This window comes from Rhipicephalus microplus, chromosome 3 (genome assembly GCF_043290135.1).
Source record: "Rhipicephalus microplus isolate Deutch F79 chromosome 3, USDA_Rmic, whole genome shotgun sequence".
NCBI lineage: Eukaryota > Metazoa > Arthropoda > Arachnida > Ixodida > Ixodidae > Rhipicephalus > Rhipicephalus microplus.
Genome location: NC_134702.1, coordinates 114,217,409 through 114,361,587, shown reverse-complemented (window position 1 = coordinate 114,361,587; position 144,179 = coordinate 114,217,409). Strand labels below are relative to the sequence as shown.

Below are 144,179 nucleotides of genomic sequence, written 5' to 3'. Positions count from 1 at the left end.
ATGTCGTGAAGAACCGTGACCCCCTCCATCTCGTATAATGAACTGACAAAATATTTTTACCTGGCGCGGAGCCAATAAGCACCCGCCCCCCCTCACACAGAAAATTAGGCAGAGCTCAGGCTCTGACACCCAGGATTTTTCATGTCGGGGCATACCCTAATCTCGCGCTACTGAACAAAATACATCCCGAAATACGGCCAATTAGTACTTGTTCCTTCTGCCGTGATGGAGCTACCTTGGAACATATGCTCTGGCGGTGCCCCGCGTTACGCTTTGGGGAAGTCATCACGCTGTCCAATCGCGAGGGTGCTATTGCCAGCTTCGGTCTCGAACAACAGCTATGGGCAATCTACCTGGCCCGCGACGCCACAGAGAGGCTTGGACTTTTTATTCCGACATGGGAGTGGCGCGAAACCTGCTTAAGAAAGGTCATTCATCCACCCACCTGTCCAGTGTGAGTGGTGTTACAAAGATTTGTCGCATGCTGCAATGCATTCTCTCTTCTCTAGTCTTGTCGCATGCTGCAATTGCATTTTTTTCTTCTCTAGTCCCGACGAAAGCACTGGAGGTTAAGAAGAGAGAGAAGGAGAGTAATGATAAATGTCACGCGCGGCTCGTGACCTTGAACACTTTTCTTGTTTTTTTTTCTTTGAATACGTCGCTTTTTCAGTGTGATCGCACGTTCACGCGTGGACAAGTCGTGGCCTCTTCCTGTGTTCTCTGTAGTTACAAAGCACGCCATGTTCAAATCAGCTAATGGCTGATAGATGCGCTTTATACCAGTGATTTTCGAGTGTCTTCCGTGATTTGTTGAGAGAAGAGAAAGCATATATTAGCTGACTTTAATGGTTGATTGTGAATTCGAGGCCACGTCCTATGCTAATATATTTCGCTGCAGTGTTGTTGGGAGCCTCTACATGCATCAGCAGCGTTTTCTGACCATGCTCAAGAAGTAATTAAGGGCTCATTTAAAGAAGCCCCGTTGGTCGAAATTTCCTGAGCCCTTCACCAAGGCTCTCCACTTATCTATGGTGATTTTGGGGCGCTAAATTCCACAAATCAATCAATGAAATCTAGGCTTGAGCGATTTCGTTATTGCTTACTTTATTATGATAAGGCTTATTTGGAACTGGTTCTTTTAATAGTAAAAAAAGGTTTCTGATCCCTCTTTCTAAGAATCAATAAAACACGATGGTGAAACAATGTCTCTTCACTGAGGTATACCTCAGTGAATAGACATTACTTATTGATGCACAATATTTATTAATAAACAATAAACGCTCAACTATAGTTGAGTGTTTATTGTGCATCTTTTCGCCACAAGGTGGAAGAAATGAATGCTGAAGAAGCAAGTTTCAGTCATCTGAAGAACGGCGTGCAAGAGAAGCGTGAGACTTGCAGCGCCCACCTCAAGCAGAAAGCATGCACGAAATCCGCCTACACAGGAGCGCCAACTATCAGCTGTCGCACCTCGACACGTAAAGCGGACTGTATGAACAGAAAGAAAGGCGCACGGAACGAACGCACAAGTATACACATGCAGGGCAAGCGTAAACAGCTCTCACAATTCTTACTCCTTAGTGTGTGGCCAGCGCGTTTCTTCTGTAAGTGCGGCCGCGGCAGCGAGCGAAGAGACCTTCGTGCTATCTCGAAACACGAGTCTGACAACCACGCACCGAGGACAGGCGACGCTACGTGGAGGCGGTGCTCTTCGAAATGCGAGAGACTATGACCTTTAGAACGGGCCCAACGAGAAATTGTAGCGCCAGCTCGCTACTGATGACGAAGCCGCGCGGAATCTGCAGAACTCTGTGAATCATTAAATGGTACATGGTGTATATGGTGGCTTGCCTGTAGCGCCACTGTCTACATCCCCAATGTGGCTTAGTGGTGAGCGCCGCGCGCGGCTTCTCGAAAGGTCGCTTGTTCGACACCCCGTGGCAAAGCCATTGCATACAGTTTTTAAGGAGCAAAGCTCTTTATTCCGTGGGTCATGCCTACGCGTTGTATGTGGTAGTAGTCGTCGTAGTAGTGTGTAGCCACCTCCAGGGCCGCACTAGAGGAGCGGCACCCGTGACTCTTTTGAATTGAGGAAGAAACGCACGCACGTTAATCATAAACCAAAAAAGTTTTTTCTGGTAAATAACCTACAAAGACGAGTATCGGTGACTTAATTTCCACTAAAATTTGCCTCGAATTTCATGCTTACTAAATAAACAACTGGGAACACAAGGATGCACTGTAAGCACAATCTGTCCAGAGCAGGTTTCCGCGTTAAACCCATTGGGCGTAACCTCCTTCGTTCTAGCAACGTTTAGCGATGCTCCATGTATAGTTATCACGTCCATATTGCCACGGACGACTTTAAGTTCTCCCATAGTATAGTGACAAGTACTATAAATTGTTACGCCCCTTTTGTAAACACACGTTCAGCGAGGATCGAGCCGCAGTGTCAAGAACTAGCGGCAGTGAAATGTGAAAACTAGACCCGAAGCGTAGGCCGCGAGAGTGCGCGCATGCCGCTCCTCCAGTCCAGCTCTGCCACCTCTTGTTTAGTTATTGGAATGTCCGTTGGTCGGTGGTACTCAAGTTTGATGAATATATCAATCAATCAATAAATCGATCAATCAATCAATTTATTTCCTTTTGGCTAGGCAAAGTACAGGACTATACAGGAATATATGATGGACACATTCGAGATTGCAGCAATTGGAGTGCTCATTAGACGCACAGACGCATGGGTAGACGAACGGACGGAGATGCAGACGGATGCTCGGACGGATGGACAGGTGGACGGGTGCTCGGACAGATGAATGGACGCAGGAATGCACAGACGGACGGATGGATGGATGCACGGACAGTCGCACAAATGGACGTGCGGACAGACTGATGGGCGTTTTGCCCCACCCATAACCATGCACTGCACAGACAGGCTGTGGTTTTCTTCTTTGCAATCTGTTGTACAAATATTTTAAAACGTCATATTTGTGAAGTGGTGGCCCCCGGCATATAAGTCTCTTGTGTTAAAAACATGGTTGATACCTCCGTCTTATGAAATCAGTATAATACAAATCTAAGACGTGTCCTTACGCAATTGCTTATTGCACAATAATATAACAAATTTACAAATTATCAAATGGAATTCATGAAATTCGGCAGCTATGGCACCGTTTTACGTCGATATATCATGTGGACGCTTCGTGGTACATCTGTATGCCTACGATTCACGTTCATGATGAATGATTAAACAAGCCGTTATTGTCATAGGTGCTAGTAGCGTAGCTGTAGCGGTTAACGTTGAGCGTGTAATTACAAAAGAGTGTGACAAACAGATCATAGTGCTGAGTTGACGCTGAACTTAGGGTAAGGTAGCTCACTTCTGGCATGTAACGGTTGTTGAACAACACTGTCTGACCAGAGGGAAACGCAAAGCGTGAAGCGTGTTCCCCGTTAAAAGGTTGCCGTTTGTCGTGGTCGAGCGAAAGTTGAACATCGAGTTAAGGCTGTGCGAACCAATCCTGCGTCGCAGAGTTGTTTGGAAGGAAAATAATTTTTACATATGCCCATCCGCTCCTCTCTGCATACGTCTGTATCCCTGCATGGTGCCAGGCGGCTGCCAGGGCGCACCAACGTACGTCGGTCGTACCTTTCATCACACTTTACAGCGCCTTCGCTTTGTTTCTGTCACATCTTCGTTCCCAGCGTGCTCATTCATGCAAAAAGGGAGAGGCGTATATCGTGTTCCACTATGACTGGCCGCGTCTGCATGAGAACAGGCGTTAGCCGAGCACACTTTGCAGTTTACTGTTGTCGGCCGACGAAAAAATGGACGGTAAGACGGACAGATGCAAATACATGAACAAAGTACAGTTTTTTTCAAACCATATGCATGATATCACAATACGGTATATGAAACACCTGTGTCGGTCCAACGGGAAGCTATGACGATGCAGCGCGATGGACAATATTTTCGCTCATAAACGCTATGCGAGTACCATTTTATTTGTGTTCGTGTTGAATTCAACATCATGGCTATTCAATTGGCAGCCCCTTCGATTCTGAAACTCGCTAATCACACATCACTCATTCTGGACTGTCATGGCCTATCTCATGATAAAACAAGTGCAAAAAACTTCATGAACCTTTACCAACACGCCCAACTGACAGTCATCCTACTTGGCATATGTGTTGTGCAAAGCCAAAATCAGTCGTTAGTCGACTTTCTTGTGCTGCAAGCACGAAGCAACTAGACCTAACTTTAACCTTAACCATCTTTACGTTCCCGCCTTGTAGTATAATTGTCCACAGTACTCAGCTGCATGCGCCTGAACCTTCTTCCGGTTTCAGACAGTTTGACTCGGAACATTGCACCGATAACGCATTGTGTACGATTGATTGCAACTCGAATCGCGGGAGAGTCGTCTTTGCCTGCGTCGTAAAAATTAATTCTCGTGCTTGAAGGTCTGCTTTTATGATTCTTTTTTAGCAATTCTCGTCTGTCTAGCGATTTATTTTGTAGTGAGCCCGAGTATTGTAACGTCATGTAGCGGGATGGAGCCCTAAAAATTAACGGGTGACGTTTTTTAGTGCCAAAAGAAAGATGAAGAAAGTCACCGCACAGATCAATCACTAACTAGCACTCGTCCCTTTGTCTCTTCTTTTTTTCTCTGGATTCTTTTACTGTCCACTTTGGCGCGAAAAAGGTTTTTTGTAGTACAACAATAACTTGCCTAATAGAAAGCATTAGGGAAGCAGGCGGAAGTGAATACACATCTCAACCACAAACTATCGTGTCTTTAATGGGCTCTGGTGAAATTCACGTGAAGCGATTCATGCAGTATCTCTATAATGCGCTGACTTCGAAGCCCTTTGCGGAAGTTTGATGATTAAAACTGTTTTTCGTTTGCATTTAGTCGTTGAATTTCTTGCGTCACATAGTCAAGATATTGATTTTATGGTCTAACGTCTAATGGTCTAATGTGGTATGGTCCGGTGTATGGCAGCTTTTCTCAAAGCCCAAGACGGCGTGCTCGAGAACTCAGAGTCACAAGAGATCCAGAATAATAATGGGTGTCTGGGTGACGACTGTCGAAACAAAATTGTTGGCCCACTTGTACACACAAGACTAAGACGCCTTGTGTGTACAGAACGTATGGCTCCATCGAGGTTTGCGCATGGCATGAGAGTTCTTTCTGGGCAGCTCGTTAACGTGTGGTTGCCTTTCGGAAGAAGGCTCTAGTTTTTTTTTGTTAACGTGCAGCCCAAATAGTCAGCTTCTCCTTATGCTTGTCGAAACACACACTGGCCGTACCCCTGACGTAGTAGCTGACGTTTGCGAGCATCAAAGTGGCATCCTACTGATTGGCCTTGCTGGCGCCCTCGTAGGCCACCAGCCACTTTTCCACGCGCACGGTATCAGTCCCGCAGAAGAGGCCAAGGAACTGCCTGTTGACATGTACGGAGTTCCTAAGAAGAGACTTGCTGCAAAGTTTTCTGATAAACTTCGGATATACTCCAGCGCCTCAACGAAAGGTGTCACGGCGAGATGACAAAAGAAGAGGGCGTTTACAATATTTACTTACCCATATTGATTGGGGTGAAAACAACAAATATGGTGGAAACGGGAACATTCAGCCCTTCACTTCTTTGTACCCCAGGTAAGCGTATCATAATAATAATAGCAATATTGAAAATAGGGAGCTCCTGGAGCCAATGTGTCGACTGGTGGATCAGTCCTCGTCAAGGTCCTTGCCCGCTTCTGGTAACATTGACTCCAAGAACCCAGTGGTCGCGTTGTTCTCTATGAACACTGTTTTATTATGCACAAGATATAGATGCTACTCTCAAGGAAGTATGCTTATTACGATACTATAGTGACAGAGGGGTGATTTCTATTCTATTCTCTTGCGGTACTCACCGTGACATCCTTTTTGACGGGTGATTGCTTGGTGACCAGATATCCGACTAGAAGTATGCAGCACAGGAGTGCTAACAGCAGACAAATCATACAGGTGAAAAAACCGGTGATCAGACGGCGCTTAGAGCCATCCGCACTGTCAACCTGCGGCAAACGGTAATAGTAAAGAGACGTACTTCATACTCCGCAGTCGTCGGCTTAAATCTCTAAAACACGTGCCTACAATGCTGTGAACAATACGTTTACCAATTTACAATTATCTTCAACTTCAAGATGAAGACGGATAGAAAACTGAACAATTTCATTGAGTTACGTGCTGTGGAAATCGCTAAGATTTTAATTCTCAACTGTTACTTAAGTTATTGCAGGTCAAAATTATTGAAATAAGTAATGGTGAAATTCTTAGGTAGAAAAGTTCATTACAACGCCACTAAATCTTTATGGTATAATTAAGCGCACGTAATTGAGCAGGTAACATACGGATGCAAATATACAGTATAAACGCGTTTATTTGACAGCACTCGGGGCCGATGCGCAAATGGCGGCAGCTATGGCAGAGCAGAGACTGCCACCACGAGTGGCGTCCTTTCAGAAAAGGAGCCGATGATGAGGAGCCAAGAGAACGTTCTTGAGAAGGAGAGCCATTACAAAGTTCCGATGCTTTGTGACAATCACTACAGGCATGAAAAGCGAGCCGCTTGGTGATCTATGTATTGGCTGCTATGAGCTCTTCAAGGTGGGACTTGCGGCTTTCGAAGATAACAATGCCGCACCCTCGACGGCACATATCCGAAGATGGTTCATTGTTTATGATCAGGTAGATTTAGTGGGGAATGTACGTCGTACGACAGAATAGGGGTCCAAGTACTTCGGCAGTAGTGTTGAAGTCCACAAACAACTGTGCGAGGTGAACTAGCGCGAGGAAAACACGCATATTTGCAGAATTCCGATAAATTTATTTTGTGCGAGTTGGTAGTCAATGACTACAAAAAACAGGGTTGTGCTTTCTTGTTTATGCCTTCCGTGTGCTAGTTCATTCTGTGCACTCGTTTGTAGTCATGAATAATTACCTCGCACAGCATTTATTAATTCTAAATTACTGCGCTTCCACTTTCGCCTTCCTTGTGTCAAGTTTGTTTGACGCAGTTTTTCGTTATTTTAGCATTGAGTATAAATCGAGCACCAGACGTTAGTTGGACTGCCTAAACGTGTATTTTGCACATTTTTTTTGCACCAAAATCAAGCCACAAAACTGGGATCGGGCACACCAACTACAATAGTCAGATTACCTGCCTCGTAATTCTGCGCAAACTAAAATCATCAGAGAGAGTACGCACAAACGCAACCTGCCTCTGTTTCTACAATTGCAGAATGTTCTGCATCACGTTGCGTCAAAAGTGACCCTGCAGGTCATTGGGCACGCCCCCATCGGCTAATAAAGAAGAAACTCCTACCAGATATCCCTCAGAGTGAATCGGGCAGACGACGTTAGTTGGGTTGTCAGACCTTGTATTCTACCCATTGCAGACAAAAAAAAACAGCGCCAGGCCTGCCCCGAAGGCGCAGCACAGCTACAGCGATAGTTAAAAGAGCGGTCTTACAAAGCCTTTTCTAAACACTCATTGGATAACTGCTGCAAGCACACTTGTTGCGTACCCACTACGGCATTGATAAAAGTAATATTGCCTGGGTAGTAGACCAGCATCCGCTATGCTATATTTCTTCAATCTTCTGAGAAGTGTTGTATCCGCTAAACACTTGCAAGCAATTTTGAGCCATTTGTTCATGCAGCAGACGACGATGGGGAATTATACCTGAAGTGAGTATGCACCACAGTTAATGGGTGAACAAAAACAAGCTTTTGTAATGGGTAGGAGCATTGGACAACCAACTGGTAACACTATTCACATTGTGTGACATCTCCTCTTTATTTAGCTGTTCTAAAACACTTTATTACTCATATTACGCGATTCCTTTCCCGAAATAAAGCCTGCCTAAGGCAAGTTTATGAAAAAAATCTAAAGCATTAGCGTGGCTGAGTGTTAGAAACTGGCTTGGCTCGTAGAGAACCGGGCTTCAAGCCCCACTGTGTCCTTGGCACTAGTTTTTTTTTCTTATTTCACGATAGCTGGTACACACAGTGGCCGCGGTGGGCAACTACGGCGCCACGGGTGACCGGAGTTTTGTTCTCATAACAGCTTTCGCTGCGAAAAAAATTACAGACGCCGGATTACCTGGCTTGTCGATCTCCGGCAACACAGACTCGTCAGGTGGACTACGCGCAGGTGGACTACGCGCCGAGCAGCCGACGTTGGTTGGACTGCCTAACCATGTATTCTGCCCACTATTCAGGTAGTAATCTGTTCATTTGCGTGAACTTGCGTAACATTTAACGCTCACAGCTACCGGTCCATACTGACACTGCGCTCTTTTCATGACACTGTCATTGTTATTACCATTCATAAACGAAGTTTCAGCCGAAAAAAAACTTCAAAGAAATATCTAGATGCCCTGGTTGATTCCGCCATCTCTTTCGGTAGAACACTTTGTAATACTGTAAAACAAATAGGGAAGGCAATACTGGAAATGAACAAGAAGCTTCTCGACTTTCTCTAACACGAATCTCCTCGATGTGTGATATATGGACGTTTTGGCTCTGCGCTACCTACTGCGCAAAAGAGACCTCTCTTGCCATGCTTTCTTTATTTTTTCCTGTCTTCTCCTGTGTCTATCACCTATACATCCATCCTTCAAATGCCTAATGCACCAGGCGCTGAACCATGTGCACACGATGAAATGCAGAAAATAGCGTACTTCTTATTTATTCTTTCTCCATTCACCTCTCACTCTCTGCCATAGCTCGTCTGTGCTCACCAATTATGCCTATTTCAATGAGTAATGTTTGAGCAGTGAGCAACACAGCGCACTTTTTTGTTGCAGTCAATACGTGTACATATGCCCTTATTACCCGCATGTGCTCTGCAACACTCCCTGCCATGCCTCACAAACATCTTTGTAATTAATAAATGCCGTTTAGGGTACTACAAAATAAATAAATTTTAAAAATGAAAAGTTTAACTAAAATTTTTAATTCACTGTAATATTTTGACGAAAATATCCGGCGCCTAATCAACGCCATTTTGAAGTACGAACATCCCAGAATAAGCTATTCCAGTATCCGTGTCGCTGTATCTGCATTCCGGAAAACTTACAATCATGCGCACGTTTAACAAGACAGTTCGTACGCGTGGCTTCTCCTCGGTTCGACTGACGTCAGCGCCTCCAATTGTTGAACGTGGTATGCTTGTCGCAACTAACGATAAATGGAGTGTGCGTCAATTTTCCTAGTAAACTTGTGCTTCACTTCTGGTTGGTTGATTGATTGATATGTGGGGTTTACGTCCCAAAACCACAACATAATTCTGAGAGACACTGTAGTGGAGGGCTGCGGAAATTTCGACCCCCTGGTGTTCGTCAATGTGCACCCTCACTTCTGCAGGTTGACAGGTGGGTCCAGTACACTCACTTTTTTTCCTATTTTTCCCTGTTTCTGTCGAGACTCCTCTCGCGCGTTCTTGTTAAAACTATTGCCGTATATGCTCATCTCAGCAATGGAAAATCGCGCGTGAAAGAACCCGCGCCTTTTCAGTGGGAACGCGCACGGAAACGTTTATTGCCGAAATAAGCGAATGACAATAAATTTATTCGGCACGCGCTACAGTGCCACCAAAACAAAAACACGTTGAAAATGAACCACCAGCTTAGTGTATTCGACCAGCTGGTCAGGCAGAAGCGAATTAGACATTAACTAGCGCAACGAAGTGCACTTCATATATTTTCGTTGAAACGAAAATACCAATGATTGGCCGCACTCACGTCATCGAAACGAGGACAAGCCTTGCGTCGGACCATTCATGTCAACAATGCTGAGGGCTGTAATTCTTTTTGTGCAAGAGCATCACCGAAATATCGCGTTATGTGAAGGTGAATGTATCTGAGCCATGTGTATTGTTAAATGTATTCCAGAACACATTTCCCAATATTAGTGCACAATCTCGTCTCAAAGTGTGTGGCACAGATATCTTGCATTTTCTTGTACAAGTTCATTATCCTCTAATTGTACTTGGTGTTACAGGCAAAATAATTACCAGGACAATATGACGAGAGCACCTGGCGTATTTTAAGCCTAATATGTCGTCATCTCTTGTTGCGTGTGAGTCATCTTTGGCCATCCCACTAGGTGATTACGACAGGAAAGTGGTCACATTACCATGTTCCAGCAAACTGGGCGTGGATCTTCCAGTACTAGAGCCGTCGACCCGGTGGGCAGAAAAGCGAGGTACTGTCGCAGTGTCGAAAAAAGGAGCGTTTCTAGCAAGAGCAATTTGCTTGCTTGCTCGTGCCTCCATTTGTGGCTCTTACCCATTACGGGGGATTGCCCATGAAAGTGCAAGTTAATTAAAGAGACATTTTTTATGAGAAGAAATGAAGAAGATTTCAATAGCCACTGGAATCAATGACAGTTGAAAAAATTGGAGATCCCACGTAAAGTGGGAATCAATGAAATGCGAAGCACTAATTGATTGATCTGTGGGATGTAACGTCCCAAAACCACGATATGATTATGCGAGACGCTGTAGTGGAAGGCTGCGGAAATTTGCACCACCTGAGGTTCTTTAATGTGCACCCAAATCTCAGCGCACGGGCTTACAACACTTCGGAAATGCAGCCGCCGAAGCCGGGATTCAATCCCATGACCTGCGGGTCAGCAGCCAAGTACCTTAGCGACTAGACCACCGTGGTGGGGCTGCGAAGAACAAATGAGGAAGGTTCATATGTCACTTTGAAATCACTGCAACGTTCCGAGGTGCGGGAAAATATGCCGTACATGACTTCCGTGTCATGATTATCATGTTTGTGTGTGTCCTTTACCTTCGTCATCTATTCACGTCACGTGATGCCAAATTTAGTATATGTAAAGCTAACGAAACTGCCGCGAGCATGCTATAAATGTGGTATGTTGTCATGCTTTTGCATGACACGCGTATCATGATTATCAAGTTTGCACCAGTCATATACCTTCGTCATCCATTGACGACACGTAAAACTAAGTTTGGTATATATGAAGCTAGCGAAACGATCCCGAGTGAATCACGAAGGGCGCAATATACTCCAACTTAACGTTGACGCACGCGCACGCGGGGCACAGTGACGCAGTTTGTTAGCCAAACGAGAGAACTCTATATTATAACGCCAGGCGCGACCAGCGTCCATCTGTGCTGCCCGATGGCAACCGGCGCGAAGTGCGACATGCAGCATTTCACACCAATACATTACCCAGACAGTGCGTCTGCCTCTTTTCGTGACTGGCGGACGCTGGACACGCTGAAATGCGCATGCGTCGAAGCAACGAAGCGCGGCGCGCGCCTGCGAGTATATGGCAGGACAGGCGCCTTGCGTGGAAACGCAGGCGTGACACCAAAAAAACGAACGCCGACGCGAACGCGCGCCCTGTCAAGTCAAATTATAATGGCGTCTTGACTGTGGCATGTGGTAATTTTGTCACATGACACGCATCTCATGACTTTCATGTTTGCACCAGTCACATACCCTCGTCATTTACTGGCGTCACGTAATACCGAATTTGGTACGTGTGAATCTATCGAAACGGCCACGAGCACATCATGAGCGTTGCGTGTAGTCTTGTTTTTACATGACACGCATTTTGTGTTTATCATGTTTGGATGTGTCATTTACCCATATCGTCCATTCGCGTCACGTAATACTGAATTTGGTACATCTGAAGCTATCAAAACGGGCACGAGCGCATCATGAGCGTTGCATGTAGTCATGTTGTTAATTGACATGCACCTCATGCTTATCATGTTTGCACCACTTTCATACCTTCTTCATCCATCCACGTCCCATAATACCCAGTATGGTATAGGTGAAGCTATCGAAACGGTCGCCAGCGCATCATGAGCGTGGCATGTAGAGATGTTACAAGACACGCATCTAATGACAATTATGTTTGCACCAGTCACATGCATTCGTCATCCATTCATGTACCACACTACTAAATTTTGTACATGTGACGCTAGCGAAATGGCTCTGAGCGCATCATAAGCGTTGCATGTAGTCATGTTGTTACGTGACACGCATCTCATGTTTATCATGCTTGCACCAGTCACATACATTCGTCATCCATTCAGGTATCGTAATACCAAATTTGGTATATGTGACGATAGCGAAACAGCCGCGAGCTCATCATGACCTTGGCATGTAGTCATGTTCTTACATGACACGCATGTCATAATTTCATGTTAGGGTCTGTCGCTTGTGTTCGCCGTGCAATCATGTCTTATCATACCAGTTTTGCAACATGTCATGTGAACGAAGTCACCGCAAGAGCAGCAAGACCGTGACATGTAAATCATGACCTTCATGACACACACATCATGATCTTCATGGTATGACTCGTAATATATGCTCGCCATAGAGTAATGTTATGTCATACCAAGTTTTGTATTGATGCCATAATCCAAACGGCAAGGACAGCTAAAAGTTGTAGGCGGCTAGATAAGTAGATAGATACGATCAAGGTCACCGAAGTTCGCTAAAAAATGCTTCGCATTTAAAATAACGTATATATATATAGAATATTACAATGATATGTTCAAGAATCAATTAATGAAAAGAATTTTGAAGTACAAGAAATACATAAAGAACAATGTTAACAAAGACTGAATCTTGTGTCAACGAAAAATTTTCATGTGCCTGAGCAGACGCTCCTGTTGAATTCCAGAGAAGACGCTCCAACGAAAAGAACATTTCAAGAATCCAGAGTGACTTTGAAGTAGTGGAGTAAGTTTTCGAAATGTTCTCTTCCTAGGTGAATGAAACGATGGCACCTAAGCGAAAAAATCAACAATGTTTGCCGGCTCTCGCAATAAAACCACGAAGAAAATAGCACCAGACCTGACCTCTATAAACGTAGAGTAAGAGGGGGTAGACAACATCCAAATTTTGTTATAGCTACTTCCTTCCGAATTGGAGTAGCCGAAACTCCATTTCAGGTTAAAAAATGATCATATTTTAAAACGAACAATATTATACTGCTGGATCACTGAAGTACATAATTCTTTTGGTATCGTGATCCCGTATTAAAAGCTCTGTGAGGCAAAATTGACATCACTGCACCGCCCAAAAACCACCAGCGAGAGTACCAACCATCTCGTATTCGATTATTCCACGATGGGATCACACGCATAGCAAGCACGAGTGAGAAAATATACGTAGATTTAATATCTGAAACCCATCAGTTCATAAGGTTCGGAAGAAGATAACAGAGATGTACATGCTGTAAGTGAACCACTTCACCTATGGAGTTTCTTAAAAGTACACTAGAGGGAAATCTGGCGCTAGTGTCTATGGGAGCTGCAATAAATGACGTTTCAACAAGCATGTGAATTATAGGATTGGCATGAAATTGCCTAGTCTTCGTAGTTTACGTTCGTCCTGGCTTCACGTGGCTTGAAGCTGTTTCGTCACAAACCAACAATCAGGAAATGTTCAGAAGTTCATCTTCACCAGCCTATTATTTTAGGCTTACCACTCCAAATCGGCTCATGAAGCGAAGAATGTCTTGTCCTTTCATTCGAAACAAAACCAAACCACGAAAACAAACGAAGCCATGCGTTCGAACGTGCTTTCACCGCCCGCAAGCACGAAGACTAGGACAATTCATGTCATACCCACAATTAGCATGGTCACTGAACAAACACAGCACTACAGTCCCTTCTAGATAAATTTAAGAAACTCTGCGAGTTCACCTACGACTCGGCCAGTCTTCTGCATTGGGTATGAATCATGAGACAAGGAGAAGTAAAAAAAAACAGTCACTATATAAGCTTACAAGTCATTGATTGAAATTTATCTCGGTCACTGAATAATCACTGCACTAGAGTCCCTTCTAGCTAACTTTAAGAAACTCTGCGAGTTCACCTACGACTCGGCCAGTCTTCTGCATTGTGTATTAATCATGAGAAGAGAAGAAGTAAAAAATCAGTCACTATATAAGCTTACAAATCATTGATTAAAATTTATCTCGGACTGCAATAATTGCTATAAGTTCGGCTTCGAATATGGAAATGGATTACGAAAGACGAAAGGAGTACGTTTGTGATATAGCCTTTCAAAAAATACCCACTTCCGCCTTCTGTTCGCACATGGATGCGTCAGTTGCAATTACCTCATCTATGTTTAGTTGAAGTAAACGACCTTCTAACGGGTATAATGATTATCTAGAAGGTTAAAATATGTCATCAGTTGAGAATATATCTTCAAAATTGATTTTCGCTTCGGCCAATAGTGTTTTCCTTGGCATGATGTCGCATAAGTTAAATCGTAATTGTAGTTGTTCTTACACAAAGACCACTGGTAGCTTACATATGCGCGACTAAGGCTAAATAAAAAATGTTGGTGATTCCGATATGAATACCAACTACGAATCTTTATGTGGATGCCTAAATTTTGAAGTGTGTTTTGATGATGCGAATACGGAGTCTGCAAAGTGATGTGGGTATCGGGGTGTGTTCATGTAAAATACCATTCTCAATGAAATTTCGTATCCCTTGACAACTTCGAAAGGGCTGTGGTTTGAAAAGAACCATAGGGATTAATCACGTAAGCTAGTTCCCCAAAGTGTTATTCTTATCAAAATTATAAAATTAGACGCGCACACATCTGGTAAATCATAAGAACAATGTGTATGCGCACCCCAGATAAACGTTTACCTAGTTTACCAAATTTTTGAGCAGCGCGTGTTGCCTTCCTTTCAGCATGCGCAATGCGTGCGTGAACTGAGTTTTTCAATAAAAATACACTGAAATCTCCAACATTTTATTCGACGAAACTGAAAATAAGTGTCAATGGGAATTTCAAAAAGGAAAGCAATCACAGAACTTATGCTAACGCTCAAAGTCATTCGATTTTGTTGAAACTATAATACTAAAGTAACTAACTACATTGGTGTGAATGAGTGAAATAGGTCATTGGGGAGTTCTCGAACCACATACGCTACTTTTGGTCGCCCGTTAGTTTTGTCACTTACCGGAGCGCGAAAGCGGTTGGCGGACGGTAGGAGCGCAGGGTCACGAAACGCTAGTGTAAAGTTTGCGTACGCTTTCAAAAACTATTCACTGCTTGAAAAATGCAATATTGTCAGCATACAGTTAAATATAACGTTATTCTACCATGAAATTGCGCGTGATTTGTTTAAAAAAGTTGTGAATGATCTAGAGTAGTTCTACTTCACTATGGAACAGCATAATTGCCGTCCTGACGAACAACACTAAATAAAAAATTTACACTTACACACGAATTCAATGTAAATGGAATGAAGCACTGTATTATATCATAAATTGTGCCCTACTATTTCGCTCTGGTTAACAGTTTTTGTTTTACTTTGTTCTTGTCAACCATTTGATCTGTCACGTGCTTTGCTTGATGGGTTCTTTGATGTTGGTGTTTTTTTGCTGCCGCGGCCTTTTATTTTGTTCGTTCTGATTATGAGCATTTTGATAACCTCTTCGCTATTCACTCATGTCTCAGTTTCTACGTCTGCGATATACGCCAGGCAGTGAATTCCGGTCGAAAAAACACTGTGCAGTGATGTTCCGTACTTCGTCGAAAAGTTCCCTTCTAGAGACGTGAAAATTCCCTATTTCAAAAATTTTCCCCTGCAAACGTCGACAAAATTGCCAGCATATTTCCCTGCACACCAGTTCTTACGTCTACTCCATTCTACGCACACAAATTGAGTAGACCCTCCACTGCCGCACAACAAAAGCATGACTTTAGTAATTCATATACTGTTAACACACTCGACGTTGTGGGCTTCAAGTCGAATACGAATATTGATCTATAAGTCGATCTGCGTAAGTATCAGAAACAAATGTCAAGGGCTATTCTTGCGTGGTGCATGTGCCGAAACCAATTACTAATGATGAAGGCGCCCTCTGACCGCTAACTGTGACCATTTATTGTTTATTGTTTTGGTTTCCATATTTACTGTCGTAATAATTGTTTCTGTGCACCTGCAGATGCCATATTCTACAGTAAAGGGAACGGCGCATCTGGCACGCATGTGCGTTCTTCTTGTAACTTTTAAATAATGTGGGACACATTTCTCGAAACACCCTGTATATTTGCAGTTATATTGCAAGTTTCAGTTTTAAGTTCTGCAAATTTGAGGGTCACTGTCCCGCATGTCTTCATCACAGTTGACTTTCTAAAACAAGAGCGTCTGAAACTTGGCTCATCTTTTCATATTTCCAAGAGGTGTTTCACACCAACAAACCGCGGCCACTTGAAGTATGCAAAGAAAACAAACACAAGGATTCAAATCCTATCCCAGAGCGTTTGTTCGAGTCTGGCATTCATGTCTTGCTTTTGTGTTGTTTTTGACCGGGTGCAGTAGCTGTGTAATGAATTCGCCTCCCTACTGCATGAAAGTAAGACGTTTCTTGCTATTGCGTTCATGGCACGGGTACAGTCACAAAACGCCTTTTCATTCACTCAAAGAAACTTGTCTGACATCAATTCTGATGCGCTAATTTCCTATCAGAACTGCTCTCAAGTTATAACAAAATAAGAATTTTCTCTTTGGTGAGTCCCCTTAGTGTAGGTTTTCATACAAAAGGAGTTGCACCACAACGTGGACCTCATATTCGTAGACGACACCAGCCCTGCTGTCATAGTATGTTTAAAGTATTTATGAGTAGTCTGTCCTAAATACACGCACTCTTCGTTCAGAGGTGGTTGGCAGACAACGAGTCAACCCCACGTGCATCTGACTGTTTCACATTTGATCCACGCCTGACAAGCCCATGCCTACGTCTGCGCCTGATCGGGCATACAGACTATGTGCAAGAGTGAGGAGGCACCAAATATTTGAAAAAAATGTCCTTTTCACTACAACAACATAAAATTACGCAAGAAACAGACTACTTACAAGAAATCTCGCTGCTTCCACTGTTTACGCAATGCGTACCACGTGTTACAAAATACCCTAAAATAATCAGGGCTACCCAACCAGCTTGAACATATACATGCGTGATTATACGAGCACACATGTACAGAACAAAAACAACACGGGATCAATAAACAAAAATTACATTTAATTCTATTTCAAAAGTCCAGACGAGAGTAGAGAGCTGCTGAACGCTCAGCTTTTCTGCGGTTAGTGCCTTGCCGACATTACGAGCTTGTGTGCTCCGGGATGTTGCTGCGTTGACTAAGGGTGCCTGGTTGAGGCGGAGATGATACACGGGCTACACGCCGCTGCCGAGCGTTCCTTTCCCAGCATCGAGTTGAAATAATAAGACAGGCGGCTGGCCACCACACGGCCTGACATCTTATGCTCTATCCGCACACTTCTTCGGCTCACTGAACAATATACTGATTGATAGGCGGGTTTAACGCCCCAAAACCACCAAATAATTATGAGAGACGCTGTAGTGAAAATCTCTGAAAATTTCGACCACCAGGGGTTCTTTGAAGTGCACTTATATCTGAGCACATGAGCCTACAACATTTCCGCCTCCATTGGAAATGCAGCCGCCGAAGCTGGGATTCGAACCCGAGACCTGCGGGTCAGCACCGAGTGCCTAAGCCACTAGGCCACCGCGTCGGGGACATGAACAGTCTGTCACCGAGGATCCTCCACTTCTCTTTTTCACCCTCTATTTGTCATCTATCACGAAACTGGTCTTCTGGTACACGGAAAAGCAGTGGTTTACCGCTTCGTACCTCCGCCACCGGTTGCATAGAGGTGGGGTTCCGTCGACTGCGCGATTGATTGCCCTGAACGCATTTTGTGATGGCATGGCCTAATTAAAGTACTTTCATTCATTACAGAATCATCACACAACTCACCACACACTGAGCCGAAATTGCGGGATGTACAATATTATTTGCGCCTAATAGGTGAAAAAATAGGTGCTTACCATTTTAAGACCCCTATTGTGATAGGCACCTGGTCCGTAGTCATAAAAAAATAGACGAGTTACTACGCCTGTTGTAATTATCATGATATTCGGCCACATGTAAAATGCATTGGCCGCCTCCTCATCATGCAGCTTAGTACTGTAGTCTTTTAACCTGTACTGAGTGTTCAGACGACTATCCATGAGGGAAAGAGTTGGTCGACTGGTATGTCAGGAAAAGGTTCTGCATGATATAAAAGACAAGACAAGGGGGTAGAGGCTAGGTTGCTCACTGAACAGATGCTTCACTTACAGAACCTTGCGAGTATTCTTTAATAAAAAAACATCGTAGCAAGAGAACCCACATAAGAAAGTCTCGTGAGAGTTTAAAGAATTGTGGTTGCGTCCTGGTTGGAAATGTAGACGTGAAAGAGCAGACTGGGTAAGACGAGTGAAGAAATAGACAGATATGAAAGGGATGCTGAGGCCTAGTATTTAAATATAATAAACTTTTACTGCTTCTCTTTCTTTTTCAAATGAAATACCATGTCGCAACCCATATCAGCTTGATTGGGGCCCCTTAAAAATATTCAACCAACATTGAATGCCCCGTGTGCAGAAGGAGCGAACACTGAACGAGTACTGAACTATCCGGCATGTCATGTTAAAAGTAAGCAGTTGCTTTAGCCTCAGTTGCAGAGCGAATTTCTCGTACCCATGGAGAACATCATTATGGGCATTCAGTGTCCTGATATGTTGGATATGTTTCAAGAAAATTAATCCACATATATGCTACTATTTATATTGTTCCACAAGTTTTCGAACAGAGAGTGCAGTGAAGTTTAAAATCATCTTTTGTGGAATCACTGCATTGTGACGTTTTCATTCTGAGGTGGTATTATCAATTGCAAACAAAATAATTTGGAATAAATTGTGAACAGCAACCAAGTCATGTATTTTTAGCTAAATATTTTTAAGTTGTTTGCATTTTATTTGAGATAGTCGAGAATAGCAGCTTTAGCGCTTGCATGCAAGCGCACTTTAGTCGTGTAAAGTTAGGTGATAAGGTAATATCTGGCCTGAATGTGGCTTCTGTTTATACACAGAAGCATTGAAAACCACGAACCCCTAAACTCGGGGAAAAATTTCTGTGGCCACCCCGGCCTTTGTTTGTAAATAATTGTCAGTGTATAAATAAACTGAAGTTTGCCAGGAAAAACGCAAGCAGTCCAGTCCTTCAGCGTGTCTTCCTGAACATCTGAACCATCCGGATTACATCCATCATACCAATCTTAACTACTTTCTTGCATATATTCCGGTTTGTGTGTAATAAAATTTGCCTTGTTTGCTAACAGTCCGAACACAGTTTTTAGAGCATGCAATTACCATTATTATTTGTGCTATTGTTATATTACTGTTTACATATGACCAACTTCTCAACACTTTTATTTAAAAATGGTTTTAGGGACGTACTATCTTGTTTACACTCATTGTATTTGTATTACCATTCCTTAATTGGCACCCAGACACCTGCATAAATACGCCAATGAGAACAGTGTAAACCAAATTTTCCTCTGAAAGATTGAAATTGGGGTGACTATAACGTTGAACTATCCCTTGTTGCTTTCTTTCGAAATGGTCGTTAGCTGTATATGATTGGTGTAAACAGTCTTTGTCATGGACACAGCGCCAACTTGTCACACGAGGCAACAAATGACGTTGAAATGATCCATCGCGTAATGACCACTTATGCACGACCAACTAAAAAACAAGATAATGAGCTATCTTGAATACGGCATATTGTTTTCCATTGGCTCTTTGGCATTTAAAGTTTTCTGTGTGCCACATAATGGCCTGCTTGTTACATGACGTCACAAATCCGGAGAGCATCTCCTTCTAAATGTAATTCAAGTAGGCTATAGCTACCAATCCCATAGGTAGCGGCTACTTATAGCTCAGGCGAGATGAATTATAGGTATAAAAACATTACACTCGCTGCGCAACGGTGCCTAGTAGTTTTTGCGCGTATACATTTCTGTGAGTCCATACTTGCTGAAAAAAAGAAGAATAGAGAGAAGTAAGCTGCGCTGCACGCATGTCCTTCTTTACTGTCCGAGATGTATTTTGAGCTGTAAAAGGCAATTCAGGTTGAGCGAAAACCAACTATAGCCCGACTCTTTACTAAGCCTTCAGAGTGCTAGAAACCACGGTCTGTCACATTCTACCTGATCCGGTGGGGTGAAGTTGTGAGGCAAGCTTAGAAGCTGAACTTCCTACTGAGCTCGAGTTCAACGCTTTATTCGTAGCCACTTTAAAATCTGCCGCTATGGCTCCAAGTTACCATAAACAAAGCTGATCAGGTTTATCAAAAACTAAAGCGGAAAAAAGTTTTGGCATTTCAGTACGAAAAAATAAACATCAAAAACAATTTGTCACACTCATCGGCTCGCAACTGATTCGACAAAGCAGCGATGTCGACATATAAATTCCGAAGAAAATTATTTCCAGAAGAAGCAAAGTTTTTGACTGGTCTTTCAAAACTGTGCTTGTTTCCATGCGCAGCTGCATCAGCAAGTCACAGCAGAATAAAAGCATGAAAAAGTAATTTAATATTATAGGCGGGTCCTTGTTCAGCGCTTGCCTCATGTGTATTACGGCAAAGCACAAGACGTGAAAGCATCGCAATGGCGATCCGCCACGCACAGAGCCTACTAGAAAAACTACCACAGCGGTAATGTTGGCAAAGTTTCACTGTGTTGTAACATAACCGCGTAACGTTTTCATTCTCCCGTAAGAATATAATGGAGTGAATAATGTTGGGACAAAAAACTTCGCCTTACTTGCTGGTTTTCCCATCGTGCAGCTACAAGTGACCACTGTAGAAATTGTGGGGGGGGGGGGGGGGGGCTCAGCCCACTCAACTTTTCTCAGTAGGGGGGGGGGCACGAGCGCTCCTTGCCACCCCCTCCCGGCTCTTACGCCTATGCCCTCACCAGTTAGTCCGACTAGGGAGAGGCACTAAGGAGCCCCAATCTTGAAAGCCAACTAGAGGCATTCCAGAGGGCCTAAAAACTAGCGGAATGGCCCACATTACGCCCAGACTTGGCCGTCGTTTACAGTAGCGGCTGCAAGGATCTCCATCGTGGACCACCTGGTGACTTACACTCCTCAGGACCATTAATTGAAGTTTTTCGACTGTCTAAGGCGTCAGCTATTGAGTGTAACTTTTCTGTGGAAGAAAAAAACATACAGAATGCGACAAGACACCTTAATGAGAAACTAAGAGGACATCACCACATCATAAACAGAGAAATTAGTGTACATTTAGGCCTCTGCATCAAGGCTGTAACTGATATCATCTGAAAGACACGCTGTAGAGAAAAATTAGGGTTATATTACCACAGAAACAATCGGATCAGCACAAATAGTGGCAACTACGAATAATTGTGTCAAACTGCCAGCTTTAATCATTCTACTATGAGGCGCATATTGTTTTACTCAATTCACTGATTACAACACGTGCTTTAGGTGCTTAGCGCAGCTACATGTTGACGAGGGATTTTTTTTTCACCAAAGCAATTATATGAGCAATCTCCTCAGGATTTTGACGTCACTGCTCCTCCCACCACCCGCCATTTCCCGTATTAGGTCTAAATTGATAAGACCTTTCAGCGCATCTGTCACAAACAAGCGCTCAAAAAGAAGTGCACCGCCGAATTCTGGCGACCAAGCGCCAGAGAGACGCCTTAAAGTCAACACTAAAGAAGAAAACAAGCATCCAAAGACCCCCGGGCACGCCCTTTCTGCTTCTCGGAAGCGTACTTTCGCCGACCAATCTACTCATAACGGCGGCCGAGGAAGCTCTAGAAAGGTCTCGAAGAAAAAGCGCGTGGTGATGCAGAGTTGCGTAACGTGTCGCAGACGACACTCGGAACTTCTCACCCTTTCCCCAGCCTTGGCTGTGAAACGCACCGACGAAACGATTCGAACTTTCTGGAATCTGGCGGGAAAAGTATTTAAGCGAGCAGCGGAGAAGGGAGATCAGGAGAAGAAGAAATTTGCGCCAGGGTGCGTTGGGTGTTGCGCCTTGTCAGCGAAGGTTCCGTTCTGAGTGACAAAGCAGGAGAAGAAGAAAGGTGGCGCTCGTGTGCGTAGACAGGAGATGAAAGTTTTGCGCAAGTGTGCGTAGGGTCATTCTGCCGTGTCGGCGAAGGTTTTTGTCTTCAGTGACAAAGCAGGTAATGAAGAGAATTTCCACCTGAGAGGTGAAGACTCGTGCTAAGAGCAGAAGCGTGTGTCTACCGCCAGCAAGCGAAGACGCGTGTCAACAACTGCGCGTGGGAAGCCGACGTGTTACCGGCGAAGAAGTTTGGTGCTTGAAGAGCGGCCAATTGAATACGCGAATATTCCTGGAAGAGAAACATCGGCGGCAGCAGAACGAAACAGTACTGGTCTTCAAGTGCTGTTTCTTGCTGTTGTTTCTTCAAGTGTGATTCTTGGAAGAGTATCATTCAGACTTTCTTCCAAGGACTTTGGACTAAATAAGTGTTCGAACTCTTTAGTCTTTAAGCGTCTTGGTTGTTCGTTGCATACGCTTGCAGTGTAGCGCGTATTATTGTTTGTGTCCATTGTTTTAAGTGTGGGTGATTGTACTGTAAAGTACGGTGTTTGATTGGTGGCATATCGTATTCAACTTTTGTCGAGTGTGCATATTTGTGTATCGTTTGATCGGCCATATTTGAGAATATAGTTTTGTTTTGTTTATCAAATCTCGGCTCTTACTCATTTTTCAAACCATAGCTGACGTCCGCTGGCGCGACAATTAGGACCACTTCTAAATTGTGCACGCTTTCCTGGTGCAGTTCGGGGGGGCCGATACGTCGGCCCTTTGAATTAGCCCTATTATCGCCTTCCAAATTAACAGGACCTGTGACAGTATGTCGTATTCCCCAGAAACAGCGCACGAGCGGGAGCAACAAACGCGGCTCATGCGCAGACAATATGAGGCGGCTAATATCCGTCGCTCGATGAGCGCATACTATAAAATTTCCTTTAAAGTTAGAATGATCATTGCATGCTCGACCAGAGAGGAAGTGGTCCGCCCGGCTTTAACGATCCCGGAAAGACGCTAGGGGGTGGCGTGTGGGAGTCGAGCAGCAACTTTGATTTTACTGGTGCTGTGTAGTTACCATCGTTAGTGAGCACACTATTTCGCTAGCTCGGCAGCTATGAGCACGCGGCTCGTACACCTTTCTAGTGCGGCGTTTTGCAAAGAGTGCTAGACTATCGTATATATATATATATATATATATATATATATATATATATATATATATATATATATATATATATATATATATATATATATATATATATATATATATATATATATATATATATATATATATATATATATATATATATACGTGACGCCAAACAGGCTCATAAAGAGTGTGCCACACTCGCCGCCATGGCTACTATTGGCGCTGACTGACATTCCCACGTTTATATTGACATAGATACCCAATAAAATGGCTGGGGGGGATAGCTGTCGTGGTAGCTCAGTAATAGAGCATCGAACGCGTTATTCGAAGGTCGCAGGTTCGAATCCTGCCCACGGCAAGTTATCTTTTCACCCACTTTTTTTTCTTCTCATTTACATCACAATATGCCTAATAACTTCCCCTATACCTTCCTTGGTATTATTGTCTGTTAGATCACATTATTATTGTGTAAAACACGAAAAAACGAGCCCTTAAGTATACACTGGTTTCTCCTATATATATATATATATATATATATATATATATATATATATATATATATATATATATATATATATACGACCTTCGAATTACGCGTTCGATGCATCGAACGCGTAATTCGAAGGTCGGAGGTTCGATTCCTGCTCACAGTTGGTAATTTTTTCACCCACTTTTCTTTCTTCTTATTTTACATTCTATGGGTTTTAATAATTTCCCCTGTACATTCCTTGGCATTACTGTCTGTTAGATCCCATTAATGTTGTGTTAAAACACGGAAAAAACGAGCCCTTAGGTATACACTTCTTTCTATTATATATATATATATATATATATATATATATATATATATATATATATATATATATATATATATATATATATATATATATATATGTGTGTGTGTGTGTGTGCAGGCATGGTGGTTGAGTGGCCGTAGCGTTGCATATAGTCAAGTAGATCCTCCGTGAGCGGTCACAACGTGGTTTATTTCGACGTTTCGGCCTAGAGTCGTGCCTTCATCAGCATTGAAGGTGCACTTTGTTGGTGCTCAGCTTTATACAATCTCAAATCAGAGGGAAAGAGGGAAAAAAGCCAAAAAAAGAGAAAAAAAGAAGAAATGGAAACGTAAAGAAAAAAAGAAAAGGAATGTAAGGTGGACTCCCAACCCGGGCGCCCCCCTTCCACTCTTCTTTCCACTTCTTCCTCCATCTCTCTCCCTTTTCTCCCCTTCACCTTTTTGATGTCAGCGGTCTCTGTTTTCACTAACGCATTCTTCCCGACCAGACGGCGCCTCCTGGCTCTGGCGGTTCGGTGTGGGGCAAAAAGAGCTTTTTTAAAAAGTTTAAGCTTTTAACTACTCAGCGCCTCATCGACATTTCGTCGTAGAAAGAGGGGTGCCGCGTATTGCGAGAGAGGCTGGTAAGCGGGCGCAATGCGAATTCCTTGTTCGCTTCGAGATTACGCGTGCAGTGGGGGCCTCCCGACTGTGCAAAGGGTTGCTGTTGGGCATGTCATGCTTGGCACAATTGATTGGGTAGTAAAGTAAAAACAGAAAACAGACGACAGCTGTACTGAGGAAGAGTAGTTACACTTAAAGTTGTTTTGAGTTGTCCAGTGCCCTTCGCAGCTGCATTGCCGTGAGCTCAGTTACTATTTTCATTATTGCCGTTATTGTTTTCTAATGCTTTAATTGCTGCAAGTGTACCAAGATTGTGAATTATTTCTCTATCGAGGGTGTTAAATCGGTGGATAAGGTATGGCTCTGGTTGTTCACGCTCTCGGTTTGATTTAAATGGCGTTTCTAAGAGCGTTACTGATAGTTTGTCGAATGCATGGTCGGGAAGATTAAGATGCTTTGATAGGGGTAGATTTGGGGCTGATTTTGCATGGGCTCTGTGATTATTGAAGCGAATCCTAAATGGTGTTTCTGTTTGTCCGACGTACTGCATACTACACACGTTGCATTCGAGTAGGTATACCACAGTAGAGGAATCGCATGTTAGGTTTCCTCTACTTGGATTGTGTGCTGTTTGCTTTGTGTCTTTCCCGCATCGCCTTACATACAAGACATCGTGACTTTAAACAAGGTCGGTATGAATTATTGGGGGGTGAGGTATTGATTTGAGAGTGGACAAGTGTGTCTTTGAGGTTGCGTAGTCGTCTGTAAACGATGCCTGGAGCGGATGGGAATACGCGTTTCAGATGTTCACTTTGTTGCAGAATGTTTTAATGTCGTTTAAGGATTTTGTTTACATTGGGGAAGTTTGTGCTGTAAGTCAGCGGAGGTTTGTTCGTTGTGGGTCTTCTTGCGGTGGTCGCTTCATAAGTAAGTCTTCTTGCGCTTCATCAGTCTTCTTGCGGTGGTCGCTTCATTACGTTTCAGTTTTCTCGCTTTTTGAACAGCGTCAATATTTACATGTGGGGGGTATTTTTGTTTATCGAGCATAAGTTTTAGCCTGTGTGAGCTCGTGTCAAAATCAGCGTCTCTTGAGCAGATTCACTTAAACCGGTGAGCCTGGCTGTATGGGATACTGTTTTACAGTGGCGCGGGTGATCGCTTTGGTAATGAAGGTATTGTTGTCGATCCGTTGGTTTGCAATATAGAGTTGCAGAGAGCTTGTCCTCTTCTATCGTTATGGTGACATCAAGAAAACTTACGGTCACTTGCGAGTATGTGTAGCTCGAATATTGCTCTTCTGAAGCCCTCTTTGCTTTATTTTTTTTATTTTCCTGGTCCTTGCGACACAATTGCTGAATGTTGATTTTAAGTTTCATTTTTACTCGTTATTTCCTACTACTGGTTGCAGCGTCAGTTAGAAGCTAACAGTAGTGTACAAATAAATAATTTCACAGAAACAGCCGGCTTCAAAGCTGTGAATAGCATTTTTGCTGTCATTTGATTCATCGCTAACTTTTTGATAACGACAGCAACAGCGGGCGCCAAAGCTATGAATAGTATTTATTAATTTTTTGGCAGTTGACGTCTCAGAACGACGGTATGGCAATGAGGGATGTCGTATGAGCGAACTCTGGTAAAATCAATCAATAGGTGTTTTTCGACGTGCCCTGACATGGCACAAAACGCGTTTTTGATTCATTAATTTTCTGCTGCCACAGCTCTGATCGAACTCATGACCTTCGGGTTGGCAGCCAAGCTCCTCAACTGCTACACTATTGCTCAATAGTATCTTAGATCCAATAGCACTTTCTGCGCGGGGTATTGTCCTTTCTGCAGCGTATGCACCCATAATGCGTATGTCCAGCTCCCGCTCATTCTCTCCTACACTGGAGTGCACTCTCCACCTCTTTTCTTGCCCCCTCCGCTACAGGGTCGGCACAGCAAATTGTTGCATATAACTTTCTGTATCATAAGGGTACGCCGTAGGCGGTGTGTGTGTGAGGGCGTCATATAAAGCGCGCGTTCGCTGTGCTTCTGTCATTCTCTCTCTGTGCGAGGGTTTGCGAAACGCGATGAACAACGTCAATGTTGGCTCTAGTTGTAGCGGCAGCGCTGCCGCCACGAAGCAGAGTCAGCAAGCCAAAAGTAAACGTGAGCGTCGGCAAGCGGACGCCGAACTACAGGCCAGGGAAGCCGAACATAATCTCCCACATTGGTAGAACACTTCTACGAAAGCAACACGAGCCCGGCAAGCCGAAGTGGTAAGTAAGCGTTGACAAGCCGGTGACGAGCTACAGGCGCAGTAAGTTGACGCGGCGACGCAATAGCCCTGTATAAACGTCTCTGCTCTTCTCAATACATCCCTCACTGTAACTTCCATTGGGTTGTGTTCCCAAGTGAAACGAATGGAAACTCGATGCGCAGCCCCCCGCGATGCTCCCACCATGGTTGCCCATAGGAAGAAATGATGTGTATGGTTGTTGACTTTTGGTTCATCAGTCACGACTGAACCTAAAATACTGAATTATAGGCTCCCGCAGCTCTGCAAGGTATCTCTGTGGACATTTTAGTAATCACTAAATTTAATGTAGCTACATTAGCAACACATTTCGAAGCTAGGAACGGTAGTTCTGCGAAATTCGGAGTAGTCACATACCATAATAATAACACAGAAACAGATGTTCAGTGGCCGTGAATAATATTCTTGCGGTAGTTTGAGCCATCAATAAAATGTAATACCTATAAAAACTGCGAGTCCCGAAGCTGCGAATAGTATTGATGCGCACTTTTGAGTCATTACCAAACTGAAAATAACGCAAAAATATGCGCCGAACAATATGGTTAGTTGCTGTGAAAACCGCTGCGCTCTTTCATTCTCCACCGTTTGCGTAAGCTGCAGTAGGGCAGACATTTGAAACAAACAATCAAGCGATTCCAAGGCCACGCCATTGATCTCTCCATAAGTGGACATGTTCGCATATGAACCCTTGTAATTGAGCTGTGAAGAAGCTATTGTAGATCATTACCGGTAGCGGCTTCGCAGTCTGGTAAACAAACACTATCTATAAATCTGTTTATATATCGAAAGAAGAGGGCCGTTCTTTGAGGTATTGCGAGGAACCTTTTTGTTCCTATATATGAGATGTGTGTGGTCAGCGTTCACTACGCATTATCTTCTACATTTGTTCCTGGAACAAGAATTATTCGGGAATACGTCAGGCGTAAACTATAAATCAATAGTAGCAATTAATAAACATATGCGAAGTAACTAGTAACAACTCTCCAGTCTACTCCAATTTCCACCCTGCAGGGGCGCCTGCGCAAGTAGGCGTTTGGTGTGTAGCGACACAACGGACCCGAGCGAACGGGGGAGTTTTGACTCCCTCACATGCCTAGCCGTGTGTGGCTTTGCCGTGTCCGGGAAAAGGGGATTCTGGGGGTTGAGCTGATGTTGGGTGATTGAACCTTTAAGGCCCCCCGGCAGAGCCAGCACACCCCTTTGGCCCCGGCCTCACGTAGATGGCACCCCTGGGCTGACCCACCCAGGGGAAATCGGCAGTCACCTTTTCCTATCTCTCTCTTCCTACATCTTCGTCTTTATCTCTCACTTTTTATCTGTCCTGTCATTATCTTTTTTCCGTTTACTTCCGAATTTCCTAGCGGCGAGGGTTAACCCTGTGTAGTTACCCAACCTTGGGTAGTTATATTCGGTTATAGCGGCGATGCATAGGTGGCGTCTCAAAGTGTTCACAATTCAACCTTGTAGCATCCCCTTGTTGGGCTCGGTGGTGGGTGGCCACCATCGCCGCCGAACTTTATAGTATTTTTATGGCAAAAGCTTTTCCCCCCCTTCTGATCGCTTCCTAAAAAGGTGGCGAACCGAAGACACTTTCTTACCTAACACACCAAAGGCGACATTCCCAAAGTGCCATGTAATCCACAGTAAAACGAAAAGAAGACAGTCCGAGCCATTTCACCTTTCCTCGTTTCCAAAACTCTCACAGAAGCATTAGGCCCAGGTTATAAAGTGACAAAGATGGGAAGTGGCGATCTTTTTCTGGAGGTTCATGACGAAGCTCAGTATGAAAAGCTGTCCAAGCTTGTAGCCTTTGGGGAAACCCCTTTTCGGTGGGCCCACACAGGTCCATGAACACTGTCCGTGGCGTAATTTCCGAAGAGGATCTTACTGAGCTTTCTGAAAGTGAGCTGCTCGAAGGTTGGCAGGACCAGAACGTGGTCAAAGTCCAACGAACAACAATAAGGCGCAACAACAAACTGACCGCTACAAAACACGTAATAATTACCTTCGGAACAAGTGACCTACCAGAATCAATCGAAACCGCCTACTGTAAGCTCCATGTAAGACCATACATTCGCAACCCTCGTCGATGTTTCAACTGCCAACGTTTCGGTCATGGTTCGCAGAGTTGCAGAGGGCGTGCCACATGCGCAAAGTGCGCATCCATTCAACACATATCGGACAACTGCACCTCAGAAACAACTCGTTGTTCGAACTATGAAGGAGATCACGCTGTCTACTCACGATCATGCCCCGCATGGAAAAAAGAAACAAATAGTAGAACTTAAAGTTAAATTCAATCTCTCATTCCAAGGAGTACGCCAACGTTTCGCATACACAACCCATCTTATCCCTCGTTTGTAGATGTGACGCGCCGGGGCGCCGCGCCACATGTCCCGGCACCCGCGAATGTCACAGAGTGTGGCTGCGGTCGTTCCGCCAGCGCCCCCGGCTGGAGCAGCCTGCATTGCTCCGCCACCTGACAAACAGGGCTGGTAGACCCCCGTGTATGCTGAACCTTGGACCACTGCAAGCGCAGTTAGGTCCGAAAGTTCAGTGAATGTGCCTGCGCAGCAGGCACCATCCACCACCTCACAAGAGTTGATGAATACAAGTCCCACTCCTCCGGTGCCTCAGACGCCGAAGGATAGACACAACTCCTTAGAGCGCGCCAAAAAAGAAAAACCTTGAATCACAGGGTCCCCAAAAGGCCCTGTAACCTAACGCAACACCTTTGTACACACAACACCACACTACATTAAAATGACACAAATAGTACAGTGGAACGTCAGAGGACTGTTGAGAAACCTCGACGATATCCAGGAACTTTTACACAAACATACACCTAAGGTGCTGTGCGTACAAGAGACACACCTGAAACCTAAACACACCAACATTTTACGTCACTACGTTATTTTTCTGAAGGACCGGAATGATTATATTGTGCCATCAGGTGGTGTTGCCATTATAGTCAATCAAGGGATTGCATGCGCACACCTACCACTACAAACATCCTTTGGGGCGGTGGCTGTTCGAGCAGTTCTTTTGAAAAAGCTCGTCCCCATCTGCTCTCTCTACATACCTCCATAACACCGTCTTGAAATGCATGAATTCGAGTCCCTCATAGACGAACTTCTAGAACCTTATATTCTCCTTGGAGATTTCAATGCACATAGCAATCTATGGGGTGACTCTCGCTGCGATGCTCGAGGTCACCTGATTGAACAGCTCCTTTTTTCTTCCGGTGCGTGCCTACTGAATGGGAAAGAGCCAACATCTTACAGCATCGCTAACAATACGTACTCAGCAATAGACCTCAGTATAATATGCCCATCACTTTTACGTTTACTTAAATAGGAAGTCATTCATGATCCATATGGTAGCGACCATTTTGCTATCGTTATCAGCACATCAATAACAAATACATGTCTTGTACAAGTTCCCAAATGGCTCACCGACAAAGCCGATTGGGAAAAGTTTCAAAAAATGACTATATTATCTTGGACTGACATGGCGGCGTTGAGCATAGAGGATACTGTATGCTACTTTACAGCTTTTTTGGTTGATGCAGCAACAAAATGTATTCCCCAAACATGTGAACTGTCAAGCAAACGACGAGTCCCATGGTGGAATAACGAGTGCTGTGATGCTCGAAAAAAAAAAACAAAATAAGTCATGGAAGATGCTTTGAGACTCGCCCACAACCGACAATCTTGTAAACTTTAAGAACGTCAAGTCGCAAGCAAGGCGGACGCACCGATAGGCGATAAGGGAAAGTTGGCACAAATTTTAACAGGCATTAATTCGTACACAGATGAGTCGAGAGTCTGGAGCATGGTTAGTAAGGTGGCAGGACAAAAATCACATTCACTTCCTCTAGTGAACACACGAGGGCAGAGTTTGGAAGACCATGCAAACACTCTCGGAGCACACTTCGAACAGGTCTCCAGCTCAACACACTATAGTGAAGCGTTCCGACAATACAAAACCGCAATAGAAAAACAGAGATTAGAGCGCAAGCCCACAACACATGAGGCATACAACGAACTTTTTTGTTTGGCTGAACTACAAGCCTCACTTACCTGCTGCAATAAATCTACCCCAGGCCCGGACCATGTGGCATATGAAATGGTAAAACACCTGCCCACTGAAACCCAGAAAACTCTCCTCTCTCTGTATAATGCGATATGGTCTTCCGGCGAGCTACCCTCAGGCTGGAAGGAAGCTATCCTTATCCCAATTCTAAAACAAAGCAAGGACCTGGCCTCATTTTCTAGCTACAGGCCAATAGCATTAACCAGTTGTATTTGCAAGGTCTTTGAAAAAATTATTAACAGGCGCCTGATGCACTTCCTTGAAATTATAGGCCTACTTGACCTATACCAGTGAGGGTTTCGCGAGGCTCGGTCCACCACTGACCACCTTGTCCATATCGAGGCACAAATTGGCGACGATTTTGTTCATAAGCAATTTTTCCTTTCTGTATTCTTCGATATGAAAAAGGCATATGACACTACATGGCACTTCGGCTTATTGCGAGACCTGTCACATTTAGGTGTGCGGGGTAGAATGCTGACAATTATCGAAAGCTACCTGTACAACCTCCTTCATATACATTCCGTGTCTGAGTTGGCACTGTCTTATCTCGAGTATTTGTCCAAAAAACAGGAGTGCCACAAGGAGGTGTATTGAGCTGCACACTTTTCATAGTTAAAATGAATTCTTTGCACCTGTCTCTTCCACGAAATATTTTTACTGCATATATGTCGATGATGTACAGATTGGTTACAAATCGTGCAACATCTCAATGTGCAAACGTCAAGTTCATCTAGGGTTGAACAAAGTATCTCAAAGGGCAAACGAGAACGCTTTTATACTCAACGCGCAAAAGAGCACTTGTGTCTTGTGCAGCCGAAAGAGGGGCCTCTGTCCTGACCCCAACATGGACCTGCATGGTCAACCTCTGTCAGCGAAGACCGAGCACAAGTTTCTTGGTCTCATAGTAGACCCTAAACTAACCTAAACTAACACATCAAAACAGCATGTCGTTGTCTGCTGGGTTCCAGGGCACCATGAGACACAAGGGAACGTTTTGGGCGACAATTTGGCTGCTTGCGCTAATGACACTACTGCCAATGCATCAACATCAGTCCCTGCACTTGACCTGAAACCTTTTCTAAAACGAAAGCTCAGGGAATATTGGCAGAGCTTGTGGGATAAACACACAGATAATAAACTCCATGCTATTAAGCCGCAACTAGTTTATTGGCCGCCACTATCCAAATCACGACACACAGAAGTAATACTAACAAGGCTTATAACAAGACATACACATTTACACATTCATTTCTTCTGTGTACCGGCGATCCGCCATATTGTGAAAGATGTGGAGAGCCCCTTACGGTTCTTCACATCCTCGTTCAGTGCAATGAGTTAGATGCTCTAAGAAAAACGCACTTTTTATTGCCCTACCGACAGCAGCACCCTCTACACCCCGGCATTCTCATCGGTAGGGATCCACGTTTTAAATTGCAAACACTTTTCACATTTTCAAGTATGTGCATAGCTTTCACCCGATATTTCGAGGTCATCCGTAGCACGACCTCTGTAGAGTGGTCGTGGCTGCGGTGACTACATATTCATCCCGGTTTTATTATTGTGACATATTGCCATCCACTATCACTACACAGATGTCACGCCACTGTCATGACTTTATTACTTTCATGTTTTAACTCACGTTAGAGTGAGGAATTTTAAGGCCCTTTTACAGCCACGCATCATATCATTGTTAATATCTGTAGTCAATTGAGATGGCGCTCTTTCGCCATCAATTGGCCAAGCGCCAATAAAAACTACTCACCATCATCATTACTCCACTTTTCACCTAACTGATGCAACACACCTGAAGGCTTACAATGGGAGGATATTGGCAAGGTTCTTAAAGGGACCGTGAATCAGTTCAAGTGATTTTGCGCAAACACATTGCACCAGTATACCTTGTGCTGGCGACATTCTTCGAAAAATTTTGCCGCGCGAACAGTGGATGGGTCAACGGAAGGCAAGAAGACAAACAGGCGTAAACTCACAACTCAGTTTATTGAAAGAAATATGCGAAACATATATCCCAGGGTAGCTGAAGAGCGCATGTGTGCAAAAAAGAAGTATAAAAAGAGAACTAAAAAATTGGCAGATCTGAGAGAGGGAGAGACAACTTAATTCAAATGAAAAAAATTCACAGAAGAATGGCGATCAGGCCCTGCCTTGCCGCCACCTCCTCAGCTTGCAGTTTGGCCCGGAGCTGTACTTCTAGGCTCGTTTCTCGGAGAACTCTTTCCCATGTTTCGGACGATAGAGTGGACAAGAGATCAGGCGGCAGTGGATCCTCACTGCAGTCTCATAGTATATGAGAGAGGGAGGCGACGCATTCACATTTTGAGCAATGCGGACTGAACAGATCGAGGTAAATGTGTGCGTATACCCGTGGGCACACGAACGAATTCGTTTGGAGGCGGTGCCGTGTGATTTCTTGTGGTTTCGTGAGTTTGTAATGCGGCGGTGGTTTTGTTTGACGTGCGAGGCGATAGTGCTGAGCAGTTTCATGATAAGATATGAGGGGCTCGCCGTAGTTCTCTGGGTTCGTGGTGGGGCCCACCACTCGGTTGACGAATTCTTGAGCTTGTCAGTGGGCGGCCTCGTTCCCTGGGTTTCCTGCGTGCGCCGGGACCCAGATAAGTGATATGGGAGGCTGATCCTCGTATTCGAGGTAGGCGAGAGACTCAAGGAGCCGTAAGGTATACTGGTAGCAACGGTACCGCGAGGAAAATGGGAGATAGCGGTTTTCGAGTCGCTTAAGATCGTAGTGAACCCGGAAGACACCGCAAAAGCTATGGCCGCTTTCTCGGCTTCGGTGGGGTGGAGGGCATGGACAGAGCCTGCTACTCGCAAGATTGAGTCGGTGTTGAGGGGGGTGCGAGTAGTTATTACGTTAACTTCGTACGCGCTTGGTTGAAAGGGGTACCGGACCGCGCCCACGTAGGCCACATTGCGCCGCGAGGCGTAGTCGTCGTATAAGGCTTGAGCTCGTGCTCGCCGTATACCGTCTTGGTGTCCAGCAAGCATGTTTTTTGGCAGTGGTTTATGAGAAAACGTCGACGTGAAGTCGGAGGTATAGAGACCGGGCCTGCGCCCGATGGCGAGGCGGTGGGTCCTATGCCAGCGAGTATCCAGCGGCCGGTCTTGCTACCGCGAAGTCTCTGGGTCTGTGCTTCGCGATGCGCTTCGTTCAGTTTGTCTATAGTGTTGTGGATGCCGAGGCTGAGGAGATGTGACGTAGAGGTCGTGCAAATGAGTCCAAGAGCCGTCTTGTACACTTTGCGTATAAGTTGGTCCAGTTCGTCCCTCTCGCATCCCAGTAGGCGCAGGTATGGTAGCGCTTACGCAGGCGAGATATGACGAAGGCAAGGATAAGCAGTAGTAGCTCTTTTACTTCCATGCCTTGCTTTCAAGCAGACATGCGAGCAATGAGGCGGGTTGTTTGAATAATGGCAACGGTGAAGCATTCCAGTGTGATGGTGTTCTGTTGATTTCATTGCATGAATAAGCCTAAAATGCGCATGTGGTCACCTTGTGGTACGGCTACACCGTTGACATAGATTCGGATGGCCGGTAGGGGAGGGTACTTGTCCCGACGGCGGTCGGGAGGACAAAACAGCAAGAGCTCCGACTTGCTCTCCGAGCGCGTGAGGCCTGCCTGCGTCGCGTGGCTAACAACGGCGTCGGCCGCACGTTGGAGGGTCTCTTCTATCTCGCCATCTGAACCCGTAGTCGTCCACAGCGTGACGTGGTCTGCATAGATGGTATAAAGGCCCGGTATGCCATCGAGTGAAGAAGGCAGCGTGCGCATAGCAAGGTAAAGTAAAAATGGAGTCAAAACCGCTCTTTGAGGTGTGCCTCTGTCTCTGAGTGTGAGGTGTTTAGAGGCGGAGCCACCGGTTTGAAAGGAAGTCACATACGTAGTTATACGCACGTTCACCCGCGTCAATAGCGGCACGGTTTGAGGCGATGGCTTCGTGCCGCACCGACTCGAATGGCTTATGAAGATCTAGACCAAGCATGGCACGAGTGCCGGCCTTAGGCGGGGTACGAAGGAGGTCGTGGTGTGCTTGCACTCGCACGTCTTGCGTCGATAGGCGGGTGCGAAAGCCTAGCATCCTGGAAGAGAGAAGGTCATTTTTTTCAGCGTAGGTCTGTAATCGGGCAAGGACAACGTGTTCTATTAGCTTGCCAATGCAAGATGGGAGTGAAATGGGGCGTACGTTGCCGATGTCCATTTTCTTGCCTGGTTTGGGGATTAATACGAGCCTCGAGTGTCTTCCCACTTGTGGTATGGGTCCCGAGCGCCAGCACTCGTTAGCCTACCACTGAGCGCAGCCACTGATTTCACGTCGAGATTTCGGAAAGACTTGTTGCTTACGCCATCAAGACCAGGCGCCGACGTTGTGCGAAGTTTGAGCATTGCGGCGTATATTTCCGCCTCCGTAATCTCTTCGTTCAGTTGGGGGTTAGGTTTGCCACAGTATGGGGAAGGCGCTCCGGCGGTGCGTTTGGCAGGGCGAGGTTCCCGTAACGACGAGCCAACTCTTCGAGCAGCTCGGCATCTGTGGCAGGGTAACGATGTAGCAGCCCGTGAAGCTGTCTTTGCGCAGACGAGTTGGACGCACAGGGATCGTGCAAGTGTCATGGAAGGCGTCACGTTCTCTTAGAGCTTATCTGCCCGTTGAGACTGTCACACAGCTGACCCCACTGCTGTCTCGTGCGGGCGAGGCTGTGGTTCTCGATTTCGTGCGCTGGCGCTTCGATGCGGCGGTGTAATTTCTTGTTGTGACGCTGCCGGCTCCACTTGCGCATGAGGCCAGCGTGTGCGTCCCACATGTGAAGGAGGTGAGAGTCGGTTGTGGGCAAGTCGGTGGTAGCCTCCACTTCACAGGTTGTGACTTGCCCGTGCTCTTGCAAGGAGGCGATTCATTGATTTCGCTCCGTAATGATATCGGAGGCTTCTTTTTCACACAAGTGGCGGAATTTCGGCCATTCGGTAATGCGGGCTGTGGGTTTCGACCTCTTGCTGAGGCGCATTTTAATTGTTATTGCGAGGATGCTGTGTTCACTGCCCACTCAAAGGCCCGTGTTGTCCCAAGTAGCATGCGTAACGTTCTTGCACACTGTTAGGTCCGACGATGTGTCACGGCACACACTGTTGCCTATGCGTGTGGTTGGCTGCTGTGGATCGTTAAGTAGAATAAGGCGAAAGTCTTGTACTAACGACTATAGCTTTCTTCCTTTCAGATCCATGTGCATGTAGCCCCGATCGGGATGTTCTGCGTTAAAGTCACCAAGCAAGAGCCGCTGCGCGTCTCCGACGAAAGCGATTGTCTCAGTGAAGATGCGACAGAAGTCTTCCGCTTTCTCACGAGGTTAACTGTAGACATTCAGGACTAAGAGCGACTTGCCTGTGTGTTTGCGTGGTATAATCTCTTCGATCGTATGCTGAATGCCTGTTGCTTCCAATTCGTGCTGTACAGATGTGAGGTTGTTGTGAACGAGCGTGGATGTGCAGGGGGTAGCATGCGTATCAAGCTGATGGTAGGCCACGTCACCGGGGAGGGTGGAGAGAGTAGACGTCTCTTGGAAGGCGATAACATCCGGGGCCGGTTGCGTGGCCTGCGGATCAGATTGCAGTTTCTGTACGAGCTCCTGCAGGTGGCTCCGTTTCTTACGGTTCCCCTTGGAGTTCCACTGCCTTATGATCAGTGTGAGACACGCCATGATTAAGCCATTGCAGGCTCGTGAAAGTGAGATCGGTGGCACGTTAGTAATGGGTTACCGTAACTGACTTCCTCTCTTCCCAACGCAGCTCGCTTTGCTTCCCTGGCGATCATTACATATTCTGTTCAAGGAGTGGTCCGTCCGGTTTCGATGATACGCGGCGTTGAGAATATAGCGTCTCCTTCGGCCGTGTACACCTTCTTTCGTTAAAGCGTGCCTGAAGATAGCTTAAAACACAGTCGAGCGCAGTGAAACTTGAATATATGACATATGCGTGGTTACTAAGTGACGATCATGACGTCGAACTTGTTTTGCTAGCCACGACACTGCTATCCAGAGGCCATTTGCTGTGAAGCCTGTTTCACAGGCGAGTGATGGAGCGGCAGCGATGAGCGGTGGAAGGCCATGCGGACGCCCGGTTGTTTCGCATGCGCCGCTTTTCTTGCGTGACTCCCGCTGCTCTTGCGGGCAGTGTTGTCCGCGGAAGGCGCTGGTTAACCACTGTTTTCAGTGGTATCTGAAAGCCACGCTCTTCTCCAAGTGTCCTTCCTTTGGCAACCCTGTGTTGTAAGGTTCATCACAAATAGCCACTCGACTTTCACGCGTCTGTAAACTGATTGAACTGAGTGTAACATGAATCTTATAACAAATAAGCAACGTTTGCAGTTGCTTTTTGTTTTGTCCTGGCTTTTTAACATATGGTTTTTGTTGCGCACTCATATAACTGACCATGAAGAAGCAAAAGAAAGAGTTTTCTTGTATGGTTTTATTAGACAGCTGTTCCAGCTAGGTGAATGTTTAAAAACTGCGAGCGTGTTTTGCACAACACTTCCCATGTTTCTCCGATTCAATGATTTTGCTTTCAGCGATTTACTTTTACGACGCCGAACGAGGTGTCTGTCAGCCCAGTACCTGTTCGCTCGAGTCAAATTGAAAGTATATATAGATTCTCGTTGCTAAGCTTCGGCGGTGTTTGTCGACACCCTGTGGCATATGCACACACACTCTTCATAAGGATTTTGCGAATGTTCTACATCTCTTCTGGCGCACGAGCTTGTATGCTTCCACCCTAAATTTTAGGACTCCCAGGTTTTTCAATGATTCAGTAAAGCACCCCAGGAAGAGTTTCACCAACGGCAGGTGGCATGGTATATGTGACACACTTGGTGTCCCGGTTTTTTGGCTGCTGTATATACACTTGTCCAAGTCAGGGACTACGCAACAATTCTTCCTTTAGCGGGAATTTGCGTCCATAAATGCTGTAGTGGTAAGCAAGAAAGCCGAAGTATCACATAATTTCGGATAACACTTCTCTGCCATCGGCGCAAAGTGACATTCAATCGGTAGTCTTCGGCCGTGTAATTTAGGTGCGTACCCCTAGGCAAGTGTTGTTGCACTAGTGCCTGAAATCAAGAGCTGCTCTTCGTTATCTACGCAGTGTATGTTGTGCTCACGACCGAACATTCATTTTCGCCCAGCCAACCACGCATTCCAGCACTGAGTGTCACCAATAACGGCTGGCCACTGTGGCAAGACCAGTCGACAGCCTCCTAACATGAGCGCTGTGTCGTGCGAATGCCCCTTGTGCGAAAAGCAGCACAGACGACGCGGGCTAGTGAGCCGGGGTTTCAGTGAGAAATAGAGGTGTTGTTAAAAGGGAGAAGAAAAAAATGGCGCCTGGTGAATCCCTTATTTACCTTAACTATGACAGCAAGCTTTGCGCCCCCTCCTTGCTAAGTCACATCACGAAATTCTTTTTCAGTGACCTGTGTGGAATGTTACATCTCAAGTCAACTGGTTTAGCACCCGTCCTTGCTATCTCGTTTGTGTGAACCCTTTCATTTACGTACCGTGTCATCAAATTTCATCGTTTGTTAAACCAGCAACGTTTGCTGCGACATAGAACAAAGGCTTCTTTACGTGGGAGTAACTTTCGTTGAAAATGCAAAAAAAAGAAAGTAGTAATAACATTACTGAAATAACAATGGCGCCACACACGATTGTCACTCTGGTGGAAGCATCGCTGAGAGCAACAAAAGGAAAACAGTCGCACTTTGACATCAGTGATCATCGCCAGTTCAAGCAACGACTTTTCCTTGACGAAAGTATGCGACTTCTTAAGGAGCTCGGCAATTTCTTCCCAAAGAATGCTCTTCTTATGCCTCTTGCGGAAACCCTGCATCTTGACGTTTCAAAGGAGAGGTTGTTTCACAACTTCTGCAATCAGCAACTCATTCAAAGCAGTGCGAGACAATCGTGAGCCGCAAGAGGACGAATGTCGTCTGCTACTCAGTCGGAGCGAGTTGTACTGTGGAGCGAAGTCCCCGCAGCAGCGGACCGTGAAGGGGCCCAAAGCATGCAGGCCAGGTCACATCTGGTTCTATTTATCTGTCCTCAAGAGCCATGATTTTATGACCATCGGCACAAGATCGCACAAGAATCGCAACAGGCAAGTCACCATCTTTCATTTAGCATCAATATTTTTGAGCTGGACTCTTTTTTCAACGAGAAACGCACGTTTGAAAACCGTAAGCGGTGGCCACAACATTAAGCCCAGACACACCCCCGCTGGAACGGCTCGGCGGACGCACCAGCCACGTTGTGCAGCGTTCTGCGACGCACTTTGCAACGCGCCTCGCAACGCAGCGAACTGGGCAGGGGCCTAATTTGCGGAGATTACCACCATCGATTCTGACTCACCAGACCGAATGGACTGCATGGATGCTGGCGACTTCGAGCCCATGGACAATTTCGGGCCCAGCGGCTCCACCCCCGGTCCATGCGGTGTCGCCGAAGCGTCCAACAATACATACCTGCGGCCATCCGTACCTCATAGTCCATTGTTTCAGGGGATCAAAGCTCGCAGAAAGAAGTTGTTGCCGAGGAGGCCTCCGCGACACCACCAGCCACATTCCACCAACGCGAGCATAGACATGGAACCGGCCGGCCCCGCCTGTTACGCTTTCTCATAGACGACCAAAAGGTGATCTTTCGTATAATAAGCGGCATATCTCTGCAACAAGAACTAGTTTTACCCTTGCGCGTTGCTATTGTTACGTCTGGGAGTCCAGACCGAACGTCAATGCCTCTGCAAAGGCAATCTGTGTCAAGGCCAGTGATCGAACCCGCCTGACGCGATCAACTTAACGACATTAGCTTAACGACATCGTCTGTCACGCAATGCACAGCGAGTTCCCTCAGCCCACGAGCCCGTTGAAGCAATCGGCGCCTTCCAGTCTGGCGAGTCTTACGCAATGCGTGGCAACGTCACTTGTCCTAGGGTTCAACCACATGCAGCGGCTGTGGAATTGATGAGCATGACGCGGCCCATTCGCAGGCTTCATTGGAGGATTCTGACATCATGGCCAGTGGTTTTTCTTGTTGGACGTTGGTGACTCAGGATCCACCTAGTGCCTATCAAAAAAGCCCTGCGGCGCGTCGCCAGCAGTCGACCTATGTGTTAGAGAAGCTTCTCGTTGCTTTGTGCGCCTTTCGCCGTTGGCGCGCCCGGTGTCCTTGGCAGCGGCGAGTTGCTTGGCGCCCTTCATAACCTCGTCGGTGGTGTGCTTCGAATGCGTGCGACGGATGCCGACGGATGCGTGCGAGAGAAGACATCTCGGCTCTACGAGTTCCTAAACTGCAGGCCCCAGTGCCGAATTTGTAACGTCTCTATTTCTATGCTGTACATAAACCTTGCCTTAACTCACCGTTGTCACGCCCGCTTGTCTATCAGCTCTACACAAAAGCAGTTGCGAGCTGAGTAACAGACGCTACCAAACGGCTGGTGACCTTGGTGGTGGAGTTCGGAGCAGTGGCACCTTCGGTGCCGTGTTGGCGTCTCGGCTTTGTAACACTATACAAACCGAGCTCTGAGCCCCCTTGCCCATAAGTGCGAAGATACGAGTACGCAAAGATCAGAACTTCGCCCTAATCAGCTCCTCAGACCCACACCTCGTGGTACAGTTGTGCCATGTGCAGACGCTCAAGATCAGCAGCAGATCGTAAGATCGTATGAAGTCTTCGCTGACGTGGCTTCTCCAGATAATTCCTGCAAGGGAGAAATCACAGGAGCCCTCCCTATACCCACAGAGGACGTACTCATGAACGACACCGTCCCTTTTCCCCAAAGTATCAATAATATCCAAGCGCGACCATTCGGAAAGAATGAAGCATGTCTCTACACCTTCGAGGGAAAGCGTGTTCTCCGATACGTTTACTTCCAAGGCGTGAAATTTTGAAGCGGACCTTTCCGACCAGTCACCCAAGTGTGCCACTGCTGCCTCAAAACTGGCCACCGAGGCGACATCTGCCCATATCAACAGGAACACCGGTTTGAAAATTGCGGCATTTTCAACCCAAGCGAACACCATGGTGGTTGCGTCCCGCGCTGTCTGACCTGTGGCTCCGTCGAAAACCCCACCATCAACTTGGGTTGCCCAGCCCGACTGGGCCCCGTGTTCTGAGAGATGAACGCCAGCTCCTAGAAAAGGCCAATGACCCTCCACTGAGACAACTTTCTGAACAGTTGCAACAAAGCAACCAGCCTCGCTGCAGTCCTCAGCACGCCAGCAGTGAAGGCCACGGTAGGAGTGCTCGATCCAAGCGCTCAAAAACCCCAAAGCATGGAAAGCAGACCTCGCAACCTATTCAACCCCAAGCACCTCCACCCATCCAGGCATCTGCGCATTTATCTAGGAACTACCAACCGCCTTCTTCGCAGTGCAATGCGAAAAGCTACAATCCGTGGCCAGCATTCCCGCAACGAGAGCCCACCCATGCACCTGGCTTGGAGGCCAGGGCAGACGCCTCCAGTTCATCTGGCTTGGCTGCAGGAGGTCGCCTAGATCAAGCCCCACAGTCTCAGCTACAGTGACAGCAGGACCCCCTGGCCGACCCTGGTAAGTCGGTCGTTGGCAGGTCTCCCAAAATTCTTCACAATCGACACTACTCCATTCACCAGCCCTCGTTCCACAGACGTGTGCCCCTTATTTCCAAACCCCAGAATTCACTCAAGGCCTCACAAAACTAGTTCTAAAGTTCGTAAGTGATAGCCTTGAGGCTGTTAAAATACAACTGATTAACAGACAAGAGCAGGCCCTCGAGAGATTGTAGACCACGTTTAGTCGCCGCGTGGGAAAAATTAAGGTTGCAATTAGTCACCTGTACGATATGAAAGCTCAATCACCACCAACTCGAAAGCATAGACAACGCAAATCTGCCGCCGCTGTCTCTCAGCACACGGAGCAGGCGAACAGCCCACAATCGGCAGTTTCCACTCCTACAACGACCCAACATGGTGAATTCTAGTAGTCAGCAGAATTCCGGAAGAGCAGGTTTGCCTTCTCTATCGGGAAATCGAAATTCATCTGATATCAACATATGGCAGTGGAATTGTAGAAGCATCAGAAAGAAACACTCTCAATTGGCCAACTACATTCAACACTCCGCTAAACCACCTCGTATAGTGGCTCTGCAAGAGACAGGGTCTGTGCCTTTCTCTCTGCAAGGATATCAGGTGGCATCGGTAACAACCGCGCATGGATATTCATATTCATAAAACCCTTCCATTCATAGATCGGACCCATACGAGAAGCTTTCCAGAGAAGGGAACCGAGTACACTGCTCTTGAGGTAATTCCGTGGAATCACACATCGGGTAAAGGAATCTTGGTAATCAACATATACAGCATCTCTAACGATCTGGGCACCAGCATACCCGAAATACTTGCTCAAACGCAGTCAACACATCGCCTTATGGTAGGTGACTTTAATGAATTACATACCGCATGGGGTTACATAAGTAACACACCGAAAGGTAACCTCGTACATAACGTCATGATGCACCACGCAATTACCTTAATTACTGATACTACTGTACCAATGTGAGGAGGCACCAGCACCGCAAGAGATACCACGCCTGACCTCACGATGGTGAGTGCACATGTAATAGTAAAAACACCTCAGGTCCTGCCGGATACATTAGGTAGCCATCACCATGTGATTCAAACTGTCATAACGCACAATTTCACAAATTTCCCGATTTAAAATGCAGACCCTCGTTGACTGGGATAAACTCCGCACATATATCGCCACTGAAGATACCACTCCGCAATCTATAGAGCCCTGGACTCAAAGGATGCAAGATGCTGTTGATAGGGCTGAAAAAAAGATGAAGAACACGCAAAATTTTCCCCAAGTTGACCCCCATCTCCTCCATCTGTGGGAGGCCCGACGAAGCCTTGTAAACGATGGAAGCGTCAGTGACTAAACCGCAAACTTCGCCTACATATCGCTGCAGTCAGAGAATAGGCTGCACAGTATGACACCCAGTTAGCAAAAGCAAATTGGGAAAACTTCTGTGGGACACAGAAAGGAACACTTGGCACAAAACGTACATGGAACACCATAAGGACCCTTATAGACCAAAACATACATTCACACCGCTACCCAATGGCTCATTTACCTAGAAGAGCAAAAAGGCACAAACATTATCACACACATAAAAAACCTTTACATTCCTCCGCTCCTGCCGGCGGATCCGAACGCACTCCCTTTAACACCCCCTGATCGGGACGAAAACATGGATGCAGATATCATGCTTGCAGAGGTAAAGCAGGCCCTTGCTTGTATTACCCTGGACACTGCACCTGGGCTGGATCGTATAACATAGAAGATCCTCCGAAACGTAGAGGACGTGTCTCTACAGAAGCTTTCGGATGTCTTTAACGAATACTGGATCAAGGGCACATGACCCTGTGTTTGGAAACATGCACAGATTAATCTGATTCCGAAATCAGGCAAATCACCACTAGAAAATTCACGACCCATCTCGCTCACGAGCTGTGTAGGTTAATTTTTTGAGCATGTTGTTCTCCGTCGACTAAAGCCACAACTAGAAGCTAGAATTTTTTTTCAACACCCAGTTTGACACCCAGTTTGACTTTCGCCTTAACCTATTGGTGCATTATGTCCTCCTCATGTTAAAGAGACTTCATTTCATCACAATCGACAGAGAGCCCAAACCAGAGCTAATCTCGCATAAGACATACAAAAAGCTTTCGGCAATGTAGGTCACGAACAAATTCTCAGGACATTGGCCACAACTGGCTGTGGTCGTAGGACCTGGCATTATGTCAATGATTTTTTGGAAAAAAGCACCACCGAGCTAAAGCACACTCACAACCGCCGCTTTTTCCCTCCCAAAACGGGGCACACCCCAGGGAGCTGTCCTATCGCCACTCTTATTCAATGTAGTTTTGGCCCCAATGGCCAAAGAGCTTGCTGATATTCTTAAATTACAGCATGCATTTTACGCCGATAATATATCTCTTCGGGTGTGCCATGGCTCTATTAGGGAGGCACAAGACGTTCTACAATCTGTCACCAACGTTATCGAGCGGCATACTAGTAAAATGCGCCTCCACTGTTCGCCAGAAAAGCCGGAGTTACTTACAATTAAACCCCGCATGCACGACCCAAGCATTGACCTGCACGTGCATGGTCAACCTGCGCGAAGAATACATAAAATCAGGGTATTGGGTCTACACATACATTCAAACTTAGACGCAAACTACATCTTGAACATTCTTTATAAGCAGATAAAGCAAATTTCAGGACTGATCCAGCGGATTGCGTCGCGCAATTGTAGTCTATCTGAAAAGGACACCATGCAAATTTTTAAAGCTTGTTGATAAGTCGCCTCGCTTATCATCTTCCGTATCACCACCTCCCTCAAAAGCAAATGGAACGGGCTAGCAGTCTCATAAGGCGGGCGTTCAAAACCGCATTGAAGTTGCTGATGCGCAACAAAACTACTCTCCTTCTAGATACTGGTCTGTATATTAGAGTGCAAGAATGAACAGAGGCACAGGGAAGCAATCAGCTCCTGCGCCTTTCTCGGAAACCTACAGGGCAGAATATGCTGTGAACCCTGGGGCTCGAATCAAACGACACGATGCGTAACGAAGAAGCATGGTCGCCTATTCTAATAAGAGTCGCGGCACACATGCAACTCAAACCATTGCCGTGCAACATAAATCCACAACGCCATCCGGGCCGACGGAAGGCACGCGCTGATTATTATATACGGCGGTACAAAATCGTGAAGACGTCCTCTATGTCGACGCAGTGGTAGGCCCACTTGAAGGAATGGTCATGGCTGCTGCCATGACAGAAGATGGACGCATTAGCACTTCCGCGTCCATTAAAAAATCACGCCCGAACGTGGCTGAGGAGGTTGCATTAGCCCTAGCAGTGGTGCATGCGGCCGCAGCTTCTACCACTACAGAAATTTGCACTGATTCGCAGGGCGCTTATCGATACTTCCGTCAAGGCATAGCACCATAGACAGCCTCAAGCTTAGTGAGCAACATTCCTTCAGTTCTTCATCCGGTGACTATCACGTGGATTCCTGGCCATGAGTGTATCCCCGGGAATGTGCGCGTTCATGCGCATGTCCGAGGTCTTCCCATCTGCACCCCGAAGGCTCACTCACCCGAACCCGTGAGAAAACCACAAGAGTGAATCCGCACCTACCATAAGATTACTAGGTATTACTGAAACGGAATACGAGATTTACCAGCCCCACTCTTCTCCCTCACCCCTAATCAGAGTTCAGTTTGGCGCCAGCTGCAGACAAAATTATAAATCTCTCCCTATCTGGCACACCTATTTTACCCACTCTTCACAAACCACATTGCACCACCTGCGGGGCACCCCGCGCCGATCTTTTTCACTGCTTGTGGATCTGCCCAAAGCCCGCGGTGGTATTCCCTACCCCTAACCATTCCCTTTCCTCGTGGGAGGCCGCTCTTCGGATCACTGGCTCGGACGATCAGTTGTGGCTGGTGCACCGGGCTTGCCTAGAGTTGTCGGCTAGTGGGCTCCCGGACGTCTAGGGTCCCAACCACATTTACTTAGATTTTTTTTAAATATAGTATCCTCCTTATCCTCCCCACAGCACTCGCGTTCACTCCTCGACTAGGTGCCTGGCATCACGTGCCAAACGACGTCACTGGTCGCCCTGCCGCTTCTGCCGCGAGCGAATTTTTCAAACTCTGGCGAATTTTGCTTGAGCGACCAGTAGTCGCTGCAGAAAACGTTTTTTGGCCTCGCGCAGCGGCAGCTGCTACTTTCTTGGAGGAAAATTGCTCTGCATGTGAACCAGGCTTAAGGCTCCTTCACAGCAGGCATGCGCAGTTGCTAAACAAACAAAAACGCAAGAAAACGTTATGCCTTATATATCTGCATATAAATGTTTATTTTGTGGTATTTGCCGGAATAGACCGTTCCTGCGAAGCTTTGCACTGTGAAGCTCTCGCTCACCTGTTATAACATATGGATGACGGAATAGGAAGGTACAAGTTCTTACCAAAAGCAGTTCTTTTCGAAATCACGTCACTCACTGTAATATAAACTTCAACAAGCATGAAGCATTTCTTGTGTGCGTGAAAAACATTGTTTATTGTAATTTATAGAGTAAAAAAGTGTGAAAAAGCTAGCACGTTTCACGCACGGCGAAACACAGCAAAAGCCATGGGCCATGCACTACCAAAAGGTGCACTTTTTATCTGGGTTCATCGGTGTTCTCGCCGCACAGCCAAACGCTCTGGAAAACTCTGGCATATTTCTCAAGGGCACTATACAGCGAGAGCGGGATGGTGCGTGTCGTAGCGTTGGTTTGCTGTTCCGTGCACACCATTGGTTGCACAGGTTGATGAAGAACAGTTGCTCCGATGACATGTTGAATCCAGCAAGTGTTACCCTCTTGTATTCTTCAGGCAACGAGGTGAAGGCTTCGTAAGCAAGCCTGGTACCCACAAGGTCCCCTAGGTTCTCGGAGTCCACCGTCTCATTCAACATCTCTTCTTGACCGCTTAAAGAAAGCTGCAAACAAAAGCCGCAAAGTGCATCATGTTATATAATAAAGGAACAAAGCAACATTGGCAGCCCTATAACTGCTGTGTATTTTAGGTGCAGTTTATGCACTTTTTGTTTATTTTGTTTACATTGTAATCTTGAGCCATTCCTCTTCCAACTGAAGCAAATTTACCACTAACAAATAAACTGCTCATTTTTCGTAACTTTTAACTACAGGTACCAAACAATAACTCGATATTAAGTATAAGACGTGTTGTAGAAGATCACTTCCTGACACAAAATAATTCTGCTTCAGCATATGCGCTAAATACTAGCTGAAATAAGTGATCGTAAATACCTTGATTGTTCAGAAAAAAGCATGAAAGGGCAAAAAAAAGTTCGAAAATAATTGCCTTTGAAATAGAAAATCTGCATTTTTTAAAAAGTACGACAAATTTGCAGAATCGACAAAACCTTTATCATTAGACACCAGTCAGATACTCATGACTAATCTTTTTTTTCGTTTTGAAACATCTTGCCTGTCGGGTCTTATTTTCCACCTTCTATGCAGCCATGCCATCACAGTACTGTCGACGCAGTTCAGTGATGCGTAGGCGCTGTACTGTAAAGCGCCCTGGCGAAATTCCCAAATAGTTCAGCACGTTCACACGCACTTTATCGCTATCAACGACTCGTTATGGTTCACAAGTTTCTCTTGGAGACATTTAGGAAGTAATTCCGGGTGAGCTAGTTCCAGAGAATTTGGCTTCACAGGCTCACTCAGAGTGGCTTGAAGGTGTTATTTACGAACGATTTGTGGACTATTCAAGTGGACTTTGTTGAACTTCCACCAAGCTTCGGCATCCTATGAGCAAAAGCCGTTGGATTGATTGGTACCTTTTGATGCCACGCGAATATATGTGAACCGGACAGTTTTTCACAAGTCCTCCAAAGCAGCTCTATTTGTTTTAATTTAATGCCTCAACAACAACGATTTTGGTGCTTGTCGATGATGACACCACTGAGACGACGCCGACCAGATAGAGATTTCCCAAAAGAAAGTTTTATGACGCTGTTTCTTTCGTTTTCGCAGTTCTGGGCCACGTGGTAGCTGTCGGCCAGGACCTGGCAGGTCATGCAGGTGCCACTGATTTCCGACAAAAGATACCTTGCGACAGTCGGACTGAGATAGGTGTTCGTCTGGAGGTGGCGTATATTCGTTCGTCCGCTTTCTCAAGACCACTTGCAGGGTCCGGGTACAGGCGGCGCGAAGTCTGGTAATAGGAAACAATTCTGCAAAAGCGTGTCAGATTCGTATTGCCAGATTCCAACTCGGGACATGGAGGGGCAACGGCCCGGATGAGAGAAACACGGGTAGCGGTGTTCGCCGCCTCGTTGCCGGGCAGGCCTGAGTGGCCTGGGGTTCATACTATACGAATGGGTTGAAGCTTAAAGCGCCTAGAGGCTGCCTGACATAAATCATCTGTCAGTGGGGCGATGGAGCCCTGAATGTATTGAGAATAGGCTGAGCGCGAATTCATCAAGATGATGCATGAGGTGGGATGCGAGGCGGCCACAGCAATGGCAACCCCCTCAGCTTGCTTCACAGTATTGGCTCTAAAGGAGAGGCCATCGACGTGTTTTCACTCTGTGATCATGGCGGCCGTGAAGTGACCTGAGGGGGAGGGGCCCGAAGCCTCTACGTAAAAAACGCCAGGGCAGTTGGAGTGTCACGCCTGAAGTGCTGCGGAACGTACTGGTTTGCGGCCGGAATGTAGTTTGGGGTTCATGTTGCGGGGTAGTGGCTCTACCTATAGCTTTTGACCCGGAAGTTCTGGTATGGGCGTCGGAGTGTCTTGATCGGAGATCGCATTGATGCTGAGCCTGTGTAGTAGACGTCACGCTGAGGGCGTCTGGGACAGACGATTAATTTCGCTAACAGGATGAGCTTCCCGCAGCTCTGCAAAGGAGTTATGTACCCCCAGTGCCGCGAATCGGCTGTTGGGGGTGGCAATGGGAAGGTGGGACGCTCGAGTGTCCGTTTGTATACCGACCGAAGGGGGACGTCCAGCTGGTGCTCATGGTGACGACGCAGGCGAAGGTAAGGTGAGGCGTACAGGACACGACTGGTCACAAACGCATGGGCCAACCGCATGAACTGAGTCCCATGGAGGCCGCTGCGCTTGGTAAATACCCACCGTATCATACCGCTCACCTGTTCGCTGGTGCGTCGGAGGCTTGCTATTGTGTCCTTGGGATCCAAAGATGAAGTGATGTGGAGGCGAAGAACTTAAAATTTCTTGACTGATGGAACGGGACCATACGGAAGCAAAACCTGGGGTGGAGGTAAGTCGGACACGGAGAGAATAGCCGATTTAGCTGGAGAGCACTCTAGGCCACACGAAGCAGCGTAGGCGTTCACCAGAAAGGCAGCCTTTTGTAGGGGCTCTTCGATTTGTGTTGGGGAGCCAGTGTTGTTCCATATTGTGATATTGTCGGTGTATAGTACGTGATGTATTCCCTCGACCTCGCGCAGGAGGGAGAGGAGGTTCTCCATGGCTAGGTTAAAGAGTAGCGCGAGAGAACTGCACCTTGTGGTGTACCTCTTGTGCCTAATAGATAGGGGCCATGTTCGATAGAATCGAAGCGGATGAAAGCGGCGCGATGAGGTAAAAAGGCTCGAATGTAATTGAAAGTTTTCTGGTCGCAGTTTGTGCTAGAGAGGCTAAGAAAATACTACTGTGTTTGTCGTTTTCAAACGATCCTTTAAGATCGAGTGCGAGCACGGCTTTATCGTTGCAGCACATATTGGTCAGTTCTATGATGTGTTGTTAGCTAGAGCAGGATTTCCTGCACCGACAGATGTGGGCGAAAGCCAAACACCGTGTCAGCAAAGGTCCCCTTGGCCGCCAGGTGGACAGAAAGGCGTTCGCGGACCAGGGTTTCCACGAGCTTTCTGGCGCAGGAGGTTAGTGAGATTGGTCTTAGTGGCTCGATGCTTGCCGGTTTGCCCGATTCGGGTGTGTATGTGACAAGTGATGTCATTCATTCTGACGGGAGCGGGGATCCCTCCCATATTGAGTTTATCAGGTGGAGTAGCGAGCGGGGTGCCTCACCGGGAAGGTTAGCCAGAAGCCACACTGTGATGCCAACCCGCTCAGGGGTCGCCCCTGTTGCATTTTCGCCAGTGCAGCCCACAAATTCGAAAGCATGTATGGCACATTGAACTTAGTCTTTGGGGTGCCGGAATACGTATATTCTGGGCCTACGGGGTCAGTTGTACGACAGATGTATCAGTCAAACAATTCTCGCACGAGTTGACCTTTACTGCCCTGATAGGCAAGAAGAGCACGGCGGAGCTGGCGTTGTGTTTCTGCCCGAGTGCTGGAGGGATCAAAAAGGCTACGAAATAGCCGCCAGATGCCCTTAGAGCTCATTTTGTTCGCCACATTTGTGCAGTTGTCCGCCCAATTTGAATCGGCAAGCTGTGCATAGTATGCCGCAGCCTCTGCAGTGAGCGCCTCAATGCGAGCGCAAAGTTTTCGATTGAGCTTGTTACGTTTCCAACGCTTTATAAGCCCGCGGCGAGCGTTTTAAGATGTTAGAGGTGTGGGTCGATTGCAGGAGTCAAATTAGAGGTTTTTAAGGTGCGAGTGTTTGCCTGCTGCTTGTGAAGGACATAGGAGGCCCACGCCACATATTCGCCTGAGATGGAGATCATACGAAATGGCTGCATTCTAAATTTAGTCATGTCTGTGAGACGGGCCAGGCCCCAGTAATGGTGCATTTTCTGCCGTGGTGTGAAGAAAATGTGAAGCAAAAAGTGTTCACTTCCTAAAGTCTCGCCCAAGTTTTCCCATGTAGCGTCGCGAATGTTACGAGTCAGGGAGAGGTCAGGGGTTGTGTCGCGTGTGACCGAATCGCCGGAACGCGTGGGCTGTGCTGGATAGGTAAACAGCGTGAGGCTAAGTGTTCAAATGAGCTCTTTGAGTTTTCTTCCCTGGCCTTCTCAGAGTGTTAATCCCAGTGGGGGCTGGGGGCGTTGAAGTCCCCGACAATCACCAGGGGTGGACTATCAGCTCCCTGTCGAACAGCTTCGTAAAGGAGGCCCTCGAAAAAAGAGGGGGACAATACACGTTTAGTTTGTGAATTAATGATAGGCCTCTTTGTTGAGGCAGCGCTTAAATCATACAATAGTCGCATGAGAGAACCAGATCGAGGTCGGCCTGTATTGTCGTGTAAACCTAATGCACAAGAAGGCATACAGTGGTGCCTCCCACGAAGGAGTATTATCCAGGGAGAGTTGGTGTCGCGCCAGATTGTTTAACTGTCAACACGGCCGACTGAGAGCCGATTGAGTGGACGAAGAAGGAAAGGTGTGAGCGCTTTAGCCTGTTCCTACACCCTCTAGAGTTCCACTGTATGATCTTGAGTTTTGAAGACAAACTTGAAAGAGATGTATAGGTTGTAGCCATCATGAATATCCCATGTTTTATATTTCACCCTCCATGTCTTCCTCAGAGCGTTAAAGGCAGGGAGAGGCACGAATGTCGGATTGTCTGACGGCGAGGTGGTGGTAGCCACTTTACAATGACGTCGGAAAGCTAAACACGTACTGCAAACCGAAGAGGAGCGCGACTGCGATTCTTTGGGATAAAACTAAGCGACTTCCCAGGCTTGAATCGCCTATACTACTATGCGTTGGACCAACGCCTCCTAGAAAAACTAAGCCTGGAACGTGGCTCTTTCTTCAATTGAGAGGTTGCTGCAGAACAAAATCTAGGAGGCCATGTCTCCTACCGAGTGTTGCACCCGTCCGCCACGTGGGATCGCTCACCTCAGTACCGCTTTGTCACGTGACATTACCATACCGCTCTGTCACGTGACATAACAGCTGCTCGGAGGCAACTGTGAGAGCATTGCTGTGTTCGCCGGGGGGGGGGGGGGGGGCGACCGCCACAAGCAATCACCTCTGTACCGGGGGGAGGGTAAAATCCGAGGGTAGGGCGGCACGTTCGCGACTCATATTCCACGCATAATTTTTCCAGGAGGTGTTGGTTGGAGAGAAAAGTTATCGACGAGGTGACTGATCATTGGTTTGACGCGCGTAAAGACATCCTCCATGCGAATAACGCGTTCTTGCTGAGATGAATTTGGTTAGTCGGCAAGTAGGTGCATCGGCTACTGGAGCCGGAGGGTTATTCAAAATGCTCGTAGCGTTAGGGCTAGGCTTGGAGGTTGCCGGCATAGCCGCGTGGACGGGGGCGGCCGTACCAAGGTTTCTTGCAGAGCCTTGTTATTGGGGAGCAAGTTGCTTATTTAACAGTGCGAGTTCTTTTGTTAGCAATTAATTTTGCTTTTGAAGCTGCACAGCTTGCTGGCGAAGGGTCACACGTTCAGGTAAAAGAAGATTAGGGGGGACAAAGAGGCTTGGAAGCAGCAACCCCTGCCCAACTGCCCACCTGAGGTGACACCGCCGGTTCCAAGAGCGTTGGGAATGCGCAAGTGTTGGCCGGTTCTGAAGGAGCAGTCTGCTTCAGGCGAGTGACTTTGTTCTGTTGTGACGAGGATGAGGTGGCTCCTCGATGCGATGTTGAGGGCTACTTGGTTTTCCGGTATTTTGCAGCACAGCCACTAGTCCCATTCTCATGGGCGCCCTGGCAGGGAAGTCACTTGGGTTGGCAATCATGTTCAGTGAGGCCTTCGGGCCCAAGGGTGCCGCACTTGCTACATTGTGTAGGAGTGGGGTGATGGCACACTGGCGGCCGATGGCCGATAATACTGTGCCTAGTGCAGGCCGGAACGGTTTTGCTGTAAGGGCGGATAAACGTGGCCGCGCAGTGGTAGAAAAGGAAGCCGGGAAAATTCGTGCCCTCAAAAGTCACCACTGCCGCTGCTGAGTCTCCGAGTTTTCGGATATTGAGGATGGTTCCCCATGGCCAATACAGTTCCGATTTTATCGTTTCCGTGGTTTCAGCAGGGTTGATGGTGATGACACCCTGCATCTATCCCCTGACACCTTGGCGGGGCATCGGAAAGGCAGCTGTCGATCCTCCACTTACAGCTGCAAGTCACCGAAGAGTTTCTAGGCCGTAGCCAGCATGGTATTACTGTAGACCAAGATGTTTTGCTTATTGGCCGCACTTGAACTAGTGTGGTGGTCTGGTCACGCAGGTAGCTCCGCATTGCGTCGCCAGCGCGATCAGCCGGGACACATGTGCGCAGCTCGATGGGAACACGTAGTTTTATGAACACAATTTAGTTATCTCGAGAGAGAGAGATGAAGCGTCCGGCGTGAACGCCACTTGCGTTGCTTCGTCGGCAGCGATGAGGCAGCAGAAGTAGACGCACTACGAGTGGGTCGGGGCACCGGCGTTCCTTGCACAACCGGTTTCAATGTTGTTCTTGATAATCGTCGCTCGGGCTTGCAGCTTTTTGTCGAGAATTAAGGTAAGGTGGTGCTCTAACGTTGCTGTGAAGATTGAATCGAGGGATCGTTCTAGCGTTTGCGTGATGGTTTGTTCGAGCATTATTGGTAACTGCCGTTCAAAAACAGTTTGAATCGTCTCGTGGAGTTATTGCTGCGGTCCAAATTCTACAGGCAAAAGAGATGTTGAGGCGGTAAGTGGTTGCGACGATGGTGTGGCTGGTTCTTCTGTGTCTGGAGCCTTTCGTTTAGGGGGTGCGGGGTGGGGGTGGTATTGGCGTGAAGGTTAGCAGAGTGAAGTAAAGAAGAGGGCGGAGGTTGCTGGGCAAGTCGTTTCCGAAAAGCAGCATTTTCATGCGAAGTTTTTTTACTAGCGTACGGACTGAACACAGCTCCAGTGTGATAGTACTTCACATTTTCCTTATTGGGTGTGGGCGTGTGTGTAGTTGTAGACACTGTATTGTGTATAGGAGCAGGTTGGGAGGCAACGCTAACCCAGCTGGGTGGCGAGGGTGAGACAGGTTGCCGCTGCTGAAGGGGGTGACCATCCGAAGCCTCGGGTGCCGCAGATCCCAACAGGAGCTCCTGGGGCTGATTCTTGCGCCGCTGCTTTGATTGGCTTCGTGAGCCACGACTCTTCGAGATTGGACTGGGACTGCGGGAGCGGGTGTCGCTAGGCTTCACCTCCTGTCGTTCCGGATGAGCATCTTGCGCGGAAACCGTGGTTGAGAGGTACTATAGTTGTTGGAGCTTCGCTTTTTCTTGGCGACAATAAGTGAGAAGCGTTGAGGACAGGTTTTGTCACCTGTCTGGTGGGCTTAGTGGTACAAAGACAATTAAGGGTGCATAAATGAGCAGTAGCAGGGTTGGTTGTGCCACACAGCGTGCAGATTACGGCATTAGGTTTGGGGCAGAGATCTGAATGGTGGCCGACTGTCCCGCATTTGTCGCAGACTTCGGTGCGCTTCATATGTAGGTAACGTTTGTATTCGGCTCTTCAATTGTAGACATGGAAAGGGACTTGGTCGCCATCGAATACACTGAGTACCGTGTTTGTATTTCCCAATCGGCGACCTTGTGGTATCGTGGGATTGCGGTCATTAACAATACTTGCTGAGATGTCTTAAGGAGAGACATAAAGGGGGAAATCAGGGATCACTTCATTTTCTGTGTTCTCAGGGGAAGTAACGTAGCCTCGAACGTCATAGGTTTCATTTACACCTGTATTTTAGAGATACGACTGCAGATTTCTGCTTTGAATAGATGAGGTGTGTTTGCTACGATGAGATTAGATTTAACGCATGCACAGTAAATGTCCGCTTTAAGTAGCCTTGCATGCCGATCTACTTCGCGTAGAATAGAATCGCGCAGTTGTGCTTCCCCCACTTTGGAGAGATTGAGGCCGTCCGTCAGGCGAATCATAACTTTGACGTGATCATCTGGCATACGCGGTTGCCTAGGTTTGCGAGGAAGACACTGGGCCAATTCATTCAGCATTGGGGTATTGGACGCGCTTCCCTGGCCAGTGGGTGATGCCGGAGCGTTCGATGCATGCTTGTGTTGCTTGTTTCGGTGGCAAGAGATCCATCCGGCTTCAAGGGTGGCGTCTTCAGGGGTGATCTCGGTTCCTTCGACTGCGACCACTTCCATGGTTAACACGGCTGCGATTTCTCAATGTACAGCTTAACGTAGGTGAGTCGGATGGAGTTGGGTGGCACCGGCGTCGCGGTCAGGAGCAGCTGTTGTGGCAGCTGCCACGCGAGCATCGGGCGGCGCGAGTAGTGCGAGTTCGTCGTTACGGTTAGCGTCTCTGTCACCTGGATTGGGAAAAGCTCTCTCACAAAAATCTTCCGTGTACTGCGGTCGGGGGCTGGGAGTATTGGGTGGGGGGTGGTTTCAGTCGTGAAAAGGAGTGATTGAAGATATCCAGAAGTAGAGGCTCAACGCTGCCTCCTCCAGATGTAGGAGTTAGTGGGTGTGCTGCTGCTCAGCATCATGTCCAAGGCGTCTCTCCACGCGAGAGCAAGAAACGCACGTCCGCTCTCTGGGAAAGCTTGAGAGGAACTCGCCCGAAGAAGCAGGCAGTACACTTCAAAACAGCGCTGGTCAACAAAAAAAGTAAAGAAAACACCGCTTGCATGCACGGGTGTTGGGCTCCTTCGGGCACGTCATGCACACGTGACCGCTTGGCTGGATGTCAAAAAGGGTAGGGAAGAGATTTGGCTTGCGAAGGCTATGTGGAGGAGCAGCAAGGGTTTCGAGCTCACCTCCTCTCCTCCTCGTTTCCAGCCACTTCATGAAAACAGTTTTCTCAGCTTGTAATAAACTTATTCAAAAAATTTTCGTGGCAAAATGTTCCTCGTTGGACAGCCAACAACCTCCACGGTCTAACTAAAATTTTGTATGGGGCCTGGTGAGTGTCCCTTTAAAATCAGGCCATTTGAGCGTATAGCTTGTACAACTGCGAATAAGCGACTTAGGTGCTCCTCGAGGGTAGCTGAGCCATGCTTAGTCTATCTAGACCAAGCATGTCTGCCACTTAAGTCATGGTAGCTCAGCGACTGCTGAAATGTGCCTGGTGCTGTGCACAACTTGAATGAAAGCGATTTAAATTCATAAAGACTGTGTCGGGTGTTACAAAGGCAGTTTTCTGACGATCTCTCTCGTCAACTTCTATCTGCCAATAGCCGCTTCGCAGGTCCATTGATGAGAAATAGCGTGCAAGCCACAAACGGTGAAAAGAGTCATCAATGCGTAGCAGTGGATAGACGTCTTTCATCGTGAACTGTTTTAACTTGCGGTAATATATACAGAAACGGAAGCTGTCGCCTTACTTTTCAACCAATACCACGGAGGATGCCCACGGACTTTTTGAAGGCTGTATTACATAATATTGGAGCATCTTCTAAACTTGCCTTTGAGTGGCCTCGCGATCTTTCGGAGCCAAACGGCATGCATTTTGTTGGATTGGTCTCATCTTTTCTTCAACAGTGATTCGGTGCTGGGTCAGTGCTCTTTGCTTGACCTTCGACGTTAACGGAAAACAATCTTGGAATTGGTGCATCAACTCTAGTAGAGGCTGTTTATTTGAGAGTGAGAGATTAGATGAAATGTCGACTAACAATAGTGGCGAGGCTGGGACAGTCACGTCGTCTGGTTTCAAAGCGAACCACTCCCTGGCTTCGTTAACATCGTCATAGTAGGCAATTGCAGTGCCCGCTTACTGATAGTCGCCTCTTTGGTATATTCATCGACTGACTTGGTGGATTGCGCATAAGGCCGGAAAAAACCAGTTCCGTAACTCCTAGCATCAGGAGCTACCTTACCTCTGGCATGTTAGGGTCAGTTCGGCAAAACAGACGGATCATGTCCTCAGCAGACATGGCGATGGTTTTGTTCGGCTTTTCCAAGCAGGCTTGATTCAGCAGTTGTGGAGATCTCACTGGTTCGCGCTCAGGAACGTCTCGACAGACTTTTGGCGGAAATTATCTCAGGTTTGGATGCAGCCTCCCTGTTCTCGTACCATGTGCGAGCGCTACTTCGCATCGCGAAGTAGGCGCTGCCAAGTTTCTCTTTTGTGCTCCCGTGATTTACCACAGCGGTCCGTTCAAACTGTTCAAGCCAGTCTTCAACTTCCTCATACGCTACTCCACGGAATACTTCTTGAACACAAGGAGGCTCAAAAGTCACCTGATAAAGAAGAGTCAACTGAGCAAAAAGAATATTCGAAGATGTTGTAGGAGTCATCATACTGGCAAGAAGACGGAGTCTAGAGTTCCTGACTCAGGATGTAGGCACCAGCTGAATCGATCTACTGGAGTTGTAAGAAGATGTTGAGGCTCTGGAGTGGGTGCAGAATCCCGAACAACACTTTCGCGCATGAGATTGCAGGCTCCAGCACCTCCACCAGTGTCGCGAAATGAAGACGGGGGTTGCATTTAACAGCATAGAGTTTCCTAATATAAATTAGACGGTACTCTGGCGCTAGTGTCTATGTGAGCTGCAATGCACGGCACTTCAGTGAGCGTGGAAATGATGAATATAACACACGTTTGTCTAATTTTTGTACTCTGGTCTGCTCCTGACTCCGTGTGTGCTCGTGTGGCTTAGAGCTGTTTTTTGACAAAAAAAGCAAATGTTTATTGTTTGCGCATCACCACCTTATTCTTTTAGGCTTAGAATTTCGAATCAGGCCACGAAGTTCAAAAATGTTCATTCTTTCGTTCAAAACAGAACTGTTTTGGGCAATAAACAAAGCCGCAAGTACGATTTGTTGCTCGCAAGTACAAAAACTAGGCAAATGTGCGCGCTACCCATTATCCCCATGGACGCTGAATGATCACAGCACCAGAGTCCCCTTCAAGTAATTTAGAAAACTCTTATATTTAACAGGTCTAGAAAGCAGAAGCAGGTCTGTCTTTTCATTCAGAAGAGGAGTGCCAGAGCATTCCTCTTCTTTATCATTATTGCTTTCTGCATAAAATTGTCCAAATGCGCGTATGAACTGACGTCTTCATCTTACTCTCACCACGCACGTGACAATATCTTCTAGCTGTGTGGTACCACACACTTATCAGCAACAGCGTACCACCCGCAGACCAATCTGGTCAAAATTTCCGGAGCCCTCCACTACGGCGTCTCTCATAATCAAATGGTGGTTTTGGGACGTTAAATTCCACAAATCAATCAACCCGTAGACCAATCAACGAAACCATTGCTAATAGGCTTACGATGTATCTAGCCTTAGATCACGAGAATCGCGATGAAGTCCTCCCATACGTAACATTTGTCTTTAACATGGCTCTTCATCACACCAGCAGATTTGCACTTTCAGCATCTTTTACAGCCGCAACATCCCGACGATGCTGGACGTGAGGTCTGACGTAAACCTTTGTCGATAGACTCCGTGGGAACACTTTGACTGCATGTGTTGCGGTAATCTATAACCTTGGTCACTCTTCGACGCTGCTTAGGATGTGCCAGTGTGTTTTCCGGCAGGCAGAATGTGCTCTGTCGCTTAGTGAGTTTTGTTTAAAACGCGTGGTGTTCTCAAAACTCACTGGAAATGGTTTTCGCGGGCGACACTGACTGCCTCGTATAGTAGCAGGCTCATCCCAAAAAAGCTTATGGTTCAGCTGTCGTAGTTCTGAAAACAAGACATGAGTAACAATTGTGAGTGGTACACTGTTGTATCAGGTGTACTTCATACGGCGGGTCGAGCGGCAGGTGGGTGTCTTGCGAAGCTTGTGTGTCACTAAGCTGTCTGTCCCTCGAGATCAAATGTGAGGGGAGCAATGATCTGCGAGCCTTCTAGGTGCACTGCTTCCTTAGGTAGTCGATCTGATGGTCCCTGTCGGAGTATCGCATGCAGACGACGTGTTCCGACAGTCTCCCCAGCAGGAGAATTGGTCAGCTGTGACACGTTTCGGTCGAGAAGTTCCATCTCGTTAGACCTCTTGGTTTTCGCCAAGGAGCTATTACTTGGGATATGAGCGACTGAGCTTACACCGATGCATGAGACATCTTGTAATATGGCTCCGATTGGTGTCGACCCATTTTGCTGGCATTCTCTGGAAGGCATGGCTCGGTAAGTGGTAGATCGTTCATCATGTTGCTGACGATCGTGGTGTGGTAGGGCTTGGGAGCTTGCAGTTGGTGCGGCACAACAGAAATGAGCGCTTTCACGCACTCAGAATACACAGAGGAAAGTCTGACGGAGAAAGGTCGGACGGAGAGAGGTCTGACGATCCTGTTTTCGTGGTACCTTAAAACCACCGACGCTGCCCACAGAAGAGTCAGTGTGTGAGTGCAGCGGTGGTCGGGTCGTGAAGTCTACAATAAAGGAAGCGTTAACGGTGTTACTGAACGGAGAAAAGACCCGCGCTGCCGACGACCAGCGAAGACACGTAGTGGATTCTTCAAACATGAGGTTTAAGTGTCATAATGTCCACTTGTGATGCAATGATACAGAGAGATAACACCCGTCCGTCGGCAAGCTGTTCTATTGTCTACCTTGTCTTCCTTCTGTTCTCTCTCTCTCTCTGTATATATGTATATATATATATATATATATATATATATATATATATTGTCACGCTGCAAAGGACGACGCAGTTGTCTATAAGGAAAACAAGTTTATTGGAGCGAACTTGTGCTCCCCTAACAACTGACGGAATACACAGGCGGCGAAGCAGTGGTCGGCAAAACGACGTGCACGCTAGCGAGCGTCGGCGATCGAATGTCGCGGCATCGGCTGTGCGGGAATTTATATCCCTCGGCGCGAGGGTTTCTCGAATAGTCGAATTGTATCGAGAAAGCTGCGATAGCCTTTGTTCGAAACGCTGTTTGTTTGGAACGCTCGAAACGCTGTTCGATAGCGTTTGTTCAAAACGCTGTGATAGCGTTTGTTCGAAACGCTGTGAAAACAGTGATAGCACAGGCCGGCGCAGCCAGGCCGAAAAAACAAAACACAAATAAACAAACCCAATGCATGGTTCGCGGCATTACCCCCGCTCTAAGAGTGCATCGACCCGATGCTAACATAAGGGACAGTCCAAACAAAGTAAAATAAAAGTTCGTCATCGACCGTAGAAAGGTTTTAAGCGAACCACATGGACGACTTCGGGCCGCGTGCGTCGTCGTGATGTACGGGAGTCACCTTCGGGAATCACTTCGTACGTTAGTTAGCCAACACGTCGTAGAATCCAGTAGGGTCCGAAATAGCGTCGTAGAAGTTTCTCAGAGTCCACGTCGTCGAATGGGAGTCCAAACCCACACACGATCTCCAGGATGGTGCTCGGCGTCTCGGCGTCGGAGATTGTAGCGTCCGGCATCCACCAGTTGCTGGTCCGTTATACGAACTCGAGCGAGCTGGTGGGCCTCCTCCGCACGTTGGAGGTATCCTCGGACGTCGGCGTTGAGGTCGTCGTCTTCTACGTGCGTAAGCATGGCGTCGAGCATCGTAGCCGGCCGTCTTCCGTAGACGAGCTCGAACGGTGTCATCTGCGTGGTTTCTTGGATAGTCGTGTTGTACGCAAACGTGACGTACGGGAGGACTTCGTCCCACGTCTTATGTTCAACGTCGACGTACATTGACAGCATATCCGCGATTGTCTTATTCAGCCGTTCCGTTAGTCCATTCGTTTGGGGGTGGTACGCCGTCGTTCTTCGGTGATCTGTGTTGCTGTAGCGTAAAATTCCTTGCATGAGCTCCGCAGTGAAGGTCGTTCCGCGGTCCGTGATTAGGACCTCAGGGGCTCCATGTCGCAGCACAACTTGGTTAATAAAAAACTTTGCAACTTCTTGTGCAGTTCCATTCGGAAGAGCGGTGGTCTCTGCGTAGCGCGTCATGTAGTCTGTCACTACGACAATCCATTTGTTCGTGGATCGAAATGTAGGAAATGGGCCCAGAAGGTCCATTTCGATCTGTTGGAAGGGCCTTGTTGGGACGGCGATCGGCTGCAGAAGTCTGGTGGGTCTCGTCGGTGGTGGTTTTCGTCGCTGGCAGTCACGGCAGCTCCGGACGTAGTGGGTGACATCGTATGTAAGGCGGGGCCAGAAGTATTTCACCTTGATTTTTGTAATCGTGCGAGCTGTTCCGAGATGTCCGGAAGACGGGTAGTCGTGGCACGCTTCCAAAATTTCGTCACGAAGGTCTGCGGGGATGACAAGTAGGTAATTTTTTCTCGTTCCGGGGTCGAAATTCTTCACTAGGATGGAGTTTTTGAGGCTGAACGCTGGTAAGCTGCGCTTGAACGCCCTAGGCACGACGACGTTGCGTCCTTCGAGGTAGTCGATCATGGCGCGGAGGTCAGGGTCGGCATGCTGCTGGGCGGCTTGGTTGCTCTCTGTCACGACTCCGAAGAACGCGCTGTCTTCATCGGAGTCCTGTGGTGGTGGGTCGATGGGGGCGCGGGACAGGCAGTCAGCGTCGGAGTGTTTCCTGCCAGATTCGTAGAATATTGTAACGTCGAACTCTTGCAGGCGCAAGCTCCACCGCCCAAGACGGCCAGAGGGGTCCTTCAAATTGGCAAGCCAACACAGCGCATGATGGTCTGTCACAACCTTAAACGGTCTATCATAGACGTATGGACGAAATTTTTAAATGGCCCATACGATAGCCAGGCACACTTTCTCGGAGGCAGAGTAGTTTCTCTCCTCCTTCGACAGAGCACGGCTTGCATAGGCGATTACCTTTTCGTAACCGCTTTGCTTTTGGACGAGGACGGCACCCAAACCGATATCACTGGCGTCCGTGTGCATTTCCGTTTCGGCGTTTTCGTCGAAATGAGCGAGCACGGGCGGGTTTTGCAGGCGTTGTTGCAGCTCGCAGAATGCCTTTTCTTGGTCGTTTTCCCAGCTGAAAGGGGTGCTTTCTTTCGTCAGGCGCGTGAGTTGCTCTGCAATGCGTGCGAAGTTTGCGACGAAGCGCCGGTAGTGTGCGCACAGTTCGAGAAACCTTCGCACACCCTTCTTATCTTTCGGCCTTGGGAAGTTCGCAATGGCTGATGTTTTTGCCGGGTCAGTTAGGACTCCTGCGGCGTTCACGAAGTGACCCAAGAACTTGAGTTCCTCGTACGCGAAACGGCACTTCTCAGGCCTCAGCGTTAACCCCGACGTACGAATGGCCTCGAGTACTTATTCCAACCTTGTGAGGTGTTCGTCGAAAGTCCGGGCGAATACGACAACGTCGTCGAGGTATATGAGGCAAGTGTGCCACTTCAGGCCTGCTATAACAGTGTCCATGACTCTCTGAAACGTTGCGGGCGCCGTGCACAGCCCAAACGGCATCACCTTGAACTCGTATAGACCATCCGGGGTTATAAATGCAGTCTTCTCTCGGTCTCTCTCGTCCACTTCAATTTGCCTGTAGCCGGTCTTCAGATCCATAGATGAGAAGTACTTGGCGTGGCAGAGGTGGTTGAGGGCGTCGTCGATTCATGGCAGGGGGTACACGTCCTTTTTGGTGATTTTGTTTAGTCTCCGGTAGTCAACGCATAATCTTAAAGTGCCATCTTTTTTCTTCATGAGTACAACCGGTGCAGCCCACGGACTTTTCGATGGCTGTATTATGTCGTCGTTGAGCATGTCATCTACTTGAGTCCGGATGGCTTCGCGCTCGTTTGAAGAAACGCGGTACGGTGACTGTCTGGTAGGTCGGGCTCCATCTTCGGTTATTATCCGGTGCTTCGCCAAAGGTGTCTGACGTAACTTCGAGTTCGAGGAAAAACACTCCCTGTAGCGACGGAGCAACTCCAGTAATCTGTCCCGATTTTCTTGCGACAGCGCCGGGTTCACGTCGAAAGGATGTGGCAGCCTGGAAGCATCTGCGCGTGCGCGTTCAAAGGTGGCGACCGCGATCACTTGACTCGCTTCTTGCGTTTCTTTGAGGAACGCAATTTCAGCGCCCTTGTTTAGATGCTGGTACTTCTCGGTGAAATTGGTGACCAAAACGTGGGATCTGCGTTGCTCAAACCGCGCAATGCCTCTTGCGAAAGACACACCACGGTCTAGAAGCAACCTTTGGTCAGTCTCCACGATAGCGTCGACGTCATGGGCAGCACCTTCACAATAGACGGCGATCATCAAGCTTGCGCGGGGTGGCAGGGTGACGTGATCGCCGGCGATCCTTACAGCAGCACGGTGTCCGAGGTTCGGCTGCGGCGTCATGGAGTGATCGGAAGAAAACGTTAACGACCTAGTCTGCAGATCAATTATTGCGCCATTGTTCGCCAAAAGTCTATTCTGAGAATTACGTCGCGGGAGCAGTTAAGCAAAATGACGAACTCCGCAGGGTACGTAGTGCCGTCTATGGTGACGCGCGATGTGCACATTCCACTTGGGGTCACGAGGCGGCCTCCTGCTGTGCGTATGTGCAGACCGTCCTATCTGGTCGTAACTTTCTTTAGCTTGGACGCGAATGACCCGCTCATGACCGAGTAGTCGGCTCCCGTGTCGATAAGGGCGACTAGGTCAAGGCCGTCGATGGACAACTGGACGTCGGATGCCGCTTTTCTCGAATTTTGGGTGCGTCGGGGCGTCGCATCGCGACTTGCGCGTGTTGATGGTTGGGCACTATGCGTCGTCATCGTCGTCTTCTCAGCGGCAGGCTTCGTCATTTCGGGTACGCGTCGCGCAGCGTAGCTGTCGTCAGGGTGTCGTCGGGTCGTCGGGATGAGGGCATGTCGTGAATCACGGTCTTGCGTCGTTGGAGGGTTTTCATTTTTTCGTCGTTGTGCAACTTCCCCTCCAGAAGTTGCTGCTTTCAGTTTCCCCCTCGTGGGCTGGGGGACCTTCAACGGGCAAAGTCAGCATTGCTGCGACGATTGGGGGATTGGTACGGGTAGGGCGACGGCGAACGGTTGAAACGGGATGGTCCACGGCTGGTGTTCGACAGGTATTCTTCGATCTCAAATGGGGGCTGGCCGGCTCGCGGGCGGGGTGCGTCGACGGAGAACTCACGCAAACCCAGCCTCTTGTACGGGCAGCGGCGGTAGACGTGGTCGGCCTCTCCGCAGTGGTAGCACAGCGGACGATTATCTCGCGTTCGCCACACCTCGGTCTTCCTGGGCGCCTGGTTTCGGGTTACAGGGGGTGGGGCGGGTGACATTGGGCGGCGGTACGGCGGGGCCTCTTGATAACGGGTTGAGACGGGTCGGGGTCGACGAGCAGCAGCGGAGTAGGTCATCGCTTGTGGTTCGTAAGATGCTTCCGGCGGCGTACAATTCCCCAGTGCTTGCTGAACCTCCTCGCGGACGATGCCAGTGAGGGAGGCGACTTGGGGCTGCGGCGTTGCTGGGAACAATTTCCTCAGTTCCTCGCGAACGACGGCGCAGATGGTCTCCCGCAAGTCATCCGTCGCCAATCCAGAGGCGTTTACCGGGTTCACCGAAAGGGTGTTGAGTGGTCTATTGTATTGCCGCGAACGCATATCCAAGGTCTTCTCGATCATCGAAACCTCGGTGACGAACTCAACGACGGTCTTAGGGGGGTTGCGGATGAGCCCAGCGAAGAGCTCTTGTTTAACTCCCCGCATCAGAAAGCGCACCTTCTTCTCTTCTGCCATTTCGGGGTCAGCTCTCTGGAACAGCATCTTCATCTCCTCAGCGACCAGTACAACACCTTCGTTAGGGTGTTGCATTCGCGTCTCCAACAAAAGGTCGGCTCGTTCTTTCCGCACAACCGTAGCGAATGTCTTGAGGAATTCGCTCTTAAAGACAGTCCAGTCGGTTAGGGAGCCTTCATGGTTCTCAAACCACGTTCGAGCTGCATCCTCTAAATTGAAGAAGACATGGCGAAACGTTTCTTTGTCATCCCACCTGTTAAAGATGCGGATGCGCTCCAGCTTCTCCAGCCACACTTCCGGGTCTTCACCAGGAGATCCTCGGAATGATGGGGGCTTACGAGGTTGTTGCAGAATGACGGGAGGGTTGGTAGCGCTGATCATGGTGCCTGCGTCGATCATCGTGGTTTTTACGTCTTCTTTCCTCCTTTTATCCGGGAGCAGTCCAAACTCTGGCTGAAGGCCTTGCTGTCGGCGGCTGACACGAGTTGGGCGTGTTTGTCGTGTTGGGCTTGCTTGTCGGCTTGGCAATGGCTTAGGGTTCATGTACCCCGCCTCTCCACCAGATGTCACGCTGCAAAGGACGACGCAGTTGTCTATAAGGAAAACAAGTTTACTGGAGCAAACTTGTGCTCCCCTAACAACTGACGGAATACACAGGCAGCGAAGCAGTGGTCGGCAAAACGACGTGCACGCTAGTGAGCGTCGGCGATCGAATGTCGCGGCATGGGCTGTGCGGGAATTTATATCCCTCGGCGCGAGAGTTTCTCGAAAAGTCGAATTGTATCGAGAACGCTGTGATAGCGTTTGTTCGAAACGCTGTTCGATAGCGTTTGTTCGAAACGCTGTGTTAACGTTTGTTCGAAATGCTGTGAAAACAGTGATAGCACAGGCCGGCGCAGCCAGGCCGAAAAAACAAAACACAATTAAACCCAATGCATGGTTCGCGGCAATATATATATATATATATATATATATATATATATATATATATATATATATATGACGTATGAAGTGATGGTTGGTAGAAGTAGAGGAGGGAGAAGTGACAGTAGAATAAACATGGCGTATGATCCAGGCTACGTCGCCCATTCATCATAGCGTCACACGAGTCGACAGGATGAAAATCTCCCAGCCACTTCATCAGTGTCTCATCATCGACGCAGTTCTCCACAAGACGCCCTGACCATAGTTCGACTACGGAATCATCTCCTGGCCGCACACAGCGACCAGCACCATGCCAGAATCATCGACCGACCTTCCCATCCCCAAGTACACAGGAGCAGCGGACGATGGGCCTGTACAGGACTGGTTCGACCTGTTCGAGTTCCACGCTACCGCTGCATCTTGGTCGGAACGGGAGATCGTTACGAACTTCAGCGACTACGTCACCGGTGAGGCATTTAAATTTTACCTCACCCACATATTCAACAACGACGAGTCTTGGCAAAAGATAAAAGAAGAAATGATCATCTGGTTTCAAGACTATAATGAAGATTCGATTAGAACACACACTCGCAGTGCATTCGAACTCAGTCATCGCAGTCATAAGAAGCCTTCAAGCATTCGAGCACACAGCATGAATTTACAATTCCCGCCAGGTGAAGTTAGCCACATGCTTATGGAAAGACCACGCGGTCGTTTTCTAAACCTTCCGCCTGTCTCCTCATCCGAGCAAATATCGCCAGTGCTCAACTCTCCGCTGCATAAAAGAATGCAATCCACTGTTGATGACCCAGATGAATTCAATACTTCGTGGCACATGCGTACTTTGAAAACTGACTTGGTATTCAGCTCAGCAGTTCCACAAAAATAGAAGCATTCACAATCAGCATCTTGTGAAGAAAAGTATTTTGTAGAAGCGTCTAGTGTTCATCCATCACAAGATCGACACGGTGGCAATCCAGCATACAACCTCACCCCCAACACTGAAAACAAAAGCGCAGGTGCGACTTCTGTAGACACAAGGACTATTCAGGCAACCACCAACAATGAGCGGTTTATAAATACAGAAGATTCCAGTGCACAAAACCTCCCACATTGTCTTGCGCCAGAGACAGCTGCATTGGTTGGCGTTGTAGAAGCCTGCGGAGGACTTGCTAAGAATGCTGGCACACCACGATCAATGTCACACCACACGCAAGTCGACAAAACCAAGAAACTACAACGTCAACGTGTACTTCAACATTGTCAGCGACGAAAGAAAACTCCATCGAAACCACTCTTAAGGCTCAAAGAACAATGCGAAAAGGCCCATCGTTGTGTATACATTCTCCACCAGAGATTGAAAATGCGCCTCCGATTAAAACTTGTGCGACATCGCTATAGAAAAATCTCCAAAAGCCAGAAAAGCCACAAAAGCACCCTTTGTACCCGGCCGGAACACAGGCAGCAGCCAATCAACCTCGATCAACGCTCACGCATGCTGCTTGCACGGCCTGTGTATCACCCACGACGAGGAATTCGATGCCTATAATATTGGAACTGTCGAATCTGCAAGATGTTCGAACCTCGTTCGTTCTTCACAAGAATGCCAGCTATGATTACCCTTATCTCTACGTCCAAAGCATTTTTGTGTTATCCAGGACGCAACCACCAGCCTCGCCCACCAGAACTCCTGCGTTAACTGGACTGCTGCACTCTCCCCTGAAGTCTGAAAGTTTACGGAACTTCCCTCGAGCACAGAACCGAATGTGAACTTTGACATTTGTGACTTTTTAACCTCTCTTTGTTTACATTTTATTGTTCGTAATCCACGCTTTCTTTCGGGGGGAGGGGGAATCGTGTGACGTATGAAGTGATGGTTGGTAGAAGTAGAGGAGGAAGAAGTGACAGTAGAATAAACATGGGGTATGAGCCACGCCACGTCTCCCGCATCTAGGGTCACATATATATGCGGTGGCATCAAATGTTGTTTCGGTTACAAGAAAATGGAACACACTTGGAAGACAAGGGTGGTACAGTTGTGTCCATGGACACGGAAAGGGTGGTTTCCAACAGATTGGGTTTTCCGTAAACGCTACTAGAATATATGAACATACTTTAATCTCTCCTGTGCGGTGATCACCCGTGGCACCACAAAGCTTCACGAAATCGAGGGTCAGACTACCATCATTCGTAGGATGAAACAGAAGGGCAAAATACAAAATGAATATTTAGCACCTAAACTAACACACACTGTACAGATACCAGAAGGTTGTGAAACCCCTCCGCTCACTCTAAAACACGTATTAGCATGGTCCCAGCGGACCATAAATTTTCGTCCCTAGAGGCGTTTGAGTGCTAGACTCATCACTGATGTGGTTGCACCTGTATCCACTGAAGCCATTGTTGAGACACTGTCGATTAGCACACGAACATTGTTTTTCAACTGGCAAATAAAGAAAGTATTTAAGTGAAAATCGAAGGCTGTAAGCGACCTCACCACCAACCATCGCTTCGACTAGTTTTCCGGAAGACGCTAAAGCTATCGACGCCAAGATCACGGTGACCAATTGGAATGAAGGGCTGGCGGGGGTGTCAGACTGCAGTCAGAGGCGGTAGAACGGTTTCGCAGTGGCTTTGTTATCTCGCTAGATACGCTTCCAGAGAACATTAGTGCTCGTGCAAAGACAGACAGGTGGGATTTAGGTGGGCAGTTGTACATCGGCGGCTGCCGGTAGTTGCATTACCTGGTAACCGAAACAACATTTGATGCCACCGCATATATATATATATATATATATATATATATATATATATATATATATATATATATATATATATATATATATGCGCGGTGGCATCAAATGTTGTTTCGGTTACAAGAAAACGGACGAAAGGAACACACTTGGCAGACAAGGGTGGTACAGTTGTGTCCATGGACACGGAAAGGGTGGTTTCCAACAGATTGGGTTTTCCGTAAACGCTACTAGAATATATGAACATACTTTAATCTCTCCTGTGCGGTGATCACCCGTGGCACCACAAAGCTTCACGAAATCGAGGGTCAGACTACCATCATTCGTAGGATGAAACAGAAGGGCAAAATACAAAATGAATATTTAGCACCTAAACTAACACACACTGTACAGATACCAGAAGGTTGTGAAACCCCTCCGCTCACTCTAAAACACGTATTAGCATGGTCCCAGCGGACCATAAATTTTCGTCCCTAGAGGCGTTTTAATGCTAGGCTCATCACTGATGTGGTTGCACCTGTATCCACTGAAGCCATTGTTGAGACACTGTCGATTAGCACATGAACATTGTTTTTCAACTGGCAAATAAAGAAAGTATTTAAGTGAAAATCGAAGGCTGTAAGCGACCTCACCTCCAACGATCGCTTCGACTAGTTTTCCGGAAGAAGCTAAAGCTATCGACGGCAAGATCACGGTGACGAATTGGAATGAAGGGCTGGCGGGGGTGTCAGACTGCAGTCAGAGGCGGTAGAATAGTTTCGCAGTGGCTTTGTTATCTCGCTAGATACGCTTCCAGAGAACATTAGTGTTCGTGCAAAGACAGACAGGTGGGATCTAGGTGGGCAGTCGTTCATCGGCAGCTGCCGGTAGTTGCATTACCTGGTCATGTGGCCTTCGACGCCAGAGTTGTAGCAGGTGGCAGATGTCATTCGCCGAACGACTGCTGAGAGCACTCTGCTGTGAAGGGTCGCCTAACTGAATGGAATAGAGAAGCCTGCTGAACAGGAAAGGCCCGCCTCTGGGGGGGCGGGGGCGGAGCGAAGGCGTTGGTCATAGCGCTGGTCAGACGTGAATAATTCTCGCCGTGGCTACGAAGTTCTAGATTCACTGACGTTCGTCACACATACCGATGGTGTCAGACGAGCGAACGGCGCCAGGTAGTCAGATGAGCAGGTAGGCGGATGATAGATGGTGTCGTCGACCAGTATGTCTTGTCGCTGCAGCTCTTCGCGCACTATTGCCCGCATAGTAGCGGCAAGTTAGTGGGTGGGCTCACATCGACGCTGGCGAACATTGTTACACTTGCCAGCCTACCAAATTTTGGGGCAATACGATGGATTGTCAGCTTCACAAAAGTATGGCAGTTGTGTTGGACGGCAGAAACAGAGGTGATGTCTTCCCCACCTATCGAAAAATTGTAGACGCCTTCTGCTATACCCTTCAGAAGGTGCACGAGCATGTTCTCTTCAGACATCTGTGCGTTTATGATCCTGCAAAGCACAGAATTCCTTATACATAGGTGGTATGCGTCTCTCCAGCAGTCTGAGCTCTTTAAGCCAATGTGCACTACACACTTTTCTTATTAGAATCAAAGTCGCCGAGGCACCTCCAGAGTTGTTCAGCGAAATAATCACACGTTGCTAAAAACCTTTGTGGTTTTCATACCACATAAGGGTGGTTTGTGTGAGAAACAGCGTGACGTTTCCCAGTTCGTCGGTGGGATTTCAGCTCCTTACCAGCTCAACATTTTGTAATGAGTCAGCCACGCATCCACATCTTCTTAAGCCCTTCCCGCGAATGGGTGGGATTCCATATAGTTATGTCGAGGTGCAGCCGATTTTGGCTTTTGCGTGGCTTAGAATGACCTTTGCTCTCGGTAATGACAATTGTTGTCGGTGGCATACCGGCAAGACGAAGGCTTCAGCGAAACTCAAAGAGTTGTGGCTCTGTGGTATGTTGACAAAGTGTGTCAAGCCCCTCCGCCACTCTGTTAAGTTTACGAAAGGGTTTGTATTGCTTTGACGTTCCGGGAGACCCGGAGGTGTCACGCACCGAAGGCCTTTCTCTCTAGCCGAACGCCCTCTTTTCTAACCATCATGTGCCACACTACCCAGAGGCTCATTCATACCCACACAAATCACGTTTGCAGTATCAACATATATATATATATATATATATATATATATATATATATATATATATAAGGGAAAGAAGTGTGTACCTAAGGGCTCGTTTTCTGTGTTTTAACACAATATTAATGAGGTCTAACAGAAAGTAATGCCGATGAATGTACAGGGGAAGTTATTAGAACCAATAAATGTAACTAGAAAGAAAAAAAAGTGGATGAAAAAGTAACCAGCCGTGAGCAGGAGTCGAACCTACGACCTTCGAATAACGCGTTCGATGCTCAAACCACTGAGCTACCACAGCGGCCGTCCCTCCATCCACTTTTTTTGGGTTTATATGTGAATTTAAAAGTAGGAGTGACAGTCAGCGCCATCTATAAGCCAAGCGACGAGTGTGGAAACACTCTTTTATGCGCATGCTTGGCGTCACGTAGCACGTGAACTTATTATGAGCGGGCAGCTGATTAATAGTCCCTCGTACACAACCTAATGACACCAAGTCTGCCAGTACGAGAACCTCGTTTAATGAAATAAGGGAAAGAAGTGTGTACCTAAGGGCTCGTTTTTCTGTGTTTTAACACAATATTAATGAGATCTAACAGACAGTAATGCCGAGGAATGTACAGGGGAAGTTATTAGAACCAATGGAATGTAAATAGAAAGAAAGAAAAGTGGATGAAAAAGTAACCAGCCATGAACAGGAATCGAACCTACGACCTTCGAATAACGCGTTCGATGCTGTAACCACTGAGATACCACAGCGGCCGTCCCTCCATCCACTTTTTTTGGGTTTATATGTGAATTTAGAAGTAGGAGTGACAGTCAGAGCCATCTATAAGCCAAGGGACGAGTGTGGAAACACTCTTTCATGCGCATGTTTGGCGTCACGTAGCACGTGAACTTATTATGAGCGGGCAGCTGATTAATAGTCCCTCGTATACAACCTAATGACACCAAGTCTGCCAGTACGAGACCCTCGTTTAATGAAATAAGGGAAAGAAGTGTGTACCTAAGGGCTCGTTTTTCTGTGTTTTACTACAATATTAATGAGATCTAACAGACAGTAATGCCGAGGAATGTACAGGGGAAGTTATTAGAACCAATGGAATGTAAATAGGAAGAAAGAAAAGTGGATAAAAAAGTAACCAGCCGCGAGCAGGAATCGAGCCTACGACCTTCGAATAACGAGTTCGATGCTCTAGGTTGTAGGTTCGATTCCTGCTATATATTGCGACGCACCAAGAGCCGTGAAGACAAGACAGGAACAGTGGGGCAGAAAGGCACGAGCGTGTATCTTTAAACGAAGCGCTAACACACACTTCTTTTTTCTCTTTTCCCTTTTCGGCTCGCTAGGGCTTACCGGCTCACAACTCTAGGTGGCATAATTCCTCCTCCCACTAGAGCATCGACTCGATGCTCATACACAAGGTGACAGCAAGGCCCATAAGGGAAGAAATGGAAAGGGAGAAACGATACTTATAGTGCACAGGGCATATGCGGTAGCGAAAAAAAAAGAAAAAATGTCTGTGGTTGGTCATAAGAAACAAAAAAAATTACAGTTCAAAGTTCGTTCGAGACCCTATGGACAAGGCAAAAAAAGAAAATGTTTGCTGCCCTGGCACAATAATGCCAGTATTAGAGCGTAAAATAAGGTTTTAAGCAGACGACATGCACAATCTCTGTTCGTGGTGTGTGGCGCTGGGTCGTTGCCGAGCCTCTGTCTGGAATCACTTCGTAGTTGACCTCATTCAACCGCCATATTACTTTGTAGGATTCAAAGTACTTGCTCAGGAGTTTCTCGCTGAGACCTCGCCGTCTAACAGGAGTCCAAACCCACACTTGGTCGCCACGTTGATAGGTAATTAGTTGATGGTGGATGTTGTGCCTTCGGGAGTCTTTACATTGCTGCGATCTTATGTGCACGCGAGCTAGTTGACGTGCTTCTTTTGCACGCTGAATGTAATCCTCAACATTAGGAGTTAGCAGCTCATGCTGGTCAATGTCACAAGGAATCATGGCGTCTAGCATGGTTTGCACATCTCGACCGTAAACGAGGCCAAAGGGTGCGAACCTTGTCGTTTCCTGGGTTCCAGTGTTATACGCAAACGTTACGTACTGCAGGATCTCGTCCCACGTTTTATGCTGCACATCCACGTGCATAGATATTATATCAGCCAGTGTTTTTCTGTCAAGCCGTTACTCGGGGGTTGGTATGCGGTTGTCTTACGGTGGTTCGTGTAACTGAGCTTGAAGATGTCATCCAACAGTTTTGCCGTAAACGCTGTCCCTCGGTCAGTGATGACGATTGATGGGGCGCCGTGACAAAGCACTATGTGGTGCATGAAAAACTGGGCGACTTCAGATGCTGTACTGCGTGGCAGTGGCTTTGTTTCAGCGTAACGCGTCAAATAATCAGTGGCGACGATGATCCACTTGTTTCCAGAGTGAGACAAAGGAAACAGTCCAAGGAGGTCTATTCCAACTTGATCAAACGGCATGCGCGGTGGGTCGATGGGTTTTAGGAGGCCTGCAGGCTTTACAGGTGGTAACTTGCGACGCTGACATTCGCGGCATCTTTTCACGTAGCGTTTGACACAAGCTGTGAGTTTTGCCAAGAAATATAGTTGTACGTGGTCGAGCGTCCGTGATTATCCCAGATGGCCGGATATTGGCTCATCGTGGCACGCTAATAGGATATCATCACGATGGTCTTCAGGAACGACGAGTAGATGAAATTTGCTGCTGTCACCGGTGTTTTTCTTATATAATATGCCGTGTCGTAAGCAAATTGCGCCCACGTACGGGAAAGTGGTCGAGGAACAGACACGGTGCTGCCTTCTAAATGGTCGATGATGGGCCTTAACTCGGGGTCCGCTCGTTGCTTACTGAGGAGGTCCGCCCCACTGAGAGTCGCCAGGAAGGCACTATCATCTTCTACAGCTGCATGGTCGGATTCCAGAGGTGCTCGTGATAGAGTGTCGGCGTCTTCATGCTTTCTACCCGACTTGTATACAATGGTAACATCAAACTCCTGAAGTCGCAGACTTCATCGTGCTAGTCGCCCAGAGGGGTCTCGGAGGTTAGCCAACCAACATAAAGCGTGGTGATCAGTCACAACTTTGAATGGGCGCCCATAGAGATAAGGCCTGAACTTTGTAATCACCCATATTACCGCGAGACATTCTTTCTCTCACGTTGAATAGTTAGTTTCGGCACGTGATAAAGCGCGGCTCGCGTAGGCAATCACACGTTCGGTCCCATCGTATGTTTGCATCAAGATAGCTCCGAGACCAATGTTGCTTGCGTCAGTGCGCACCTCTGTGTCAGCGTCTTCATCGAAATGACCAAGCACAAGAGGGGAAGACAATAGATGTTGCAGTTCCGCAAAGGCAGTCGCTTGTTCGTCAGTCCAGAGAAATGGGGTGTCGTCACGCGTAAGTTTGATGAGTGGCTCCGCAATCTTAGAGAAGTTTTCGATAAAGCAGCGATAGTATGCGTAGAGCCCCAGAAAACGTCGAAGACTTTTCTTGTCTGTCGGAGCTGGAAAAGCGACCTCAACGGCAGTCTTCTCGGGTTCGGGCCAAACGCCTGCAGCGCTCGCAACGTGACCCAGGAACTTCAGTTCTTTGTAGCCAAAATGGCACTTCTCAAGCTTGAGGGTAAGGTCAGCGGAACATATAGCTTCAAGAACACTCTGAATGCGATTAAGGTGCTCGTAAACGTTCTTGAAAAGACAATGACATTATCTAGATAGACGAGGCAACGGTTTCACTTGAGGTCAGCGAGAACGGTATCCATCATTCGTTGGAATGTGGCCGGAGTGGAACAGAGACCGAATGGGAGCACTCGGAATTTATACGGACCGTCAGGAGTTACAAAAGCTGTTTTTTTCGTGGTCACGTTCATCAACTTCAATTCGCCAGTAACCACTTTTGAGGTCGATTGAGGAAAAGTACTTTGCTCTCCTCAGCCTGTCAAGAGAATCATCCACTCGAGGCAACGGGTACATGTCTTTCTTTGTGACGTTATTCAGCTTCTTATAATCGACACAAAAGCGAAGTATACCATCCTTCTTCTTTACAAGGACTACTGGCGATGACCAAGGGCTGCTCTATGGCTGTAATACACCGTCTTGAAGCATTTCCTTCACTTGCTTTTGAATCACGCGTCGTTCAGTTGGTGAAACTTGGTAAGGCTGTTGCCGTATAGGGTACGCGTCACTGTAGGTGATAATACGGTGTTTGATAATCGATGTCTGACGGATTCTCGATGAACGTGCAAAACAGGCGTGGAATTCTATCAACAGGTCGTTAAGCCTTCGTTTGTTTTCGTCAGAAAGCGTTGGATTTACGTCGACACACTGGAGAGGTGCTTCGGCATTATCGGTCGCCTTGGAAGCAAAACACTCAGTCACATTGGTTACTGGATAGGCATAGTCGATGACAGTACCAGTGAAAAGGTGTCGGTGCTCGTAGCTGAAGTTTGTAACAAGAACCTCGCTGTCGCCAGCCTGGAGGTCTACTAGGCTTCGTGATACGCAGACACTCTGGGAAAAGAGTAGGGATCGATTGCTCTCCGCCACCATTTCACCGTGTGCTGATTCGTTACACGCCACTTGAACCATACCACTTAAGCGCGGTAGTATCATCACATCATCATCAATTACACGCAGGCATACTCGATCGTGGCTGAGTTTATGCTCTCGTGTGGCGCTTTTGTTAAAACATGACGTGGCGTTGTCGAATGTCGATAATAGCACCATGCTCTCTCAGGAAGTCCATGCCAATGATCAGGTCTCCAGAACACTGACGTAGAACGCTCAAGCTGACAACAAAGGTAGAACCACGAATCTGTATTCGTGCTGTGCAAACGCCGAGTGGCTTGACGATGTGCCCGCCAGCAGTACAAATTGGCCTAAGGTTCCAAGGCATCGTGACTTTCTACAGAAGAACAGCCTGTTTTTCACTTAATATAGAAAAATCCGCACCCGTGTCAACTAAAGCACTGACTTTGCGACCGTCGAGCAGCACTGGATTGTCTAATGAACTCTTTGCGGAACCAGCTGGTGTCGTCGTCGTCGGGGTATTGTCAGTTTGCAGAAGCGTCGGTAGGAGGCCTTGAGCTTGTCCAGTATGAGCGGACTCTCCCCCGAAGATCGCTGTGGTTAGTTTTCCCGGCGTGGACTGGGTGACCGACCCTACGCCACGCTCGAATAGGTATGACGATTAGGAGAAAATCACCGCGGTGACGGGGAGCGTGACTAGTGCAAGGACGACAATGTTCCGCGCTGATGAGCCACATACACTTCAATTTCAGGAGGCCACTGACCGAACCTGGGTGGTGGTGAGTTTGTCGAAAATCCACGTAGTCTAAGTTGTCGGTAAGAACAGTGTTGGTACAGATGCCCAGCTTCTCCAAAGTGGAAGCAGAGAGGACGTCTATCTGGCGCACGCCAGACGTCTGATTTCCACGAAATCAGGCGAAGCGCGTTGTAATATGGCGCCGCTTGGCCCGCCTGCTGCATAGCTAGGGCCACGGTGAGATGCGAGATTGCGGGTGTAACAGGTTGCCACAAAGCTTGAGCATACGGCATACGGGGGAAGTCACTGGGTGGTTGATAATCCCGCATAAAAGGAGGTTCTCTTAAGGCAGGCTGGACTGCATCTCGGACTACGCTGGACAACGAGGGCTGCGAGGGCACTGACAGCTTCTGAAGTTCTTCGCGGATGACTGAACATATGAGCTCTTGGAAGAAATATATTTGGCCACCGAAAGCTCCCAAGTAGTCCGTAGTTGAAGCGTTGACGTGCCGTTCATATGACGGGGCCCGGTGCCTAAGAGTGCTTTCGACGGTGATGGCTTTTCTGAGAAATTCGAACACAGTCTTGGGAGGACGGCGCACAAGCCCATCGAAAAACTGTTCTTTCACCCCACGCATGAGGTACCGTACCTTATTTCCTTCTGTCATGCTGGGGTCACCTCGGTGGAAAAGACGCGTCATGTACTCGACATACATTTCAACCCCTTCATTCGGTAGTTGTATGCGGGACTGCAAATCGCGCTCAGCTCTCTTCCGTCGATCAGGGCTGGCATATGTCCCAAGAAGTCGGCGTTTGAAGTCTTCCCAGGATGTAAGAATACCTGCCCGGTTCTCTTATTATACACGTGCGCCGTCCAAAAGACTGAAATAGACGTGCCGCAGTTTGTCTGCGTCGTCCAACTGGTTGTGCACGGCAACGAACTCGTAATGAACGAGCCAATCTTCGACATCCTCAAGTGCAGTGCCATTAAAGGGATTTGGCGTTCGCAGTGTGAGTAAGGTGCAATGATGTGGCGTAGTGCCGTTCCTACCATTTGGGTTGGTGTCAGTGGGGCTGGTCAGAGCTGCCATGTTGTTTCCAACAGTCCAAACTCAGGGGATTGACCTCGGATTCTTCTGCTGGCGCGGTACACAGGAGGGACCACCGGTACGACGCTTGAGTTCTTGCTATGTGGAGGGTTACGGTGCATTGATTACCCAGCACGTCCATCAGTTTGTCACGCACCAAGAGCCCTGAAGACAAGACAGGAGCAGCGGGGCAGAAAGACACGAGCGTGTATCTTTAAACGAAGCACTAACACACACTTCTTCTTTGTTCTCTTTTACCTTTTCGGCTCGCTAGGGCTTGCCGGCTCACAACTCTAGGTGGCAATATATATATATATATATATATATATATATATATATATATATATATATATATTTATATATATATATATATATATATATATATATATATATAAATATATATATAAATATATATATATATATATATATATATATGTGACGCTATGCTGAATGGGTGACGTGGCCTGGTTCATACCCCATGTTTATTCTGTTCTGCACTTCCTCTTCATCTACTTCTCCTAACCATCCCTGCCTTCTTACGTCAAAGGATTCCCCCTCCCCCCGAAAGATGGTACCAGTTACAAACTACAACAAATTGAAGAAAAGAATAAACAACATAATGGCCAAATTCAGTTTCACGTCCCGATGGAGTTCCACAATCTCACTAAATCTTCAAGGCCGAGGGGGCAGTCCGGTGATTTTTATGACGCCTCTGGTGGACGAGCTTGACTGTTGCGTTCTGGATAGAGTGCACCACACATGGATACTGGCAATACTGCTTGAACTGTTCTGGGGACTAAGCAAAGTTGGAACGCATTGTTGCATCGGTGGCTCGTGTTTCGTGGGTGTTGTATTTTTCGTCGTGAATGGTGCGATTCCGGTGCTTCTTGCTTTAGTGCTTTTTGACAGACTGTGACTAAGTGCCTGAGTGCTTGCGGTTTGCAAGCAGTGCTTCCGCGTCTTTCTCGGCGCTTTCTGTGGTGTTGCAGTCGGCGGAATAGCAGTCGCTGGGAGTGTTTCTGGCGGCTTTTCTTTGTCCGAAAGTGTCTGACGTCTTGTTGGTTTAGAGATCTTATTTTTCGACGTTCAACTGGTGAACGCGCTTCCATTAAATTTGTCGTTCGCCGATGCCCTTGTTGCGATCTCTCTCGTTGTTTTCTGAGTTTGTGAACTTCGTTTTCCTTGCTTTGCTGGTGCTGCTCAGGAGATGGTTGTAGTGGCGCCCCTTCTGGAATCGGGCAATCATTTCCTTCGAGGTTTGACGCGTCCTGTAGACAGCTGATGCATGGCGAGCTGGTGTCTAGCTTATAGGGCATAGTTGGTAATGTGCCATCATTATGCTCTTCAAAGACTTCGGTAAGGTGTTCTAGTATGAACGCTTCGGACAGACAGTTGCGAGCGAGGTTTGGTGTATGTATTACTTCTGCATTTTTTCGGTTCTTGGAGCTGTAAGCACTGTATGGGGATACCATAGGTGACGTGGCATTACTAGGTTTTAACTGCAGATTTTGGCAAGTCTGTGGGGCCGCAGAAACGACACGAAGCTCTTCAGGGGCTTTTCGCAGTTCACTGCGAGTGGTTCTTGCGCCTGGTAGCTTGCGACGTTCGATGCATCTGAGGCTTCTGCTTTGCTTCGACTGTCCAGTGTGTGTTCACCGCACGGTGATGAATGAACATGTCCGGAAAGAGCATGGCTTGACAGGGTATTTTCGTGAAGCGTTAGGTCGTCTACCGAGGTCGCGGCGTCCTTATGAGGCAAATGGTGATCGATAGGAGCGCTTGAAAAACCGCGTGACGAAAACCCAGGTGGTGGACCACGTATGCCAGACGAAGAGTGAACGGCATCAGGTGGTTGGGCAACGTCTCGGGTCATATGCTGAAGCGATGACTTCGCAAATGCCGACTTTCGTGCAGAAGGGAGGCACGCTCGATGGCTGTGTTTTTCCCAAAATGCGCGTTGTCGTCTACCACTGAACTCGTGTGCCACTTCGTCTTTTGTCAGAGGTCGAATCTTGTTGTGCGTTTGAATGGTTGAAGACTGCCTGTAAAATTGACGACTGAGTGCAGTTGTCTGTGGATGGTGGGTTACAAGCAAGTCTTCGTCGTAGTCGTCATCGTATTTTTTAAACCAAACGATCATTTCTTGTTTTATCTTTTGCCAAGACTCATCGTTGTCGAATATGTGGGTGAGGTAAAATTTAAATGCCTCACCGGTGACATAGTCGCTGAAGTTCGTAACCATCTCCCGTTCCGACCAAGATGCAGCGGTAGCGTGGAACTCGAACAGGTCGAACCAGTCCTGTACAGGCCCATCATCCGCTGCTCCGGTGTACTTGGGGATGGGAAGGTCGGTCGATGATTCTGTCATGCTGCTGGTCGCTGTGTGCGGCTAGGAGATGATTCCGTAGTCGATGTATGGTCAGGGCGTCTTGTGTAAAACTGCGTCGATGATGAGTGACTGATGAAGGGGCAGGCAGGTCTCCATCCTGTCGACTTGTGTGACGCTATGCTGAATGGGTGACGTGGCCTGGTTCATACCCCATGTTTATTCTGTTCTGCACTTCCTCTTCATCTACTTCTCCTAACCATCCCTGCCTTCTTACGTCACATATATATATATATATATATATATATATATATATATATATATATATATATATATATATATACATATATATATGGCGCCAATGATGAAGAGGGCCGGAACGAATAATGATGATGATGGTTATTGAGAGATGAGGAAGATGACATCCAGTGAATTCTTACACTAATTTCCCCCGTCGGCGGAAGCGGCCAGCCTGGCCGCAAATTACGCTGTAGAACGCATACCTTAGGGCTTGAGATGGAAACGTGCGCAATCTTTGTCCCACGGCAGCATTGGTCAGTGGTGGCACGAACAGGTGTGACACGTTAGTTCACCGGTGTGGTCTGTTCTACAACTTTGTAGGGGCAAAGATAGCGTGACTCAAGCTTCTCGCATAAGCCAGGCGTTCACGCAGGAGTCCACAGAAGTACATCTTCACCAGGGCGGTAGAACACGACGCAGTGAGTGGCATAGTAACGATGTTTGCGAGCTTCTTGGCTAGCTTCGGTGTTTACACAAGCAAAATGACGGAATTGAGCAACACGGGACAGAAACTGGTCGCAAACGAATGGTGAAGAGTTGACGGGGTCAGAAAAAAACGAAACGTCGAGTGGTAAGGTCGGTTGGCATCCGTATACTAGGAAAAATGGAGAACAGCCTGTGGTTCGTTGAACTGACGTATTATATGCATACGTGACAAAGGGAATAAGGCATCCAAATTGCGATGGTCCGGTCGGATATACGTAGACAGCATGTCACACAGCGTGCGATGAAATCTTTCCCTTAAGCTATTGGTTTGTGGGTGATAGCTAGATGTTGTTTTGTGAGCTGTTTTTAATGCTTGAAGAACTTCACTGAGCGTGCTTGAAAGAAATGCCTTGCCCCGGTCGCTCAAAAGAGCACGAGGGGCTCCGTGACGTAAGTAAATAGCATTCAAGAAGAAAATTGCTACTTCCGAAGCAGTTCCTGACGTGATCGAGGTCGTCTCAGCGTACCGGGTCAAGTGATCAACCGCGGTGACGATCCATCTCTTGCCGTCCGATGCAGTTGGGAGGGGCCCGAAGAGGTCAATTCCGACGACAGAGAACGGCTCTAATGGACAAGGAAGTGGTTGTAGGGTCCCGACTGGAGCAGTAGTGGGCCGCCTGCGGTGTTCGCAAAGTGCGCACAAGGCAATATATTTGGCTACCATCGTGGGAAGACCTGGCCAGAAAAATCAACTGCGGATGCGCTCGTATGTTTTGTAGTTACCCAAGTGTCCTCCCGTCGGGTCGTGGGAAGCGTTCAGAACTTCAGTGCGTAGTGCGCGTGGTACGACGGGAACCCATCGGTGGCCATCCGGGTGTAAAATGTATCGATATGGCACATCGCCCTCCAATTTCAATAGTCGAAGTTGTTTCTAGAGCCTGGCATTTGGGGAAGATGAAGCGCGGTAAGCCGACAGATGATGTCGGTGCAATAAGAATCGGCTCGCTGCTGAGTGGTAAGTACTGACGGACGGGTGGATGAAGGTAGGGAAGAAATGGATGATATCGACGAGGCGTCCTCCGTATAGCCCATTTGACAAGGGGATGCGACTTGCACCGAAGACTGCGGCAAAGGGCATCGTGACAAAGCGTCGGCATTTTGGTGTTGTCTGCCAGTCTTGTAGATGAAGTCGAAGTCATACGATTGTAATCGGAGAATCAAGCGGCCAAGTTGTCCCAACAAGTTTTTGATTGTGGACAACCAGCAAAGAGCATGGTGGTCTGTCACAACAGTAAAGTGTTGACCATGCAGATACGGACGAAATTTTTGGATCGACCAGACAACAGCTAAGCACTCTTGTTAGGTTATCGAGTACCTCTTCTCTGCAGAGGTAAGAGTGCGGCTTGCATACGCGACAACTTTCTCGCGAAAGGCATGGTCACGCTGGAGGAGTACGGCGCCGATTCCTTGTCCACTAGCATCAGTGTGTAATATCGTAGGTACCGTGTCATCGAAATAAAAAGCTCCAGTGGGGATGTAAGTGCCTGCTTGAGCTCTAGAAATGAGACTTCGCATTGACCATTCCATTCGAAGGAACCGGTACTAGCAAGGAGCTTGTGGAGAGGAGCGGCCATAGTTGCAAACTTGCGAATAAAGCGGCGAAAGTACGCTGCGAGTCCAAGGAAACTGTGTAGTTCTTTGGAACGAAAGGGTCGCCAAAAGTTGAGGACTGCTGAAATTTTGTCCGGATTGGGCTGGATGCCATCTTTACTAACGAGATCCCAGAACTTTTATAGCTGTGTCCGAAATGGTACTTCTTTGTGTTTAGTTGAAGCACGGCATTGGAGAGACGTGCGAGCACTTAATCTAGACGTTGCAGATGACCAGAAAAAGTGGAAGAAAACACGATATCATCGAGGTAGCATAGACAAGTTTTCCACTTGAGGTCACGATGAACACTGTCGATCATCCTTTCAAATGTGGCGGGAGCATTACATAGGCTGAATGGCAATACGTTAAACTTGTAAAGACCGTCCGGCGTAGAAAAGGCGGTCTTTTCTTTGTCTGCTTTGTTCATTGGTATTTGCCAATACCCTGACCGAAGGTCAAGGGTGGAGAAGTATTGGACGCCTTGCAATGAGTCAAGTACATCATCTACACGGGGCATCGGATATACATCCTTTTGTGTAATCTATTTAAGCGCGTGGTAATCAACACAAAATCGTACCGATCCACCCTTCTTTTGTACCAAAACAACGGGTGATGACCAAGAACTGGTAGAGGTTCGTATGACGTTTCTTTTTAGCATATCGGTCACGTTCTCCTCGACGATATTGCACTCGGCCAAGGAGACTCGGTAGGGACGACGGCGTACAACAATCTGACCTTCAGTGTCGATGCGATGATGCGACACTGTGGCCTGTCCTAGTGCCGAAGCATTGGCGTCAAAGGAGGCCTGATGTTTCGTTAGCAAATTCAGCAACGCCTCACGTTGAGAACCAGAATGGTCAGGATTTATCCCGGGAGCAAAAAAGGAAGAAGTAACAGACCGGGCGTGTTGTGGCTGAGCTGTCAAGGCGTGAAGAGAGACCAAAGATACCAGTTGGGTATCCACATAACACGACTCTGCAGAACCTTGGGGAGGAGGACAGGATCCGGGGTAGGGTTCAGGCCAAGGATTATCGCAGCACTGTCTTTGAACAGCACCAGGCTGGAGGGGATCACAACGCCACGAGCTAGACAGTGGCTGGAAGGTGTGATAAGGACGTCACCATTAGCAATATTCGGAGAAGTGATGGTGATGAGTTTCTCCTGACCCGGGAGCACTATGGTATCGGAAGCTGTGAAAAAACGCAATAGCTTTTCGTCTTTCGTCGACATGGTCGCTGCAGTGATCGGTCTTGGTTATCCCGACTACACGTTGACGGCAAGAAATTAATGCAGATGCTGATAAGAGAAAGTCCCAGCCTAAAATTAGTTCTTGAGCACATGAAATTAAGATAGCGAAAATGATGTGATGACGAATACCATCAATGAAGACACGCGTTGTACATTGGGCCAATGGTCTAATAATTGCTCCATTGGCCCCAATCAAAGATGATCCAAGGCAGGGTGTCTTCACTTTCCGCAATCGAGAACACAAGTTGGCACGCATAACTGAAATAGTTGCTTCCGTGTCCACCAAAGCCAACACCCGTACACCTTGCACAGTTACCGATCGGATGTTTGACAGTCGTTCAGGAGGACTAGGGTCATTTCGCCGCGATGCAGTGTTCCCTCCAAAAACTGCCCTGTTTAGTTTTCCGATCACTGGGCAGCCAGTTGAGAGATAGGTCGAAGTGGTGAAACAGAGCGTCGGCGTGGCGAAGGGGAGCGTGGTCGGGAGGCACGCGTATTGTTGGTTGTGTTGGAAATGCGCACAGGAGAAGGAGATAGGTGGTGAGGAGGACTGTCGGCATAACGGTAGTAAGCTCGAGCACATGTGTCTCGTTCAAAAGCGGCACAACTACGACTTTCATCTTGCTGCCGACGTCGACAGACCCGGGAAATGTGTCCTAGAATTCCACAGTAGTAGCAAACAGGTCGTCGGGCCCGCCAGGAAGAATGGTATGTAGGGTTCCGTGGACGGGCGACTAGAGGTGCAAGATGTTCGTGATCAGGCAGAGGTGGGGGTACTTGAGACGGCGAGGGTTGCATTGAGGCGATCTGTGCATACGAAGCGGGTTGGGGGCATCGTGGAGCACGGGGGTTTGATGTTCTTGTGGAGCCCACTCCTCTCAATTTCGCCAAGAAAAATGTGCTTGTTCCACATTGTGTTCTGTAGATCAGTGATAGGTGATCAGCCTTATGGGTGTCGAACTATTCAAATGAACCTGTCATGCTACCCTGCGGATTGCGACTCGCCCTCTTCGAACAAAATGCGAACAGTTTTTTTTGCGCGATGAGAGCGTAGATCCTATTTGTGCAGCGCACAGAAGCCAACTTTCTGAGTATGGTAAAGAAGTCGCCATCATCAGAAAAACGTCAAGCTTTGGTCTAAGTCCTTGCGAAGCACGCTACTATACTTGACACTACGCAGAATGAAGAGCAAATAAGTGTACCCGAGCCAGGTACTCACCACGGGTTTGACACAGGAGCCGCTCATCCTATCCGTCAGAAACCATGTTGTGTCTCATCTGCGGAGCGCAAGGTCATTGCTCAACAGGTAGAAGAGATCTTAAAGAAAAGGGTCATACTAGAGTCGTGTAGCCCGTGGGCTGCTCCTGTGTTTCTTCTCCGAAATAAGGATGGTAAATAGCAATTCTATGTGGACTACAGACGGCTCAACTCTGTTACTAAAAAGGATGTCTACCCACATCCCAGGATTGATGACATCATCGATTGTTTACGTTCGGCATCGTACTTCTCCTCGGTGGATTCGAGATCCGGTTATTAGCAAATCCCCATGCACTCGAATGACAAAGAAAAAACGGCCTTCATAACCCCAGATGGTCTATTCTAAATCAGTGTAATGCATTTTGGCCTATGGAATGCTCCAGCCACGCTTTAGTGCTTCATGGACTCTATATAACATGGAATAAAGTGGGAAGTTTGTCTTTGCTACCTGGATGACATTATACTTTTTCGCCGTACATTCTATGAGCACAGCCATCGTGTAGACATTGTTGTCACCTGCCTTGAGAGAGCTAACCTCACCCTGAACTCTAAGAAGTGTCACTCCAGCAGCCGTGAGACTCTCGTTCTTGATCACCAGTGGAAAAGCATAGCTTTCCACCGTAAACCCAGAAAGTCGCTACAGTCAACAGCTTCAAACAGCCTCAGTTGGTACGAGAGTTGCGAAGCTTTTTGGGCCTATACTCGTACTTCCGTCGCTTCGTGCCGAAGTTCGCCGACGTCGCTTACCCTTTAACGCCCCTACTCAACAAGAACGCATCTCTTCGGCGGTCAGCGGAATGCGAGTCGTCTTTTCCGCAACTCCAGTTTGTTCTTACGTCAGGGCCCGTACTTCGCCACTATGATCCGTTTTCTGCCACAGAAATTCATACCGACGCCAGTGGTGTAGGTATCGGCGCCACCTTGGTCCAACGCCACGGATCTGCTGAACAAATTGTTGCCTATGCCAATCGCTGTTTAAGAAAACGGGAGCAAAACTATACTGTCACAGAGCAGGAATGTCTCGCGGTTATGTACGCCGTGCAAAATTTTGCCCTTATATCTATGGACGCCCATTCTCGATTATCACGGACCACCATTCTTTATGTTGGCTCACTGGACTACGGGAACCGTCTGGTCGTCTTGCTCGTTGGGCGTTACGATTGCAAGAACATGACTTTGAAGTCTGTTACAAGAACGGTCGTCGTTATGCCGACGCCGATTGCCTTTTACGGCTTCCCCACCCGACAACCAAGTGTGACGCTGACAACTTTGATGAATATTTGGCAGCAGTGGATACTCCGTTTCCTGACCTAACAACATTTCGAGCAGAGCAACGCAGTGACTACAGTCTTGCTTCTTTCTTTATTTCCGGAACAAGCAGTCAACGTGGTTTCGTCGTAAAGGAATGCATTCTTTACAAAAAGAATTATTCCGACGTAGGCCCTAACCTACTTGTAAATGTGCCTACCAGTCTGCGACAACACGTACTTCGAGCATTGCACGACGACCTAACATCTGGCCATATGGTTTTTTTTCTAGGACATTTTATCACGCGCAAGAACGATTCTTCTGGCCGAAGATGCGTAAACGTGTGACTGCATATGTTGCGAGCTGTGAGCAATGTCAACGCCACGCGTCCTAAACTCAGCCAGCCGGACTACTTATTCCCATAGCACCCCCGGGTTCACCATTTGACGTCGTCTGCGTTGACCTGCTCGGCCGTTTTCCGTGATCAACGGACTGCAACCGATAGATTATTGTGGGCGTTGACTACCTCACACGCTACGCCGAAACTGCGGTGATTCCTGCGGCAACGGTCACTCAAGTTTCACAGTTCATGCTGTCGCACATTATATTACGCCATGGATCCCCCCGTGTCATCATCGGTGCTCGCGGGCGGCGATTTGGCGCTGCTGTAGTTGAAGACCTCCTTCGTCTCGCTTCGTGCCATTTCCGTCACACTACCCCGTATCACCCGCAGGCTAATGGTTTGACAGAACAAACTAATAGGACTCTCGTCAACATGACTTCCATGTGTGTTGATTCCGGACACACAACATGGGATGCGATCTTGCTATTTATAACTTTCGCCACCTAACACTGCACAGCACCAAACAACGCGATACAGTCCATTTTATCTGCTCTACGCACTCTAACCCCGCACAGCTCTTGACACTATTCTTCCTTTTTCTGAGACAGATCAACCTACTCTCGCAGAAACTATTTGCCACGCAGAAGAGGCCCGGCGCATCACCTGTCTTCGAACTTTCGTCTCCCAAAAAGCTCTAAGAACCGTTACAACAGAAGTCACCGGCACGCATTGTTTGATACAGGGGAATTGGCGTGGCTTTCGACGCCGCTTCGCAAGCGTGGCCTCTGCCAAAAGTCTCTGGCAAACTAAACTGGTCCGTTTGTTGCCCTGGAACGTCTCAGCGATGTCACTTACGTGATATCTCGGCTGTTGTCAACTGGCTTCCGCTCAAGCAAGACCAACGTCGTTCATGTCACCCGTTTAAAACGCTATCATCATCGCAACAAAGCGTACCTCGCCCGGCGGGCATCGTCTGCAAAGGGGGAATTGCTACGACACTGAGGGGACGTGTGGAAGATGAGGACAATTAAGTTGGCACGAGTGGTTATCTGTCAGATTCCTGGTTTCTCGCATTCATCTTCTGTTGTAAATAACAGCATCTCACTGTCAATATATATATATGTATATATATATATATATATATATACATATTTATATATATATATATATTTGTGTGTGTGTGTGTTTGATATGTGGGGTTTAACGTCGCAAAACCACCATATGATTATGAGAGATGCCGTAGTGGAGGGCTCCGGAAATTTCGACCACCTGTGGTTCTTTAACGTGCACCCAAATCTGAGTACACGGGCCTACAACATTTCCGCCTTCATCGGAAATGCAGCCGCCGCAGCCGGGATTTGAACCCGTGACGTGCGGGTCAGCAGCCGAGTACATTAGCCACTAGACAACCGCGGCGGGGCGTGTGTGTGTTGTGTGTGTTTGTGTGTGTGTGGGTGTACGCTTGTAAACAGTCGGAGACAAAAGCAATACTTACGACAGATCTATGCGATCTCCGCAAGCAGAGCGCACGCTTAGTGTACTCATTTCTGATCTCCTCCGTGCCCCAGTAGTCTTCCAAGGTTGATACGTCGAATGCGTGCATAAACTCGTGGCCTATTATCTGCAATGAGAATGCGTTATTGGTATCCAAATATCACATATGACACTTTCGCCCAAGAAAAGCAAGCGATTTACAGCTATGCGGTGCTTTTATGAGAATAATGAGCGCACTCTCTGCGCGTACAGCAACATGGCCACATTAAAGTCTACAGCCCAAAGCACTGCCTTTCAGAATGCTGGTCCTATTGAAACAGTACTTTGAAGCGGCACTATGCGATAGGTTGCCTACTTTTCATTGCGACAGCGGAAGCTGCATCAATAAATGCAAGTGTGAGGGGATTGAGAATCACGTTGCAGACAGTCGCACAAAGCTATACGCTCCCTGACTAGCTCACGTGGTGGTGCCACCACAGCGTACCATCAAAATAAAACGCGAGGGTGCGATGGGCACATTTTAATTAAAACTTTTAACCCTGCACACGGCATAGTTACAGAAAAAAACGCATGACTATTCGTTACTCACATGTGCCGCGCTTCCTTGTGGTTCTCCTTGTAGAGTACGTTCACCATCTCGCCTAGCTCTCCCTGTCTTTGTGCTCTCGTAAAGAGTTTGATATGATACATAGGCACTAATGAATAAGGTAAACAGAGCCGGGGATTACTTGAGCAACTACTGTGATTTCAAGTATTGCCATCGCGATAAGTTTGCTTTTAAAGAGCCAGTTAACAGGCTTCAACTTTATTGATAGACCACTCACCAGGTTTGACAATTTGAGCTGACAAGCGCAATATGTAGACGAGGCGTTCATGATCACGTCTGCCAAATCTGCAACGCTACGCCCTGCGGAAACGGGTCAAATTTCAAGATGAACGATGCTCCCTCCCCCTTCTGCCGACGCGTGCTAAGAAATTTAGGGCATGACGTGCGCGTATCAATGGCCGTACGTACACAGCAATGCAGTGACGTTTGTTCTCCACGTAGGCGACTCTGTTATGACGTTGCAAAAAGTGGCACGTGCCATGGCAAAAGCTATTAAATGCAAAGCATTTCTTAGCGAACTTCGGCGACCATGAGCGTATCTATCTATCTATCTATCTATCTATCTATCTATCTATCTATCTATCTATCTATCTATCTATCTATCTATCTATCTATCTATCTATCTATCTATCTATCTATCTATCTATCTATCTATCTATCTATCTATCTATCAATCTATCTATCTATCTATCTATCTATCTATCTATCTATCTATCTATCTATCTAGCTGGCTACGACTTCTAGCTTTCCTGGCCATTTCGATAATGGTATCAATACCGAATTCGGTATGGAATAACATGACTCTATGAAACACGCATTTGACAAGTCATAACATGAAAATTATGACATAAATGTCAAGAATGTCTTGATTTACATTTCATGGTCCTGCAGCTCTTGCGGTGGTTTCATTTACATGACATGTTGCGAAACTGGTAAGAAACGACATGATTGCATGGCGAACACAAGGGACAGACCCTAACATGAAAATCATGGCATGCGTCTCATGTAACGACATGGCTACATCCCAAGCTCATGGTGCGCTCGCGGCTGTTTCACTAGCGTACACATACCAAGTTTTGTATTACGGTACGTGAATGAATGACAAAGGTATAAGACGGGTGCAAACATGATAATGATGAGATGCGTGTCATGTAACACGACTACATGCCACGCTACTGATGCGCTGGCGGCTGTTTCACTAGCTTAATTTATACCAAACATAGTATTACGGAACGCCAATGGATGACGAAGGTATGTTACTGGTGCAAACACGATAAACTTGAGATGCGTGTCTTGTAACAACATGACTACACGCTATTCTCATTATGTCCCGCGGCTATTTCACTAGCTTCACATGTACCAAACTCGGTACTACGCGACGCAAATGGACGATATAGGTAAATGACATATACAAACATGATGATCACGATATACGTGTCATGTAACTACATGACTCCATAGCACACACATGATGCGCCCGCGGCCATTTTGCTAGCTTCACACAAGCCAAATTTGGTATTGCGTGACGTCAATGGATAGCGAAAGTATGTGACTGGTGCTAACTTGATAATCATGAAATGTGTGTGATGTGAGAACTTGACCACGTGCGTTACTCAAGGCGCCAATACTATTCGACATGACGTGGTGCGCGAGCTCGCCGGCGTTCATTCAACGCCTCACGCCGGCGTTGCGGCGCCAGGCACCTGTCCTGCCATATACTCGCAGGAGCAGGCCTCGCTGCGTCGCTTTGACACTTGCGCATTTCAGCACGTCCGGCGTCCCTCCGCCACGACAAGAGGGAGATGTAGGAGTGTTGTCTGGGTAACGCATCGGCGCGAAATACAGTATGCCGCATTTCGCAGCGATTGTTATCGGGCCGGGCCGACGGACGCTGGTCGCGCCAGTCATGGGGCGTCAGAATGCTCGCGTTTTGCTAACGTAGCATCGCAGTGCCCAGCGTGCGTGCGCGTCGATGCTACCATAAAGTATCTTGGGCCCTTCATGATGCACTCGCGGCAATTTTGCTAGCTCCACATATACCAAATTGAGTGTTAAGTGACGTCAATGAATAACGAAAGTGTATGACTGGTGCAAACATGATAATCCTGATACGCGTGTCATGTAACAACATGACAACATAGCACGCTCATAGCGTGCTAGCGGTGCTTTCGCTATATTCACATATACTAAATTTGGTATCACGTGAAGTGAATATAAGACGAAAGAAAACGACACATCCAAACATGATAGTCATGACATGGAAGTCATGTAAGGCATAATTTACCTCCGCCTCGTACCGTTGCGCTGATTTGAAATTGGCATATCAACCTTTCTCACTCGTGCTTCGCATATCATCAATTTCCTCTGTCACGTGGGATCTGCCAAGTTGAGGGGCGAAGCTCCTTATAGCGGCACCCGTTCGTCCGTCGTAGCCGTTGTATTGTGTAACAAGTATAACATTTTGACCTCCAAGGTGGTGCCGGTGAGAGATTGCTTCTGTGCGTTGTTGAACAATAAAAGATAGTGCTCAATGTTCATGTCAAAGGCTGCCAATGGGGAATGAGAGACAGGAGCATTCGGCTGCGATCACGTGCACGCTGCGATCCCATTAGCAGCCATTGGCATATACATTAAGCAATATCTGACAAGAAAGAGTTGCTACACGTTATATTCGCTGGGTGTAACCTTCTTAGTTTTAGAAAGGTTTAGCGAGCGTTGAGCCGCAGTGCCATGAATACAATGAACTAGTATATACCATGAACTCAAGGTGGTTAATGGTGGGAAGTAAATACGAAGCGCAAGCCGTAAGAAAGTAAAAGCCAAATTCTCCTGTCTCGCATTTTCCATTAGCAGCCATTGGCATTTACATTGAGCTTTATCTGACAGGAAAAGGTTGCTACGTTATACTCGCTGGGCGTAACCTCCTTGGTTTTTGAAAGGTTTAGCGAGCGTTGGGCCGCAGTGCCATGAATACAGTGAACTAGAATATATCATGAACTCGAGGTGGTTAAAGGTGGGAAGTAGACCCGAAGCGCAAGTCGTATGAAAGTGTGCGTGTGCCAGCTCTCGTGTAGTCCTTGAAATGTACGCTGGATGGCGGTGCTTTTATATGGGGAATATATGATAAAAAGGTGCGAGATGGTGGTACTTGGAGTGTTGAATAGATGGACGAACGGACACACAGGCAGATGCATGGATGGACGCGGGAACGGACGCAGGGGTGGATGCATGGACGAACACAGGGACGGACGCACGAGCAGATGCACGCACGGATGGGCGGATAGACGCATGGATGGTCACACAGACGGATTCATGGACGGATGGAAACAAGAACGAAAGGACGGACGAATGCTTCGCCCCACTCTCCATCATTCACTACGTGGATAGGATGCCAATTTTTTAACATGGTATGCATAGTTGATGTAATTTATTGCTTGAAAAGATTAATGAAACTCTAAAAAGATGAAGAGACGCAATAAGGGAATGTGAGCGTCTTCTTTCCGTTTTTTTCCCGTGAATTGCATCGAGATGCGGGGCTAATGTGTCGGCGTTTCGCATGCGTTGGTGTCCCCGCGGTCAGCGCATCGAGCAGACGACCGCCGTGGAACGCTCCTACGGGTTCGTGCACTCATTGTGCTCATCTTTTCTACTGCGTCAACGCCAGCGTTTCCAAATGATCCCGCATAAACAGGTAGAAGACCACAAAAAAATTGGCCGATGCCACGTACAGTGGGAATCAATGATATGCGATGCACGAATGAGAAATGCTGATATAACACTTTAAAATCAGCCCAACGTTAAGAGGTGGTCGTAAGGGATGCCGTACATGACTTCCGTGCCATGATTATTATGTTCGAATTTGTCGTTTACCTTCGCCATTTATTCACGTCACGTGATGCCAAATTTAGTATATATAGAGCTTGCAAAACGACCGCGAGCACGCAATGAGCGTGGTATGTTGTCATGTTCTCACATCCCTAGCGTGTCAGGATTATCATCTTTGCACCAGTCATATACTTTCGTCATCCATTGACGTCACTTAACACCCAATTTGGTATATGTGGAGCTAACAAAACGGCCGTGAGCACATCATGAAAAACCCAATCTACTCCTACGTAGCGTTGACGCGCGCGCACGCTGGGCACACCGACGCCAGGTTAGCAAAAGGGGAGCACTCATATAGTCTGACGCCAGGCGCGACCAGCATTCATAAACGCGGCCCGACGGCAACAACCACGAATTGCGACATGCTGCATTTCGCGTCGATGCTATAGAGTACCATTGCTCTATACTGATGCGTAACCCAGTCAAGACTGCGTCTCCCCTTTTCGTGATGGAGGGACGCCGGACGCGCTGAAACCCGCATGCATGAAAGTAGCGCAGAGCGGCGCGCGCCTGCGAGTATATGGCAGGACCGGCGCCTGGCGTGGCAACGCTGCGTGACGCGGCAAAATGAACGTCGGCGAGTACGCGAACCGCGTCATATCGAAATGTATTGGCGCCTCGACTGTGGCATGTAGTAATGTTCTCGCATGACACACATCACACGATTATTATATTTGCACCACTCACTTACCTTCGTCATCCATTGGCGTCACGTAATACCGAATTTGGTATATGTGAATCTAGCAAAACGGCCGCGAGCGCATCATGAATGTGGCATGTAGTCATGTTGTTACATAACACGGATGTCGTGATTATAACGTTTGGATGTGTCATTTACCTATGTCGTCCGTTCGCGTCACGTTGTACTGACTTTGATACATGTGAAGCTAGCGAGACGGCCGCGAGCGCATCAAGAGCGTGAAATGTAGTCATATTGTTGCATGACACGCATCTCATAATTATCAAGTTTGCACCAGTGACATACCTGGGTTATCTATCACGTACTGTATACCAAATGTGGTATATTTTACGCAAGCGAAACGGCCACGAGCGCATTAGCGTGGCATTTAGTCATGTTGTGACATGAGACGCATGTCATCATTTTCATGCTAGGCAATGCAATCACGTCATACCAGACCAGTTTCGCAACATGCCATGTGAATGAAACCACCACAATAGCTGCAGAGCCATGCAATGTATATCATGATATTCATGAAATGCATGTCATGACTTTCAAGTAATGACTAGTCAAACATGTTCTTCATACAGGCATATTATGCCTCAGCAAATTTGGTGCCGATACCATTATCGAAACGGCCAGGAGAGCTTAAAAAAAGCTCCCAAACACTTCCCCGAGGGTAAAAACGGTTAAGTGCGAATGCACGGGGTGATGCTATGACGGGGAGTAAAGTTAAAGTCCGTTGGCATTCACTGAAGAGTCTAGGGTAGCTCCCCCGTGTGATCACAATGCAATTCCATGGAACCATTAGACTCTCGGGAAATCTGGGTGAGTTTACGCGTATATGTGAGAGTAAATTCGCACTATAATGATGTTTATGTCCGCGGCCTGCTTCACCCGCTTGCGCTCGGCATGACGGGCGCTTCGCCGCACTGCCTTGTCTTCAACCGGTGCGACATCTTAAAGGACGCGTGTAATGGTCGCATTCGATTGCGTTGTACTCGTTGTTGGAGGTATCGCATTCATATTTGATGCCTGCGATGGATCCATACCTATGACAATTTGCCGATCTCGAGCAAGTCTTGGCTGCGCAGGCACGCGCAGCCATGGAGCGGAGGGCGGAGCGCCCGCAATCGCGTGGTGTGACGTCACTGCGCCGTTGCAACAGACGCTCCTCTCCGTTCCTCGCACCGTTGCTAGGGGAGAGGAGAAGGCGCACTGCGGACGGTGGATTCAGGGTCGCTTATAAAGTGCATTCGCTCTTAAAAAGTCGTGTGCAGCTAAATAGATATAGATAGATACGCTCAAAGTGGCCGAAGTTTGCTAAGAAATGCTTCGCAATAAATAACGCTGGTTAACAAAACAACGCCATTCGTGTTCTTCGGGACTGGACTTGTTTGGGCACGTCATGCGCACGTGTCCTCTTGGTCGGATGCTGGAAAGGGGTTAAGAGATTTGGCTTGCGAAGGCTACGCGGAAGAGCGGCTAGGGTCTCGAGATTTATACCAGCAAACTTCTTAATCTCATCTGCCCACCTAACCTTGTGTTTCCCTCCAACCCACTTGCCTTCTCTGGGAATTCAGTTAGTTACCCTTAATAACCAGCGGTTATCCTGTCTATGCACTACATGCCCAGCCCATGTCCGTTTCCTCTTCTTGATTTCAACTATGATATCCTTAACCCCCGTTCGTTCCCTAATTCACTCTGCTCTCTTCTTGTCTCTTAAAGTTACACCTACCATTTTTGATTCCATGTCTCGCTGCATCGTCCTCAATTTAAGCTGAACCCTCTTTGTAAGTCTCCAGGTTTCCGCTCCGTAGCTAAGTACTGGCAAGAGACAGCTGTTATATATCTTCCTCTTGAGGGATAGTGGCACTCTACTTGTGATGATTTGAGAGTGCTTGCCAAATGTGCTCTACCCCAGTCTTATTCTTCTAGTTACTTCAATCTCGTGATTCGGCTCCGCGGTTATTCCTGCCCTTTGTAGACATGGTCTTTTACAACTTGAAGTGCACTATTGCCTAATTCGAAGCGCTGCTTTTTTCCGAAGTTGTACATTACTTTGGTTTTCTGCAGAATAAATTTAAGACCCACCTTTCTTCTCTCCTTGTCTATTTCGGTAATGATGGGTTGCAATTCGTCCCCTGATTTTTACTCAGCAATGCAATGTCATCGGCGAAAAGCAGGTTACTAAGGTACTCTTACCCTAACTCTTTCCATTCTAGGCTTCTGAAAACCTCATGTAAGCACGCGGTAAATAACATTGGGGACATTGTGTCCCCCTGCGTTACACTCTTCTCGATTGGTATTCTGTTGCTTTCTTTATGAAGCACTATGGTAGCATTTGATCCCCTGTAGATTTATTCCAGGATGTTTATGCATTCTTCATCCGCGCCCTGATTTCGCAGTGTCTGCATGACAGCTGATATTTCTACTGAATCTAACGCCTTCTCGTAATCTATGAAGGCTATGTATAGTGGTTGGTTATATACTGAGTATTTCTCTATTATCTGATTAATAGTGTGAACGTAGTCGATTGTTGAGTAGCCTGTTCGAAATCCCGCTTTTTCCTTTGGTTGATGTTTCCAATGTTTTCTTCCAATGTTTCAATTCCAATGTTTTCTTTGCTCTGTTATGAATCACCTTTGTTAATAGCTTGTATACTTCAGAGAGCAAGCTGATCGGCCTGCAATTCTTCAAGCACTTGTCACCTCCTTTCTTGTGTATTAAGATGATGTTTGTGTTCTTCCAAGACTCTGGTACTTTTCCCGTCAGGAGACACCTCGTCAACAGCATGGCCAGTTTTTCTAACACAATCTGTCCTTCATCTTGCAGCAGATCTGATGTTAGCTGATCCTCACCAGCAGCTTTGCCTCTTTGCATGCTCTCCAAAGCTTTTCTGACTTCTTCTATCATTACTGGTGGGGTGTCATATGGGTTACTGCTTGTTCTTATAGTACTAAGTTCGTAGTTATCCCGGCTACTGTACAGACCTCTGTAAAACTCCTCCGCTATTTTAACTATCCTATTCATATTGGTAGGTATTTTGCCTTCTTTGTCCCTTAGTGCATACATCCGATTTTTGCCTATCCCAAGTTTCCTCTTCACTGCCTTCATGCTTCTTCTGTTTTTCAGAGTGTGTTCCATTGTCTCCGTGTTATACCCTCTTACATGCATACCCTTACGCATAATAATGAACTCCGAAAGCTCTGCCATTCATTTTTTGTCTGTTGTACTTGAGGCTTTCATGATTTGACGCCTTTTAATGAGATTCTTCGTTTGCTGGGAAAGCTTACCAGTGTCCTGTCTGACTGCCTTGCCTCAACCTTCCACTGCACACTCCGTAATGATATTCATGAGATTATCATTTATTGTATCAACGCTAAGGTTGGTTTCCTCACATAGAGCAGAGAACCTGTTCTTAAGCGAGACTGAATTCCTGTACTTTCCCTCTCAGTGTAAGCTCATTCATTGGCTACTTGCGCATCCGTTTCTGTCGTTCCTTCTTCAAGTCTAGGCGCATTCGAGACCGTACCATGTTATAGTCAATGCATCGTACAAATACACGCCATGGCATTCGATTGAAAAAAAAATAACGACAAAAGAACCCAACACGATGCTTGTTTTGCCTCCAAACAAGCAACCGTTGCGAAACGCGCCGCCTTTGGTTGGGCACTAAAACCAGCGGGCAATGAACGCTTTACAGAAGCAACACAACGCATCGCTGTGGCGGCAAGCACCACGTGCCGCTCGTTAGCCGTAAAATGGCAAAAATATGCTTGTGGCCCTTCGTTTTTAGAGTTATTTTCAAACGTGTAGTCTTTTTTTTTTGCTGTAACACATGCCTTACGCGAACAACTTCAATATTACCCTCGTTAGAAGGTGAGCAGCATGTTTCTGCTTTGACGCTTGTTGTTGACTTGACCAAGCAAGACAGCCTGAGCATCTATGAAACGCGAAGGCTGACTTGGGCGTTTTGAAGTCCGCTGATGCTTCACGCTGACTTGCTCAAGTCAAGTCGAAGTCGCGAGCCAAGTCACATCTCTGCATTCGGGGGTCAGCACCCTCTGCGGCGTTGCAGATCTGACCGCCTCAGTGGTCAGTTGCTTCGCAGCTGCTGCGACTGAAGGCCATGAGTTAATTGACGTATGCAAGTGGGAGGTAGGGGCCAGATACTGCACCAGGGTGGCCAATCGTTCTCTGGTGAGGGAGTGCGTTGCCGGTGGTGGTTACCGGTGAGGCCGCACCCTAGGCCTCTTAAGGCAATTCCATCCCCACGCAGATTTTTTATCTGGTTGGGAACTGCACGGCACCGGGATTCGAGCCACGGACCTTTTGCATGCGAGGTGGATGCTCCAACCACTACGCCATCGCCACCGCAGATATATATATATATATATATATATATATATATATATATATATATATAAATATATATATATATATATATATATATATATATATATATATATATATATATATATATATATAACGTGGTGCTTATAGTTGACACTAGCAGTGCGTTGACGAAGTAACAACAGATTTTTTCAGCTCGCACTCGGTATGTGTCCTTGTTGATTTTGTGCTTGAGGATCACGGTGGGAATGTCGAGCTCTGAGGGTTTTATGTTCATGCTCATTGTGTGTGAGCTCTTTTAATAGGTTTCTTGCACTCATTCGGTGCGCTGGAAGCTCCGAAGTGCCTGCTATCGTGCGTGTGACATTACACTTTTTGGCTATCACATTCATTGCTTCTCCTCTAAAGCAAAACAAACTTTCAGGGGTGAAGCTGTGCACAGTCTGCGGCATGCCATCTCTTCGGCGCAGCTATCACAACGTATCCACAGATAGACTGCTGACTGGAGGACGAATGGACGGATGAACGTTTCCCCCTGAACATCATAATTCGCTCTGTGCATATGCTGTGATTTTTTCGTTGAATAGATTCATCCGTTTCAGTGTTCACATTATAGAAGCATGGGCCTCTTCCGTAGAAGTTGAAACACTTAAACGTGATTTATTGGCGTAAGTATTACTTTTTCAGCAGGTCTATCTACGCTAACAGCGGGTGGCGACAACCGACACAGCAATCCCAATGCTCGAGCCAAAAGCTCGCACTCGGACCTTCTCGCCAAAGAGGTGTTGATATGATATCTGGGATTTAACGTCCCAAAACCACTATATAAATATGAGAGACGCCGTAGTGGAGGACTCCGGAAATTTAGACCACCTGGGGTTCTTTAACGTGCACCCAAATCTGAGCACACGGGCCTACAACATTTCCGCCTCCATCGGAAATGCAGCCGCCACAGCCGGGATTTGAACCCGCGCCCTGCGGGTCAGCAGCCGAGTACCTTAGCCACTAGAACACCGCGGCGGGGCTCGCCAAAGAGGTGTCTACAATGGTACATTGTTTTTCCTCCTTACATCCTAAACTCGGCAAGATGCTGAATACCGACAACTTAAGGCCTATCTCACTAGCTTCATACGTGTTAAACTTATGAAGAGAATGGTTCGGGGTCACCTTTCTCCATACATGAGCGCTAAGGGCCTTTTTGCAGACACTTTGCATGGGTGTCACCCATATAAATGTCAGTTCTGGATGTCCTTTTTCAGTTACACTGTGACATAATACAACCCACTGTCATGCGCCACAATGACAAGGCCATCCTTGCTCTCGATTTTAGAAGCGCCTCTAATAACCTTCATCTGGGCAGTATTCTCCTGAGCCTGAGCTTTGCCGATTATGATAAGGGATTTGCCAAAGTAAGAGCGTCAGTCCTTGCTCAAAATTGAGGATGATGAATACGGCCCGAACACAATGGGCGCAAGGGGTACTCCTCAAGCAGCGGTCTTGTCACTGCTCCTTTTCAACATTGCTATGATGCAGCTTCCACATTATTTGTGCCGGGTGGAAGGAACTTATCACGCACTCCACTCAGTTGATATAACAATTTCGAATACTGTAGGGAGATGTGGAGAAATAGACGGCCACCTCCAGCGGGCCATCTCTACCGTACATGGCTATGCTCTTGATTGTAGTCTCTAATGCACTACTGCAAAATCAAAGCTTCTGCACGTCAGAGCCAACCCCAAAGGTGGCATTAACTTCTGTATCTTCTTGATGGGAGCTTCTGTTAGAGAAGTCCAGAAGATGTGGATCCTGGGCTTGTTCCTTCATAACCAACTGTGACCAGAATCTGCCATTAGCAAACTGAAACACATCGGCGAACAAGTCGGCCGTATTATCCACCGCGTTTCGAACAAATGCTGTTTGTTGAGAGGGGCAGGGATACGCTTCAACTCGTCCTTGCCTGATCCTCTACTGCATATTCTACTTTTGCACTACGAAGCAAGACGACCAGCGCATCGACACTATCATAAAGAAGGCTACAAAACAAGCTTTAGACATACTGGTAACCACGTCCAATGCCAAGCTCTGGGCTCTATTAGAGCTCAACTCTTACCAAAAATTGAAGGGAGCGTATCTCCTCAGTCAATATACGCGTCTTTTGCAAAAGGAATCTAGGCGCCGCCTGTAAGACGGGCTTGAAGGCAGCGCCCAGATACCGTCTGCGAGTAAAACATGACTGCATTATTGAGGAGGCATGCAGATTTCCAGAGCGCTGGCGCCACAAGCTGTGGTTTTCTCCCCTTCCTCGATGCATGTACTCGCAGACACACAAATGTAGACGAGGGGCGCGTGCTCTGGCCCTTGAACACCAATACAGATGTAATCAGGATGTACATTACGTTGATGTGACAGGGCTGTCACCCACTGGATTCCATTCGGCTGCCGTAGTTCTCCAGGGCAAACACGCTAACGGGCCCTACTATCGGGCTTTCAACCCCGCGCGCGTTGAGGAGGTAGCAAGAGCGCTAGCTGCCTCTGACAAGGACTCTAGAGTAATCCTTACAGATTCACGCAGAGCCTGTGAACACTGCATGACGGGTCAAGTGTCACATTTAACCTACAGTAGTCTCAAGTGAACCGTCAGGGATTTAGACTCCTCACCTAAACGCATTGTTTGGACTACGAGCCATCAGGGCTTCAGAGGGTTTAACGAGGCTGCGGATGCGGCCGCCCGCGCGCTTATCTGCCGGGAACTTCACCAAGGCTTTTCCGGTTCAGAAACTAGCCAACAACTTCAGCGATTCAGAGAAATTTCGGTGTTATATTGCGAACGACATCACCTTTTTCCGGTACCCGCTAAGGGCCTGAGTAAGGCTGGTGAATGAACCCTGAGGCACCTGCAGAGCAACACCTTGTTGTGTCCTACAATAGTAAAACATTTAGACCCAAAGGTTGATGTGTGGTGTCCTCACAATGGCGAAGTTTCTGATATATTTCACTTCATGTGGGCATGTCAGATGAATCTTTACCTTCCCCCTAAGCCTACCTCTACTAGATAGGCAAGGGAGGCAGTTCTATTGAATTTCTTAGGGCTGAAGGCTGAAACAGCTCTAGTCTAACAGCGCGGGTAGCGGCCCTGTCCAGTGGTGTCCCAGAATAAGGACTCCCCCTGTGTAAAGGTCCTTTATGGACCTGCAAACTCTGCATGAATAAATGTTTTTCACACACACACACACCTCCTCACACGCTCAATATCGGACCTCGTTGCTCGGTTTCAAACAATAGCCCCGGGAGGAAAGTTGTTTTCAATTATTGTTTTTCTTTGTGCCATTGTTTACGGATGATGATACTTTTTGAGCGACCGCGTCACCTGTCTCCTCCAGCGCAGTGGGTACTCTTGAAGATCACTATCTTCAGAGTCAATCAATCTTCGTTTGAAAACTCAAACCAATGAAGACGCGGTAAAACTTTGCTCACAACATCCTCTGAGCAGAGGGAGCTGGGTCTCTCGCGTTCGCCCGTCCTATGTTTGCCGACATTTGCCACAGGCATCGTGCAAAAAGCAGAAGCACGTAAACATCCGCGCTGTAGTCCATGCGCCGTACGCCCACTCGTGCAAGCGGTGATATATACGCCCATTTTGTCCGATTACGCATGGCTGTACATTCAGGCACAGCAGTCATACAAGAAAACTCAACGTTGTGGTGCCTCTGGCAATGTGCGCACGTGGGACCTGCAGTGGCTTGTGTTTGCTATGCACACCTATAACGCATGCTTGCATGCGTACGCCACTCCCTATTTACCAAACCACGTGGAGCCCCTAGCGTCTGCATACTAGACACTAAATTTTCTATTATTCTAACAATAGGATCTGCTTTTTAAGAGCGAATCTGTTTAAAGGTTCTCAGAGTTGACCGAGACATATTTTTCATTTTCTTTTGCAAAACACTTGCTGGCGATATAAAATTATGCCTTGCAGCATTTCTATAAAAGTAACTTAATTCAGTTTGTGAACACTATATTTAGACAGTCCCTTAGTTTTAGTTATTGTTCTCTAGCAGCCAAAAATATTATCACTCTTACATAATGCTCGTGTTCGAAGACGAAACGTGCTTAACTGTCATAGCATTTTTTTTAATTTCCTAAACAGTAATGTCTACGTGAACCCGTTGTTTTATGAAGCCCTGGAGTACCACAGCACCAGTTACACAATAACGTGAACACGCATGAAGTATGTTATGCGCAATGCCTTAAGCTTAAATGATGAGCTCTCACCATTCCAAGGCCACCATAATTAAGTCCTACTGGTCCGTACTCATAATAGAACGGTTGATGCACAATGGCAATTGGAATTATTATGCTTTTGTCGATGGTGTAATAGGCACCGACTTCTCCCTCGTTGTACAGTGGATTTTCCTGGTCTTTCCACGAATAGCGAGTGCGAAGGCGACGAGCTGCTATCCACGATGGAAACAGTCGGTTCACTGGTACGTCCGGAAGAGTTTCTGCACAGTGCCATTGACAATATGTTACGCAATTATTCTTTGTTTCTTGTACAATTGACTCACGTGCAATTGCACGTGACTGGTTTCAGATTAAAAGAACATCGCATCAAGAGAACTGGTGAGATAATGTTTTGCAAGAATAAACAAAATTGCCTATCATCTGACTGGTAATGCTGTCCTGCCTGAGCCGTCTCTAAACAATGATTGAGAAAGGCAATGAGGAATCAGAAGGCAGGGTGAAGTATATTAGTCCGTTATAATGGCTACTATTATTTCTTTATTTCAGGAAAATAAAGAGTGTTTAACAAGCTACATCTTATTGGAACTTGCTCTTTCAAAATTTTAGCGATGAAGAAAAATTACATGCCTCCAGTATAACACTTTAGGGGGCAATGTTCGAGGAACAAAACCTGAAAGAGCAGCGATTTTTTTAGGCGAAAGTTTTTTGTGCTTGTCAAAATGCGAAAAGAAAAAGGACACCAGCATGGGCATTAAAACTTGCCATGCAAAAAATCATTGTTATGAGAAGGCGCTGCGCTACGGTGATATGATAACGTCACAATTTAGTTGTCACTCTGCATTACAGCAGAGTGAGTAATAGTGATCCATGTTGAAAATAAGCAGTAACACTAAGCAGCCCTTATACACAGATAAATTGTTGGCTACAGCGCTTCTACAGTGGCCTTCGAACACCCCGTTAACCCAGCCATATCTTAGCGAGTACAAATACAAGTGCACTCTAGTTCCTATACCATTGATTTGATTGATTTGTGGGGTTTCACGTTCCAAAACCACTATTTGATTATGGGAGACGCCATAGTAGAGGGCTCCGGAAATTTTGACCCGCTGGGGTTCTTTAACGTGCACCCAAATCTGAGTACACGGGCCTACAACATTTCCGCCTACATCGGAAAGTTCCTATACCATGTATTCGGTAGTCGAGCAGGTGGTCTGCAACAGTTTTTAATCTTCTTTTGCGGCGTTACTATGCGTTACTTTGAGTCATTAATGGTAATGTTCTGTATAGCAAACACTGACTCGTAAAAATAAACAAAGAGGGTTTCTGTGTTCGTTTTCGTAAACCGTTTAGCTATTTTTTCTGTGCGAAAAGTTTTCGATTGATCAATAAATATGTAGAGTTTTACGTCCCCAAACCACCATATCAATATGAGAGACGCCGTAGTGGAGAGCTCCTGAAATAACTGTTAACAGAAGTCCTTTAACGTGTACCCTTATCTCAGCACACGGACCTGCAGCATTTTCGCCTTCATCTAAATCACAGCCGCCACAGCCGGGATTTCATCCCGCGACCTGTGGGTCAGTAGCCGAATACTTTATTCACTAGACCACCACGGTGCGGCTGCAAACAGTTTTCGCGTCCGTAGCCCTCACGTCTCTCGCTAAAGGTGTTGCTAACCCCTTGAAACTGAACGCATAGATTTTTCGTGACTGACTAATCAAATAATTTTAGTGACGCCTAAGAGAAAGTAAAGTAAGCCAGTCTCATGAAAATCCTGGTTAGCCGTTAGCGGCCAGCGTTTTATAAAAGCCTTAAGTGCTTACTTCTACGTCTCTCTATTCAGCATTATGAGCCACAACAACAAATGAATGTTTATTGAACGATGACACCATATATAGTCTTAGGAACCTGGTGTTCTGCATTGCCACATACACCTTAGCTCCTTGACGTCTAGTGTCGAAAATATTAATGCGAATGGCAAATGCGTGTAGCGGCTATGAGCGGTGATTCCTGTGCTTCATCTCATCCAGCTGGCAGCTATAGATACGAAAACTAACCGTAAAACGTTTCCACGAATCCGGGCTCTATTCGATCTCCAGGACTTCCTGCTTGGACCTTAATTTCATACAACTTGCTCGTAAAGCGTCTTCGAAAACGTGTAGTCAGCCAGCTTGAGGCGTTCAGGGCATCCCCGAAGGTATCCCGAATTCGGAATGCCATTTGTCTCACTCCCTCTATCATACGTGGTGAAACGACTGTTGAGTAAGAAAAATAAGCAATAACAATTGGTGTTAGTAATCATTGAATATTAATACACACGTGGGAATGAAAATTCACAATAGGACAAGTCATTGACAGGAAAACGCAATAATCGCACAGTGACGATATTCATTCAGTAGCATATCTATGAAGTTCTGTTCACGTGTTGATGCTATTGCTGTGTGATGGTGGCTAAGACAAAAATAAGATGGCGTGGAGCTTGCAGTGGTATTCATATTTATATTATCATAATGCAAAACGCAGAACTTGAATATAAAGTACAATAAATGTTTTCTAAAGTGACTGTAGTTCTTATGAATAGGAGAAGGTAACATCAGACGCATTATACAAAAATGGCGGCCTACTAACGCTTTGATTTGCTCATGGTAATTTTAAAACGAGCATAATACTTTGTGTCACATATCATCGAGAAATATGTTAGCCAATTCGCGCATTATAAAAGCCGAACGTACATCCGGCGATTTCATTTCAGAAGAGCTACATCGAAGTAAAAATATAAAAAAACGACTGATAGCGCATTTATCGTCATGCTGAAACTTCTTTTGAGGAGCATATTGAATTGGTTATTGTCCATCTAAATCATCCTGCTGCCCTTTTTCAGCATGAGCTGAAAACGGTGCCAATCGGTAGTCGACGTGCATATGGGAGCACGCGATCTAAACATAATAGTGCTGCATAATGCGTATAATATGATTCTGATATTCAAATGCAGCCAGACATCGTTTCCTTTTCTCCCGGCAAAGAATGCGGTTGACCCAAACGACTGCGCCACAAACACGAGGCCCCCGTACATTGACAGATGTGACAATGGTGAGATGCGCAGTCATCGAGCCTTACACGGCATAGCGGCACGTGTCCGTGCGTGCGATCATAGTAAACTTACTATTAAAAGTAAAAATATGCGCGATATAAATTGTGGAGGCGGCCCACATTGCTCGTTTTGGGAAGGCATAAATAAATCAGCGTGCCTTCCCTGGACTTGCACAAAAAGAAACTCGATATTGTTTACAATAGTAATGCTCGGTACCTACATACATACATACAAAGAACATTATTAAAACACCAGGGTACTAGTTTGAGTAAGTTCCAAGACCCACTCAACCAGTCGGCGGCTTCATTCAGGTCAGCACGGAAAGGTGAAGACTTCTCGCGATGGCCCGCGTCTTCTGGACAGCCAGTAGTTGTAGACTCAAGCCCGGGCTGTGTTTAGCTCCGCGAAACGACTCATCATATTGGAAATCAGCCCCCACATTCACGGGGTCGACTTTTTCAAGTTAAGTATTTTTGAGAATTCGTCCTAAATTTGTCACCTGAGAGCGTTCATGCGTGGTGGTTGTCCCGTGTCAATTCGAACAGCGCAGCTTTTCACTACATATGTGTGTTTCGAACTAAAAATGAGGTTAGGGTCACAGCTCATCTGTTTCCTTAAATAATTTAGTTCTGGCATGATGATTAGTCGATTCAATTCATACATTTCTCTGGTAAACGTAGTTTTGTTTGCTTGGTAAGTAATTTTTACAATCAGGTCCTTCGAGTCCTGCCTGGCTAAAGTCATCGCGGTGCTACTTGATAAAAAGTAGATTCAGTTAGTGTTTTTTTTTCATTTGCCTACGAGGAGTGCGTCTTGTTGAGCTAAAAAAAGAATGATGATGGTATTTAAGTAAAATTTAACACTGAAAATGCTCACACGAATAGAAGTGCTCGCTGAGAATCGCTAGGCCCATAACATTCCTGACGTGCATGAAGCAAACCTCGTCGACCTTCTTCTCACCACGGAACATGTATGGCTCAGTGAACTTGACCAGCTGCCTATAGATGCTCCAGGCGACCAGGTATTGCAAACCAACTTTGCCAACATATTCATTCTCGAACAGTCTCTTGATGATACTCGTGCTGTGTATAAAGTGCAAAATTGTGTCGGAACCCCTATATATGCCTTCGGTGTATTTAGAAAAGAGGGTACTCCATTCTGCTGCAAAGAAAAAAAAGAGGAGTGGTAAGATGTTAGTATATTGACATTATTCCTGTATTTTCAAGTCTAACAATATATACATGCTGTACACGGCCATCCTCTCGGGGCCTTTCACTCCCATGTATAAAATGGCAGCACAATACGTAATGTGCAGTTTATCCCTAGTGTGATGGAGAGGAGTGTGCTGGCAGGGCAAGTTCACTCTTATTATACTAAGGGAAGCGCATCATCAAGAAAAATGACCCATTATGAAAACAATCATTATTATCGTGATGAGTGATATTGTCACAATAAGGAAAGTACTGGTCCCACACTACGGTGAACACGTTTGCAGAATAGCAGGTCGACTCGCAGGTTGACTTGAAGGGCCACTCGCCAGGCCCCATACCAAAACTTAGACCGCGGAAGCTTCTGGAAATTGTTTTAAATGCGAAGCATTTCTTTGCGAACTTCGGCGACTTTGAGCGTATCTATCTATCTATCTATCTATCTATCTATCTATCTATCTATCTATCTATCTGTCTATCTATCTATCTATCTATCTATCTATCTATCTATCTATCTATCTATCTATCTATCTATCTATCTATCTATCTATCTATCTATCTAGCCGCAAACTAAAGGCTGGAGCATACAGGCGACTAACAGTGGTCGCGCGACTCTTCGCGACTGGCAACCAAAAGGCGACTGATATTCACACCGGCAGAGGCTGCATGCGAGCGACCGTTTGGTCGCTCGCATGCAGCCTTTGCCGGTGTTTGCTTACGTTTGGGTGCTCTCGTGCTCACCCCCTTAACTTAGCGTGAAGCAAAATTAGCCTGGGAGGGTAAGTTGGTTTACGAATTTGACGCGCTGGTTAAGACATCAATAATTTGACAATCCCGTCGCGTTTGTCGTGAAACACTTCCCGCCAGACAGTAGCCCATACCAACAGGAAGGTATGTGCCGATGGTATGCGGCTATGTGCCACAAGTGATTGACACTTAGTATCTACCCAGGAATGACGAGAACACAAATGAGAAATTTTAACGCGCAAGCGTTCAGAAATATCTGACATCGGCAGTGTCATTCCGTTAAATTCAAAGAATAAATGCCAGGGCCCCAGCTGGAATCGAACCTAAGCATTCTGCGTGGCAATGAAGCAGTTTACCACAAAGCTATGCCAGGTCTCGGAACTATACTTTTCAAATAGACGACAATCTTCGTGAAACGTAGATAGTGGTTACAGTGCTGTCTAACCAATCTTATAACCATTACATATGTACTCCTTTGATACGCCTTCACGTGGGGTTAACATCAATTGTAGTTAGTTGCCATGCGCAGAAAATGACTTATGTAGCAGTGTCCAAGGCCAGCATCCTTACGAGCATCAGCGCTTCTTATCAGCTTCTGGTGTTGCTAATACGCATGTTCTAGGTAGCATCGTTGCGCAAGTGCAAACAACTTGTTATATAGACATCTGTAACTCTTCAACATATATCTGCACGTGTAACAATTTTACATATAGTTAGCGTCATTTCATAACGAGTCGCCCAATAAACATTGCAACACGGTCACCTCCTCTGCACATGCTTCGCATAATGTCGTTTCCCAGGTACGTAGGATCTGCCAAATATTGTTTTTTATCTCTATTGAATCAGCCTTAAAGTAGTGAGGGGTATGGTATAGTATAAAAACACTTAATTTAGGTGGGCGTCAACTTGCACGTAGCAGGCGCTCCCACCTAGGGAAAGAAAGGCCCCTGCGCCACGCCGTCGGCCCATTCCACTGTCAATAGTTCTGTCACTAAATGCGCTGAAACAAAATTCTCCATTAACTACGGTACTCCCAATTGTGACTTTTGAACGCAGCTTCGTGCTCGTTGAACACTAATTGTGTTTTGAAGTTGGGGAAATACGCAGTTGTTTCACCTTGACATTCCTTACATAGTGCCACTGGAAGTGCCAGTGCTCGAGTTCCACGCACACTACTCCGTTCATTGCAGGCGTCGCACAAGACGCGGAACAGCGACAGTTCCGTTACGATTGGCGAAGGCAGCTGCGGTGAAAGGTGTTAGCCTTACTTGCGCACGAGCTCTGAACGAAGGGCTAGCGCGCGTGAGGGAGGAATAAAACGTGGCTCGAGGCATGGTGCGAGGTGAGTGGCTTGTGATTGTGAGCGACTTTTTGTTCGCCCTCTTTCGTGCTCGTCCATTCTATACCATTTACGCCGATGCTCGCCAACCACGCTGACGCCACTCAATTAACGCAGACACGGGTGCCTAACAGCTAATGGCTTCCCCTTAGAGTGGTTTGCTTGTTTTTTTTTTCAGGAAGGGTCATTTTTAACCTTTCTTTGACAGAATAAAGGAGAGGTGGATCGAGAGGACAAGAGGAAGCCACAGGAGTTTCGTAGCACTTTGACTGACAGTAAATACGCAAGAATGCCACAGTACTAGCACAAAACAACCGAAGGCCCCGTTCTGTTCACTGAACCGTTAATAAACTGTCTTCGCATGGCTTCCATTGGATGGAAACGTGAGCGTTTCGTCCCGGAGGATGGAATGAAGTTGTCTTGAGCCTGGCTTCCCCGATTACCGCGCCAATAGCTTGTGAAAATCACCACCAAACGGCTAGTGGAATTGCGACACTGCATAGAACAAAGTCAATACAATAACGCAAATAAATTATGAACCACAGCACTCCACAATCCTAAGCTTGGAAGAACAATGCATGTCAATATTCATGTTCAGTTGCAATAATAATCTATTTCTTTAGGCGTTGACAGCCTTTCTTTATTCTCTCAGCTCGTTTATTTGCCGTTCGCTCAGTTTCGTCCTTCCGCTACACTCTCCTCTGTTATGGCACAGAATGTGACGAACCGTATACACCCCCCCTCCCCACGAGTTGTAGCTTTATTAAGACATGTTTCCTAAGGGAAGTCAGCTTTCTTTAAGATAAAAAAGTTTGGTGCTTGTATTACGTCGCATAATTTTGCAATTTTTGTATCGCAAAATTTTTTTGCGCTTCCATCAAAACAGTGATATATTAGACCACTTCATGCCATCTGTAGTGTTTGAAGAGCCACGAAGAACGACTGAAACTTTAGGCTGTTTTGCCTTGGTTGCAAATTATTATTTGTGACTAGCTTTCGCGCACACGTGGATGCGGCACTCAGCAGCCTCCATTTCATTCGGTGTTATGCGCACACAGCATCAAGAAAACGCATACACGGCGGAACTTCCTAAAAGTCAAGACTTTCAGTAGATAGTAATTCCCACATCGCCACTTCGTTTTGGTTTTTGGGGAACACTGCTTTATTACTTTTGCTTCGTACAGTTTTTGCCCAAAATACCCAGATCGCTGTTAAAGTCGACCAATTTTGGTTAATTTAGATACCGATAAATAGTGTATATGCAGGCCTATACCGAAAAACGTGTCGTAAACATTTGATTTTTTGAATAATGCAATGTCGAATCATCAACAGTGTACTATGCAAAGTCAATTGCTGGTAAATAACGAAGATTGTGATCCAAACTATTCTGCAATTACAGTAATCTGGCAATGATTAGTGAATATAAAAAGAAATATTGCTCCTTATAAGTAGCAGAATCTGTCACGTAGTCCCACCTACCTGAATTGACATAAGGGCTCGTGTATAGGCCGAGCTCAGAAATTACAATGAACTGGTACTTGTTCCGATTGGCTGTGGCTTTCTCTATGGCTCGTACTGGAGGAAGAAGAAGAATAAAAAATGTATGTATCGCAGCAGTAATATGGTCAGGGTTTTTAAGGTGCTATGACCTCATAGAGGCAGGCTATTGCAAGATTTAGACCAATTGGAGTTGTTGTTCACCGAGACCCTAGGTAAATATACATGAGATTTTAGCCGTTCCGCCTTCATTGAAATGCGCCCACCGTGGCAGTGGTAGAACCCACGACTTTCGGGTCAATAGCAGAGTCCCATAACCACCGTAATACGGCAGAGGCCCCACAGGTTTACACATGAGGTTTTCTTGCGTTCTGCGGCTTCATTTTGCGAAGACGTCGCATTTCGAATAGTCGTCATAATCTCGCATTTAGGTCTACGCGTAATGCACACACATGCTATGCCTGCGTTAGACATGCTCATTACATAAATTACACTACTTGTGCAAAATATAAGCTGCATTTCCACATGCCGAAAGAAGTCTTGTTGAGTAACTGTAGGCTAGTTTTGTATGAGTATTTCAGAACGTACACGCATTGATTGATACATAGGTGGAGTTTAACATCCCGAAAGTACCACATGCTTATGAAAAACGCCGTAGTGGAGCGCTCCGGAAATTTCGGCGACCTTTAACGTGCACCCAAATATGGGCACACGGGCCTACAACGTTTTAGCCTCGATCGAAAATGTATCCGCCACAGCCGGGATTTGATCCCGCGACCTGTGGGTCAGCAACCGAGTACTTTAGCCCCTACACAACCGCGGCGGGGCTTTAATGGGCACGCAATCACTAAAGATATGATGGATTCATCATAACATGCACCGTGCGAATAAATTTATATGTAGGTCATGTATAACATGACATAAATGACACAAGTGACAACTTGGCACTCGAAAAATTATTTAGCTTGGAAATCCTAATCAGCGTAACAATGTACACGACATATAGACAATGACATTTAAAACATTCACAAAAGGAAACTAAACACGGGTTAGCCACGATTTGACTACCTAGTGACATCTAAAGTGGATACTTTAGACGTTACTCGTAAATTGCAATAGCTTGTAGAACTGGCTAAGTGCTAACTAGCTCGGACCTTATGTAAGCTAAATTGTATATTTTCAAAAACTTCATGCTAGTTTCAGCTAGTAGTGACTAGTTAGTGGCTAATAATGGCATACACTGCATAATTTTGCCTATATCCGGGTCAGTTCCTGCGTGTGTTTGCTGATACGGGCTATTGCTCACCACTTCTGGCGAATATTTTGCTGAAAAGTGCGCGCTATTTAACGAGAATGAACTGTATTGTGGCTATAGGTGGTACGTACTGTAGGCTGAAGAAAAGTCACCGCTCGGCGAAAGTGCGTTTACACAATGAAGACTGATGCCCCAGCCACACTAGCGAGAACATGCCGCGGCAACGCAATACTGCACGATGCTGACTGCCACCACCTCCGCGAAAGCTGTAAGAAGCGCACGGTAAGCATCGCCGTTGGGTGAATCGCGTGACGCGGTCCAATCTCGCACAACTTGTCCATGAAAGTAAGACAGCGAGATTCCGCACATGTGTGCATCACGTGCAGATGCGCAGAGTTCGTGTTTTTCGGTGCGGCTACTGAATCTGCTCTGGCAAAGAACTTATTGTTGCAACCAAGTCTACAGCTTCTTCACATGCTTCCATGAAAAACCTCATGTGTAACTGTCAAAAACTCACAGCGCAAATTAAAAGCTCAACGTGTTTGATGGGAGAAGAAGAGATGTTGAAAACAGAAATCAATGGTGCGGCGTGCCGATGAAGGCAGCGCAACTACTGCTCCGTCGCTGATTGGCCACACCACTCTGCGGCTGGAGCAGCCACGTTGCGAAAATGGGTCTCAGAGGGCCACCAACCTCAAGCATTTATTCCTAGATGTCTTAGTTTTTTATGTATTAGAAGCATTTTGTGTACTCTTCTTGAACCTACGGACCGTTGCAGACCCCAAAAAGGATACATTGAGAGGACTAATGGGAGGTATTGCTAAGTAATCGTGTTTTTTAACTAGAAATGCTTTTAAGTTATTTAATTACAACGGGGCAGCTGTGGCGTTCAATTGAATGAAATGAAGGCAATATCAGCTTTGTCACTCGAGCTTGTTATAAGGCGAACACATATGTTTACCAACTCTTCAACCAAGAAACTCCGGACGGAACGGGGGCGCCTATATTTACATTGGGAGGTGGTGAGATTCCTTTTTTGTTGCAGTATCTGTCAAAAAGCTTCATGAGATCTTTACCCTTGCGACACCTTGTAATGAAGTGGTACTTAGCTGCCCATGTCTTGTTGAGAACACTTATACTGGATGCAGAAGTCATGCGCGAAAATTGTCCCACTTCACGCACGAGTTCAAGATCCTGCTCGCCAGCGTTTGTCGCCGCACCGTCGCATCGTACTTGCGAAGTTTGTGAGGCTGTAGCATGGCCTGCGTGGTATGGCGTGCTTTAGATCAAATAAAACAACTTAACGGGATGGTCCGGTAAAAATGGGATGGTCCGGCAACGTTCCGAGTTCCACACCTTCCATGACCCGACATGAATGGTGCAGGATTCGGGACTTTGCACGCAAGTGGGGACAGTCCTGCGAAATTTGGGACGTTTGTCAATGCTCTGAATACAAGGGGAAAATCAAACTTTGCAGTTGTGAATGTTTAGGAGATATTAGTGTGCTATCAAGAAGACCCTGATTGATTGATGCAAATAAAAATTATTTAAAATTTTTAATTGTACCTACATTAAAAACAAATTTTCTGCTGTAAGTCCTGTGCACTTGAAGCATGCTCAATTTGAACTTGCACCGTGCCTTCACCGTTCAAACTATTCATGCCGATTGGCTCTTCGACCAGGAGACTTTTACAGAAAGAGAGCAAAAGTAGTTCGGCCAGTTGGTTAATTATTCTATCGTGCCTTTTCATAAGAGCAAAGTATGGTCAAGGATTTGGACAATTGAAAAGCTAATCGACAGTACGGGGTATGTGTACCAACCAAAGAAAGAGGGCCCCAGTATTTCCACTACAGCATTGGAAAATTAAAAATTTACCATCACCTGAGATGCTCTAAGAAGGAAAAGGCGCTACAGCCTGGCAAATCACCCGAATGCTCCTGTCGTGTTGGACGCGAGCGCTGCTAGATATCAGCACAAAGAAGCGAGTTGTCTGTCCTAGAAAGTCAAGCAACTAACTTGGTGGTGGTGGTAATGGTTAGGTGAAGAATGGCTACTGAGCGACCAACGCGGCTCGTACTCACACCCACGCACCACTTCCCTTTTTCACACGCAACGCGATAACATTACACCGAAAAGATGCGAAAGGGTGTCTGGCTGCTGCTGTGCAACAATGAGCCCACCACATCACTTCCCCTCCTAGTGAGTTAACGAACGTTAATAGACAATTCACATTGTTTACAAATCCATACGACGGGGCGTCTTCTAGACCCGTCCACTGCTTGTCTTTGTTACTTGGCTTGTTTCAACGAGCACTGCCTTGGAGGGTGAAGTCGCCGATGAAGGCACATGTGAAACGGTGTCTGCATCTTCACTTTCCGTTGGTTTCAATTTACCTAGTGAGATGACTTCGGGACGACCACGCACGTGTATAGTGTACTACTTTTCACGTGGCACTCTGAATAGTCCATCGTAGGGTGGTTGGAGTGGCCGATGAACTGATGAACAGCATCATGGTACGCAAACACGCGTGTACACGCACCAAGTTCTAGTGGCACATGCACCATGCGTGGCGCTTCCCATCTTGGCAGCATAGTTCGATATTCTGTCTTGTCTCAAAGCCGAAGTGCGTAGACTGCAATAGCTATGCAACCGTCTTGCGGGTTACCAGTAAAAAATTCTCCAGAAAGGCATAGTGTCGTTCCGTAGACCAATTCGGTAAGATTTATGAGAACCATGTCTTCTTTGACAACTCTTCGAATTCCTAAGATAATCAATGGCAGTATCTCTATCGAGCGGTGCTGTTCTGCTGCGGTGAGAAAATTGAGCAGGCGGTGGAAACGCTATATACCATGCCGTTGCTGATCAGGTGGTAGGCGATAGTTCAGATACGAGGGGCACCAATGAAATGTGTTATGCTGGCAAATAGTGATGATTCTAACTGCCTTCTACGATTTGTTATTGTTGTGGATGATGCGCCGAAACCAACAACCCAGTGGTGCAGAAAGGCGTGGGCAATTGGTCAGCAGAGATACCATTTAAGTATTGTATCACCTCTGCCTAGTGCATGGATCTGTCTACGCACGTCATTAAATAGGCATGTTCCTAAAAAGCGGCAGAGGTCCGACGATGTCAATGTGTACGTGGTTGAAGCGCTCATCCGGAGGCGGAAATTCTACCAACAGGGTCACAGTATGTCAATGAATTTTGACAAGCTGGCACGGTATGCATGCGTGCTGTTGCCAAGCAACACATCATCATCATCATCATCAGCCTGACTACGTCCACTGCAGGACAAAGGCCTCTCCCATGTTCCGCCAGTTAACCTGGTCCTGTGCTTGCTGCTGCCAATTTATACCCGCAAACTTCATAATCTCATCTGCCCACCTAACCTTCTGTCTCCCCCTAACCCGCTTCCCTTCTCTGGGAATCCAGTTAGTTACCCTTAATGACCAGCGGTTATCCTGTCTACGCGCTACATGCCCGGCCCATGCCCGGGCATGTAGCTATATGCCCGCTACATGCCCGGCGGTTGCCAAGCAACACGCGTCTCCATTAGTACATGGCCAGATGAACCTTGCTGTGAGACTCTTCTGCGTAGAGCTTTGGTTCCAGGATTTGATAACTTTTGTGGAGAAATAAAAGCGCGGTGACGTAAATTGACGCGTACTTGTGGCCGTGGTTTGCCTGTGAAAGTGTCGCAGAAAATCTGGTCACCTGATCCCGGAATCTGCATCCCTTCTAGCTTTAGGGCTGTTTTTATTGCTAGCAGGATTTTTAGCTCTTCCTATTCTTTTTGGGCTGCTGTCAGCGCGTCGAAGTTGACTTCTCTTGGATTTTTGGTGGCAATTAGAGTGTTTCAACCCGGCGAGACCGCGCGTCGGGAACGACGTTGTCGCACCCTTTCACATGGCGGATGTCTGTCGAGAACATTGATATGTATGCCATCTGGCAAAGTTATCGGCACATGTGTGTGCCATCATCTGAACGCATACACTGAAGAGCATAGGTCGAAGGGTAGCGTTTGGTTACGATGAAAAACTCGCGCCTTCCGTGAAATGCCGAAGTTGCGCATACTTGAGTAGACTGCTTGCTATTCTCGCCCAATTGTGCTGTATAGCGGCGCTCAGTAGGTGCTGATTTCGTCGAGCTATTTCTGAGACAATCACCATTAAACACTTGAGAATTCCCGGCCTGGAGTATGCCAAGACAGCCGCACTCGCCAAGGCCTGCTTAATTTGGTTGAAAGCGTTTTTCGCTTCTTCGTACCAAGCACGATAGTTATAGAGCGAGAACAGAACGACGACACAGAGACAAGACGGACATGAAGGACACGAATCTTGTCTCTGTGTTGTCGTTTGGTTCTCGCGCTATAACTATCATCATGTCATACCGACTAGCCCAAGCTGCCCAACTTCGTACCAAGGAATGTCGTTTGAACATTCCTGCATTGCCTTCAGCAGTCCGTGAAGTAGATGTATGACATAAGTGCGTTTACGCACAAACCAGTGGTATAAGTGTAGCAGTCCGAGAAATTCGCGTAGCTGACGCTCCGTGGTCGGTAGTGGAATGTCTTGCATGACCTGCACTTTAGATGTGTGTGGCCGTACTCCTGAGTTCGAAGTGATGGGATCCTGAAATGATAACCCGGGCACGCCGAGTCGATTCTTGGATACGTTGATGATACCACTGTGCTTACATAGGAGCTGAAAAATGATCCGCAGGTGCTCTTCAAGTTCATTTGGGCTGGTGCTCGTGATAAGCAAGTCGTCCTGGTAGGCATGTCGAAAACTGAGGCCCCGTAGAACACCGTCTATAAGCCTTTGGAATGTTTGACCTGCATTGTTGAGGCCGAATGTCGTGCGCGCGAATTCGAGTAAGCCAAAAGGTGTTGTGATGGCAGTCTTGGGGACGTCTTAAAGTGAAACAGTTATCTGGTGGTAGGACCACACGAGATTAATTTTGGAAAACATTGCGGCCCCATGCAGGCCTGCCAGTATGTCGTGAATATGTGGCACGGGGCACCTGTCGGGTGCTGTGACACTGTTAAGAGCTGGATATTCCCCGCAAAGTCACTAGTCACCCGTTGGTCGTTTCGGAACCATGTGAAGGGGAGATACCCAAGGACTAGTAAAAGGTTGAATTATCCCCAGCTTCAACATAAGTTTCAATTACTGCCGTGCCGCTGCTAGTTTTTCAGGTGACAGTCGACATAGTCTAGTGTGAACCAGAGGCCCGGTAGTAGTGATGTGGTGAAATACGTCATGTTTTATTGGAGATCTCACTTGACACTGGTGTCAGCTCAGAAAATTCTCTCTGTGAGGAGGCGATACGAACAAGGCCTGCTGGCATGATTAGCGTAGGGCTGAGTGCTATATGTCTTGAAGGCTGGCCTTTACATGACCTTGTGACACTGGGTCTTGAATCCTCCAGTTACGCACATTGTTTAACAGTTAAAGGTGGCCACGAAATCTGCCACGAAAATTGAAAACTTTGAATCGGAGACTATGAAGATTTACCGAAGCGTTCTCTGCAGTGTACAGCGTTGCCGAATTGCGGTGGTACCAACACACCTTTTGACGTTTTATGGCCGACCGCAATAAACTTGGACTGGCCGACGATGAAGCTGTATGGAGGGTGGCCACGCAGTACACAAGACGCGAGATTTCTCTCTTCATCTCGTGAAGCGGCCCATGTAGAAACGATTCACTCGTAACGTACACGACAAATGTGTGAGCTACCGCCTTGAGCTTGTCGGCTAACTCAGCCAATTTGTGCAGATCGTTCTCGTTTAAAGCACTAAGGGTCATTATGACATTCGGGGTTTTTTTTGTAGAAACAATTCTCGGAGCAGATGCTGTCCAGAGTATCCGCTTTGTCGCCCAATAATCGCTGCAAACGACGCAGCAGCTGACGGCGTTTTGTCACCAACGTTTGCTTTATAGAGCATATGTTGCAGCCATTGGTTTTCGGGGGGGGGGGGGGGCGTGACCCTGCGAATGAGTGTTGAGTTCAATACCACATAGACTTTGTATGCTGGTCGGAAGAGCAACAGATTCCGAATTTCGGTAGCAGTTGACGGTGGCAGACTGCTCACCAGGTATTGATATTTTGTAGAATCTGCTGTGACGAGTCTAGTAGCAAATAGTGACTCTACCGAATCGTACCACAGTGCAGGATCTGCAGTCCAAAACAAAGAAAGTTTCACGTCGACGCTGGAGAGTGTCGGTGCGTCAGTGCCTTGAGAGGTGTTCATAGCCTTTCCTGCTCGTCCGGATCACCAATTTTGCGCGAAACGCGAGCGCAGCAGGAAATCAGAAATGAGAAGTAAGTAGTGCGTCCGTGAAAGTCAAACAACTAACTTTATTTCAGCAACATTGCGGCCACTACGGCTCAGTCGCACATCTTTACACCACTTCTGTTTCTCACACGCAACGTGATAACATTTCATGGAAAAAATGGGAAAGGGTGTCTGGCTGCTGCTGTGCGAAGGCGACGCCACCACACATCAATCTATACTTTTAATGTGTATGCAAAGTGAACTCGATAGATCAGTCTTTCTTTGTGCACAATGGCGCATTCTGCAAGCTCTATACGTGGAATTCTACCGAAAGAGGCATGAAGAAGACATTCCGTTGTGGTACTATCAAAATTTTTAGTTCAAATATGAATAAAGAATAATCTAATCAGAGAGTTAACTGTATCGCTTTTGAAGTGTGGGTTAGTCAGATTAACGACACAAAAAGTTCAAGCTAGAAGCCATTCTTAAAATCTAGATAGCATTCTTGGTTAAATCTTGCATAAACCATGGTCTTGGGTTGGCATAACGGCTCTTAACCATTCTGCTAACAACAAAGACGCTTTACGCGCAAGAGAGAAGCACTCACATCTTGCGACAAATTCTATGGTGTGATGAAGCCCTGGTTGTGGTGCTCGGCTGCTGACTCATAGGTCGCGACTTTGATCCTGTCCACAGGGGTCGTATTTAGATTGAGGCTAATTGATTAACACGAGTATACTGTGCTTTCTCAGCGCACTTTAAGGAACACCAAATTGTTTACATTTCGGGAGCACCTCACTACCAATTCCCGAATAATGAGATTGTAGTTTAGAGATGTGACACTTCTAACAATGATAATGTTATTAATGGGCCATAAGTGTTACAAAACAATTAGCTCGACGAAAATATTCACTTCAACGGAAAAAACAACTGGAAATCACAAAACTCTCGGATTACCGCAAGTGAGAAGCATTACTCATCTGTCGTGTGTATTAACACCGCCACACGGCAATTTACTGCACAAGGAGGAAGTTACATTACCAGACTTATAAAAATACCTTGATAGTTTCTGGCTCTGAAGACGAAGTACTGGCTCGAAGTAAGAAGTTACCTTCTCCCTATTTCCCTAATATCATTTTCCATTGTAGGTTGCAGCTAAAACACGGCGTGGGTAGTAACCCATTATGCATTTCACAAAGCACACAGCAGTCTCACTAAATTGACAGTTGTGAATTGGCAGTGCAAAAACAAAACGAGGTCGACTCACGTTGTTCTTCGTACGCGAGTATTTTCTGGGAGAACAGGTAAGCTTCAGCTCGCATTATTCCATACATAAGGAAAAGGCGGCTGTAGTATTCCTCGTTCGTCCTTGGCCATTTGTAGCGCCTCTGGTACGACCAGTTGCTTTGTTCACTGCTGTAGTGTATCTGTGAGTGAATAGAAAAGGAGAATTTGGCAATGCATCTGTATTTGCATGTAACAGTGAAAAAAAAGGCAGCACCAATAATTTTCGCGGTAACATAAAACATCTTGCAATACTGTGGCCGAGAAGCTTGTGAATAACTACCTATTCATTTCACCAGTTACTGGTTGGTTGAGATCTGCAGAGGCACTTTTCAAAAGGGCTCATAATAAAGGGGCCGTTCAACAATTTTTTCGCATGACTACGACACGCTGCCTATCAGATTTTGCGGCTTCTGAAAACGTGTAATAATTGTAGCGTATGTACAATACCTCGAATTCACCAAAAGACTTCAAAGTGGGCTAGAAAACGTTTGTTGTTCGCCAAAAACTCCCATCATCAAAAATGACCCCGTAGGTAACACAATATCTACGGCTATTAGCTGATTTGAGCATCGTAAGCCGAAAATACCAGGGTTCTCGCTAGTGGCTACTTTTTACAAAACTGGCAAATTTGGAAAAACCCGTGGTGACCTAAACTTATGAATGACGACATGGCGAACTTTCGGTGACTTTAGCCTTGGGTATGAAATGATTTATGCATTTATTACTCAGTGTCTGCGAGTCAAATTGGCGAAAAAACTGTCTCTATTTTTCGTAGATTTAGACCCACCAGTACAAGCAACACTTAACGCACAATCTATTATGTCACTTTTGTTTCTTGTGTGTATCTCCTAATTCACCTAGCGAAGTACTGGCGCAGACGCGCGTCCGCCAGCAATTTTTCTGAATGTTTCAGCCAGTGGACTGCTTCACGTTCTGCGAGGCAGTGGTGTTATATTACGTTTTTAGGTGCTTTTAGAGCTCTAGGCTTTTCAAAGTTTCGCTTCTGAAGTGGCTAGGGGATGGTAAGGCTGCGTGTTCCGACCACAGCTTAAACTGCCGTGAATAGCTTGTCGGCTTCTCCCAGCTGTACTGCCCCATAATTTTTTATATTGAGAATAAATTTGTTTTTAAGATAATTTAGCTCTGCGCCAACAAGTAGGGCTTCCTAGCAGAGCCTTCAGAAATCGAATTGAGGTGAATGTATATCGGAAGCATGACCACGCATAAAGCGTTGTGCGGGCATTGCGAAAATTACGAAATACATCCGAATTTATTTCCGTTGTTTTGTAATAAAGTTATTCGATTATTGAATGCATAATTTCGCGGCAATCAAATTCTCTAATGTTGCAGAAGGGCTACGCACACCATCCATTTCTCGTTGTAGCGATTGCTTCATCCAGTATTTGGTACAATGCAAGTCATCACATGCTTTTCTTACGAGGTGCTAACTTTCAGGAGTGCTGCTAGTGCATGCAGGCCTTTTTCGGGGCTCCCATGGTGAAGCAGGTGATATGACTGGCTTTGGAAAGCGTCAATATATTTCAGGTCTTATGGATGTTAGCGTACTGTTCGAGGCATAAACAAGAAACTAGGAATGCATAATTAAGAATTTTTTTTACAAGGGAAGACACGAAGTTGTAGAGCGACAATTTTATTGGCAAAATTTGAAGAGAAATGGCGACTTTTGGTGACATTTCGCTCGTCGTTTGACGAATTTAACTCGGAAGTCAGTTGCAACTTTGGGCTTAGCCCCCGTTCCGGTGTGGCTGGATGTTTTGCCACACAACATTGAAGAAAGATTTGGAATTGTCAAGCCTATATTGCATTTTCCCAAGTAGCCTCCTTAATCTACGTACGTTCCATTGGCAGGATTAGTTTGCTGAATATTGCGCATATCACAATTCCAGTGCCCATTTGTTCACTTTGGAAGTTATTAACATCTGTTATTCACCTTTAACAGACAAGCAGAGGCTAAGGTACATGAAGAAGTTATTCTGTCTAAAGAACTAGAACTTCCACCCTCATTCCTGCAGAGGTGAACACGGTTCCTTAATTAAATACATTGCGTTTCGAACAGCAGCATTACATTGGTGTTCGTTAAGAACACAAGTAATGGTCTTGTTCAGTTTTCACACAAGATGTGAATATATCCAAGTGAATGCATATAGCGAATATTAAGGCAACATTGTTGAAAGCATGCCGCGTGTAATGACCTCTAACTGAAGCCAAGAATTTTAATGATGCTCCTACCTTCTTCAGCACTTCTGCTCCAGCAAACCGGAAGCACTTGAGGGAGAACTGCATAAACTACATCTGTACAGTCTAAGTAAACCAAAAGAGTATTACTCTGACTGTGGAAAGCAGAGTCACACTACAACGCTTCAATTAATAATTAAGGGGTAAAAAACCATCAAAAACATTAACCGCTATATTTACTACATCCTTGCATTCTTGCATATAATATGACACACTCTCCTATAATACCACGCAATCGCAATTGCTAGACAACAAAGATCGGTTGCTGTACCTCTACTAGTCTCGTCCCTTTGAAGAATTGCCTATCCATGAATTGGATTGAAATGATCGCTTCCACTCCCAACTCAAGCGATCCGCGCACCATCATCTCAACTGGGTCAATTGTCTCTAGCCTTGTCGTGTTCAGGAAGTCCAGGTTCATTGCAATCATCCATCTCGCCAGCTCTATGGTCTGCCAAGGAAAGAGGTCAAAGTATTGTCAAATGTAGCATCACAATACCATGAAAAACTCTCTCGCCCTCGTACTACGAGAGAGATAAGTATAACTTTTAAAGGCTTCTTTTTGTTAAAACAATAAAAGTTTGAACTGACCCACAAATATGTCCAGAAAAATATGGTTTATGTTATTATAAGTATTTTTATTGTAAATGTAAAGAAAGAAACGCGGCCGGAGATATAAGCAACTAAACCTGCAACCTTCAAATAACGCTTCCGATGATGAACCACTAAACTACTTTGGCGTTCATTTCATCGTTTACATTGTAGGTTACGTGTGCGCATTTAAACGCGGGAGCATCAGTTAGAGCAGCCAGTAGTCATCACAACGAGTGTGGAACACTCTTTTTTGCCTCTATGGCTCACGTAGCACGTAAACTTGTAACAGGCCTGCAGAGCTTTCCTTGGCAGTGTTGTCTGCTAGTTCTCATTAATATCCTTATAGTGCAGGTTACAAGGGTCGACACAGTAGAATATTAAGTAAAAACTTATAAAACCGGCCGACAATTAGGCACAATACTGATTAGGGAACATTATTTGTGATTTTTAACCACATAGCAATGATTCTTTCTTAAACTAAAGAAAAAGAGGGTCAATTAAAAAAAATTACTCGTCGAATGCTCTACTATTTGAGGTACAGTGACGGGTGCCCCTCGTTCGCTTGCTTGTAGCTTATTGGTGTGCGCCTAATATTTGGGAGTATTAATGAGCGTCACGCGATAGCTGAGCTGGCAAGATGAAACACCCCTCTTTGGCAGAGGACAACACGGGTCACGTGACCTTCGTACAAGGTGGTGTCTGACGAAGGTCCCGCAATGAAAGTACGAATGCGAGGATATGGCACTTTGTACTATACAATCTACGGAAACCGTCAGAAAAGCAAGCCAGTGAAAGCATAGGACGAAGTCATGCCCCGTGCCACCATCCGACAAAAAAGAGGGCTACCCTCGCCATTCAGGCGTTCACTGAGAACGTGTACTGATGAAAAGGTGGACGGAGTGGAAGGAGGTTAACCGAAGGCTGGGGCGTGGCCTGAAGGTCTGCGTGTAAGAGTGTAGTGGTGAGTTGGTCTGGATTATCAAGTACTTAAAAAGGGGCTTTCCTAGAACGAGCTGAAAGCCCTTTTCCATTCGTTATGAACCCGAACTAACTCACCCACCTGCCTGCAAATATGGTTTGGATGAGTTGAAAGGGGTTAACAGGAAGATGCCTTTGGTGTGTGCATATATGCTTGCGTGGTTATCTCTCCAAAACTTCGCCTGATTCGATTGCAAATTGAATACCTCTATGAGGATCTGGTCAAATATCGAGTTAAAAAACTGCGGACGCCTGCTAACTCGCAGTGGCAGTATTGTCTAACCTCAAATACGCGAACAGACTCGTTTAGCATGTTACAGAAAGACAGTGAGCAAATACAGTGCAGTATTACTAAATAGCTCCTTCTTTCTTGTTAGTTGTGCTGATGACGGTACTAGTTTCAATAGAGGCTTTCCAGCACCACAATATGCTTAACAAAAGTTAAGGTTGGATTTGTACACCTCTTTGTTTCTCTCAGCCTACGAATCGTCAACGAAGAGCCTGTCGTTCGTGAGGCGGACTGTCACTGCAACAGAAATCGATTTAAGCCTGATGATTGAGAAAGAACAAACAGTGAAGTAATACGGTATTTTTTATACCGCATTTCTGTTACTTTCTAAAAGACACTGACGGCATACCGTCTTCATCAGCGCTTTGCTTTAGTAGTCTCTTTTGGCAACTTTGATCCCCTGTGCACGTTATATTGAGCATTAGGCAGTTCCCGAGAATATGATGGTAAAAATGTTGAGAGCCCACAATAAAAGAATTATAAGGCCACACACACCGCATATAGTAAAGCAGCACTGCTTGAAGACGTTACTGCCCCCAAAAAGCAACGTGAACGCGTGGTATGCTACAGTGCACTATGGTCCTTGATTCGTGAGCAAACGTACACAAGTTACCCACTTATTAGCAGTAGGTGCACTGTCAATTTGTACGAAAGTGCGCGACTGTTAGGAGTAATAAAGAAGTCACGAGCAACACGACAGTCATGGCGCTAAAATAAAAAAGTAGGCGTAGATTTAGATAATCAACACGTCACACAGCAATGCTTTCTCACAAATCGGGAGCACATGCCCATCATACCAGAGTGGTGTAAACAATGAAAATATCACAGTGTTTATTTTTACCCACGCCTCTTTTTTAGAATGAAGGGGGATAGAGGTGGGGTGGTGCTTTTGTACCAATGTATTTTATTAGTGCGGAGAGATGAATTTACACAGGCACTGTACATAATGGCGTCGTGTGCCCTACAATTCATACTCTTAGCACTGTCTGTCTGACTAAGCGCACCCATGATGATGAAATTGGTCAGACCCCAAAGCGCAAAAATATTTCGAAAGAGCATGTCATGCAGATCAAGTGATCACGCACACCTGCCATATTTCCAGTGTGATTTTAAGAATTACAATTATATGCTGATTTGGAGGGCATGTGCCAAAAACCCTCTTAGAACTACTTGGCTTCAATGGAACGGTATTTACAAAGACACATCAGAGAAAACATCTCAATATCTAACCATTCCTGGAGTGTAAATGTTTTAAAAAGCTCCATCTATACATATTAGCTGGAATTTCCTCTCACCTCTGGTTGGTATGCCGAGGCGAAACCGACACAGGCTTTATACATCGCAACTGCTTTCTCAAACGCACTTTGATTGGCCGATGGTGCTTCAGTAAACTTGAGGGCTAGAAACGTCCCCGTATTTATGACATTTTGAACCTGTAAAGACAAAGAGAGCATAACATGGCAGGTGTACATAACTTTAATTCTTACGTGAGCCGTATAAAACGCTTCTCAAAGGAGTATAGGAGATATTTGAATCAGGCGATTGAAACCCTCTAGAAGTCACACATAATTAAATGTATACTAGTAGTACTTGCGAAAGCGCGGAGCAAAAACCAGTTTCCTAACATTTAAGCAATATCAACGGAAGTAAGTTTATTGCGAACCATTTATTTCTAAGGAAGAAGTTAATAGTACGCCAGGCTACTACACTCTTATTCAAGTCCTGGCTAAACTACACACCTGCAGGCAGCAAATCAAACCAAACTATCGCCGCTTCTACGCGGCCCCATAGTCGTGCCCCAGAGAACCGGCCCGATTCGAAGTGGCCTTTAGAATACCCGGGACAAAGATTAGCTGGTATGTTATGTCAAATTTTTCTTGGCATGATACGGCCTGCGGTTAGGAGTGACGTTTCTCTAGGCAGCCCGGTAGTGACGCGATGGCGTAAGAAAAGCTTCACTTTACGCTTTTAAAAGCGTTTTCTCGCCAATATAAGCGGTTTCTCGCAAAATTAAAATTTATGCGCAATATTTAGCGACATAGAGTGGTTTTTAATCATTTCACTCTTTAACTCATCGTACTTATGGGGAGTGGCTACCCTTACCTTTATTCAGCATCACACAGCTGTTCAAGTGAACGCCGAAACGCGCGCCAAGGTCAAGTATGACGTACACAGATTAGCGACGGATAGGTCGGTCTCTCTTCAAATAAATAATGCTTCTGCACTTCTCTTTCGCGAACGTCCGCGTGCCTTTGGTGTCAAGAAATGGTGCAGAACGATTCTGATTGATCGATATGTAGGGTTTAACGTCCCAAAATCACCATATGATTATGAGAGACGCTGTAGTGCAGGCCTCCAAAAATTTCGACCACCTGAGGTTTTTTAACGTGCACCCAATTCTGACCACACGTGCAGAGCCATTCTCAAAATCTTTGTTGTTACTGCAGACAGTTGCACTTTAGAAAATGGAAATTTTTATAGCTGGTGCATTATCTCCAAAGTGGTACACTGGTTGCCTTCGTCGTGGCTCACCGTTACAAATTCATGCTTCAATATTAGTACTCTGAACATAATATTGAAAAAATTGAGCAAATGTCGGTGACATAAGCTCCCCTGCTGACTTCTTCACCCGACTTCTGTACTTGACGTTCATAATCAAAATTACGCAATCACTAATCAAACATCAACGAATCGATTTTTAATTTTGATCTCCATCTGTCTCGCTGCCTTCGGTTTGTTTCGTTTTTGCCATGCTTTCCTAAAATCGTCTGCTCAACTTGTTTCGTAGAACACGAGCGTCAACATACATAAGCCAGTGTTTCAGTAGGGTGTCGCGCATCCTCTAGTACTCTTTTATTTAGTGCATGGCACAATATAATACCTCGACAAATGATAAACGGAAAGTTGCTTGTGCTCTTTAATTGAAATCAAGAGATTAACACTGGGACTGCACATCCCAGTGTTTAGCCAAATTCGGGGAGATGTATGATATCTCGAATAAAGTTTGTCGTAACGCGCTGAAAAATGTTTTCGTCCCTGATCATCTTGTAGAAAAACGACAATTAAAACACAGCGGGACAAAACGGTGACGCACAAATGCCATGGCATGCAGGCGATGGTGAACGTGATGCCGGCTCCGGGCGCCGAGCTGGTGAGGTGGCGGCAGAGGGGGAGGGGGAGTGGGGGCGTTCCTTTTTCTTTTTTTTCGCGCTTGCACTTGTCGCTGAACCGTTTCTCGTAAGTTGATGCCAGCTCCCTGCGCCAGGCTGGCGCGACAGAGATGGCGGCTTTCCTTCTTTTAAATCTTTCTTGGTGACCTTCGACGCAAAAAATTGGGTCTGTTTGTCCGCGGTAACGGTACCTTAAACACCTCCAAAGTGGCCAAACGACACTCCAAACGGCGACCCCATTCGCAGCACCCACCAATATGGCTCAAGATACAAGGTTTATACTTGTGCGATTGTGAATTAAAAAGAAATTACTGCGCATATCTTAGACACCACAATAACACGACAATATTCCGTATGTGTGTTTCTTACAAGAAGAGGCATACATAAGTAATTATAAGGACCGTAGCGCTTATCACGTTGCGCTGACCAGACAACGTTTGCACAAAAAGGTGTTTGCAATGCTTTGCTATGACGACACGATAGTGGCACCTACCCGTCGCCTTGCGTTCTACACCTTATCACCTCCGAGACGGGCGTTCAGGTAACGCGCGCTTTGTTTTCCTAGATAACTGGCAGATGGCGCTCGCGTCTCACGTGTGACGTGACTTCATGCGCTCCTGCGCCTGCACTGCACGCTCGAGGCACTCTAGCGCAGTGCCTCCAGTGTACCATTCATCCATTTTCTTGGGCAGAACATCAAATAGACGTTTTGTTCAATCTCTCCAGACGTAAGACTATGGTCTTTCGACGACATTTGCAGATTAACATGCAGATACGGGGCAATGTTTTTACCTTCTTGCGCCTGTTCTTATCGGCTGTAGGCATTACTTCCGCGCCCAGCGGCTGTAACGGGTATTTTTTATCGCTGGGCTCCCTATAGACGGGATTTTAGTTCGCAGGAGCGCGCCGCCCATATGCCGTTCGTAGTCCGGCACCTGACTGAGAGTGTCGAACGATTTACACACAAACAAGACACGTGAGTGTCATGCATGGTTTAATCGGACCAGCAATAAATAACTAATCTCGTTCGCTACAATTTTTATTACTTAGTTAGATATCTTGACTGGTTCGAGAAACTACCTTTGAAAGATAATGTCTAACGCGTACAGATGCCAGCACACATATTGCGTCATGTGGGTTTAAATGAATAGTTACCACATGTAATCAAACTTACGCAAGTAATGTGTCGGCAATCTTTTTTTCTTACAGTCCTCGTGCTTGCTGAAGGAACACATGTAGCAAAAATCAAGAGGCTACAGTGAACAGCTCAGAGGGCTGTTGAGGTCGCACACTACACCGAGAGTTCAAAAGCGGATTGTGAAAGGGACACTTTCTCAAGTGTGCTCTCTTCAAACAGAGGCTTGCAGATTCGGGGCACAATAATCTTTAAGTACCATTCAAATTACAAGAATGGACATTTCAGCCTAGAATGCCGGAACTAAGCAGCTTCGTGTCGGCCGTTAGAAGGCAGTACGTACATTCCTCTCCGTCTTCTTGTGAACGTGCGTACCATGTTGTCTAGTTTAGCCCATTTTCTACTGCAATATACATCTACTTGTCCATGTGGCTGCCCACGCGGCTTTTACTGGCTAGGAATGCATCTATAAATAAACCTTTATCGTTTGCGATTGAATGGTTCGATATCAGCAGGTGGAATGGTTCAAGAATAGAGTGCGGGAGAAGTGCAGCATGGCGTCTACGAGATGGCAACGTTATTATACTCCATATATTTAAGCTTTTAGGGCAATGTAAAAATGTAATAATAATAGGAGATAATTTAGTTGGTTTCACTGAATACTGCGACTTTTGCGTGAAAAACATGACGAAAGTTTCGCCACTGCTGTATATTTGAGAGCCTGTTTTGGCTGTGTAAAAAATTACAATCACGCAACGCTTTCGAAGAAATGCAGGTGTGACTGCACTTGTCTGTGGGAACCTTTGGACTGCCTACGCGCGTTCTGTGCACAAAAGTTTTAGTAAGCAATGTAGAAGTACTAACATCAGCAAGGAAACGTGATCGAAGATGTGCTATAACGCGTTCGACATCCTTCTCGGTCTTCGTTTGCTCATTAGCGCTGTTGTGACCGGAAGTTTCGCAAATATCATCACTGATTCCACACACATTAGTGCGAACTAGTAGACATTTATAATATCATTGTAGTGTGACACACTACAGTGGTTTTATCCTGAATCTCCGATGAGCACTGGATGGTGCACTGGAATTCGCATTTACTTCTGTTGATTTGCGAGCCTGCTTGGTCTGTTTCGAACATTATTGCCATGCAATGCTGTCGAGAATATACTAGGTGGAAATGGCAATCGCTATGCCAGCTACAAGTTACTAGGTTATAGGAAAAGGAAATATGATGCAAGAAACTGCATTTCGCTGCAACTTCCAGCCAACCTTACTGCTTTCAAATCACGCTCTCAGTGCGTCACCAAGTGAGATATGGCGGACGGTCATTTCTTCTAACGTAAGCTTGTTTGAATAACTTGCTTGGCTGGACAGGAAATAGGAAACGTATTTTTCAAGAAGGTGTCACAATCACGTGGTAGTTTTCACCCTATCACTTTATTAATGACCACTTGCCCACTGCATAAAAGCATCATAGTGCGGGGTTGAAGTAAGCCAAAATGGGGGATTAAATCAAAGGGCTGTTTATTTATTCGCTGGTGTAAGCGTATGCCAAAAGGGCTAATGCAAAACTAATTATGGCTTTGGATTGTATGGTGCTAATTATCTACGAGACACAAGAGAGGCACACACACAAAAAGCCTTAAAAAGTAATTGCGGTATCATTTGTAGTTATAAATTTACGTTCAGTAATTGTGATGGCAACGCCGAATATTCCGGTAAAGAAATGGACTATTAAGGAGGATGTGTCATGTTTTCCGCCTGTGGCTAAGGACGTCCACTTCGTTCACTCTTCCTTTTCAGAATATCGTTAGCAACTATAATGTAAAAGAAGGAATCTAAAATACCGACAGCACAGAGGAGACGCTACGGTTATTTTTACGTACGCGTCTGAAGACGTCGTCGCCTTGAAATTTCCCACAGACGTACCGGTAGAAGTCATTGCATGGGTCAGCGCGAAAGTCAAGTGTCGACCTCAGCGTAATGGCCACATAGCGGCAGAGAATTCCGACACATTCATCTCCCTCTAGGTGAGAGAACGGAACCATAGCTCTTTGTTCGGGCGGGGTAGTCATCATGATATTCCAAGGCAGGGGCGCCGGCTCTTTGTTTGACCGTGTAACCCTAGTTACTGGCATTTCTGGAATATTTAGGGCAGCCAGCGTGTCCTCCTGGGACCAGAGGAAAATACAAAGTACTTTACATAGAAGCTATTACTCCGTTAGGGATTCGGCAATACAGTGCTAGTACTAAAAAAAACAATTGCACATAGCACAAATGTACTACAGTAGACGAATCTGTCGACCCATCATGCCCGTGCAACTTAGATTATGCCTCATCATCATCTGGTTCAAGGTTCATATGGAAAAGCGGTGACATGATCTGTGGTGTTTCAAGTTTGGGGAATTTCAATGTTTGCAACTTGTTGACATTTATGAATATTCACAAGAATATACGCTCATTCGTCGATGCGCTGTTCGATTTTGGCGCTTTTTTAATTTATCCACGTGACTATATTTCTAAACTTCTTAACTCGATTCATTTCAGGACAGAGTATCGGAGGGTTCTCTCACAAGCATATTAAGCATATCACAGCTTTTGTAGTCCGCGATATATGTTTCTTGAAACGTCACGGAAACAGTAATAACTCATGTAACAAGTAGGGATTTATTATGCCCAAAATTTAGCCCAGCACCTCATAAAACATAACATTTTACTATATTTGCTTACATTGTACAGGCTTAATATGCGCTTACACGTGCAACACAATAGAATAAGAAAATTGTATTTTGACCCCCCAGGAAACCCCCAAAAAACGCACCGTTATTAGAAAACGGTGGGGAGGCTGTATTAAGAATTCAGTAGTATTGCTCAACACAGCTGGGAAGAAAATGCTGGAATCAAAGAGTAAAAGAGAAAAAAGATAAGAAAACAGTTCAGCAAGCAAGAATTTCGCCTATTAGGCATGTATCGCCATTGTATGCCTAATAATTTTGAGTATATTGTACAAACAACACATCGTTTACGAAAGGTAATTTATCAACACTGGTTATTGGGGTGAAAAATTCAAGAACACGAAATCTGTATAATCAAAATTAACAGATGATACGCAAACGGTAGTCAACGCAGACCTTGTCTAGGCTGTGAGAGTAATTATTCTGACTTGGTGATATTCAAGACCGACAAATAATTTGAGGTAACTCAGTTACTCTTTGGATTAGATGGTAAATACACATTTGAGTTGAATTGTTTGTCCCAGAGGTGAATCAATAAATCACCAAAGCGCAATTCTTCATGCTCCTTGACCCGATAAAGCCAGTCTCGCGTTTCATCTCTGCTTCAGCCGTGCTCACCTTCAGCCACAATTTGCCGCCAGCAATTTGCAGATGGTGTCGACCATGGACACACCGAAATTTAATCAGTTGAAAACCCAGTAAAAATGTGGATTGGCGTTACAGAGAGAGTTACTTTTAAACTTCGATTTCATAGTGTAACCTGGTTCTTAAGCAGAGCATGGTTATGAGACGATGGTATGATAGTGAGGCTAACTGAGACTAGTGTAGAATATTAAAATGATGTTCTTCATGCCTTGCTTAGAAAAGGGAAACGTGCTGTGGGGTTGTGTAAATATTCAGTGGTTTTAACAAGGTAAACTTGATTATAGAATGTCATTAGGCAGATAATATTCATAGTTGTGGGTACGCTTTCATTGCAGGCTACTTGTCTAGCAAGAGGTGAAGATAAGATAGATTTCATTCACTGTGACCTATTGTCTTTGATACGTCTGCTGCAACCTTTGTTGACTGTTCTGCCAATGTTACTTTTTTATGCTCAAGAAATCAGGTAACTGTTATTTGTAGCCATATTTCATTCTTTTATCTACCATTATTTCGCTATCTTTTTCTCTATGAAGTCGTCGTCTCACATAACAGTGATACTGCACTCCGCGCACCAGCAAAAGCGCAAGAAGAGAGCGCGTGCCAAGTTCCTCGAACATGTGTGCCGCAACCGGGCATCAGCAGTTGCTTGGCATGCCAAGGGCTGCGAGAAGCATTTGTACACCCCAATATGTTCAAGGTATCCTTGAAAACATTCGCTGCTAATAGTGGAGAAGATGACAGCTAATAGAGAAAAATTCGGCCGATGCCACGTACCTGGGAATGGAAGTTATGCGAAGCATGCGGAGGAAACGTGACCGTATTGCAATTTTTTTTATTGAGCGACACGTCACGAAGTGACGCCAAATATATGCACAAATGTTGCACCCACAGACATGTGTGGAAGAGTTGCAGATGTTTATACAACCAGTTGTTTGCAATTTTGCAATGATGTCAACTGAAACATGCGTATTAGCAACACCAGAATCTGATATGAAGCACTGATGCTCGCGAAGATGCTGGCCCTTGAAACTGCTGCATAAATCAACTCCACAATTGATGTTAACTCAAAGTGACGGCTGTATCAAAGGAGTCCATCCGTAATGTTTATAAAACTGAGTAGGCAGCACTGAAACAACCATTGACGTTTAACGAATAGCGTCTATTTGAAAAGTAGTTCCGACAACTGGCGTAGCTTAGTGGTAGAATGCCTGACTGCTACGCAGAATGCTTGGGTTTGATTCCTGCTAATACCCTGAAGTTTATTATTTGCATTCGACGAGGGGTCAACGCTGGCCTTGTGAGGTTTTTCTAAACACTCACATTTATTAGGCTTTCACTGGGTCGACGCTTCCGACGTCGGGTATTGCTTAACGTTCACGCGTTAAAATATCCCATGTGTGTTCTCGTCGCTACTTTGTAGATACTGCCATCACCAATGGCAACGTACTTGCTTACCAGCAGCACATACCTGGCCGCGGGGTATGTGTCACTTTCTGGCGGGAATGAATGGATGAATGGCAAAACTTTTTTTCGTCATAAAGCAACTGCCCCGCCGCGGTGGTATAGTGGCTAAGGCACTCGGTGCTGACCTGGAGGTCGCGGGATCAAAACCCGGCTGTGGCGGTTGCAATTCCGATGGAGGCGGAAATGTTGTAGGCCCGTTGTGCTGATATTTGGGTGCAGGTTAAAGAACCCCAGGTGGTCAAAATTTCCGGAGCCCACCACTACGGCGTCTCTCATAATCATATGGCAGTTTTGGGGCGTTAAACCCCACATATCCTATCTATCAGAAAGCAACTGCGGACGATTCCGTGTTAGATGTCAACCGAAAGTTGGCGGCAACCAGTGTGGCCCACACCACAACCTTTAACAGGATGACTGGGTCTGAGCTGGTGAACATGGCCTGCCAGTGCTGAAGCGAGGAATCACGCATATTATCTACTGGCGGCGGCTCTATTCTACATTCCCAAAGTATGTGATCATAGGTTGCCACAGCCTGGCACCATATGCATTGTGACTTTATCTCCTCCGGGTATATTTTGTTCAACACGTAAGGGTTTGGAAAAGATCGCGTCTGCAGTTTTCTCCAGACGCATTCCTGCGCCTTAGTCAACCGCTTGTGCGGAGGCGGATAAAACCTCCACTCTAGTTTATAATGATTCATTTAGTCGTGAAAGGACACCAGTCAACCTCTCACGGAGGTCCCCGGAACAAGCGGCTCACCTACCCAGCTGACAAAACCTCGAGCATTTAGGTGAGCTGCCTCGTTCCCAGGCTTCCCAGAGTGGGCTGGTACCCAGACAATTTCTATTTCTCGAATTTCTCGTCCCGTGGCCCCATGTATAAATCGTGTGGTGATCGCCGATATTCTGCCCCTCGCTAGGTTTCGGATGGCTGTTTTTGAATCACTGGGAATCAACTTCGACTACGAATTAGTTATTGCTAGTGCTATTGCCGCTTCTTCTGCAGTTTCCGAGGAGTGGGTTTAGACCGATCCAGAGGCGACCAGGAGTCTCCGCCTGTCCACCACTACAATCACAAAAGCGTCTTTCTCCTTATATTTCACGACATCTGTATAGATTGCCATTTTGTACTCGCCGTACTCAACGTGTAAAGCTCTGGCTCTTGCCTGCCTGCGCTGCGTATGGTGAATCAAATGCATATTTTTGGGCAAAATTTTCATGTACATGACCTTATGTAACTCTCGCCGCAGCTGAATTTTTGTGTCCCCAGTGGAAGACTCGCTCCAATGCCAATCCTTTCCAACATGATCCTGCCCGCTTTGGTTGTCGAAAACCTAGCGTGCTTCATCACCATATGCGCCTACCATAATTCATCCAGTGTGTTGTGCACCCCTAGTTTTAAGAGCCTTTCTGTAGGCGCGTTGTTAGGCAACTCAAACGCTGCCTTGTAAGCTTTCCGGATCGTAGCCTCGACCTTGCCTCATTCTCCAGCATCCAACTTCATGTAGGGTGTCGCGTAAATAATCCTGCTGAGCACAAACGCCTGTACTAGCTTAAAGAGTACATTTCTTCAACCGCGCTCTTACGTTTAGCGATTCTTCTGATTAGTCTAACAGTAGCATTGACCATGTAAGTGTTTGACGACGTACGCGATGGGACTGTGCCATTAGTCATGTATTGACCTCTGCGTCATATTTGTCAAACCATCTTACCTTGCCATGCTGATTTTGGTTCATGCCAAGTTAACGTGGTGGCCACAAGAGCACCCAAATGTAAGCAGCTATATAGATAGATATATAGATACGCTCAAACTTGCCGAAGTTCGCTAAGAAATCCTTCGCATTTAAAAGAAAGGAAAAAATACACGCGGCTCAAGACGATGTAGACCAACCCTCGCACTGGGTGTCATGTAGTGGCTCAGCTGTCGTATAAATTCAGTTTACAACCAATTATTTAAAGGCGTGATTAGACAAGCAGGTACCAGTCAGTCACCTTATAGAAACTGACAACGCCAGATGCCTTCATTGACTTCCATACGCCACAGCAATCACTGGCGATAAATTCATACACAAATGCATAAGATTATGCCGAAGAAGTCTTTCAACATTTCTCGAGTTTGCCGGTGGTTGTTGCCCTGGAGAATAAATAATTTTATTGTACATTTTTATTGATTTTCATGAAAGAAATCACACGCATGGACGTCGATTTTCTATCACGTAATCATGAATCTTTGGAGAACTTATCACTCTAACCTTTCATCGTGATATTATGCATTCACTTACATTGTTGATGAACGAATGAACAAAAGATATTGACAGAGAATGGATGGATATGTCCTCTAAACAGGGCCTTGCTAGAGCCATACCATCGATTTCCTTCACATTTGTGATAACGACTTTCTATGAACTGTCTCACTGTTTCCCTTTTGCCGTGAAGTAGATTCACACCAACTAGAGGGCCAATAAAATAAAGCTGTTTCAGCGCGACACCTTAATAAAGAATGGTAAGCAACCACATACACCTAAGCCCCCCCCTTCTCTTCGAAAAAGTTTCATTTCTGCGTTTCTACTGATTGTGCGTAGGTGCCTTTGAACAGAAGTTCAATTCGAGAAGAATTGTATTAGGCACTATTGTGATGTGTACGACTCTTCTGATTTACAGTGCTCAAAGTTCACCATTTTCTCCACCGTGTCTCTCTAACGCTGTTGCTTGCCAGCAAATTAACCTGCAGGTTACATTAGGTGAGATCACATGAAAGCGCATTGTCCGTCTCAGCTGCAAACAAAGTTGCAAGCTTGATCGCTCAGCGCACTTGAGCCTTTCACATTAGGATGCCTAAGTACTCTTTGATAGCCTCCGTGTAATAATCTAAACTTATAAAGGTTGCCAAGAAACTACAGCATTTTGCTGCTACGCAGATGCTTCCGTATATGGTACAGCTGTTTTTAGAGGACCACGAAGTGCAAGCCGTACGTTTCCTTTACACTTACGCGAGCACCCGGCCTCTGCAAGTGCCTATACCTTAGTGTACTACGACGTTGTGTAGTACTGAGATGCACGTAGCAGATCTCGCAAATGGAAGTAATACTGGCTTGTGGAATGTCGCGTTGACAGTTCACTTTGTACTTCCCATTTGGTATCGAATATTTTGGGTTTATAAAATCACTTTATCTTTGCAATGTTTGTGTAATATTCATTTCACTTTCTTGTTGGTTGGCTTTGTAATAATGTAAGAATTATATATAAATAGGCGACACACGCATAGCCGCCAGCTATGCAAACACTCTAATATACTTTACATAAATCTATGCGTTCTTCTCACGTAGCGCCAAGAAATCGATGGTTTTCGGCTCGTGGAAAGTACGGATAAGTGAACAGTAATTTTGACCTCAAGTGATCGTGGCTGTGCCGGCTGTTTAATTAGTGCATGTGACTAAATCCTGAAATCACGACATGGTGGTGAATACAATCATCATGACGCTGACGTTGAACAATTTGCTGAAGTGTGATGCTTAGTGCTATCCATTCTTGTTTAATTCGCCATACTAATCATATCTGAATTTTTCGCGCAGCATGTTGAAGTTGTCTTGCTTCTTATAGAACGACAAAGCCACCTTTGACCTGGTTAACAACAGTTAACCTCAGGTCTAATTAGCTTTGATCTTCCACTGGAACTGCAATTCGAACCAAGCCAGAGTCTTTAACAAAGACAAACGTTTGAAAAAATGAAGATTTACTGCATTAATTGTTAGCTGAGCGAGAGAACACTGCTGCAATGCCCATTTGCACCCACGTTTACGCCAACAACAGCCAGTTGCGTTTCCCTTGAAGAAGTTTGTTTCAATGTTCTCATGAAATTCACGTGCACATGTATTTCATGTCATGTACTCACTTCAGGTTGATCACAATCTGGAAAGGGCCGTAAAGTTAACTGCTGCATAATAATCTCTGTTCAACTCTGACGCCACAATACAATGAGAACATTGTTTCTTGAGGAGTACAGTGTTCAGTTCTATCCACATATCTGTCCCCTTCAGACTCGTCGCAAACTTTACATGATTGGCGTGTTGATTACCAGTCGAGGCCGGCAGGCGAGTCGAAATTTAGTAACGACAACAAATAGCTAACGTGGTTGCTTGGGCGAGTTGGTTAATTGTATCGCCGTTCAGCCATGTGTCATCGTCACCATGTACGTCTACGCCGTGTGCAATGCCCGAAAGTTCTTTTTTCTTGTCCGGTCAGTGCCACTGTCTGTCTCCTTTTTTGTCCATCGTTATTGGCGCTGTTTTGTATGTAAATCATGTCGTCCCAACTCGCCCAAGCAACCGCGTTAGTTACTTTCATTTCTAGTACATTGGGCCTTTTTAATTGTTTCACCGTTCAGCCATGTGTCATCGTCACCATGTACGTCTACGCCGTGTGCAATGCCCGAAAGTTTTTTTTTTCTTGTCCGGTCAGTGCCACTGTCTGTCTTCTTCTTTTTTGTCCATCGTTATTGGCGCTGTTTTGTATGTAAATCATGTCGTCCCAACTCACCCAAGGAACCACGTTAGTTACTTTCATTTCTAGTACATTGGGCTCTTTTAATGGTTTCACCGTTCAGCCATGTGTCATCGTCGCCATGTACGTCTACGGCAGGTGCATAGCCCAAATTTTTTTTCTTGTGCAGTCAGTGCTGCTGTCTGTCTCCTCTTTTTCTTGTCCCTCCTTATCGGCACTGTTTTTTATGTGGACAACAAATCGATTGCCTCAGTGAGCGAGAAGAGCAGTAGCGGAACCTGTGCAATCTAGCAGCAGAAATACGTCCCTCTAAATGATGATAGAACTTGCAGCGTTATCTTGCCACGCGATATTGCAGCTCAGTACTTTGTCGCTACAATTAACTTTAGTGTTACAGCCAAAGTTTGTTTCCGTCCTCTAAAGTTGTGAACAAGTTGTTGCCTCCTCACACAGGTATAATACCCGCAATCATTCCCTTTTTCTTCAATACATAGAAACTCAATCAATACACTCCTAGCGATGTGTGGCCTTGTCTTCCCGCAGATCTATGAAGAAAACTGCTTTCCCTACTGAAACGTTCCGTATGCGAGTCCAATGAATCCTTATGTTTCCATAAAGGATGCATATGTTTCCCATAAATTTTCCATATATTTCCGTAAGATTCTTACGGAAACATACGGAATTATTGGACATCGCATACGGAACGTTTCAGTAGGGTTGTTCAATACAGCTATCAATTATTTATTTTTCTGACGATATTTTTATCCTGGTAATTTTTGTATTAAATTTATGAACAAAACTCATAACCGCTTAATGAGAAGGCACAGTTTTTTTGCAGATAACTCATGGGTGTTCCCGTAACGTGGCTGAAATTTGTGCACGGTCAGTTTCGCATCTAAGCATCGTTCACTTGTGTTAACACCCACACGAGTCTCACCGTGGGGGCATTTGTGTCTCGGGACTCGTTGGCGTTCATGCACATGATAAGAAGTAGGCTGCTCAACAGTGCCAGCACCACGAAGCCCAAAGCTGCAAAGGGCAGGCAGTCCCAACGCCGTTCGGCACCTCCAGCCACGTCATTCAGCGGAGGATGGCCCTTGTGGAACAGTGGTTCCGACTGTTGGGCCATCAGCGTCAGTGAAAAATACATGGAGTAAGACGCTGCCAAATATATATAACTCTAGCTCTGGCATAGCTTGCTTATCTGAGATTTGAGATAAGTATGATGTACTAATTTCCTCAAAAGCACGATTGCATGCGCAAATGAGAAAACCCACTGTGGACCAAGCAAGATGTACAAGATGTTATGTTACGTGATACTCATTAGCCTGAGCGTTACAGAGTCTTTCCTAACGATGCTATAAACTTCAAAAGCTCCAAACTAACGTTCAGGACATTTCTCTTGTAGTAGTACTTGAAACTTCACCGTTTTCTTCTTGTGATTGTAAAGATAAATAGAGCACAGGTATATCAGAATTGCTGTATTATTACACCATGAAAAAGACACACTGATATTATACCCTGCAAGAAAAGTATGAATTCTAATAAAGCTATACTATATAGGTGAACGCACCACAACTTCAATGCACCGCCTTCAATTAACACACGGAAACCCATAACAACGCCCCATACAGGGACTTATAATAAAGAACACGTGATATAATCCTAAGTATTCACCTTCGGGTGAAAATGAAAACAACTCCCGTGTTTCAGGAAAGGGAATTCTCGACACTCTTCAAGGGCTTGGTACACCACTATTTTGGGAATTTTTATGCAACTGAATTTGCCGCCTCATTGACTTCAACAGCACTGACTAAAGTTCAGTGCATTCAAATTACGCAAATCAGATGGCATGAACACAAGCATTATTTCCAGACCTGCCATTGTGGCGTCCACCGGAATGGCTACATTGCTTGTACACGCTGAAATTCTCGAGCGAGTGAAAAAGCCATTTACGTTACCATGTGACAGTTGAGCGCACGTCGACGTTCCGTGAAAAGAGCCGATGAACATTCACGGTGAAAAAAGGTGCGCCTCTTGGATTTGAAATGGTGCTGTACGTCCAAATGCAGACGTAGAATCAACGTTGCTGTTGATGTTGTTGTTCACCTATTGTCCGTGCCGCATACCCACTATGGGGATTTTCCAATAATTGAGTGGTTTTAGAACTATTGTTCAGAAATAAAATATTGGAGATATAACAAAATCACCGAGAACCTGAACAATTGTGGTGCTTGATACATTGAACATAAATATTCAAATAATTAAACACATTTTTTCTCAGAATAGAGCAAAAACCTCATTTTTAAACGTATACAATTTTGAAGGTTCATTAGGATAATGAAACAGATTATTTTTCAGCCTATTAGTTTCATCATTATAGTCCCGGAAGGCCGCACATACTGTCGCATTGGAGAACCCTGAAATGGAAGTTCCAAAGAAAAAAATGACAGGCACATATAAATTCCTATCAATACCACGTAAAGGTAATTCAAAAAGGATTTGTCCGTATTGTCTTAAACCACCTGCAGGTCAAAAAGAAATAATCTATTGTTTCAATTTTGTCACAAGACGTGCTCAGTGGCGAAGGTGCCTGAGCAGACCTGTGTTTATAGAAATTTATATTCGATACCCAGCAACGCAGGCTTGTGATAGCTACTTCTTGTTTACGAGTGCGGCAAAAGTCTCTTCCAAAGAGATATAACCAATGCCGATATTCGCTAGAGTTTGTTACGGCTGTACCTCTAAAGACTTCCATATGCGTACGTTTGCGGAATCGAGCAGCAGTCACATAAGCGGATGACGACAGTGCGGTAGAATCGGTTCGCTAATTGACGACTTAGGTAAGGAATCGGCTGTTTCATTTAGAAATAAAGCTTTATGTCCAGGCACCCTAACTAATCGCACTTTTCTCAAATGCGCCGGCACTAGGGCACAGAACGCCTTTGTTACTTGAATATCAGCATCAACAGAAACTGCCGCGCATAAATAGAAAATCTGTTATTATGCAACTGATATAATTGCTGTATACAACTTGCCTAAGGAAAGCACTACTGCAAGAAATTCAGCCACAAAAATGGGTATGAAATCGGGTAGTCGAAAGGAATACAACGAATACCAACCCCTGCCTTTTCGTCACATTGCGATGCGTCTGTAGCAATATTAACGTTTGTTCAAATACTGCGCAGATGTCTTGTAGTAAACCATTCAAAATATTATGGCGAAGTAATTTGGCGTTATTAGGAAAAATATTCTCAAATTGAATTTCCACGGGGTTGAATTCAATTGAATTCAATCATGCCGAGTCATGATTGAATTATCATGACTCGGCATGAAGTCGCATATACGTACATTCAAATGCTTCAGTAAATTTTGTACAAATATAATTTGTGCGGTGGGAAATCACGGCCATATAGCACCGGAAAATAATTCCGGGGTGGAAATGAAGGCTGTTTCTTAATGGCATAATGGTGATTCGTTAATGTTTAAGAATGCCTGAACAGTCAGAAGGCGAAGTCTACAGGAAAGAGGAAGGACCCTTGACTCGAGATACAACACATCGTTAGCAACTGTTTTAGGCAGGACAAGGCACATGTGCAAAGCTCCTCTTTTCAGAAAAATATAGGCATGTATGTAACGCTCATTCACACATCGGGTTTTGGAGTGCGCTAAGAGAGGGGGTACACCATGGTGTTTTCTCTATGAAGTCACATCAGTTGTTTCTCTCGAAGCAAGCTTAACTCTGCTGTTGCATCATAGCGCACGAGTGCGGTTGCTTGGCTTTACTAAATATTTCATGGGTTTACTGTTAACGCCAGAAAAGTTATCATGCCATTTGTATGTTTCTACAGCTATTCGGATCGGTCGTTTGATAATTCCCTCTTCAAGGTATAAAAACACATTTCGCGATAAAAATAGCGAGAAAAAGTTTGCATATCAATAAATATAACTATTAGGTGCCCCATGCAACGCAACAATCACCGCATTACCAAAATGAACTTGTCGCTAGCTTCAATTGATTCTGGTTATGCCCTTTTTTATTTGTTTATTTTAGTTCTTTTTTTTTGCTGATGTGTAATGCATTGTGCATCACGAACAGGTTTTCTTCAGGCCGTGTTACTTGAAAGGAAAACAAAATGCCAGATTCTATGTACACTGAGAATCAATAATATGTGAAGTACGAATGAAGAATACTGATATGACTCTTTATAATAGGTACAACGTTGCGAGGCGGACGCAAATTATACCTTACATGACTTCTGTGTGATGATTATCATGTTTGGACGTGTCGTTTACCTTCGTCGTCCATTGACGTCACGCGATACCAAATATGTTATATGTGGAGCTATCAAAACGGCCGCGAGCGCATCGTGAGCGCGGCAGGTAGGCATGTCTTTACATGACACGCATCTCATGATTATCACGTTTGCACCAGTCATATACCTTCGTCATGCATTCACATGCCGTAATACCAAATTCGGTATGTTTGAAGGTAGCAAAACCACCGTGAAAGCACTCTGAGCGTAGCATGTAGTCATATTTTACATGACACGCAAGTCATGACTATCATGTTTGAACGTGTCATTTACCTTCGTTGTCCGTCCACGTCACGTAATGAAAATTTGGTATATGTGAAGATAGTGTAACAGCCAAAAGCGAATCATGAGCGTGGCATGTAGTCATGTTTTTACATGACACGCATGCCCCACCGCGGTGGCCTGTAGCTAAGGTACTCGGATGCTTACCCACAAGTCGCGGGATAGAATCTCGGTTGCGGCGGCTGCATTTGCGATGAAGACGGAAATGCTGTAGGCCTGTGTGCTCAGGTTGTCGAAATTTCTGGAGCCCTCCGATACGGCGTCTCACATAATCATATGTTTTTTTTCGGAAGTTGAACCCCAGATATCAATTACATGAAACGCATCTCATGATGATCACGCTTGCACCAGTCACATACCTTCGTAATCCAGTGACGCCACGTAACACCAAACTTGGTTTATATGAAGCTCGGGAAATGACCGCGAGCACTTCCTGAATGTGGCGTGTGATGATGACTTATTGACATGCATGTCACGATTTTCCCATTAGGGACGGTCACTTGTCTTCGCCGTGCAGTCATGACATACCATAACAGCTTTGCGACATGTCATGTGAGCGTAACCACCACAAGGGCAGCAACACCATGAAATGTAAGTCATAATATTTATGGTATACATGTCGTGATATTGATGTCATGACTAGTCACTTATGCTCGTCATACACTCACGTTACGTCATACCGGTTTGTGTATCTATACTATTACCAAAACGGCCAGTAGAGCTAAAGGTCGTAGGCATCGAGATATATAGATACGCTCAAGGTCACCGAAGTTCGCTAAGAAATCTTTCGCATTTAAAAAAACTGCGACATACTTGGCATCATTGTTTCGTGCCTACCGAGTGAGCGAGTGAACAACTTTATTCCCTTTGTGCAGGTTACCGGGCTAGGTTCCCACCTAGGAGCTAGAGACCATGTCTCTCAGCAGCTTCTTTGGCCTGCTGGATCACTCAGACTTGATTATCCAGCCCTGAGCTGAGCAGCACGGTCCGCCAATACTCCCGAAGATCCTCATTGGAGGCCGCGTCTCTCGTTTTGCTAATTAGCGCTGGACACTTCCAGAAAATATGCGCTAGTGTGTCCCTATACTACAATAATTGCACGCATGTGTCATATACAAGTCGGAGTAAATGTGTTTCATAATTACGAAATTAGTGTAGGTGCCGGTTTGTAATTGCCGCCATTGAACGGACTGGGCCTGGTTGAGCTTGGGGTGGGGCGGGGAGTATTCCCGTCGTTGAAGTCTATAATGTTGGGTAATGTCGTTCAATTTGGTAAGTCAATTCCCCCACCCCCTCTCCTCTACAAGCGAGTTAGTATGGGTGGTGTAAACCACTGACGTGGCCCAGAACGTGAGACCTCGAACCACGTTGTGCGCCACCTCGTTAAGATTGACCTCCGTGTGGTCGACGGGTGTGTGGGCGGGAAACCAGAAAATACAAGCAATGTGGTCGTCAAAACGCATTTTCCCTTTTGTAGGAAATTTCAGCGCCACTGGAGAAATCTTCCCATTTGAGAAATTTTGGACTGCTGTTTGTGAAAAACTGATAATATACTGGGCATCGGTGTAAGATATGGCGAGTGCGATGATGACCTCCTCTGCTGTACCTACGTGATTTGTATTGATTGAAGTGCTGGTTATGCATTTGTGCGTATGGTCTACAAGCGCAGAAACAAAACGGCGATAGTTTCGATTGCGCACTATATCGACGAAGACCGCCTCCTTATATCTTCCATAAGTTCGGAGCATTATTTTGGCGCTACTGTTTATCTTTGTTGTGCTTAGGGTGCATGTTCTTTGACAATGAAGGTATCATAAGTTTAGTCTGGATTTCGCGTGGTATGTTGCATTTCATACCATGCTGTGCGTAGTAAAAAATGCCAATACTGTCGAGAATTCGGCGACCAGCTTTCGTATGGCTCAAGCGCTCGTACTGCGAGATCTGTTGCGCTTCAAATATTTCTTCAAGCGTGTTATAAAGGCCTAGTTTAAGGAGGATTTTTGTGCTGGTACTGTTCCGAAGCCCTAGTGCCTGTTTGTGAACTCGTCTGATGAGTGGTTTGTGTGTAGCTGTTTCCGCCACGAACCATCGATGGTAGGCAGTGACATAAGTAATATCGCTGAGCACGAAGGAGTGGGTAAGCCGAAGAACACTACATTCCTTCATGTCCTGATGTTTATTACTTATTCTTTTAATGAGTCGCATCGTTTGCGCAACTTTGGCTTCTGATTTTCAGATTGTCTTACCAGTTGTGCCTTTGCTTTCAACTAAAAGTCCTAAAACCGGTATTTTATCGACTGTTGGTATGACGCGTCCATCGGCTGTTTTTAGGATAATATCTGTGTATAAGCTTGTTGGACCTCCGTGTGGTCCAACGAGCTCGTACCTCCAGGTGGTCTGTTTCTGACCACCGTGTAGTCTGCCTCTGAGTTTGGGGCAGTATAAGAGGAGCTCGGACTTCTCCACCGAACACAGAAGCCCTGTTCTGCATAGGTATTGTTACACTATGTTTACCGCTTCTTGTAGCTGTTCTTCTATAGAGCCATCACTGCCATAACATATCCATAGGGTAATATTGTCAGCATATCTTCGTGCCGGGATGTAGGCCTAGTCAGAAAACAGTTTCGTCTGTTCCCTTTTGCCTCATCTCGGTGGCATGTAACTGTTGTGTACACATGACAGAATAAAGTATTATTATTATATATGCTGTGATGAAGCCCGGGAATCATGGACAGTTTTGAGGGCAAACCGAGAAGAGCTAATTTGAATAACATGGATATCATGGAGCCCTGTGGATCTTCTGTACTTCCTATGGGTATCTCAGATGTGAGTACGCCCACTTTGACTACAGCTTGTCGGTTTGTAAGGAAGTCGCGAATATAGTTTCACGTTCGAGCTCCGAGATTTGAGGCGTTAACCTGTTGGAGTATTGTACTCTATGTAACGTCATCGAATGTTTTCTTAAGATAGCTTTGGTTGAGCTGGTCGTGGTGTCTATGATTTGGTGCTTCAATTGAAGCATAGTGTCCTGCCATGAAAGGTGTCTTCGGACGCTTAACACAGTTCACGGGAGAACGTCATTGTCTTCAACGTAATCTGTTAGTTGAGCTAAGAAAGCGTCCTCCATGAGTTTCCCTGTGCAGGAAGTTAAAGCAATGGGTCTCAGGTTGTGAATGTTCAGTGGCTTCCCCGGTTTAGGGATAAGAATAATCTTGGCAACCTTCCATTGTGGGGGTAAACGTCCTGTAGTCCAGCATGCGTTAATGTAGTCCGTAAGGTGACTAATAAATTCATCTTCTAGTTTACGTAGGCTCTTGTTCGTAATGGAGTCAAAACCAGGAGTGGATTATGTATTAAGGCAGTGTAGTACAGCGTTAATCTCTGCTTCCGAAAATTCCTCGTTCAGAGCGGCATTCATCTGACCGTTATCATCTGGGAGTACTTGAGGTTCTTCGGAGATATGTGTGTTTGCTATCTCTCGCAAGAGTTCCTTCTTTGTACCTGTGTAATCATGGATGAGGTTACTGATATGTTGACGGTGGACTGCTTTGTTGTTCTCAGTGTCTAATAGATGACGGAGAAGGTGTCATATTTTTCCGAAACCTATTTGCTTGTCTGTTGTGTTGCAAATATCATGCGCCTGTCGCTTGCATAATTCTTTAGCATATGTTTCGATCTCTGTATTGAGGAGCGCTATTCGTTTCCGAAGGTTCCCGTTTAATTTCTGGTTTTTTCACCTCTTTTGGAGTGAATGTATCGCTTCCCACATAGGTAGAATTCGGCTATCAATCTCCTCAAGGTGTGCCTCTGGGATCACCGTTTGTGTAGCGTGATCAATGTCCTGTCTTAAAGTGTTTGTCCAATGTTCAAGATCATCGATGGGTGAGAATTATTTTTTCGTGACTTGCGGAAATCGGTCCAGTCGACTAGCTCATGTTGTTTTCTTGCCAGTTTGGAAGGGCCCCTTTTCATGTGTATATCGATGACGCAGTGGTCGCTACCTAAAGTGTCTAGTGTGTTACGACATGTTGTTGCGTGTGCATGTTTGACGAATGTGAGATCTGGTGTAGTGTCCCTGCTAGAACTAGTGCCATCACGGATAGGCACGCTTGGATCCGTGATGAGAGTTGAGCCTTAGTTTTGAGTGTCGAGCCGGAGATCGCGACCTTTTGGGTGAGCACAAGAATAATCCTAACAGATTACAGAGCCGCGGAAAAAAAGAATTCAGTGTTCGGCGTGCGGTGGTTCGAGGCAGCGGGTGCAAGGAGTCAGTTCTCGGCTGGACGTCCGGTCCGGGGAACTAGACAACGGCATCTAGGCGCTATACCGTTCCTGGGCTCCGGCTAGGCGACTGGCCTAGAGACCAGGCAATCCACTGCTGTTCTGACTGCCGTTCCGGACAGCTGGACATCCTGTGAACGAGGCCTGTACTGCGGCTGGGCGACTGGCCCAGGGACCAGGCAAGGTTCCGCGGTCCTGGCTGCCGTCCAGAGTGGCTGTGGGTTTTGGCTGCTGCGGGCCTAATATTCCTGCTGCCGTTCCGGGTGGCTGGCGCGACCCCGGTGCGCTGCTGAGACAAGCGTGGTGGCAGAGAGCTGCTGCGGAGCTACCAATAAGCTACCGACTTCTGCTGCTGCGGCAGAAGGCCGTGTCACGGCGTGGTCCGACGCACGTTGAGGACGGCAACGAGCCAGACGGCACACAGCCCACGAGTGATCGGTGCCGGCGACCCGCAAGCCGCAACAAAACATGGCGAGATTTTTCTAATTTAAAGAGACATTGAGTACAGCTACAGACTGCGTGTTTCTACTACTTCAAGTGTTAC

General features: G+C 46.3%; 1 protein-coding gene across 1 annotated transcript; it reads right to left on the bottom strand.

Annotated features, from left to right (window-relative positions):
• Window positions 1–46,230: 46,230 nt before the first annotated feature.
• On the bottom strand, window positions 46,231–119,683 carry LOC142803297 (neprilysin-1-like). Its single transcript, XM_075888428.1, has 8 exons — window positions 119,519–119,683; window positions 116,972–117,131; window positions 108,154–108,249; window positions 104,257–104,541; window positions 102,347–102,544; window positions 100,320–100,549; window positions 86,522–86,647; window positions 46,231–46,572 (listed from the first exon to the last, which is right to left on the bottom strand). Exons 1-8 carry the CDS (start codon window positions 119,675–119,677, stop codon window positions 46,234–46,236), a joined length of 1,593 nt encoding a protein of 530 aa, XP_075744543.1. The 5' UTR covers window positions 119,678–119,683; the 3' UTR covers window positions 46,231–46,233.
• Window positions 119,684–144,179: the final 24,496 nt, after the last annotated feature.

Coding starts and splice junctions, on each gene's coding strand:
- LOC142803297 (XM_075888428.1), bottom strand. CDS start 119,677: ATGATTGCAATGAACCTGGACTTCCTGAACACGACAAGGCTAGAGACA. Junction 117,132..119,518: donor AAGGGACGAGACTAGTAGAG/GTACAGCAACCG, acceptor ATTCACTCACAG/ATACACTACAGCAGTGAACA. Junction 104,542..108,153: donor GAGCCCTTATGTCAATTCAG/GTAGGTGGGACT, acceptor TTTTCTTTGCAG/CAGAATGGAGTACCCTCTTT.